General features: G+C 45.1%; 1 protein-coding gene across 1 annotated transcript; it reads right to left on the minus strand.

Annotated features, from left to right (window-relative positions):
* Positions 1-10,496: 10,496 nt before the first annotated feature.
* On the minus strand, positions 10,497-110,649 carry LOC141257819 (saccharopine dehydrogenase-like oxidoreductase). The gene is made up of 12 exons (XM_073672829.1): positions 110,312-110,649; positions 108,499-108,608; positions 70,063-70,143; positions 65,096-65,225; positions 53,769-53,818; positions 43,867-43,997; positions 37,283-37,400; positions 32,050-32,169; positions 15,599-15,655; positions 14,837-14,948; positions 14,639-14,720; positions 10,497-10,716 (listed from the first exon to the last, which is right to left on the minus strand). The coding sequence occupies exons 1-12, from the start codon at positions 110,508-110,510 to the stop codon at positions 10,614-10,616; spliced, it is 1,293 nt and encodes a 430-aa protein (XP_073528930.1). The 5' UTR covers positions 110,511-110,649; the 3' UTR covers positions 10,497-10,613.
* Positions 110,650-144,179: the final 33,530 nt, after the last annotated feature.

A 144,179-nucleotide genomic window follows, 5' to 3' on the forward strand; every position in this document is an offset into this window, starting at 1 on the left:
TAATGGCAGTCAGGCTACCTCTGGCGAGCACAATGAGGGCTGTGCGGCCCTCCAAAGAAATGTCACCCGACACCATTACTGACCCACTGCCAAACCGTTCATGCTGAAGGATGTTGCAGGCAGCAGATCGCTCTCCACGGCGTCTCCAGACTCTGTCACGTCTGTCACATGTGCTCAGTGTGAACCTACTTTCATCTGTGAAGAGCACAGGGCACCAGTGGCGACTTTGCCAATCCTGGTGTTCTGTGGCAAATGCCAAGCGTCCTGCACGGTGTTGGGCTGTGAGCACAACCCCCATCTGTGGCCGTCAGGCCCTCATACCACCCTCATGGAGTCGGTTTCTAACCGTTTGTGCAGACACATGCACATTTGTGGCCTGCTGGAGGTCATTTTGCAGGGCTCTGGCAGTGCTCCTCTTGTTCCTCTTTGCACAAACGCGGAGGTAGCGGTCCTGCTGCTGGGTTGTTGCCCGCCTATGGCCCCCTCCACGTCTCCTGGTGTACTGGCCTGTCTCCTGTTAGCGCCTCCAGCTTCTGGACACTACGCTGACAGACACCGCAAACCTTCTTGCCACAGCTCGCATTGATGTGCCATCCTGGATGAGCTGCACTACCTGAGCAACTTCTGTGGGTTGTAGAGTCCGTCTCATGCTACCACGAGTGTGAAAGCACAGCCAACATTCAAAAGTGACCAAAACATCAGCCAGAAAGCATCGGTACTGAGATGTGGTCTGTGGTCCCCACCTGCAGAACCACTCCTTTATGGAGTGTGTCTTGATAATTGGCAATAATTTCCATCTATTGTCTATTCCATTTGCACAACAGCATGTGAAATTGATTGTCAATCAGTGTGGCTTCCTAAGTGGACAGTTTGATTTCACAGAAGTTTGATTTACTTGGCGTTATATTCTGTTGTTTAAGTGTTCCCTTTATTTTTTTGAGCAGTGTGTATACACACATATACACACATACATTATAATTATATATATATAACACACACACACACACATTATATATATATATATATATATATATCTACACACTCATATATACACACACACATATATCTATATATTACATACATTTATTATTGCTGTGCTTTAATTCAAGGCTACGACAAATCTGGAATTAGTTCGTGGCAGGAACAGTCCGCCAAAAACTCCTTTTCTGCAAATTCTTCAAAAGAAGATATGAGACTGTCTGGGCATAGGACAAGTTATGATGCTGACTTTGCAAAAGCCCTTAAGGTTTTTTACCAAAGTATGAACACTATCAGGGGACATTTTTTAAGGCTGAAACACTATAAACCTCCGGTAAGAAAAACATTGGATGCACTTAATTATGATTAACAAACTAGTTAAACTAGAGTGCTTTGATCTAGATGCAAAAGCAATTGAAAAAATGATTTGATAATTATAGTTTAAATAAAAAAATGTTTGCTTGAAAACAGCAACTGCAAGAGTTAACTGTCTGCCCTAGAGAGATTTATCCGCGATTTATTCCCGACTCTTCCATTAACATGGTTGAATGGCTGCATTTTTCAATGGAGAGAAAATAAGTCATTGTCCGATAACCCTGGCAGTGGCCAATAAACAAAGCAATAATCATGTTGAAATCCAGTACTAACATTTGACATTATTCAATCCATTTGTCAGCTGCACTACTTCATCAACAGTGAAACAGTCAGTGCTCCTTGAAGCCTAGATGTGAACCCCAATGATCATTTACTTATATCACCTGCATTCTGCCCCCTTGCCACAGGCACAGTAAGGCAGTTAACAAAAATCTGGTGACAGATTACCTTTAACTATTCTGAGAGCAGCATAATGTAGAGGCAGAGACAGAGACCCTGATTCCAGCAATGTGTCATTTACTGGGCTGCTTGTTGAAGCTTTGATAAAATCATGGTTTTACCAGAAGAGATCATTACTAGAGGTCTAGTAAACCCATTGACATTCAGTCTTCCATATTCATGAGCTCTGTATAACCCTGCCCCCACCACTGATTGGCAGCTTTCTGCCTATGCACTGTACACAGAAATCTGCCAATCAATGATGTGGGTGGGGTTATACAAAGCTCAGGATTCAGAGAGCTGGTAGATCTGCAAGCAGATACTACAGCGATTTTATCAAAATGACCGGAAGAAGCCCTGTAAGTGATACATTGCTTGAATTGGAGTTGATGCCACTATATTATGCTTCTCTCAGATGGGGGCAGGAAAAACCTTGTGACAGATTCCCTTTAATAAGGAATCCAGCAAGTGATACATTTGACGCGCCCCCTGGGCCATATTCTTTAGTGGGAATATCCGGAGCCGGATCAGATGGGGGTTGTAGTCTTCCGAGTGGCTGTGACCCGGTCCGTGCCCAGGGTGTCAAACTCAGTTGTATGTGGCAGTCCTACAGATGTTATAAGTTCTTTATTGTCGACTACGCCACCCGTTGTGTTGCGGTCACTATGGCCGCCGCTGCAGCAGGGTCCGCTGAGGCTGATGGTGTAGGTGCAGCTTTTGGTGGTATAACCCCCAACGGGTGGGGTATAGCCTCAGGGGGTCAGGTGCAGAGGATGGGGGTTGTGGTGGTGCAGCATAGATGTAAATGAAGACAGAGTCGGGTTGTGCAGTTTAGGGTATTTACTCACTGCTGATGTTCCGGTCACTCCAGCTTCAAGTGACCACCCGAGCCGTGCTGCGTCCACCAGGTTCTGGATCCAGCCAACCCCCAAATAAGTCCGGAGCGTGACCCTGAGCTCTCCTTCTGTCCTTTCCTCTGGCCGTCCCCACCAGAGATCCACCCAGGTCCAGCTCCCTCGGGCCTTCTGTGGGGAGACCCTTGGCCTGGGGTTCCCTGACCCTCCTCGTGGTATGCCTTCGTGGTGGATGTGGTGGGTGACCGTGACAAACGCTGCCCACGGTCTCCGGTCTCTGGCTGGGGAGTGTTTTTGCCCCCACCAGCTTGGGTTCCGGTACCCTGTGCCGACTCTTCACCCGGGGATTTAAGTTGGGTTCTTGGAGTCCTTTTCTTCTGGTTCCCCCTCTGGGTCTCTCTCTCTCCTCTCTCACTCTGGGTCTCTCTTCTCCTCCGCTCGCTGACTTTCTCTCTGCAACTGACCCTGTTCTTAGTTGGTGCCCACCTTATATACACCCTCTATGTGTGAGCTCAGGTGACCAGCACCCAATGAGCTCCTATCTTTACCCAGGCTGCTCCCCCTATCTGCCCCTACACTACTTGGGATGTACCACCCCCCTCCCACTCCAGCCAGGAACAGACTCGGTCGTACCTGCACATTTCTAAGTGGGAGTACCGTCGGCCTGTTCCTCGGAAATGGGATGTGTGTAGTGCATGCAGCCTACCGAGCTCAGTTCCACACTCCATCCTTACCCGGGAGTGGAATATCACACCTCTGGGTTGAGGTGCAATACCCCTGTAGCAGCCGAATCCTCAGGGTGCTACACATTCACTTCCTGTCATAAAGGGTATATAAAAATCACAAGTTTAAAAAAATACAGATATCGATAGCTTCTATTTTACAATCCAGATCTGAGCTGACAGGCTACCTACCATAATCACATTTGTGCCATATCACCTCTATTCCCATGGGCAAGTGCTGTTAGGAAAATCAGGCAAATTTATCAATACCGTTTAACTTTTAGATAGGGATACATTTATCACAGTGGCTCATGCTGTTTGATCAATTTGGAGCATCTTTAAAAAAAAAACTGTCTAGTCTAACTTTCTAAGGCTATGTGCTCAGGATTTTTTCCTGCCAGGGACATGTGGATGTGAAGCGTTCTTCACTTGCATTTCCGCATGCGGTTTGTCAAGCGCTTTCCAAGCTATTTTAGCATCACTTGGAAAGTGCTTGTCAACTTGGTCACACTATATAAATCCATGCAACCAGCATGGATTTATATAGTGTGACCGTAAAGAATGGTAATAAATAAATATTATACTTACCCTCTGATGGCCCCCGGTGTCTTTATCCAATGCGTCCTGGCTTGCCGGCAGCTCGCGGTACACTAAAGGACCTGCCGACGTCAGCGGTCGCGTGACCCGTCACATGACTAAATGACGTCATGGCAGGTCCTTAAGACAATCGCGAGCTGCTGGCAAGCCAGGACGCATCGCTATGGAGACTGGGGGCCATCAGAAGGTAAGTATAATGGATATTTTTTTATTTAGTTTTTTTTACAGGTGCTATGGTACCCGGGTCCGGAGGAGAGTCTCCTCTTCTCCAAACCCGGGTACCATCCGCACATTGAAACTCATGGAATCTGCAGATGCAGTGATGCGGATGATATGCGTTCCAATGCAAGTCAATGGCGGCAAAAACGCAGCGCTTCCGCAAAATAATTGGTAGTGCTGCGGATTTTTCCGCAATGATAATCCGCAGCGGAAATTTCCGCAGCATGTGGCACATGCGGATTATCATTGGGGAACATGGCAGACCTTCTACCAAGCGTTTTTTAAGCGTTTCTGCAGCAAAATTGCCGCTGCGGAAACGCTTAAAAAATGCATAGTTGGTACACAGACTAAGGCTGCGTTCACACATTGCATATTTTTTACGCGCACGTATTTTCCTGCAGTTTTTACCTGCGTTTTTTTACGCAAGTAAAAACTGCACCTCCATTCACACTGCGTTTTTTCCTGCGTTTTTTTATGCAGGTGCAGGAGAAATGAAGTGTGAGGAGCATTGACACCTGTGTTTAATGTAATGTATGTGTCTGTATGTGTAATGTAATGTAATGTATGTGTCTGTATGTGTAATGTAATGTAATGTATGTGTCTGTGTGTGTAATGTAATGTATGTGTCTGTATGTGTAATGTAATGTAATGTATGTGTCTGTGTGTCCTGTGTGTACTGTCTGTGTCTATGTGTCGTGTGTGTGAGTGTCCCCCTAGCAGTGTATGTACAGACAGCTTCTGGCTGCAGTACATACACTGCTTTAAAAGAAAAAAAATATGGATACTCACCTATCCGATGGATGGGAGGGGCGTCCGCTCCGGTCCCGCGGCTTCCAGCATCTGCCGTGAAGCGATCAGCTGACTGTCACGTGACAGGCTTGTAAATCAGCTGACCGGAAGCCGGTAAGCTACAGTTACCTGATCGCTTCACTGGCAGATGCTGGAAGCGGCGGGACCGGACCGGACGGCTCTCCCATCCATCGGATAGGTGAGTATCCATAGTTTCTCCTGCGCCTCCATAGAAAAGCGCTGGAATTACGCAGTGTGTGAACACCGCTGCGTAATTCCATCGCTTATAATGGGCACAATAGGAGAAAGCGCAGGACGCAGCTGCGTAAAGAATTGACATGTCAATTCTTTACGCAGCTGCGCTTTCGCGCTGCGTAAAATAACACAGTGTCTGAACGGCAAAGTGAATTTCCCATTCACTTTGCTGGCAGACACAAGGCACATTGCGTATTTTGAAAAAGCGCGCGAAAATACGCAATGTGTGAACGCAGCCTAACACTTACTAGTTTATCTTTTAATCACAAATGTCTGCCATGCATTTTAAGCCATGCTCCCTTGGAAATTTACTTGATACCCATTCTACTGGTTCCAGTAAATAACTTGCACGCTCGTCTAGTTTTTTTTTTTCCGCATATCTTACTTGTTCACCTTTTTTTAATGTTTATCATTGTGGGCAGAGCTTGAAGTTATTAGCTGCTTCATCAATTGAGATTTTTTTAATAACCATACAAAAAAAATTGAAGGAGGCCAGTATAGCATATTTGCCGAACATGCAGAAAAGAGATTTTAACAAAGGTTGCAGATTAATAACAATTACTCTTTTGTAGACTTTTATAGACTGACTTTTTAGTTCTTCCAAGGTTTTTGACCACAGCTAAATAATATACACTAAAAAAATAAAAATTCTTTCAGTTGGTCTTACTTTGTAATGCATGTATATATTTTATTTTATTAGGAGGAAGAGAACATTCATCTCTTGCGGCTTTTTACAGAGAAGCAATCACAAATGTTTAAAGACTTTTGGCAACAACTGGAATCTTGTATCTACAAACTGAAAAATGATGTGGCTGCCATTGTAAAGAAAAAAAGACAAGATGTTAGTTCTAGCAGGAGTTAACCCTGTGGTATTCAAGCAAACTTTACCTTAGTTGGCATATTCCTTGGTAAATTTTGTGACTGACAGGCACATTTCAAAAATAATTTTGTCCATTGATCAGTATGTGCAAACTATGCCAACCCAACCCATCATGGAGACCTAATAGCAATGACATTTGCATAAATCAAGGTCTAGCACACATAAATACACAGAAATAATCTGTTACTTGGATTTATAGAAACCATGAGAAGTGGGCACAATACCCACTCCCTTAATAATGTGACATCCAGCTTTTAAAATTTTGTACAATTGCAAAGAATACCGACAAATTAAAGACATGTAATGAACTGTTCGTTAAAAGGTTATTCCCATCTTCTTAGATGCGTAAAATTACAAATTGATAGTAAGTGCCTCGCAAAGTTGTTGTCACAAACTGCTAGCGGACTGTCCAATGATTTAACCCCTTTTTGACGTGGGGCATAATAATACATACCTGCGCCCTGGGCCTTATTGACGAGGTATTATTACGCCCTGGTGATCATGCCCGCACAGAGGCTGTGTGGACGCGATCGCCGCCGGGTGTCAGCTGATTCTAACAGCTGACACCCGGTACTATGTGCCAGGAGAGGTCCCGCACCTCTCCCAGCACATTAAACCCTGAAATGCTGCTGAAAGCGCGGGGTCTTGATTGTTCCACGGTGACTCGATGTTGTCATGACGACATCCGGGTCACCAGGCATCAGGAAGTTAGATAGATCGTGCACAGTGCACGATCTATCTAACTTGTGTCTGCAGGGCTGATAGCCTGCATCGCACAAGGATGCTGCTGCATCTCTATGCTATACAGGCGATCAGCCTGCAAAAAATGAAAGTCTCATAGTGGGATAAAGTTTAAATGTTAAAGAAAGTATCAGAAAGTGAAAAAATATATATATTGCAAAAATGTAAAAAAAAATATATAAAAATATACTGTACCCATAAATAAATATTATGAAAAAAAAAAACAATAAAAGTACACATATTTGGTACAGCCACGTCCGGAACAACCTGACCTATAAAACGGTCCCACTAGTAAACCCCTTTAGTGAACCTGGTAAAAAAATAAATTAGAAAATGAAGCAAAAAAACGATTCTTTATCATCATACTGCCAAACAAAAAATGGAATAAAACGTGATAAAAAAGACGAATGTAAATAAAAATGGTACCGCTGAAAACGTCATCTTGTCCTACAAAAAACAAGCTGCCATACAGCTCCATCATCAGAAAAATAAAAAAGTTATAGCTCTCAGAATAAAGCGATGCAAAAAATAAATTTTTCTATAAAATAGTTTTGATTGTGTAAAAGCTCCAAAAAATTATATAAATGTAGTATCACTGTAAACGTACTGACCCGAAGAATAATGCTGCCTTATCAATTTTACCACAAGCGGAATGACATAAACCCCCCCCCCAAAAAAACAATTCCTGAACTGTTGGTTTTTGTTTATTCTGCCTCCCAAAAATCGGAATAGAAAGCGATAAAAAAATATCACGTGCCCGAAAATGGTACCAATAAAAATGTCAACTTGCCCCGCAAAAACAAGCCCTTACATGACCCTGTCGGCCAAAATATGGAAAAATTATTGCAAAAACTAGTCTTTGCAAAAAAAAAAAAAACGTCTTTTATTGAGTGACTGCTGCCAAACATAAAAACCCAATATGAATCTGCTATCGCTGCAATCGCACCGACCTGAAGAATAATCGTCTAATCACTTATACCACACGAGGAACGTCGGAAAAAGTAAACTCTAGGGTTAGGGTTGTGCTGGGGTTGGGATTTTTTCAAAAGTAAAGAAAAAAAAATGATAATATGGCAAGTAGTGTTGAGCGCAAGTGCTCGCTACTTGAGTTTACATCAGGGGTGCTCGGGTATGCACCGATTATCGCGGGTGCTCGAGTGACATGCTCAAGTCTCCACCCCATATGTTTTGCGGTTGTTATACATCCCAAAAAAACTTGCGGGGATTGCCTGCCATGTACAAGCAATCCCCGCATGTTTCTTTTGGGTGTCTATGCGGGACGGGGGCTCGAGCAGGTCCCTCAACCTGGCTCCTATTTTAAATACTGCATATGTAATTATGTGGTACAAATGAAGAAATTTACATGCAGCAAAAATTGCACCGCCGCCCGTGTTTGCGCAGTAGCATCTTTTGGCAAATGAGTGGGTGCATGTAAATTTCTTCATTTGACCCACAGAATTACATATGCAGTATTTAAAATAGGAGGTAGGTCACTGAAGGATCAGTGACCTGTCCAAAACACATAAAGTGAATATATAAGCAGAGCACTAGATAATGCCCCTCCTCAAAGGACTGCCCCGAAGCACGAGAATATCATTATCTCCTAAATGAAAATAAAAATTGAAAAAGGACCACAGGATGGATTTCATCAACCAAGGAATCATTTTAATTAGTGTAATAGCGCCCACCTGGCAGTGCATGTGGTTTACTGAGCACAATCCTGCTGACAGGTGCGCTTTAAAGCCCTAACCATCCCACCAAATGATCCACCACTGCGGAGTCTGACCCATAATGATTTGACAGTACCATTAGTTGTAGCTTGCTACTGATATGAGTCTTTATATTAAGGCCAAATATTGACTCAATTTTCATCGAGTTCTGGGGAGGTCACCAAGATTAACCACTCTCAACAGTTTTGATGAACCAGTAGATTAGGGCATTGCATTATTAGCAAATGCCTACAATGGCTTGTGAAAGTATTCACTCCTCTTGGCTTTTTACCTATTTTGTTACATTACAACCTGTGTTTAAATATTTTTGTAATCCGATTTGCGTGTAATGCATCAGCACGAAATAGTCTAAGTTAGTAAAGTGAGAAAAATACAGGCATAAATTAAATTTATGGGATCAAATAACAAAAAAATGGCATGTGCATATGTATTTACCCCTTTTGCTATGAAGCCCTTAAAAATTTCTGTAAGCAATTACCTTCATAAGTCACGTGCTTAGTGAAAAGACATGAGGGACACTCCTAAAATGTATAGAGGAAGGTGCTGTAGTCAGATGAGATATAAATGTGGTAAACGCCACATCTGGCGCCAAACCAACACACCTCATCACCCCAAGAACACCATCCCCACAGTGATACATGGTTGTGGCAGCATCATGCTGTGGGGATGTCTTTCGTCAGCAGGGACAAGGAAAATGGTCCGAGTCGAGGGGAAGGTGGATAGTGCGAAATACAGGGATATTCTTGAGCAAAACCTGTTTCAGTCTGTCAGTGATTTGAGACTGGGACAGAGCTTCTCCTTCTCAAGTTAAAGAGGTCCATTCACCAAATGTTTCATGTTGAACTGGGCACAGGATGTAATGGTTGTAGAATGAAACAATTTTTTTTTTAAAGGGAATCTGTCACTCCCTTGAACATACCCAAGCTATTAATATGGGCATACATGTTCTAGAATACATAAAATAGTCATACCTGTATGCCTCATACCTGCCATCTTGTTTTTCAGAAATCTTTTAATTCTGCGATCTTCCAGGCTCTGGGGCCTAAATGAGAACTCAGCATAAGATCTTCATTTGCGTGCCTTTCGCCTCCCATCAGCGTCACAGGGCCCTGTGACATCTAGTGATTGTCCCGTGCCTGCAATTGTGAGATTCCACGTTACTTTTACACTTTTCTCTGGGCATTGGCTTCTTGTTTCATGGCGCTAATGGGAGGTGTCAGGCACGCAAATGAAGAACTGAGGCAGAGTTTCCTTCCAGGCATCGAACGCCCCAGACCCTGGAAGAATGCAGGATTAAAAGATGATTTCTGAAGAACAAGACTGTAGATATGAGGCATACAAGTATGACTATTTTAAGTATTCTAGAACCGTTATGAGTATATTAATAGCTTAAGTACGTCCAAGGTGGTGACAGATTCCCTTCAAATCTGTAGCCACATTGTGTGTCCAGTTCAACATGAAAATAACTTGGTGAAAGGTCCTCTTAAAATTATAATAGGAGAATGCCATTTCTGAACTAGCCATAAACTACTTGGACTATAAAGTGTTTTTCGCAACTAGTGTGTTCAGCAGCACACTGCTGCGCAGCTTTTCACTTCCTTACTGTTGGGGTTGTGGGAGAAAGGGAGCACACCTCCTTGAGTTACAATTCTGGTTCAGCAGAGTTTCTGCTCACTATAGTGGCACATTAACAGTCTGAAGTGCTCAGTCATACTGAGCCAGCCTCTGGTGGTTGATGTTCTTGGCACCACCTGTACATTATACAAGATAAAAAAATCTAATAGCATGAGAATGAAAGCTGATAGAAAAAGAAAGTTAATTGCAACTTACTTTTATGTTCTCTAACTATACTAATTTCATACACTGAGAATAACCCTTTAGTATAGACTGCATTTACTAATGAAAAACATGGTAACAATTCTCATTTTACACAGAACTTTTTATTAATGCAATTAATTTTCATTTGAAAAATATTGAATGTGTTATTGTTAAGTGCTGAACCAGCTTGTCAAGCGGGTAGGTATAGTGGAATGTTTTACTCCATCTTGCTAAGAACAGTAAAATGAATGCCAGCCTTGTTCAGTCGGTCAATCAACTTGGTTTTGGAAAATGCTGCTCCTGGAGTGAACACTCCTCCCCTGGAAGATAAAAAGGTTAAAAGAGAAAAAAATATATAATATTATATATATAGTAAAATCCAGATTGGTCCGTAACTAATAAATAGTGTAGGAAATGCTTCAAAACTATTCAGAAGTAAAACCTGGTTTATAGACATTGATGAGGAACCTCACTAAGATTCCAGAGTGTGGTGCATGTGAAAAATGACAAATCTTATGCAAATAATAAAGTGGTTATCCAGATTTATGATATTGTAGACTTTATCCCCAAGTCATCGATACATACTCCTCAAAATTGAAATTCCAGCATCAAAATTGAAAAGTCATGGAATGAGGTGTTGAAAAATGGCTCCTGGGACACAGTGGATAAAAGGCCGAACTACTGGTTCCACCACCAAACCAACGTAATGCAGAGCTGTTTGTGTACCTAGAATTAAGGCAAGAGGGGTCCAGTACATTATGCCACCCCACACCATAATCCTGGAAGTAGTTTTCTCGTGAATGTCTCTTTATGCCGTTACCCACATCATCATCACACCAATCTTTGGCTATCATTGCGTCCTAGACAAAAAGGGAGCTCATCACTGAAGAGGATAGACCTCCATTCCAGCTCCATTACTCCATTCGAGCCTCAGGTACCTTGAGAGGTCTTCACGACGAAACATCACATTGGTCCTACTCCTGGGATTATGTTGTAGGGTGGGATAATTTATGGTAACCGGTCTGCTCTAGTGTTCATTCTAGGTACACTAACAGCTCGGTGTTTTGTTTATTTGGTTGTGGAACCAGTGGTACAGCCATTTCTCCAAAGTGTACCGAACCAGGAGCACTTATTCAACAGTACACTAAGCCACATATTATTTGTATTACTGTGAGCAGCCTGAACGGCTTAAACATACTACCATAGCCTGCAGTGTCTCTGGACTTGCCGTCCAATGCCATCCCAAATGTGATCCATGAGAAACAATTGCAATATCTTGAATATTTTGCATGCCCAAGTACATTCAGTGTGGCAGAACAGTCCTCAGACAACCATTAATAACCTCATTGATAGCAAGCAAAGGTGTGGAAATGTAAGTATTTTTGTGTGTTGTGCTCATACTTTATACTAAATAAATTGAGATGTTCTGAAAATCTTGTCTCCAGTTTTTCATCATTTGCATATTAACACATCTCGATCCCGGGATTTTCATAATTTCGCAACTTTTCTGTCTTAGTTTTGCAATTTCAATATTGAAGAAAGTAAAGCAATGGGCAAACAGATATGAAATTCAGAGAATTGCACCTCTGCTCCCATTGAAGTGAATGGGAACTCAGTTGCAGTTATGATATAGATAGAAAATTGATATCAAAAGCCAAGACAACCCCTTTAATGGATTAAACAATATAAATTAAAAACAGAGAATTCTACAAAGTGAAAACATGATTACAAACAGAAGAGATTTTCACATTAACCATTAAGAAACTGTGCACAAAAGCACACACCGAGATGAAAGATTGCTATCCAGCAATGTTGCCTGGCTTTCCTGCATTCATTCAATGTCTGGTGGCTGCAGTGTATATTTATCATGTATTGGCACAGACCTGGAGAACCTATAGCCCGGGGGCCACATCTGGCCCTTTGGATGTTCCTATCCAGCCTGGAACAGCAGAAGCGCTGGAAACAGTGGCCCGCAGACTGCCCTCCCACTAGATCGAGATAGGGCCACAATCAGCACAAAGACCAGAGCAGCGAAGGAACAGGGAGCTAGGTGATGAGTGTTTGTAGGGGGAAGGATATGGTGTGGTGAGGCTTTGGGTAATCATATTGTGAGGGGAGCCATCATACTTCGTGTGGGATCATATTGTGGAGGGAGGTGGGTGGGGAATCACCATACTGTATGAGGATGGCTGTGGGACCATCATACTGTATGTGTGGGGCCTGTGGTGGCCATCATATTGTGTTAAAGAGGAATATAATGGGTGGGTCTTAATCATCATTGCGTACATAGGGTGCTGTAGGAGATCATACTGCAAAGGGGGTCATCATTCTGTGTGTGGTATCATATGATGTGAGGGGTGAGTATGTGTGTACCGTATTTTTTGGACTATAATACACACTTTTTTCCTCCAAAATTTTGGAGGAAAGTAGGGGGTGCGTCTTATAGTCCGAATGTATGTGGACTATATGGTGGCGGTGGCTTTGGGTGGTGTGGGGGAGTGGCAGTGGTGGTGGCGCGGGCACAGGAGGCAGGAGCAGTCTGCTGCAGCCTAAGCTGTGCCCGCTACTAAAGAATATGAATATTCATTGCTCCCCATGCCCATGGGCGTGTGTAGCACTGAATGTTCATTTACCTTAATAGTGCTCACACTGTACCCGCAGCCCGGCTCCTGCTGCAGCCGGCGTTCAGTGTGCCCACTATTAAAGTCCATGAATATTCTCTACAACACACTCCCATGGGTTGTAGAGAATATTCATGGACTTTAATAGCGCGCACACTGTACCCGTCGGCGGCTGCAGGAGTCGCGCTGCGGTAAAGTGTGAGCGTTATTAGAGAGATTGAATTGTCACTGCCCCCACGCACACAGTCCCAGCATGGGGAGCAGTAACTCTGCCGGCACAGCATTTCAGTGTGAGGGCGCATGGCGTCATCGCCATGCGCGACTCACACTGAGATCAGTGCTGGCTGCAGAGGAGGACGCAGCGCTGGAACACAGGGAAGAAAGGTGAGTAGAACTAGTGTTTATTTTTTTGTGTGCAGCATGGGATGGGGATGCCAAGCATACCAGGAAGAAGGATGAGGGGGAACATACATACCAGGAAGAGGGATGAGGGGGACCATACATACCAGGGAGAGGGATGCGGGGGACCATACATGCCAGGAAGAAGGATGAGGGGGACCATACAGACCAGGAAAAGGGGGAACATACATACCAGGAAGAAAGATGAGGGGGAACATTCATACCAGGAAGAAGGATGAGGAAGACCATATATGCCAGGAAGAAGGATGAGGGGGACCATGCATACCAGGGAGAGGGATAAGGGGTGCCATACATATCAGGAAGAGGGATAAGGACTGCCACACATATCAGGAAGAGGGGTGAAAGATGAAGGGTGCCATGCATACCAGGATGAGTGGTGCCATGCAAACCAGGATGAGGGGTGCCAGGCATACCATGATGAGGGTTGTCATGCATACCACGATGAGGGGTGCCATGCATACCAGGATGGTGGATTGGGGTGCCATGCATACCTGGATGAGGGGTGCCATGCATACCAGGATGGTGGATTGGGGTGCCATGCATACCAGGATGGTGGATTGGGGTGCCATGCATACCAGGATGGTGGATTGGGGTGCCATGCATACCAGGATGGGGATGGGGGCCACGTACAACAGGAAAGAAGGGCCATATATACTAGAATGGAGGATATTAACAGAATTGGGGGACATTACCAGCAGCAGACCCCCTCCCCCATAACAGTGCATCATGACCAAATTTTTTGCTTAATTTTTTTTTCTATTTTCCTCCTCTAAAACCTAGGTGCGTCTTATGGTCCGGTGCGTCTTATAGTCCAAAATATACGGTATGCATCATACTGTTTTTAGTGAAGATATTTATCATGGTGCAAGGGCTGGATATCAGAAGCAGTATGACTAATCCCTCCACGACAGTCATGGTTTCATGTGGCCCCACAGGAAAATTAATTGCCCACCTCTGCTATACAATAAAAAAAAATATTATTGTAGATTAATATAGTAAGAAAAAAAGAGGCAGCGCTCCAATTAATTGCATAAAAGGTAGACTTATTAGTCCATGTGGCAACTGAAACGTCCACCTTTTGCTCAAATATTTGGGGTGCTGCCTCCTTTCTCTTACTATATTTAAGTGCACAATTTGAGTATGTGGATGGATGGATAGGTAGATAAAAATTGTTATTCAACTACTGCAGGTCTGCACATACCTTTTTGGAAGAGATTCTGGCTCCTTTAGAATAGTCATTCCGGCTTGAACCATGGCTATTGGAGTAGCAACATATGCAACTTCTGTAAAGAAATTTTTGGGGAAAATACTAATAAAATTCTATTTCAGAAGAGAACACCTTTGAGATAATTGACATTATTTTACTAGAACTTTAGTTTGACAAAAGAGAAAACGTCACCTGGTCCTGAAACCTGTGTGCAGATTTTCACATTGGGTTTCCCTTGTTGCGGGTCTATGCCTTGACTGTAACCCTCCCCGAAGAATGTTAATGAGAATGAAGATTCTTTCATCTGTCAGTACAACATTTAGTAGCAAATAAATTTATTACAGATGCAACATTCATATTTCCACATTGAATAATTCAAAGTTCATCAAAATGTCTCCTTGGCTGAAATAAGCAGCGTATTGCTAGCTTTGGGACTGAAAGAACATTGTTTTTTCTCAGTACCACGTGTCTAATATAATGAGCAGCAATACCACTCATAACCAATGAAGAGAGGCAGGCTGCAGTTTGGGTCTAATCCTACACTACCCTTTGTAGTTATGTGAGCATTAAAGGGATATTCTTATTGAAGTGAGTGGGAGTTATGGAATCAATTCAACATTGCCCGCTCAGCTGCTACCGGCCTCTACATATAGACAGCTATTCCCATCTTAGCCAAGAATGCCATGTAACCCTATTGTATTACATGGTCATGTTTGTATCCTAATGCTATTTATTTTTAATTGACTAATCTAATTTTTACCAGATGATTTCAGATAGTAGCTAGGCCATGCTAATAGAAAACCCTGTAATATAGACATTTGGAATAAAAAAAATTTGCAAACTCACTGTTCTGACCCACATAACCCTGCTCAAACGCTGAATTTACTGTCATGCATTTTCTTCCAGATGGAAAGGAAGAAAAAAAATAAAAAACAACACAAACAAGCACTATACCTGTCTCTCAGTTGGACCTTCTTTGGAGAAATAACCAAAGGAAAAGAATTTTGGGTACTGTATATGAAAACAAAAGAAAAACACATAAATCATGATAAAATTACCAAAAGGCAAAAAGTCCAGTAAAAATCTGAATATAAAGTCTTTCACACAAATCCGAATCCTGTATATGGTTTTCATGGAAACTGTAGTCCTTTACTTGAGTAATCACTGCCACTGCAAGCCTGGAAACATTAAGAGAGGAAGTGAAGATGAATCCAGCTCAACACACTGGGCAATTAATCAAAATTCAACTATCTTTATTGGCAAATACAATCAAGAAAATACCAATCACAGAGAAGACTAGACTGAATATATGAAAAGAAAAAGGTGAAAAAACAAAAAATGTACCCTGGAAAAACTGAATAATAAATATGTAATACAATACATATGAACAACTGTGTACGTATACATGTATACATTTGAGAAAGTCCTATAGAAAACTTGTACAAATAAGGGCAGAAAATATCCCAAAGGAAAAAGAGAGAAAAGGGGGGGAAAAAAACCTGCAGACAATAAATATGTGCATGAATAAATTTCCAATAAACATTAACTGCAGAAAACTCTATAAAAAAATATCCTTTTTCTCTTTCCTTTTGGACTCAGTATTATGCTTTTGATAGTGTAACATAATTTCTCATCTGATATTAAGCCATAATGGAGCATATGTGTTGAGAGAAAAAAAAATCCTTTTTCTCCTTTCTCTCTAACATGTTTCGGTATTTGTTCTATCGCATATACCCGCAGACCAGTTTTACTGCGATTATGACATTCCACAAAATGTTTTGAGATATTAGAGATGTTTCTATCTGTGGGCTCTTCAATGTCATAAAGGTGCTCCCTGATTCTAAATTTGAGCTTACGGATAGTTGGACCAACATATTTGAGGTTACAGATTGTGCATTCCACAACATAAACTACATGATCACTATTGAAGTTTAAGAAGCTTTTTATACTGAATTTTTCACTCTGATCGTAATTGTAAAAATGATTGGTTTTAAACGACACTGTGCAGGTTTTGCACGGAGTTTGTCCACACTTAAAATAACCCTTTAATGACAACCATGTTTGAGATGTGTTTTTTTTTGTGATGGTTAATATGCTAACTAGGTGATAATACATTTCCTAGCGTTTTTGCTTTCCTTGGTACTATTCTCACTCCGCCTTTTAAGATGTTTGAAATGACGGGATTATCTTGCAAAATGTGTAGATTGCGTTGCACTATCTGGGAAATGGACCTAAAATACGGACTATGGTCGTTTATGTTGTGGAATGCACAATCTGTAACCTCAAATATGTTGGTTCAACTATCCGTAAACTCAAATTTAGAATCAGGGAGCACCTTTATGACATTGAAGAGCCCACAGATAGAGATGTTCCTAATGTCTCAAAACATTTTGTGGAATGTCATAATCGCAGTAAAACTGGTCTGCGGGTATATGCGATAGAACAAATACCGAAACATGTTAGAGGCGGTCATCATGCTGATGGAGTTCACAACAAAGAAGCTTTCTGGATATTTCCTCTCAACACATGCTCCATCAGGGCTTAATCTCAGATGAGAAATTATGTTACACTATCAAAAGAATAATACTAAGTCCAAAAGGAAAGAGAAAGGAGAAAGGATCATTTTTAATTTTTTTTTTACAGAGCTTTCTGCAGTTAATATTTATTGGCACATACTTATTGTCTGCAGGTTTTTTTCCCTTTTCTCTCTTTTTCCGCCCTTATTTGTACAAGTTTTCACTAGGACTTTCTCATATGTATACGTACATAATTGTTAATATGTGTTGTATTACATATTTATTATTCAGTTTTTTCAGGGTACATTTTTTGTTTTTTCACCTTTTTCTTTTCATATATTCAGTCTAGTCTTCTCTGTGATTGGTATTTTCTTGATTGTTTTCATGTGTTTTTGGTATCCATGATTATTTGTTAGTATACTTCAGTCCAGTTCAGAATATTTTTTTCATAGCCAGGGTTCAAGAGTTTATCACTCAAAACACGTATGGCAAAATATTTTATACACACCACCCCATAATATATGTTTTGTCCATTTTTTGTCTTTTCTACAAGTTTTTAAAAGGATTTGCCAATAAAGATAGTTGAATTTTAATTAATTTCCCGGTGTGTTGAGCTGGATCCATCTTCACTTCCTCATTGATCAGTCAATTTCCGATGCCCAAACCACAGGCAGCATTAATCAGAACCTGGCTGCACGATTGCTGCCAGGTAGGTTTTACTCTAAAACGCTCCGGCATTTCAGACACCACGTACATTTGAAAAGCCAGTCAGGAACCATAGGGAGAGACTTGATGAGTCTGATGCGCTCCTCAGCTGGATTCTCCCAGCCACGCTCTGGGTGATTGGCAGGTCACTACCTATGTACACACATGGTAGAGGACCTGTCAGTCAAATGGAGCAAGGCAGGGAGATGCCGGGCAGGGAGATGCCAGCCAGGAGCCATGTCGGACTAGTCACGTCTTTATAGTCCACGGCCAGATCTTCAAAATAGGTTCCCTTTCAAATATGTTTTGTAAAACATACCACGCTGTAATCGTATCTCCAAGAAATCTCGGACTGAAAATATGGTTGTGTGAAGTTGGCCTTAGTTGGTATGGGAGGAGTGTTCAGCCAGCATTAGAGGCAATCACTGCCTCCAAATGTATACCACAAAAGAACAGATTTGACCTCCTAACAGGATGAAGCAAATGTGAGCAGATGCAAGCTGCTGAGGCTGGAATATATTTCTTCTGTAGTATACAATTGGAGGTGGTGGCTGCCTCCATAATGCCTGAGCACTCCTCATTAGTCTAATGCTGCATTCACACATCCATGTGTCACGGATCACGATTCATGTAAATGCAGCCTAAGGCTGGATCCTACCTTCCCTTTAAATTTGTAGTCCTTTGCCCAGGAGTGGCAAACCTGATAGTGTTAGGGTCCTATTAACCATTTCCTTGCCAAGGATATATAACATACGTCCTTGCAGTGTGTCAAGTCCGTAGCCAAGGATATATGAGATCTCATGGCTACTAATGGTCATATCTCAGCCTAGAACACAACTACAGCAGTGAAGATACTCAGATTTAGGCCAGGGTCACACGAGTGTAGATTCTCTCATGCAATTATGGTAATGACACTGATCATACTTTCATCTGAGTTTGATCAGAATGTAAGCTTAGTGTGATCCGACTCTCTCGGATGAGGGAATCATAGCACAGGTGAGAAGACGGAAAACAAAATTGTGCCACAACAAACACCCACATCTTCTCCCTTCCTGTCCCAATTAATAGGGGACGGCAGAACACCACTATTGAACACAGAGCAGTGTGAAAAGGTTACTGGTTGGATAGCAGATAATGCTTCCAGTCACTTAGCCACCACCACCACCCTGTCTTCTACACGGTCAAGTCTCTGTAGCCGTGAGTCTGGACCACATATTCCTCACCCTGAACCTCCTTCCTCTCACCATGCCGAATGCGCAGAGACAACTGATCCCACGCTTGGACACTCTGAAGAGCTGTTCACTTTTCCATTTATAGATTCGGGCCTCTCGCCCGGTTCACTTGAAGCAGGGCAAGAGGAGATCACATGTAGCGATGCCCAAATATTTGAGCAGCCACAGTCACATGAAGGCGAAGGTGGGAAAGTGTCACAAGAGGTGGACGATGATGAGACACAAGTGCCAGAAAGTCAGGAGGAGGACCAGGGTGCGGGAATGGAAGACGAGGTGGTGGATGATATAGTAACTGACCCAACCTGGCAGGAGGACATGCAGAGTGAGGACAGCCACACACAGGGAGAGGGAGGCAGAGCACCCCAACAGGCAGGAAGAAGCAGTGTGGTGGCCGCAGACAGAAGGCAGGCAATCGTTCCCCGTAACACCAACAGGAAGGAAGGTTGCCAGTACAACTGTTATGTCTTCCCGAGTCTGGCTGTTTTTTAAAGACTCTGCCAATAACCCCAAAAAGACCATTTGCACCACCTGCCAGGCCAGCATCAGCAGGGCTGGCAAAACTAACAGCCTGACCACCACCAGCATGATCAGGCACATGACAGCAAAGCACCTGACTTTGTGGGCCGAATCCCAGGGTCCAGGAACAGTGTCTGTGGGTGGCACCACTGCTTCTTCCGCTGTTGTGCATGCAAGCAAACCCCCTGTCCATGGTGCATGCGAAGATGCCTCCTGCCCTGCACCTGTCATTGCACACTCTCAAGTAGCAGCATCAGGAAGCACGTCCACGTCCTTGTCCCAGCGCAGTGTTCAGTTGTCCATACCCCAGTCCTTGGAAAGCAAGCGCAAATAAAAAAGCCAATGTCCCACTACTAAATTCCCACATTTCGCGACTGCTTGCGCTCGAATTGTTGCCTTTTAGGCTCGTGGAGAAGGACGCATTACGCAACCTGGTGGCGGCGGCCGTCCATTGGTACTCGGTCCCCAGCCGCCACTATTTCTCCCGGTGTGCTGTCCCCGCATTACACAAGCCCAAAATATTAGCCGTGCTCTCAACAACGCAGTTACAGGGAAAGTCCATGGACAAGTGTTGTGGGCAGGGACGGTACATCTCACTGACGGCACACTGGGTTAACATAGTGGAAGCCGGGACCCAGTCGGACCTTGGACAGAACACGTCCTCCCGACGCCAAGGATTGCGGGCCCTAGGTCAATCAGGGTTGCCTCCACAGTCTACAACCCTTGCACCTCCTCCTCCTCAGCCTCCATCTCCGAAATGACCACATCAGTCACAAGCTGATCAACTGCCTCGGCCAAGCGGCAACAGGCTGTGCTGAAGCTAATATGCTTAGGTGACAAACCGCACAATGCTGAAGAGTTGTGGACAGCTCTGAAAGAGCAGGCAGATCTGTGGCTCACACCGCTGAACCTACAGCCAGGCATGGTCATGTGTGACAATGGCGGGAACCTGGTGGCGGCTTTGAGCCGAGGCGAGCTCACGCACGTACCATGCCTGGCCCATGTGCTTAACCTCGTGGTTCAGAGGTTTCTCAAATCCTACCCGGAGCTTCCGGATCTGCTTGTTAAAGTAAGACTCGGGTGTGCCCATTTTAGAAAGTCACCTACAGCTTCCGCCCCCCCTGCCATGTTTCAGCAGCGTTTGCAGCTTCTGGATCACAGACACGATGTCCCCAAGCGCTGGAATTCTACACTGCAGATGTTGGGAAGGATTTGTGAGCAGAAGAGGGCAGTTGTTGAGTACCAGCATCAACAAGGCAGTTGGTATTCAGCTCAGACTCCACACAAGACCTTAGGAGTGGACATGGATGTCAGACATATGTACCATCCTCCAAAACTTTGAGGACTCCACCAAGATTGTGAGCAGTGATGACGCCATAATTAGCGTCACCTTCCCGCTTCTCTGTCTTCTGAAATGCTCTCTGCTCACAATCAAAGAGGTTGCATTGCAGGCGGAGCACGATGAGATGGAGCAAGGAACCATATAGGGTGATTACACACAGCCCAGCCTCATCTCATCCCAACGTAGATTGGGTGACAATGAGGAAGAGGAGGAGGAAGAACAGGAGCTAGTTTCATGCGCTATAGATGGTACTACCTGCACAACTGTCATACCATCTGTTCAGAGTGGATGGCCTGAGGACTGAGAGGAGGAGGGGGAGGAGGAGACATGGTCACTCGTTCTCTTGGTGAGGACACGGAAGTCTTGCCTGTTCCTGCTAGCAGTCTGGCACGCATGGTTGAGTTTATGTTACGCTGCCTTTCCCATGACCCTCGCATTCTCAAAATTTTGGGTGACAGTCATTACTGGTTGGTGACACTTCTAGACCCACGCTACAAGGAGAACTTTATATCTCTTATTCCTGAGGCGGACAGGTCTACAAAAATGGGGCAGTACCAGAAGGCCATTGTTGCGGAACTATTAAAAAAATTCCCATCTGAAAAAGCTGGCGGCAGGGGTCACAGTTCGTTGGACAACCAAAGACTACAGGCGAGAGAGAACTCTAATCCAGCAGAGGCAGGGGAACACTGTCAAAGTTCTGGGAGAATTTTCTCAGCCCCTCCCATCGCACAGGCTCTTAGGCGCAGGGTACTCTCACAAGGAGTGCAAAGTTTGGGAAGATGCTGAGGGAGTACCTTGCCGACCGTACCAATGTCCTCCGTGGTTCCTCTGTGCCTTATAATTATTGGGTATCCAAGGTGGATACGTGGAATGAACTAGCTCTCTACGCCTTGGAGTTCCTGGCCTGCCCTGCAGCTAGTGTTTTATCAGAGAGGGTTTTTAGTGCCGCTGGTGGAATTATAACTGATAAGCGCATCCGCCTGTCAACTGAAAATGCTGACAGGCTGACTCTTATAAAAATGAGCAAGGGCTGGATTGGGCCAGACTTCTCAACACCACCGAATGATAGCAGCGTAACAGACTCAAATCCAGTGTCTTTTTTTGGGAGGTGTATTTCCATGCACCTTTTCACACCTACACATGGGTATACGCTTTCTGATTTTGGCTATTTGCTCTTGTCCTCCTCCTTCTCCTCATCTTCATCCTCCACCACTATATCACCAGGGTGACCGTGGTCCGTGATGCAACACCCACATCATTTTTTAAAGGGTGTTTATGGTGCCCGTAAAAAAAAAATTTTATACAGTATGTTCATGTATACCCCCCAGGGGTAAATGTTTGTCAGCCCATACACTTAGTGCATGGGCATTACAAGTATAGGAGACCCGCTCTTTTCTAATGGGAACTTTTTTTTTATGAAAAAGGGGAATTGGAGTGCCTCCAAATTTTTGGCAGCTTTTGCATTCAGGGCGTAGGCAAACACTATGGGAGACCCACTTCCTAATAATGGGAACATTGTTTTTAGGAGACTCTCCAACCTCTACGTCTCTTGCAAGGGGCATTGGAGTTCCTCCAAATTTTTGGCAGCCGTTGCTTCACTGCATAGGCAAACAGTATGGGAGACCCTCTCCTTTCTAATGGGAATTTGTCGTTACTGTGGCCCTGCTCTATGTGTCTTTAAATTGTTAGTGGGGTATTTCCCAAATTTAGCCAGCCGTTGTAGTCACTGCATGCGGAATCACTGTATATGTAAAAAGACTTTTTGCTCAGTCTCTGTTGCAACATTCTGTAACCTTGAGTGCAGACTCGATATTATCTAATGTTCTTAAAAGATTGGAACTTGGAGGAAACTGGTACAGATGTTCTTGCCTGCTGGCCCCCCTCCTCTGCTAGCTGACTGGCTGAAGTTCTATCTACTGCAGAGATAACCAAGCCAACACTACTCAACTTTAAGTGATTGGCTTGTACACACTCATTAAGGATGACAGATGTTAGAATTTGATTTGTCCAATGGAGTTTCATACCTTAATCAACTGAAGTGAAAGGGAGAATATCTTCGATTTCTAACTTTTCTTATAGTCCTTGAATAGGTAACCGATTCATCCCATAATTCATCCTCATAGTAGAGTGAAGTATTGTAATGTGCTTGAGTGTCTGTGGTCAGGTCTCCTAAAGTCTGTCCTGCAGTATGTGCAACACACAGTGATAAGCAGAGGATTTCTACACTTCATTGTAGAATGTGAACAGCTAGGAATCCTCCTGGAGTCGAACATAGTCTGAAAATGAGGTCCATATATGTACTTTTCTTTGTACGACTTTTGTAAAATCTCCTTTAAACTACAAGTAAACCTTACATTTTCCATGTCAAGAGTGTTCAGAATAAGATCATCTGACACTGTTCTGTTACCAGAGAAGACTTGGTCCATGTCAGACCTAGAAATCTCTTTGTGGATTGTTCTTGTAGCACATTCAGGGTCTTTAATATTTCTAGTTACAGTAACATTACCATGCTTTGTCTTACTGTTATATTTACGATCCTTTAGATGCCGTAACATATTTGTTCCTTAACATTTTTTCCAGGAAAATCCATTTTGTTTTTATTTTTGTATGTTTTATTGTCAGTCCATAAAAGTGGCGTAATACTCTGACTCCCATGTCACTGCTGTGAACAATGTTGAGATTCTTCCAGGTGTCTTCCCCATGCTGTTCCCATGTCATTTCAGCACTGTTCCCTATAATGAGGCAGATGGAGGCACTGTGAACGCCGTCTGACCTGTGATCCCACGGTATCAGTCTTTTTAGGCGTGCATAAAAGTGCCGTTGGGCCACAGTTTTGTGCACCTCTGTTCAGCAGTGTCTTTTTTTTCAGAGGCTAGAGAGTCTAGAATAACTCTGCTGCCTCATTATAGTGAATGATCACGTCACTCAGAGATTTAGATGAAAACCTGATGTAAGTGCTCAGGATAAATGTGATCCAAAGTGTTATGTAAAATGTTCCTAATAAAAGCTTTGACTCAATCCTCAAAATAAAAAACAACTCCCCACTCAGGTCCATCATCTCTCAATGGAAATAAAGGGGGCTTCCACGTTACTGGTAGCACAAAAGCTCTGGAAAAGCGAAATGGCTCCTCGTCCCCCAAAAGAAATCCAGTGAATTCTGCGATCCAAAATCCAAATGTGTCCCTACCTTCTGAGCCCCAGTGTGCCTAAACTGCAGTTAGCGTCTACATGTTTGGCATTTCTGAAGCGATGAGAGCCTGCCTAATTTACAGGTGAATGTCTCCAAAAGCACAAGCTTCGTACTACAACGTACTGGTCACTACAACAGCAGTTTGCAATTTTCACTCAGCAACATCCACTGCAGCTTGTTTCAGGAAAACACCCAATGAGTCAAAGTCATTACTACACCTGTAGATAAATTCCCAAAGGGGTATAATTTCCAAAATAAGGTCACTTGAGGGGCGATTCGGCTCTTCTAGCACTGTATATGGAGTTTGCAAACTATTCTTAAAAAATCTGCGCTCCAGGAGGCAAATAGCACTCCGTCCCTCCAGAGTCTCGTGTGGCTAGGCAATATTGTACAGCCACATATTGGGGCATTTTTACATTCAGCAGAAATTTTGGGACACATTTTGGTGCCATTTTTTTACCCATTTCCGTAGTGTGAAAAGGTAAAATTTGGGGCTAAAACAAAATTTGGTGGTAAAAATTTTATTTTTTCTTCTTCACTGCCCAATGCTATAAAATTCTGTGACCCACCTGTGGTGTCAATATGATCACTGCACTCCTAGATGAATTCATTGAGAGGTGTAGTTTGTAAAATAGGATCTCTTATGGGCAAACCAGTCCAGCAAAATCTGAACTCCAATATGGCACTTCTTCCCTTCTTTTGCACCGTGACTCAAAAGTAGTGTTCAACCACATATGGGGTATTGGCGTACTCTGGAGAAATTGCACAACAAATTTTGGGGTCCATTTTGTCCTGTTACCCTTGTGAAAGTAAAAAAAATGGGTTTAAAGAAACATTTGTGAAAAAAAGTTAAATGTTTATTTCTTCCTTCCACATTTCATTAATTCCTGTGAAGCGCCTGAAGGGTTAATAAACTTCTTGAATGTGGTTTTGAGCATCTTGAGGTGTGCGGTTTTTAGAATGCTGTCACTTTTGGGTATTGTCAGCCATATAAGCCCCTCAAAGTCACTTCAATTGTGATCTGGTCCCTAAAAAATAATGGTTTTATAAATTTGGCTGGAAAAATGAGAAATCGCTGGTCAACTTGTAACCCTTATAACTTCCTAACATACATACACACATATATATATATATATATATATATATATATATATATATATATATATATATAAAAATCACACAAAAATCATCAATGGAAATCAATTTTATTAACCAATGGAGGCCTGGATTTGGAGTCACCCCCAAAATTAAAGTGGAAAAACACACTACAGGCTGATCCAACTTTGATGTAATGTCCTTAAAACAAGTCAAAATGAGGCTCAGTATTGTGTGTGGCCTCCACGTGCCTGTATGACCTCCCTACAACACCTGGGCATGCTCCTGATGAGGTTGCGGATGGTCTCCTCTGGGATCTCCTCCCAGACCTGGACTAAAGCATCCGCTAACTCCTGGACAGTCTGTGGTGCAACGTGGTGGATGGAGCGAGACATGATGTCCCAGATGTGCTCAATCTGATTCAGGTCTGGGGAATGGGTGGGCCAGTCCATAGCTTCAATGCCTTCATCTTGCAGGAACTGCTGACATACTCCAGTCACATGAGGTCTGGCATTGTCCTGCATTAGGAGGAACCTAGGGCGAACCGCACCAGCATATGGTCTCACAAGGGGTCTGAGGATCTCATCTCGGTACCTAATGGCAGTCAGGCTTCCTCTGGCGAGCACATAGAGGGCTGTGCGGCCCCCCAAAGAAATGCCACCCCACACCATTACTGACCCACTGCTAAACTGGTCATGCTGAAGGATGTTGCAGGCAGCAGATCGCTCTCCACAGCGTCTCCAGACTGTCACGTCTGTCACATGTGCTCAGTGTGAACCTGCTTTCATCTGTGAAGAGCACAGGGCACCAGTGGCGACTTTGCCAATCCTGGTGTTCTGTGGCAAATGCCAAGCGTCATGCACGGTGTTGGGCTGTGAGCACAACCCCCATCTGTGGTTGTCGGGCCCTCATACCACCCTCATGGAGTCGGTTTCTAATGGTTTGTGCAGACACATGCACATTTGTAGCCTGCTGGAAGTCATTTTGCAGGGCTCTGGCAGTGCTCCTCCTTGCACAAAGGCAGAGGTAGCGGTCCTGCTGCTGGGTTGTTGCCCTCCTACGACCCACGCCACGTCTCCTGGTGCACTGGCCTGTCTCCTGGTAGCGCCTCCAGCCTCAGGACACTACGCTGACAGACACAGCAAATCTTCTTGCCACAGCTCGCATTGATGTGCCATCCTGGATGAGCTGCACTACCTGAGCAACTTCTGTGGGTTGTAGAGTCCGGCTCTTGCTACCACGAGTGTGAAAGCACAACCAACATTTAAAAGTGACCAAAACATCAGCCAGAAAGCATTGGTACTGAGATGTGGTCTGTGGTCCCCACCTGCAGAACCACTCCTTTATTGAGGGTGTCTTGAGAATTGCCAATAACTTCCAACTATTGTCTATTCCATTTGCACAACAGCATGTGAAATTGATTTTCAATCAGTGTGGCTTCCTAAGTGGACAGTTTGATTTCACAAAAGTTTGATTTACTTGGAGTTATATTCTGTTGCTTAAGTGTTCCCTTTATTTTTTTAAGCAGTATATATATATATATATATATATATATATACATATACATACATATATATATACACACATATATATTTATATTTCCAAATTGTGCTGATATAGACATGTGGGAAATGTTATTTATTAACTATATTGTGTGACATAACGCGCTGATTTAAAGGCATAAAAATTTAAAAAGTTTGAAAATTGCTAAATTTTTGCCAAATTTCCATTTTTTCCACAAATAAACGCAAGTCATATTGAACAAATTTCAGCACCATTATGAAGTACAATGTTTTTTCGTGACAGTCTCAAAATCAGTGGGATCCATTGAAGCATTCCAGAGTTATTACCTCAAAGTGACAGTGGTCAGAATTGTAAAACTTGGCCTGGTCATGAAGATGCAAACAGGTTTGGGGGGGTCAAAAGGGGTGGGGGGGGGGGCAAAGGGGTTAAAATGAGACCAGAAATGCTCCTGTATTAGCATTAGCAATCCAGCTCGAGATATAAGCGGTGGACATGAGAGCTTCAGGCGTGTGGCATCTCACACTGCCAAATCTCAATTTAATCCATGATATATTGCATGTGGGGTCGTGACTGCAGCAGTGATTCTGCTCTCTTTTTTTAAGGGTGCGCTCAGACAGCCATACAAATCGGATGGAGATTGGAATGCAACGCTCAGACTAGCCGACAGCTCTCCCGACCGGAGTGTGACAGCTTCATGCATTTCTATGCATCTGTCATGTTTGGGTCTGAAAAGCCGCCAGCCAGTCCGAGCATTGCAATGCGATATTATGCCCTTAAGTTGAGAATCTCAGATGCTGTAACGGTTGCAAATGACCAAATCTCAGCCTTGATCTCCAAGACAGATCACATACAACCTTGGCTACAGAGTTAGCACCCTGCAAAGACATATGAAATATGTACTTTGTAGAGAAAGTGTTAGAATACCATTAACCCTATCAGTCTTACCTCCACTGTGCCAAGGGCTACGAATACAGCCTGTTCAAATGGCCCCTGCATCTGACTTCAGGTAGGGCACAGATGTCAAACTCTGGCCCGGTGGCCAAATCTGGCTCGCCGGGCGAGTATGTTTGGCCCGCGGCGTTGGGGAGGTCCCCTTAGTATATTTAGCTAGTGACAAAGGGGGGGTCTACCGCCGGTATCGCACTTTCAACTGCATCGGCATCCTAGATACCGATACAGTTGAAAGCAATGATGGAGGAGGGAGCGTCAGCTGACGCTCTCCCATCTCCCATTATTCCCCCTCTGCGTCTGATGTCTCAGTGTAGTAGGCGCAATGACGTCATTAAAATGCATCCGCTCTATCGAGATGTACAGAGGATCTGAAGACATCATGAAAAGACCAGAGCAGCAAGGGAACAGGCAGAGTGGAGTATTTATTTCTAATTTTTTTTTTATGTGGGGCCGTTATACTGTATGAAGCACTATGTGGGCCCATTACACTGTATAGAGCATTATGTGGGCCCATTACTGTAGAGAGCAATTTGTGGGCGTATTATACTGTATGGAGCACTATGTGGGGCATTATTCTATATGGAGCACTATGTGGGGCCAACATTCAGTATGGTTCACTATTCTGCTCGATTATACTGTATGGAGCACTATGTTGAGCCATTATAAGGTATGGAGCACTAAGTGGGGCCATTATAATGTATGAAGGACGTTTTTGTGGCCATTATACTGTATGGCGGGCTGTGTGGGGATTACAGTTGGGGAATTATACTATGATGGGGTTACCATTCTTTGTCGAGGGAATTAAGGGAGGGGGGTACAGTAGAGTCATCATACCGTGCATGTGGAGGAATTCACTGTGGGGGTATCATACAGTTTTTGTGAGCACTCTTGTTTACTTCATACTTTATTATGATAGCTCCACCACCTCCACCCCCAAAAGAAGCTCTTGCAAAACGTGCGTTGGGGTATTCTTGGAACTCACTCAGCAATATGGGTAAGAGACTAATTCCATGACATTAAATCATTTTTCTGTTACTCCTTGTTACTTACCGAGTCTGTGCCCTCTACTTAGGTCATATCCATTAGTAGCAGCACCATCTACATATATTTTGGTGAGATATACACTGTTGTATATAATATTATCTCCCTATACATGATTGCAGGCTGCACCTTATTCTCTGTTCCTATTTTGTTCCCTGTGATCCTGGGTCATATTTTACATCTCTTGTTAGATACTATATACAGTTGTGCTCAAAAGTTTACATACCCTGGCAGAATTTTTCCTTTCTTGGCCTTGTTTCAGAAAATATGAATGATAACAAAAAAAACTTTCTCCACTCATGGTTTTTGTTTGGGTGAATCCATTTATTGTCAAACTATGGCGCAGGCTTCGGGGAGTCACTGTCACTTTCCGGAGCCTGCGCAATAGAAACCTGCGGCGCAGAGCACAGGTAGACGGGGCCAGGATGAATCAAAGCGCGCTCTTTATGATGCCCGTAAGTCAGGGAGCACAGTGCACGTCACAGGGCCCTGTGACGTGCAGAGGAGGGGAGAGGATATGATAATTAAGCAGAAGCTGGGATTTGGGGGAATAATAAGCAGATAGGCGGGGATTGCTTGGCGTCCCCCGGATACCAAGCCTGTGGAAAAAAAGAATTGATTAAAGTGCTTTTCTCTGCAATCAGACCTCTGCTATAGGCCATACAGGTATGTATACATTTACTTTTCTATACCCTGCATGGCCATAGTAGAGGTCTGCTATTGCCCATGGGGGTGACAGATTCCCTTTAATACCGTGTATTGCCTACCCCTCTAACATCAATGACAGCTTGAAGTCTTTTGTGGTAGTTGTGGATGAGGTTCTTTAATTTCTTAGATGGTAAAGCTGGCCATTCTTCTTGGCAAAAAGCCTCCAGTTCCTGTAAATTCCTGGGCTGTCTAGCATGAACTGCATGCTTAAGATCTCCCCAGAGTAGCTCAATGATATTGAGGTCAGGAGACTGAGATGGCCACTCCAGAACATTCACTTTGTTATGCTGTAGCCAATGACAGATCCACTTGGCCTTGTGTTTTGGATCATTGTCATGTTGGACCGTCCAAGTACGTCCCATGCGCAGCTTCCGGGCTGATGAGTGCAAATTTGCCTCCAGTATTTGTTGATAACAAGCTGCATTCATCTTACCTTCAACTTTTCCCAAGTTTCCTGTGCCATTGTAGCTCACACATCCCCAAAACATCAGCGATCTACCTCCATGCTTTACAGTAGGAATGGTGTTCCTTTCATCATAGGCCTTGTTGACCTCTCTCCAAATGCAACGTTTATGGTTGTGGCCAAAAAGTTCAATTTTGGTCTCATCACTCCAAATTACCTTGTACCAGAAATTTTGAGGCTTGTCTCTGTGCTGTTTGGTGTATTGTAGGCGAGATACTTTGTGGCATTTGCGCAGTAATGGCTTTCTTCTGGCGACTCGACCATGCAGCCCATTTTTCTTCAAGTGCCTCCTTATTGTGCATCTTGAAACAGCCACACTGCTAGTTTTCAGAGAGTCCTGAATTTCTGCTGATGTTATTTGTGGGTTTTTCTTTGCATCACGAACAATTTTCCTGACAGTTGTGGCCGAAATTTTTGTTAGTCCACCTGACCGTGGTTTTGTTTTTACAGAGCCCCTGATTTTCCATTTGTTAATCACAGTTTGAAAGCGGATTACTGGCATTATCAATTCCTTGGATATTTTTTTTGTATCCCTTTCCTGTGTTATACAGTTCAACTACCTTTTCCCGTAGATCCATTGACAATTCTTTTGCTTTCCCCATGACTCTCAATCCAGAAATGTCAGTGGCTGGATGAAAGATGCAAGAGTCTGTCTGGATCCCAGAAACTCCCTCAGCTTTTATGCACACACACTGATTACAAGCAAAGAGGACACATGTGAGGATGTTACCTTTAGTAGCCATTCAAACCCATTTGTGTCAAATTCTGTGCATGTTATCAGGCCAAAATCACCAGGGTATGTCAACTTTTGATCAGGGTCATTTGGATGTTTTTGGTTGTCATTAAGATTTAAAAAGAGAAAACACATTAGTTTGACAATAAATGGCTTCACCCAACAAATAACCACAAGTGGAGAAAAAGTTTTTTTTGTTATCATTCATATTCTCTGAAACAAGGCCAAGAAAGGAAAAAGTCTGCTGGGGTATGTAAACTTTTGAGCACAACTGTACCTGACTTACATTCATAGATAGATGCATCCCCTATTGTGTCATTACTAACAACATACATGGATTGAATTAAATTACCCTTAATGGATTATATATGACCTTTGTGACAAACACATGTATACTGCATTTTCTGGGGATTACTTAATCCCTGTGTTGTCTGTCTGTTTTTTCCTGGGTGTTGTTCTTTCTGTTTGAGCTGTACCGAGAGCATCATTGATTATTGTACTTATATCTTTATGACTGATATGTGGCTATTATTATTCCTTTGCGTATATTTTGTGACTAATAAAATCTTTATATTTTTATTCAATTTTGGAGGTTGGTTGACTTATTCCCTGATAAGAGATATATTTTATTATTATCTGTATTCTTCAAGGTTTGTTATCCTTTGTTATTATATATTTAATTAGGCCATTGGGCCATATGTTTTTTACCACGCTTACATAATATATTATATTATTCCAATATTTTTTTCTAAGATCTATTCATTAAAATGCACTTTGTTAGTGGGACAACTCCTTTAAAGTTTTTTCCATATGAAAAATTTCATAATTATATTTGATAAGGGAAAACTTGTAGACATTTTTTTTAATAAATATCAGTCATTTTATTTTTCAGTACTGCTATTTTTGGTGAATCATGTGACATTGTGGCGTCACATGACAGCTGCAGCCAATAAACCACCGATTGGCTGTAGCCTACACGATTCTGTCAGATCAGATTGTCTGAATGGCTGCAAAGTGACTGATGATTGTTGTCACGTGATCACAGCAGCCAATGAGATTAGCAACACTGACATGGCACAATTTGTATATTTATATATGTGGATTTGATTTTATTTGAACATGTCAAAAAAGTGTGAAAATTATCATGGCTGCCAGAGATGCAAAATGTAAAAAAAGCAAAAAAAAACCCCAAAGAACACACACACCAAAAATGTTAACGAAAGGTGCACCTTCTTGTGGCTCGTGGGTCACATGTATTGGCAATTTGTGCATGAAGTACATTCTGTTAGGAGGTGCTGGTCAGATTTTGTAGTAATGATAACAAGATATTCAAGAGTTATAGTACTATATACAGAACATAAAAAGGAAAAAAATAAGCAAAATGCTTACCTTTATGAGAAGTTTCCGACCACAACTGCATCTAGTAAGGAGCAGAAAGAAGAATCCAGCAAACATCAATTTTATAACTGACGCGATACCACCCACTGCAAAATATGCAGCGTATTGCACCTAGTAAAAGAAAAAAATATATATATTTTTATATATTTTATATATATAACCTGTGACAATACAGCCTATAATCTTAATTAGCCAGACGATTAGATTTGTTAATCCAAAAGAAATACACTATTATATTTGTATTAACTTGTAAATATGTATGTATTTCTAAAGGACAGACCAGTATTTGTATAACCCTGATTGCTGTCTCCTCTTGGTTTGGTGAACAATGTTGTTTTTTACTATGTTAATTGCATATTATATTAAGTCATCTGAATGATTATTTACAATAGCTACTGTGATACCAACTATGTAAATTGATTAGCTAAAACAATGAAACCTGAGTCCTGTCAGTAATGCCCCTTCCCCCCAACCTGTGACTGATTACCTTACACATATGTAAATATAAACAGGGATGTCTGTAGTGCTGCAAGCAGAATCAAGGAGCATCAGAAAGACTTTTTAAGGAGAATGAGAGACATCCTTCAAGAGAGTAGATGGATTGCATGGCAGCTCCATCCAAAGAGACACAGATTTGGACTCTACATGATTCAAGCCTAAGGGTATATAGCCCTGACTGGAAAGATACGGATCTGCTCCACTGACCATCAGAGAGACATGGATACATTTTGGGGAGACCAGGTTGGGACAATGAAGTCACCTGGCCTCATGGATATGTTGTTTGGGGTTGCCAGGAGGGACCCACCGGTCGCCTGGAACTCATGGAGACATTCGGAGAAGCCAGATTGGGACCCACCGGTTATCTGGCCCCATTGAAACTCTCGGAGAGGCCAGGGTGGGCCTCTCGGGTCTCCTGGCCTTGTACCTTGATGGACTGCTAGAGTCCTAAGCTTGCCGCTACCTCCTCTCTGTGGGGGCCCATCAGAAGTGGGGGGCCACTGGTTGAGGTAGTTGGCCCTGGAAGTCCCAAAGTCACAGCTGTTCTACCCTAGGCATGCAGAGCGGAAGGGTGAGACTATGTAATGTTGTACCAACTTGGGTATTTGCTGGGACTGTTCTATTTGATCATTGTCCGCTTTCTGGTTCAATAAAGTATTGCCACACTGTTTTACCCTCACCCTGTGTTGTCTGACCACGGGTCTTCACATACACCAATGTACATCTCTCTTGAACAAGAGTGTGAGCGCGTGTTATACACACACAATGGACAGAAAGCCAGTTCATTCAATTTATGGTATATTCTGTCAGATGGGAATTCCATTAAACCTCTTCCTGCATCATAATGTACATGTATATTGTGGGAAGATTTCTTGCATACATGTGATGATGTCATAATTATGTGATGATTACAACTACAGTTGATAAACTCTAATCCTGGACATTTAACACTCTGTACAGCATGATCAATTCAGATCATCATGCAGTCCCTGTTCACATATCAGGTATGCCCCAACAGACACCTGTGCATTTTTCATGTACTGACAGTAATGTAATCGGACAAAGATATACAACCGCTAAAGAACAATTCCTGTAGTCTTTAGGGTATGTGCACATGATGCGGATTTGAAACAGAAATTTCCTGAGTGTTTTTGCCTTTCCTTGGCAGAAAAAAAATGCATGCAGATTTTACATGTGTTTTTGACATGTTTTTTGAAGCGATTTTTGTACATCAATGAATGCTTTTTGGAGCTAAATAAAGTTATTTGGTGGGACATTGCTTAAACCCTTAGATTACCATAGAACTGGGGTGAGTATATTGGTTCATTTAAATGATTTTTTAAAAGCTCTTTTTATTGAAAAATTCCACAGGATAATGGTTACAAACAGATATTGTCATAATATAAGGTCAGGGTAATCTAAACAGTTTAATACAATTTACATCACGTTCTCAATAATCAGAGTAAACAGAAGAAAGAAAAGAAAAAAACAATAAACACCAAATAGTTTGAAACATAAGCTTCATTGTGGAGCACTGCACTCTTTACTAAACCGGCCCATTTCTTATCAGAATTCAGTATATATATCAATTACAGTTGCAATAAAGGTACACTCTTACAGCCCATATGTATCATATATTGTTCATTTAAATGATTAAAGAATGTGTCTGATGTAATTCAAATAAAGTGTTTGCTCTGTCTGTGTGTTTATTTAATGCTTTACTTCACTTTAATTAAGTTTCGTCATGAAAAGGTCTGATTGACACTTTGTCATCACCAAACAAAAGAGCTGGGTTTCACCTAGTCCCATTCACCCAGTCTTCATTAGCATTTCTATTCATGTAATTTATGCGGCTGCTGTGAGCTGTTATTTTTAGCCTAGGAAGGTGCCATTAGGCAAACATGGCCCCTGGCCATTAAATAACACACAGCTGGTTCATTAGCCACTATGATCAGCACTGAGCAGCGCTTTGAATGCAGCATACCTTTGTTGCATCCAAAACGCTGTGTTCTAATACCGCACTTTTTTGTCGGTACATGTGAATCCACCTCATATAATGACACTTCAATCGGTCAAAATCTGCAGCGGAGGCTAGCGTGTCCGCTACAGAAATTGACATGCTGCGAGTGAGTTTGGGTACGTAGCCACGGTCAGGAGAATCTGCAGGTATGACGCTGCGTGTTTACACAGCGTCAAGCTCGCAGCGTCCAGATGTTACAGCATAGTGGATGGGATCTTTAGAAATCCCATGTCCACTATGTGTGCATCAGAGGCTGCGAATCACCCGTGGGCACTGATATGCGGCGCGTCTTTCAGGACCGCAGCATGTCAAATTCTATTGCAGAGTCGCTAGTCTCCGCAACAGAAATTTGACCACTAGAAAGTATTGAATACGGTAAATACGCATGGTTCAGTGAACACATGTGGATTTACCTGCATTCAATAGAATGCAACGTTTTGGACGTAGAAAAAAATTGCGTCCAAAGCGCTGCTACGTCTGAATAATGGGCACAGAGCCTAAAACTAAAAAAAAAAAAAAATGGCGTGGGCTCACGCGTCATTTTTATAACCAGCAGAGGGAAAGCCAACCGCTGGGGGCTGATATTAGTAGTTGGGGAAGGGGCCATTAGCCAACAATGTTCCCTGGCTATTAATATCAGCCAACAGCTGTTTGTTTAGCCTTTACTGGCTATATTACAGGGGGCCCCAGAAAAAAATTGAAGTGGGGTCCCCCTATAAAATCTAACCAGCAAAGGCTAAACTAGACAGCTGTTGGCTGATATTAATAGCCAGGGAAAGGGCCATGAATACTAGCCCCCTCTGCGGCTATTAATATCACCCCTCAGCAGTCCCAGAAATGGCGCTTCCACAAGATGCGTCAAATCTGGAGCTTAGCCTTGCTCTTCCCACTGCTATGTAGTGGTGGCAGTGGGGTAATGGGGTTGGGTTCACGTCAGCCTTGTATTGGCGGCTGACAGGAAGCCCAGGTTAGTAATGGAGGGCGTCTATAAGACGCCCCCATTACTAGCTGCGTGGTAAAGTGATAGGCACTTTTTCAATAAAAGACACGGCCAGAACAAAGTATTTTAATGAAATAAAACACACACGGTTCTACAATTTTTTTTATTACCCTCCGTCCACGAAGTCCTCGATCTCCTGAAAAAAAAAAAACAACCATATTCCTCACCTGTCCGCCGTCAACGACTTAGTCCACGATTACGCCGAGTGTCCCGCGGCGATCTGGGTCACTTCTAGAGTGGTGACATCAGCCATCAATGATGTCACTGCTGTAGAAAACAGCAATGTACACTGACAGGGGTGTAAAATCAGTCACGTCGCTGCCGGCACTGATCACCTGATAGTCACATGACCATCAGCTGATCAGTGACATCACCGCAGGTCCGGGCAGCTAGTGAGCCCGCGCCCTGCAGTGTACCGCTGGCCGCCGGGGAGACAGCATAGCCACCAGGGGCTGCCAGACAGGCGAGTATAAAGGTTTATCTTTTTATTTTTACTTTTTTTTTTTACTACCGCTGTCACGCGGACTGGGAAGAGCAAACTGCTGCTCCTCCCATCCACATCGCTCCCGCTGTTATGTAAATGTGTGTGCACTTTTTGTTCACAGTGCCACGATTATACATTGAACTCAAATAAAGGCTATTTTATCACAGCCCTGGACTTCTATCCTATTTTTCTTATTTATATCTCTATGACCAGTTTGTTCGGTTCCCCCCAGTTTTGGTATTAGATTGTTAGTAGATGTAGATTTCTTAAAGGTACTGGTCCTTAAGTGTCCCCTTTGATCTTTTGCAATAAGGATATCCAGAAAAGTTATGGAGTCCTGTTTAATTTTCAGATGTAAATCTAAGGCATATTTCATTCACATTTTGACAATCTACAAATTTCTTAAAACGGGAATCCCCTAACCAATCATTCTGTCATCTATGAAGAGTTACCAAAAAAGGAAATGGGGGCTCAGGAGCCGATTAGGATAGGTGGGGGCACATCGGCTCCCATAGCTGTGCCCCCAAACTGGTGGTAGAATTTACCATCAAACAAGAAATAATTTTGACTTAGGACAAACTTTAACAACTCAAGTAGGGAGGCATTAGGTGAGGTATATTGCATGTGTGGATAAAATACTTAAGGAATTTTTAGTGGCATTACCATCTTATATATGTGATCCTAGGGAACTAGCAAGTAGATTGAGAAATCAGACACTGGTGGTGGGTTAATACGAAAGTCTTTTTAATAAACTTTTTTTTGGCTGAATGAGTAAAAATTCCCAAACGCACACTCAAAAATACTGTGGAAAACCTTCCCAGAAGGAAAGCTCTCATGGCTGCAGAAGAGAGTCCGACATCATATTACCGCTCCTTGGTTTTGGAATGACCACATTCTTTTGAACAAATTTATTTTTAACTTACTTTCATTACTTAAGGCTATGTAGAATCAATGTTCCTCTATAAGAGAAAGAGCAACACATGATGCAGGCAGCCATGTTGGAATTATTGCAATAGTTGCATGCCCTTTTCTCCCTATAGGAAAAAGTTCAATCACTGTAATCCAATGTTTCACTTTGCCTGACAAGTTACCCATTATAACCCTAGTCTTAGGAGGTTGAGAACAATACTAGTGTCGCACTCGCCTTACTAACTGAAACATATTTCCAACATTAACCGCATAGACAATGTGAACACAGAAACAACTGACAGACGTCACTCACTGGGGTCTCCTGCAGATTTTCATAGAGATAACGTTGTGTCCTGTTGACGACCGAAGCATCTGATCCAACAAAAGGAATGGAATACTTCTGTACCTCATTACTGTAAAATACTGCACCCCTACAAAACAAAGTGCAAACTAGCATCTATATAGAATAGTAGAATTACCTGGTCTTGCACAGGTCTATTTGGCTTAAAGGGACTGTGTCAGCACAGAATGACTGTTCAAACCAAGTACTGGTGCTTGGTGCTTCATGGCAGGGCCAATCATTTAATCCCCTTGGTGACCTTGCGATTTTCCGTTTATGCGCTTTCGTTTTTTGATCCTCTTCTTCCCAGAAACTTCACTTTTTTATTTTTCCAGGCTTGTTTTTTTCAGCAACGAGTTATACTTTGAATGATACCATTGATTTTACCATATAGTGTAATGGAAACTGGGAAAAAGAAATTCCAAGTGTGGCAAAATTGCAAAAAAAAGTGCAATTTCACAATTATTTTTTGTACTTTTGATTTACCATGTTCACTAAATGCTAAAACTGACCTGGCAATATGGTTCCCCAGGTCAGTAAGAGTATGCAGATACAAAACATGTATAGGTTCTTTATTTAAGTGGTGAAAGAAAATCTAGAGATAAGAAAAAAAAAAACTCTGAGACCCATGGCATCTCCATTTTTCATGATCGGGGTGAGTGAGGGCTTATTTTGTTGCGCTCCGAGCGCAGTTTTTTATTGATACCATGTTTTGATTGCCTGTTATTTTATTACAATGCTGCAGCTGCCCAAAAAATGTAATCATGGCATTTTTAAAAAAAAATTCTCGTTACACAGTTTACCTATCGGATTAATTTGCTTTATAATTTGATAGATCGGATATTTCTGAATTCAGCGAATACTGAATGTGTGTATTTATTTTTTTAATATATATTTTTTTACACTGGTTTCAATAGTCCTCTTTAGCCCTGCTATGTGTAGCAAAAATCACGATCTCCTATGAATGTCGGCCACGGGTCGGCATTCATAAAAGATTTACAGTGACCGGCACATGTGGCCTCTGCAGACCCCCAGCTATCAAGACAACACATTGGCACCCCGCAATCATGTGATAGGGCGCTGATGGGCAGGTCTTGTGACGCGCTTCCGGCCATCACGTATTAAATGCCCCTGTCAGTGATCGACAGCAGCATTTAACTGGTTAACAGCCACAGGTGGATCCGACTGTTAGAGGCACATGACAGCTGATCAGATCAGCTGTCATGTGCAGGGAAAGATGCGGGCTCAGCGCAGGAGCCCGCATCAAAGGCAGGGACACGACCTTGGACTTACCCATTAGTCAAAAGTCGTGAAGAGGTTAAATGCACTGCTTGGTTTCAATCTATCTCTGCTCTTCACTGGCTCTATGAAGTCAGAGCTGCAGAGCTGTTAAAGAAGACTTAATTTTAACAGTCATTCTGTGCTGACAGAGTCCCTTTAATTGTTTGTTGATTGTATGGTTAAAAACTTATTTTGCTACTGATATTAGACCAACATATCTGAGCTGTTATGAACAGAAATTTGACATCTCCAGTGTTGTCACGATGATATTTAACTTAACATTTTCTTTTGTATTCCATTTTTTTGGTGAATATGTTGAGAAAGTTGAGAGCTGATACCCGATGTAAAATCTTCCAAAGTTCCAGATTTACCTATGTGGCACATTTGGGGAAAATTGGTCCAGTCGTTTGGTCCTAAATTATATTTTGCTCTTGTGTTGTGTTTTTGCGAATATCTCAAGAATGCTTATATATTCAGTTTTTTTGTGCAAAATGATAGCTCCCCCAGTGCAGAAACCTATTCCCCCAAAAGCAGAACACAAAAATTAATATGTAATACATGGCCAGACGGCTGGACCAATCTGATCCAAAATTGCAAAATGGATAAATCAGGTGCTTCGGAAAGTTTTATCAGGTTTCAGCTCTCTAGGACTTACCGTTATTGATCTGGTGTAAAATCTTTGTAGTGCCTGATTTATCCATGTTGCAAATTTAGGGAAGATTTGGTTGTAACTTTATATGTAATTGGTATTTGCTTTTGGTTGTTTATTTGGCAAATATTTCGACAATGGTAGTGTCCCGGGTGTGTCAGATGTGACAGACAGGTGCCCTGCAGTTGGTTGCAGAAGATCTCTTCGTTTGGCATAACAGACACCTTGTTAGCTGTTTCACTCTAGGACCCAGCGGCTACCTCCCTCATGCTCTAATTGACACCCTTGCCTGGGCGTTTAAATAGTCTTTACTTTACTGCACGGCGGCGCCAGTGATATTCACATGTTTCCCTGTGAAAGCTTGGAGCGAGTACAGTCTGCTTACTTCCTCTCTAAAGCAAAGAGGACGTGTGTGAGATCTCTCTAAAGTTGGTTCAAGCTAAGCTATTTTCCCCCCAGTGTCTGTCTTCCTTGTTGTCTTTAGTGTTTAGTGGGGACTGATTAGTGTTCACCCCCCTCCCCTTCCCTAGCCAGGACCAAGCGCTATGGAAATACAGGGATAGGTTCCTGTGGAGCAATTGGTGAAGAACCAATATAGGGACGGAAGAGGAGACATGGTGATATCAGATCAGCCTAGGAGGTCTCCACTTCCCCCTTTCCCTAGTGTAGGGGCTCCCTTCCCCTCATCCTTTTGTGTTTCACTTAGTCTTTCCCACACCTTGCGTGACAAGTAGGTTCTAGAGAATGAGAACTGAAACCCAGTGTAAAACCTTTCGAAGCAAAAGATTTACCCATTTGCAAAATTTAGTGCAGATTGGTCCAGTCATTTGGCCATGCATAAAGAACAGATAACAGACATATATTGTTAGTAATAAAGCACATCAATATAAAATTGTATCAGTGCGTTTAAAAGTGCACAGATATAGTGGTGTTTTAGCAACATAACGACAGAGAAGTGTTCTGAAAAGGTTCTCATGGTACACTGCTTTGTAAATGCCAAAGACCAACTGCTGAGTAATTCTATTTTTACAATAATTTGATGAGTAAATACTTTGTAAGCGATTTATCCTGTAGAGTTATACAAAACCATCTCTGGACTGACAAAATACCAATTGTGCAAAACTCCTATGATCAGTGACATTTGAGCGCAGGGGAAAGGGGGATATTTGAAATGTGATGAATAGGTCTTTTCCCAGGAGTAGATTACTGTGCTCTGTAAAGTGGATAGGACAGTAGTATATTTTGCAATTTATACTCAATCAAAAGGTCCAATACACTGGAGGCTAAATCCTATGTGGTGTATATTTGGTAGCATGTTCATCGTGAACGGAGGGACTTGCATTTGGTTTCTCTATGTGCTTGGCTTTGACCAGTTTTGTGACCATTTCTTAGAGGTCAATTATGTGTAGAGGTTATTAATTTCTTGGATAGCCGCCCAAGCCTTATACTTTCTCCTGGCCGTAGTACTGCCTTGTTATCTTTACTCACTCCATGTACCAGTCTTGTATGTTACTTTGCTGCTCCCTTGTCTATGCACAATTTAGTACATGATCTATGTAGGAAAATTCAGATTGTTTCATGCTATTTTTGACCTTCTGTATATGGCATATCATTTATGCATTTTCATAATACGTATTCTTTAACATTTTAATCACGTTCTAATAAAAATTAGCATTTTAATTAATTTTTCGATATTTGACTCCGTTGGTCATTTATATTGGTTTCATCAACTTTGCTTGGCATGAAGGCCTATACCTTTTTCATTGTTTTTTTTTCTCCCTATGGCTGTCTGACAAAGTTACACATGTCAAATTGTTTTGGTCAGGAAGGCCAAAACTGGCTGCATCGGGAAGAGGCTAAACCAGAATATAAAGATTTATTGGGCCAAGGGATCACAATACATACAGTGGGCACGGAAAGTATTCAGGCCCCTTTAAATTTTTCACTCTTTTTCAAATTTATCAAATGGCTGCAATGAAACAAAGTTCATTTTTTTTCTCATTAAAGTACACTCTGCACCCCATCTCGACTGAAAAAAAACAGAAATGTAGAAATTTTTGCAAATTTATTAAAAAAGAAAAACTTAAATATCACATGGTCATAAGTATTCAGACCCTTTGCTCAGTATTAAGTAGAAGCACCCTTTTGAGCTAGTACAGCCATAAGTCTTCTTGGGAATGATGCAACAAGTTTTCACACCTGGATTTGGGGATCCTCTGCCATTCTTCCTTGCAGATCCTCTCCAGTTCCGTCAGCTTGGATGGTGAACGTTGGTGGACAGCCATTTTCAGGTCTCTCCAGAGATGCTCAATTGGGTTTAGGTTAGGGCTCTGGCTGGGCCAGTCAAGAATGGTCACAGAGTTGTTCTGAAGCCACTCCTTTGTTATTTTAGCTGTGTGCTTTGGGTCATTGTCTTGTTGGAAGGTGAACCTTCGGCCAAGTCTGAGGTCCAGAGCACTCTGGAAGAGGTTTTCATCCATGGTATCTCTGTACTTGGCCGCATTCATGTTTCCTTCAATAGCAACCAGTCGTCCTGTCCCTGCAGCTGAAAAATACCCCCAAAGCATGATGCTACCACCGCCATGTTTCACTGTTGGGATTGTATTGGGCAGGTGAGGAGCAGTGCCTGGTTTTCTCCACACATACCGCTTAGAATTATCACCAAAAGTTCTATCTTCGTCTCATCAGACCAGAGAATCTTATTTCTCATAGTCTGGGATTCCTTCATGTGTTTTTGAGCAAACTATGCATGCTTTCATATGTCACTGAGGAGAGGCTTCCGTCGGGCCACTCAGCCATAAAAGCCCAACTGGTGGAGGGCTGCAGTGATAGTTGACTTTATGGAACTTTCTCCCATCTCCCTACTGCATCTCTGGAGCTCAGCCAGTGATCTTGGGGTTATTCTTTACCTCTCTCACCATGGCTCTTCTCCCACGATTGCTCAATTAGGCTGGACAGCCAGGTCTAGGAAGACTTCTGGTGGTTCCAAACTTTTTCCATTTAAGGATTATGGAGGTCACTGTGCTCTTAGAAACCTTGAGTAATGCAGAAATTCTTTTGTAACCTTGGCCAGATCTGTGCCTTGCCACAATTCTGTCTCTGAGCTCCTTGGGCAGTTTCTTTGAGCTCATGATTCTCATTTGGTCTGACATGCACTGTGAGGTGTGAGGTCTTATATAGACAGGTGTGTGCCTTTCAAAGTCAGGTCCTATCAGTTTAATTAAACGCAGCTAGACTCCAATGAAGGAGTAGAACCATCTCAAGGAGGATCACAAGGAAATGGACAAGATGTGACTTAAATATGAGTGTGTGAGCAAAGGGTCTGAACACTTATGACCATGTAATATTTCAGTTTTTCTTTTTTAATAAATTTGCAAAAATTTCTACATTCCTGTTTTTTTCAGTCAAGATGGGGTGCAGAGTGTACATTAATGAGAAAAAAAATGAACTTTTTAGAATTTACGAAATGGCTGCAATGAAACAAAGAGTGAAAAATTTAAAGGGGTCTGAATACTTTCCGTACCCACTGTAATACAGGGGTTGTTCAATAAACAAAGATTAGATCTCCCATCCACAGAACACAATGTATGAAAGCTGATACCCACATCAATCGCAAGAAAAGAGGAGTCACAGCTCCTTGAGCGAATGGAGTGATAGTGTGCATGTGCATTTAGCACTCATATAGGAAGTGAATGGTGCAGTGGTAGCACATGCTCATTACTGCTCCACCCACACAGGGGAGTTTAGGACCCCCAGCAATTATACATTTCTCACCTATTGGGTGAATAGGCCATACATGTTTGTAGAACAACCTGTGTAAAGAGAACAACCTCTGTATAGAGAACAACCTCTGTATAGAGAACTGTCAGCACTCATGGCATGGCTGTTTTAGTAACTACACTATGAAATAATTCTAGAAACCTTTTCTTATAGCAGCGCATTATGCAACTCCTCTGTTATGCTCCTGGAAATTATCAAATAAATTGACAAGGGAATGTTCCAACCAGGGCTGTGGAGTCGGAGTCGTTGAGTCGTAGACCATTTTGGTGGAGTCGGAGTCAGTATAAAATGGACCAACTCCGACTCCTAAAATATATAATAAATTGGGCACAGTAGTTCAATGCAATTTGTGGAGAATATTTTTTTATAAGAATATTTGAAAGTTATGAAATGTCCTATAAATGTCTGTCCTATCCCTGATCTAAGGGTCTAGACTTTTAGCTTAGATTAATCTGTGCTGCAGTAAATTTATCACTCAAACATGAGCCATGTATGAGGGAGTCGGAGTCGTGAAGTCGGTGTCATTGAAATGGAGGAGTCGGAGGTTTGGCTTACCGACTCCACAGCCCTGGTTCCAACCCAGTTGTCAAAGAGGTATCTTGTCTCTGCACAGTGTCAGACTGTGCAGGGGACACTCCCACAACTGGAGTTGGTAATTTATTCTGACATTTCTAGAAGGAGTAACACAGCGTTAGAAGAAAAGAAAGTTTGTATTGGTTATATGATATTCACTAAAATAGATGGGTCAGGAGTGGTGACAAGTGAAATTCAGTAAAAACACAGGAGCTTGTGCTACATAAGAAATATGTAAAGAAATAAAATAAAGTTGAAGATAAATTTATCTTACCTTCTTTTTAACTTTTTACCAATAATTGGAAGTGGCTTGAGTGCCGATTTCTTTCTGAAATTCTTCAGACTTGATTGATCTTTAGCTTCATGAATAGCAGATTGCCAGGTTCCTTCATGAAGACAAGTGCCCTATATAACAACATAAGTGTGGCGAGGTGAATAATTTACATTTTACTCCAGCGGCCAGGTTACCAACTACTTTACAAGTCCCTTTCATGTGAACTAACTGCTAACTTTACTTAATATCTTGCTTTCCCAAATCCTTCTGTAACCTGAGCTGTTCTCCAGGTCACATGATCTCTGGCTGAAAATTTACAGACTTCCTGTGATTTCACGTCAATTTCTCCCCGACTTCCTGTCTCTGGAATCTGATGCAACGTCACAGTCATGCGTCTTTCATGTGTGCATCGGCGAAACTCTATGCAGCAGAGCTCACTGTATGCAGCAGAGCTCACTCACTGCTTCTGTGCATACTGCTGCAGACACAGCTCTCCCTTGTATCTGTATGTATACGTCAGGGCATATATACATGTATACAAGCTGCTCTAAACCCTGTATAATGTATGTTTATATGAATAGGATCCAGCTCACGAACAGTGAACATCACTTTATTCACATAAGATTAAGAGTGTTTAAATCACTCGAAACAGGTTGATAAAGCTAGGATATCGCCATTATCATGAAAGCTCTGTTTTTTTCCCTGTGTAATGCACTTATGTGAATAAAGTGATGTTAGCTGGATCTTCTTCATATTGACTGCCTTCACGCTGTGACATAGCGTATTCCGTGCTCCAAACTACAAAGATAAGTTTAACGGTGATATGGGTACCTTCTTACTAATAATTCATATTTACCAATTGTATTATCTTTATAATATGTATATATTCATATCTCTCACACCTCATCTATCCATGAGGTGTAGAAGGGGATAATCTTTATTGCCAGGGCTGCTTTTCTTACTTCTAATCCTTGTAACAGTATCCTGTACAGGAGATCGTGCCGAGGCTGTATGTGATGCTAGGGGAGGGGTTTAAACAGTTATAAGGAGTGTGCTCACTGCTGGCTTGCAGCCCAGCACAAGGAGTGATGGGAAATGTAGTTAGAAGTGAAAAGAGGAATCTTATGGCTGTGACCTGAAGAGCAGCTCAGGTTACAGAAGGATTTGGAAAAGCAAAGTATTAAGATTCTTATCTATGACTGTTAATTCACATCAAAGGGACGAGTAAAGTAGTGGTTAACCCCATTAAGGCCAAAAGGCACTGACTTGAGTTATACACTTTAAATTTTTGTTACACTACCCCATGGTACACAGTGACTCACTAATAACAGTATGCTACTCATCAGGGGCATCACTAGCATCAAAGATCAGATACTCCTGCCCCGAACATCTTGGCCGGAGCCCCGGATCTCCTGAGAAAAAAATTAGCTGAATGTCTGCGGCCGCCGGACACCTTCCTCAGCTGCAGAAATTCATTCAGCACAGCGAAGGCCGGGGCGCAGACACGGAGGTGAGCGATGTCAGTCACTGACACCGCTCACCCCTTTCTCTGTCCTGCGCTCCGGTCTTCGCTCCCTCCCTGCACTCACCGCCCGGGACAGGAGCAGAGGAGTTGTAAACTCCCCTGCTCCACTGGAATCTCCTGCAAGACATCGGCCTGCACACGCAGGGGATGTTGGATGGAGTGATGTCATTGCGTCATCCAGCGTCCACTGCTGCACTTCACAGAAGAGGAGATGGTAGACGGGGGCCTGGATTATGTGAGTATGAGCTTTTTTTTAAAAAAAAATCTGGGCATTACTATGAGAAGAGGGTCTGTGCTGATGGGGGCAACAAACTGAGGGTCTGTGCTGATGGGGGGGACACAAGAGGGTCTGAGCTAATGGGGGGGGGTTAAACAGAGGGCCCGTGCTGATGGGCGGTAATAAAATGAGGGGCTGTGCTAATGGGCAGTAATAAAATTAGGGGCTGTGCTGATGGGCGGTGATAGAATGAGGGGCTGTGCAGAGGGAAGGGATAAACTGAGGGGCTGTGCAGGAGGTGCATGAAATGAGGGGCTGTGTGGGGGAACCAAGAAATGAGGGGCTCTGTGTTTGGGCCATGAAATGAGGGTCTGTGCAGGGGGGCAGTAAAGTATATGATGAGCTGTGGTGGACATCATACTATATATGGGGTCTGTGTTGGTGACAATACCATATATTGGCAGCTTGTTGTGAATATAATACCGTATGGTCGGCTATGGTGACCATCATACTGTGTAGGGGGACAGATTGAGGAGTGCTTACAGTTTGAAGAGGGCAGCGTGGTGGGTAATATGAGGGCATAGTGTGGAGAGGGTGCACAGAATGGATATGGAGACGAGACAGAGGGAAATGGAGGAACAATATGGAGAGGGGTTAGCATGACAGGGGGGACAGTGTGAAGATATAGAAAGTGTAATAGAAAATTAGAGAGGGGACAGCCATGATATAGGCCGTGGTTCATAAGAGCGGGTGGTTATAGCTGATAATGGTAGACCATGTGAAGGTCATATACCATAGGAGGCTTATTTAGGTCATAATATGAATAGATATTATTATGCAGAGGGCATTTTAATAACACTCCTATTTTTAAAGGTACCGTATGGGGATGTGCTGCAAAAGACTGGAGAAGAGGGAGGTCTCCAGAGACGAGCTGTGAATGTGAAAAGACACCATGTCATCTAGACAAGATGGAAATGAAAAGAAAGAGACTACTCCAGAGAAGACGTGATCGATAAGGTACCTGGATTTGAGGCTTAGTGCCCACGATGCAGAAATGAAGCAGAAATTTTTCTGAGCATTTCTGCATCTCCTTGGCAGAAAAACGCATGCAGTTTTACATGCGTTTTTCCAATGCATTGTATAGGCAAATCTGCATGCAGAAACGCACAAGAATTGGTCATGTCCGGATTTTTTCTGCGAGTAAAATCCGCGCAGAAAAAATCCTGACCATATGTACAGAACTTGCAGAATGTCATAGGAAGTCATGGGATAAGGTATGCAATGCGTTTCTGGAGCGTTTCCGCGCTGCAAATCCGCACCAAAAAACGCACCAAAAACGCATCGTGGGCACACAGCTTAAATGTTTATTTATTTGTGATGCTGCCGGATTCTCATTTGTGCTGTTGTTCTTGTATGGTCCGCATTCTGATGATGTCTGTTAATAACAATTCCCAGTATCACCTTACCATTGTTAAGGACATACCAGGAGTTGCAGGTTCATGCCATACAATTGTTTATGGGGCTAACTTGATATTACAATTGATCATTGTACTAAGCTTAGTTCTTGTATTTAAGTACTCTTGGTTCTGGTGATGTATTCATGTGCTTATGGTGGTTCTGGTGATGTATTAATTTACTGATGATGGTTCTGGTGATGTGGTCAAGTACTGATGGTGGGTCTGTTGATGTATTCATGTACTGATGGTAGATTTAGTGATGCATTCATGTACGGATTGTGGTTCTGGTGAAGTATTCATTCTACTGATTGTGGTTCTGGTTATGTATTCATGTACTGATGGAGGTTCTGGCGACATATTCACGTATTGTTGATAGGTTCTAGTGATAAATATATCACCAGATTCATCATCGCTACATGAGTACAGCATCAGAACAACCATCACTACATGAAAATGTCACCAGAACCACCATCAGTTTAAATGTGTGTTACGCACACGCCCGGACTGACTGGCGTGAGCATGATTAGTGATCCCACTGTACCATGAACCGAGGAGTGCCTGGAGGGGCGTAACTAAGTATCAACTCGGTCCGACCAAGGTCACACGGCGGCTCAGTCGACTCCGTGAACCAGGGAGGAACCGAGCAGAGGTACCAGGTGCTACTCCAGGCCAGACCCCGGTCGCAAAACCAGCAGATGCGGTAGACAAGCAGAGCAGAGCAAAACCGCAGATGCGGTAGACAAGCAGAGCAGAGCAAAACCCGCATGTGCGGTAGACAAGCAGAGCAGAGCAAAACCGCAGATGCGGTAGACAAGCAGAGCAGAGCAAAGCCCACATGTGCGGTAGACAAGCAAAGCAGAGCAAAACCCACAAGTGCGGTAGACAAGCAGAGCAGAGCAAAACCCACAGGTGCGGTTGACAAGCAGAGCAGAGCAAAACCCGCAGGTGCGGTAGACAAGCAGAGCAGAGCAAAACTCGCAGGTGCGGTAGACAAGCAGAGCAGAGCAAAACTCGCAGATGCGGTAGACAAGCAGAGCAGAGCAAAACCCGCAGGTGCGGTAGACAAGCAGAGCAGAGCAAAACCCGCAGATGCGGTAGACAAGCAGAGCAGAGCAAAACCCGCAGGTGCAGTAGACAAGCAGAACAGAGCAAAACCCACAGATGCGGTAGACAAGCAGAACAGAGCAAAACCCGCAGGTGCGGTAGACAAGCAGAGCAGAGCAAAACCCGCAGGTGCGGTAGACAAGCAGTGCAGAGCAAAACCCGCAGGTGCGGTAGACAAGCAGAGCAGAGCAAAACCCGCAGGTGCGGTAGACAAGCAGAGCAGAGCAAAACCCGCAGGTGCGGTAGACAAGCAGAGCAGAGCAAAACCCGCAGGTGCGGTAGACAAGCAGTGCAGAGCAAAACCCGCAGGTGCGGTAGACAAGCAGAGCAGAGCAAAACCCGCAGGTGCGGTAGACAAGCAGAGCAGAGCAAAACTCGCAGGTGCGGTAGACAAGCAGAGCAGAGCAAAACCCGCAGGTGCGGTAGACAAGCAGAGCAGAGCAAAACCCGCAGGTGCGGTAGACAAGCAGAGCAGAGCAAAACCCGCAGGTGCGGTAGACAAGCAGAGCAGAGCAAAACCCACAGGTGCGGTAGACAAGCAGAGCAGAGCAAAACCCACAGGTGCGGTAGACAAGCAGAGCAGAGCAAAACCCGCAGGTGTGGTTGACAAGCAGAGCAGAGCAAAACCCGCAGATGCGGTAGACAAGCAGAGCAGAGCAAAACCCCCAGAAGCGGTAGACAAGCAGAGCAGAGCAAAACCCACAGATACGGTAAAATAGGACAGGGCTCTGTTCACATGGAACAGACTGGAAAACACAAGAAGATAGCTGGAACACAGGAGTTAGATATGGAGGAAGGGAAATCGAAGGAGCAGAACCAGATACACACAAGGTACTTGCAATGAAGTTGCGAGTGGACACAAAACTCACAAAGAGAAGTACAGAGACAACGAGTTGGAGTTAGGTGCAGGTTCAGATACTGCAGGAAAAGGTACAGACATAGAGAAAAACAGGTAACGGGCTAGGAAACAGTTCAGACAGAAACTGAACCAAGAATTAGATACAGGAAACTCAGCCCCCAGGGTGGAGGAGACAGACTAGAAGTCACAGATACAGGTAGCAGGCCTGGGTATACAGTCCCCAGGGGCGGAAACAGACAAGATACAGGACAGGACCTGGCAACTCAGTTGCCCAGAACAAACTGAATGAAAGTGTTGCTCAGGCCCCTCTTACTGGGTGGAGGGGGTTTAAGTATCCAGTGACTCACAGCAATAGGCTGGGGACGCATTAGGACTGCGCACACTGCAGCTTTAAGAATCAGGAAGCAACAGCGCCGCCGCCCTAAGCCAGCAGACAAGAGACATACAAACAGCAGGTACTGGAGCAAAGTGTGCAGCCTGGCCTGATAGGTAAGATTGCGGTCTTGCATGGTTGGAGGTGGTAAGCTATGCAAGCACGCCGCCAGGGATGTTACAATGTGTATGTAATATGCAGCGAAATCAAATGTGCATTTTTTACATATTTCTCATTTCTTAATTTTTAATTGGGGGAAAAGGGGTATGATTTGAATTTTCATATTTTTTCATATTTTTTAAAACATTTTGTTTTTACTTTTTACTATGTTTGTTAGTCCCCTTAGGGGACTTGATTTTGCGATACTGTAAATAGCAGAAATCACAGTCTCCTGTGAATGCCAGCCACAGGCTGATTTTCACAGGAGTACCGTCATGACAGGTACAAGAGTTTCAGCAGACCTCTGTTCGTCATGGCACCCATCGGCATCCTGTGATCATGTCAAGGCGTGCTAATGGGTGCAAAAATCAGCGTGCGCCCCTGCAGACGAACTGTAAATGACAGCGGCATTTAACAGGTCAACAGCCAATGGCGAAACTCTTCTCCACCCGTGGCTTAGAGGCAGATGATGGATGCTTATTACAGCCATTTTCTACTGGCAAAGATACAGGCTCTGCAATTTTTTTCCCCGCTTTCCAGTATATCACACAATAAAATTAATGGAGTCATTCAAAATTACAATTCGTCCTGCATAAAACAAGCTCTCACACGTCTGTGTGAACAGAAAAATTAAAAATGTTATGTATCTTGAAATAAGGCATTGAAAAAAACAAAAGCAAAAAAATACCCAGTCCTTAAGGGATTAATAAATCTGTAAAGTTTCTTTGTTAGCGAATTCCATTTGTCTTTCCAGTTTTAGGAACAAACAAGTGAAATTAACCCATTAGTGCACAATGGTGTAACTGTATATCACAGTCAAGGTATGTATGGAGCAGGTTCAGCAGCTGAGCCCACTGATGCCCTGCAGATGCTGGCTGTGATCTGCTGTAACAGCAGTGATTAGAACTTGCCTCAATCCCTGCTGTTTAACAATTTAAATAGCATGATGGCTGGTGCATTAGCTCACCAATACTCATCAGCCAACACCCATGACATGCTCCTGGGTCTCTGATGTTTTGCCATGGCAGGCCCCCATTTCTGCCACTTTGGTCCTTCCATAAAGCCTAACCTGAGGTTCAGGCTTCTAGGAGAACATCTATTTCATTATTTACTGCAATACTGTGGTATTACAGTATATAGTATATATGTATATATATATAAAGTATATACTAAAATCAGTAATCCAATCAGTTTAAAAAAAAAAAAAAAAAAAAGGAAAAAAAAAATGGAATTCCCTAAAGCTATTCCAGCATCTAGGCAGCGAGCTCGTTTCTGCTTCCGCATCTAGGCAGCGAGCTCGTTTCTGCTTCCGCATCTAGGCAGCGAGCTCAGTTCTGCTCTCGCATCTAGGCAGCGAGCTCGTTTCTGCTTCCGCATCTAGGCAGCGAGCTCGTTTCTGCTTCCGCATCTAGGCAGCGAGCTCGTTTCTGCTTCCGCATCTAGGCAGCGAGCTCGGTTCTGCTCCCGCATCTAGGCAGCGAGCTCGGTTCTGCTCTCGCATCTAGGCAGCGAGCTCGGTTCTGCTCCCGCATCTAGGCAGCGAGCTCGGTTCTGTTCCCGCATCTAGGCAGCGAGCTCGGTTCTGCTCCCGCATCTAGGCAGCAAGCTCGGTTCTGCTCCCGCATCTAGGCAGCAAGCTCGGTTCTGCTCCCGCATCTAGGCAGCAAGCTCGGTTCTGCTCCCGCATCTAGGCAGCAAGCTTGGTTCTGCTCCCGCATCTAGGCAGCAAGGTCGGTTCTGCACCCGCATCTAGGCAGAAAGCTCGGTTCTGCTCCCGCATCTAGGCAGAAAGCTCGGTTCTGCTCCCGCATCTAGGCAGAAAGCTCGGTTCTGCTCCCGCATCTAGGCAGAAAGCTCGGTTCTGCTCCCTCATCTAGGCAGCAAGCTCGGTTTTGCTCCCGCATCTAGGCAGCAAGCTCGGTTCTGCTCCCGCATCTAGGCAGCAAGCTCGGTTCTGCTCCCGCATCTAGGCAGCAAGCTCGGTTCTGCTCCCGCATCTAGGCAGCAAGCTCGGTTCTGCTCCCGCATCTAGGCAGCAAGCTCGGTTCTGCTCCCGCATCTAGGCAGCAAGCTCGGTTCTGCTCCCGCATCTAGGCAGCAAGCTCGGTTCTGCTCCCGCATCTAGGCAGCAAGCTCGGTTCTGCTCCCTCATCTAGGCAGCAAGCTCGGTTCTGCTCCCGCATCTAGGCAGCAAGCTCGGTTCTGCTCCCATATCTATATACCAGTCAACATTATTTTTAAAACCTGTTATCTCTGCTGCGGATAAGCAGGTTAAAGATAGACCACCACAAGTCGTGGGCCAGGGCTTTCTAATTTCCCCCCAGGCTAAAATTTGCCAGCCAGCCCTTGACACTGACACAGTTCTATCCCGTGATAGAGCAGAGAGCTTGTGTCTCGCTGCTCTATAGCCCCCGTCTCACATAGCGAGATCGCTAGCGAGATCGCTGCTGAGTCAAGGTTTTGGTGACGCAACAGCGACCTCACCAGCAATGTCGCTATGTGTGACACTTTGCAGCGATCAGGCCCCTGCTGTGAGGTCGCTGATCGCTGCAGAATGTCCTGGACCTTTTTTTGGTCGTTGCCCTCCCGCTGGTCAGCACACATCGCTGTGTGTGACCAGCGGGAGCAGCGATCAGGCTGGTAACCATGATAAACAGCGGGTTACTAGGGGCACACGCGCACCTAGTAACCCGCTGTTTATCATGGTTACGAGCCTGCTAAAGTGAGTGGTAACCTCCCGCTCACCGTAGCAGAGTGGTAACCATGATAAACAGCGGGTTACTAGGTGCGCGTGTGCCCCTAGTAACCCGATGTTTACCATGGTTACCAGCCTGCTCCTGCTTCAGCAGGCTGGTAACCAGGAGCAGGACTTCGTGGAAAGATTCTTTCCACGATGTCGCTGCTCCCCTGATCGTTGGTGAGCCTGCCTGTTTGACAGCTCACCAGCGACCACATAGCGACGCAGCAACGATCCCTGACAGGTCGTATCGTTGTCGGGATCGCTGCAGCGTTGCTAAGTGTGACGGGGCCTTATCACTGTCGGTCTCCTAAACTGCAGACTGCTATAGGCCTGCAGCTTATGAGACTTCTGCGTACCCACGCAGGCGGTGCAATGATGTTATTGCATCGCGCCACTTCTGCAGGCGAGTTATAGAAGTCAGACGAGGAGATGGAGGCTGCAGTAGCAGAAATCAGAATTATGTGAGTATAATCTTTATTGTTTTTCATATTATCCGATAGAGGGAGCCACCATACTATATATAAGGATAATCTGGGGGCCATAATACAGTGTATAAATGGCTGTGAGGGCCATAATACAGTGTATAAATGGCTGTGAGGGCCATAATACAGCTAATAGAAAGCTGTGGAGGCTATCATACTATACTACTTTCTATGGGACACTTATTTTTAGAGGCATTCTGTCTTTGTAGCATTAATTGATGGAGGGGTAATCATAGTAATGACATAATTTTTGAAGTATTGGGGTCACTGTTCCATGCTTGAAGAGCAGGCAGGATGAGGCGTTTGTGCAGGCAGGGATTAGATGGACACAGTGCCTGAAATATGAGAAGTCAAATGTGTCTTTGTTGTAATCTCTGCAGATGAGTCCTGGCTGGAGAAGTCGTTATGACGGTCTGGGCCAGATGAAAAAGACAAGAAAAGTAAATGACTCCATCAGAAAGAATGTCATCTGTAAGTCCCTATAATGCATATATCCGTACTGTAATCTCTAATATAGTTGGCAGGACTGCTATATACCACTATATTGTCAACGTATGGTGGTAACATCAGTCTCTTTAAGCGTATATTTTTTTTTATTTAGTAACAGTTTAATGCATTTTAGTCATTATGTAGTGGCAGGTGTATGGTGGTATTATTTGTGTTTGTATAGTGTGTTTTGCTATGCAGAGGTAATGGTCATATTATAATACTATGTAGTCACTCTGTAGTGGTAATGTTAAAGGACAATGTGTAGCAGTATTATTTTGGTCTTGTATAGTAGTAATTTTGAAAATATTGGTCTTTGTATAGTGTGTTTTAGGGGTTAGCAACAGTGGTATACTGTAAGTATATATGTATAGATGCTCTTTTAAGTGGCGGGGAGGTTATATGGGGATACATGTAATTTGGGGCTTGGGCCCCGGATCTATTAGGACCCTAGCAAAGTCCCTGCTACTGATGTTTATTTCACCCAGGATTAAACTAACCTCTTGTCCAGACTTGAAAGACAAAAAACTTTCTACAGCTGTCAAGGTGCCTAAGAATTAGAAAGAAAATAAACAAATAAAAGTAATTTTCTTGTATCTTCTCATCCATATAAAACTAACAATGAACCATAAAATGTATGCAGCATTATTGCTATGAGAATCCTTAGGCTATGCTCAAATGCAGCATTTTTGCAGCTTTTTTATGCAATAAGAAGCTGTGTTTTACAATACCAGCAAAAGTTATGAGATTTCAGAAATCTCGTGTATGCACTTTTTTCCTGACTGAATTTGAGAACTGCAGCGTTTTTTTAAATCGTAGCAAAAAAAAAAAAAATGTAGAAAGTCTTAGTTGCTTACCGGTAATGGGATTATTTTATTCGGAACCCATCACAGAACCACGAGAGAGGGGATCCACCCACCAAGGACAGGAAACCTACCGTCTAAAAGGGCGCTACCTCTCTCCCACCTCAGTTGGTTTACAAAGCATGAGAGGACCGCCAAGGTTAATAAGACAACAACAATCAAAATTAACAATAACATGCATATTTACCCCCTTTATTTTCTTTACAGACACCTATAAAAGTGAGTTATGAATAACTTAAAGGGAGTGCTCCCACAAACCTGAAGGGTGGGAATATAAGGGTGCTGTCATGGGTTTGGAAAAAACCCATTACCGGTGTGTAACCAAGACCTTATTCGATCACTCATGACAGCACCACGAGAGAACTGCAGAGATTGAATATTCTAGGGCGGGACCACAGCCTGGAGCACCCTTCTCCCAAAGGTGAGATCGGTAGAGACACCCATATCTAGTCTATAGTGCCTGTAAAAAGTAGAGGGAGAGGACCAGGTAGCAGCCTTACATATCTCATCTATGGTGACGCCCGTATTCTCCGCCCAGGAGGTCTCCACAGCTCGAGTGGAATGCGCTCTTAGACCTTCCGGCACTTCTTCACCGCTTGATGAATAGGCGAGAGAGATGGCATCCCTTATCCACTTAGCAATAGTGGGTTTTGAGTCCCTACACCCTTTCCTAACCCCTTAGTGACACACGAAAAGGAATCTTTCCTGAAATCTTTAGTGATTGAAAGATACCAGATTATGCATCTCTTAACGTCTAATGAGTAACTTTTTCCCCCTTTTGGATTTTCAGATTGGAGCAAAAGGAGGGCAAAACTACCTCCTGAGTTCTATGAAAGCAGGAAGCTACCTTAGGGAGATATGCCGGGTCCGATTTAAAGATCATTCTGTCATCTAATATTTGAGTAAAAGGAGGGGCCAAAGACAAAGTTTAGATATCACTCGCATTTCTGGCCGAAGTTAACGCAACTAGAAGGGCTGTTTTAAAGGAAATGTTTTTAAGGGTATGTGCACACGATCAGTGTTCGCTGCGGATTGGACGTGCAATCCGCAGCAGTCAGATGTTACAGCATAGTGGATGGGATTTATACAAATCCCATGCCCACTATGCGTCTGCGGCACAACCGCGGAGACGGACATGCGGCATGTCTTCAAAGACCGCAGCATGTCTATTTCTCTTGCGGAGACGCTGGTTGCCGCAAGAGAAATTCTACCACCGCAATGCATAGGATGCAGTGGACGCAGGTGAATCTGCATGTGTTCAATGAACACATGCGGATTCACCTGCGTGCAGCGCTTTGGATGCAGCATCGGCATGCTGCGTTCAAAGCGCTGACAAAAAAGGATCGTGTGCACATACCCTAAGGGTTGCTGATTGTAAGGGTTCAAAAGGCAGGTTGGTCAATGCTGTCAAGACCAAGTTCAAGTCCCATGGCATAAGATTAGTCTTAGTAATCGGTCTACATCTAAAGAATGTCTTAATAAACCGCGAGATTCAGTAATTCCCTGCCAAATCACAGCTAAAGAAAGCCCCGAGTGCGGACACCTGAACTTTTAGGGTGCTGGTGGATAACCCGAATTCAAGGCTTTCTGTAGGAATTCTAAGATTTTACCTATAGGTACCCCATCCTCAACTTTGGCTACTGAAAAGGCCACAAACGTTCTCCAAGTTCTTACATATATATGTGTTGTGATTGCTTTTCTGCTACGTAAAACGGTGTCTATGAGGCTCGATGAGAAACCTCTTTTTAATACCGCCCGCTCAAGTTCAACGCCGTCAGGTGTATACCCGGTGCTTGAGGATCGATTATTGGCCCTTGTGAGAGGAGATCCGGAATTTCTGGTAGAATCCATTGGTCTGAAACTGACATCTCCTTCAGGCAAGAGAACCAAGGCCTCTTAGGCCAGAAGGGAGCTACCAGCACAACCCGCGCTCTGCCTGCCCTGATCTTTCTTATGACTACTGGAAGTAGAGACACAGCAGGAAAGGCATAAGCTAGACTGAATTTCCAGGGGATCAGGAGAGAGTCCATCACTAGGGTATTTTCCCTCGGGTTCAGGGAACAGAATTCTTTTACCCTCTGGTTTTGCCTGGTGGCAAATAGATTCACCACTGGAGGACCCCATTTCTGAAAAAAGATCTCTTGATCCATTCTCCTTCTTAATGTACTGCGGCTCAAGAAGTCTGTCTTGGTATTCTTTCCTACTATGTGTAATGCAGTAAAGGAGAGGAGATGACCTTCTGCAACAACCAATCTGAAACTTTCATCAGCATTTTTGATCTGGTTCCCCTTTGGTAGTTTATGTATGCAACGGATACATGGTTGTCCAAGAGAACCTTGACGTTTTGGCCCTGTAAGGATACAAGGAACCAGCTTACCGCTCGTTCCACTGCCAATAATTACTCAATGTTAAAGGAGAACATTTTTTCATCCTTTGTCCAAACTACTTGGATTACTTCTCCCCCTAGATGGGCCCCCCCACCCTGTGGGACTCGCATCTGTGTTTATTACACACACTGGATTTACCACCCAGGGGACCCCCCAGGACAGGTTCTGATCTTTCAGCCACCAAAGGAATTGTGTCGAGCGAAGGTATAATGTCATTCTACCCTCTAGATGCCCCTTGAGGACTGATTCACTATACAGTATATCCCACTGCAGGGCTCTAGTATGGAACTGTGCCCATAGAACTGCTGGGGAGCATGATAAATTATATATGTTAAAGTACCCAATAAGGACATAACCCTTCTGAGAGACAGAGGGGGCTCGTATAGCTTCCTTCACCTGGTGTTGAATATTTTTAATTTTTGAGCCCGGGTGGAGAGATTCTTGCATATCAAAATCAAGTAGGGCTCCAAGAAATTGTTGGGCTTTCATGGGCACTAGTCTACATTTCTGAAGGTTTAATAACCAACTTAGGTATTTCAGGGTGGACATTACTTCCTCCAAGTGTTCCATTGGAGGAAGGCGTTCCCGACTATCAGGAAATCAACCAGATAAGAGATGATGAGAACATCCCTTTCCCGGAGATGGGTCATAGCTTCATAGCTTCCACTACCTTAGTGAATAATCTAAGCGCTATAGCTAGTCCAAAAAGAGGGGATGTATATTGAAAGTGCCTAATCACACCCTCCAATTTTACCGCCACCCTGAGGTATTTTTGATAATCCGCATGAATGGGTACGTGGTAGTACACATCTTTAAGATCCAAGATCACCATGTAACAGTCAGGAAAGAGTAGCTTTATTGCTGTGTTTATAGATACCATCCTAAACGTATGCACTGTTATAAATCTGAAGTCCCTGAATAAGTATCTAATAGTTCTGAAGGAGCCATCCGGCTTCGGTGCAAAAAAAAGGACCTTTTCTGGCTCTGGGACTTCCAGTAGGACGGCTTTCTGGATCAAGTCCCAGACTTCCGACTGCAAGGCTAACTGCTGTGTCAAGGAGGAACGAGAGGGGGTCACCATAAACCTTTCCCGTGGGTGTGACCGAAACTCCAACCTCAGACTTGATTTAACCAGACCAAGGATCCAACTACTGGCAGAAATATGTTCCCAGCCGGGGAAAAAGGAGGAAAGCCTCCCCCATACCCGGGCAAACGTCATTGTCCCGACTTTCGGGACCCCTGAAAAAAGGATCCAAACAGCAGTCCTCTACTTTTTGCTCTGCGGTCTTCGTACTTGTTCTGATCCTTAGCCAGCCTTCTGAGGACAAACTTCCTTTTTTCGGAATGACCGCCCACATGTAGGCATGGACACTAAAGGAAACTCTTTCTTAGCGTCCCCCGCCTTCTCAAGTATTTCATCCATAGCCGAACCAAAGAAATATTCTCCTTCACAAGGGATGAAACACAGTCTTGCCCTGGATTGGAGGTCCCCTGTCCAACACTTCAGTCATAAGGCTCGACGAGCAGCATTGAGACAGGGCAGCCGACCTTGCCGAATCTGCTAATGCATCAGCTAGGAAGGCTGCAGCGCCCAGTATTAAAGGAATTGTGGACAGGATTTCCTTCCTTACCACCTTATCCTTTAGCTGGGAGTCTAGGTGTTGTAGCCAGCTCATCAAGGATCTGGAAGTGCATGTGTTGTTCATTTGAGGAAGGCATCCGCCTTCCTATCAAGCAGGTCTCTCAATGCCCCCATGTCAAAGGGCAGGGAAGACCTTCTGGAGGCTTTAGTTATGGCTGAGTCCAAGTTAGGGGATTTTTCCCAAGAAGAAGATCATTCTTTAAAGGAATACTTTCTTTTAAAACAAAGGTGGAAGGGAGCCCTTTCTCTCTGGCCTCTTCCACTTCTTCTGTACTAACCCCTGTATTTTATCATTCAAGGGAAAGCACCTTTTCTTTTTCTGGTCCAGACCCCAAAACATTAAATCCTGGACAGATCTCTCCACCCTAGCGTCCACAATGCCCATTGTGAAACGAACTGCTTTGACCAATGCATCCACTTCATCCAGAGGACAGCAGTGGCGACCAGAGTCACTATCCAAGGATGATGCCAGTGAGGAGAGATCCTCTGAGCTAACCTCATCATCAGATACCGGGAAGCTATTCGTTACAGGAGAGCCCTCCAAGTCCCGTCCTCCCCTTGGTTTCTTTTTCTTTGTGGGGGTTTACTAATTTCAGTTTAACTGCAGAGAAGATAGGGGTCTTTTCTGCTACTGTCTGGTCAATGTATGACTGACAGAGTCTTTTGAGGGGAAGAATCTGGCAACAGGGTTTTACACAAGGCACATTCCTTGTGTTTTGATTTAGAAACGCACTTCTTTCCCAGAAAAGATAGGAAGAAAGAAGGGAACTCTATTATCAAGTGAACATTCACGAAGATCACTTACCCTGTATTCAATTGGTCGGTACCGGCATAGACAAAGGACCTTTCTCAGCCGAGGGACCCTCCCTAGAGGCTGCCAATTCGTCCCTTCTACTGAAGCTGTATTGGCTGGACCTACTCCCAGATCCGCGCTTCGCCACGGTATGGCCACTTCCACCGCTATCGCGAGGGTGACGTCGCATTAACTCTCAAGGGGCTCCCCAGGCAGCAGCTGATGTTGTAGCTGCTCTCATTGCTGCTGATTCTCCATCAGATGGATGGGAAGCACTTGCTCAGTGAAACCAGTTTATAATATACTGGTCCCTGAGCCCGGCACCTAAAACTTCCTGGTCACATGACGCTCTAGCGGCATCTGGCATTGCCGGCAGCATCCCACTAGTCAGCAGGGGACGCCTCCCTTTTGCACAACAATGGTGTGACGCGCTGCTGGCGTGACCGCCCTCTGGGCGTGTCACTGACCGCATCACCGGGACCTCTGACCCAAAAGGCACGCCCCCGGATGCGTTAGACGAGACACTGGCCACTTCTGCATTGCGGGAGAGAACAGGATTCGGCTGATCAGATTGATGCTGCTTAAACTAAATAAAGTCAGATACATGTGTATACTTGAATCAACAACGTGACTTTATTGGAGACACCAAAACAGACAAAACATGATAAAATACATAAAATGACAAGACAAAAATCTAAAAAAAACAACAACAACACACATATATAAGGAGGCAGAGCAGCAACCCCAACAAGAATAAATGGATACAGATAAAGTGCAAGTGTATATGATCCTCAATTTATAGACAATAACAATAAGTTGTATAAAGTGCAAAGACTTTTTATATTAATATTGTTATCGTTGTATAAGGAACACAAAGAACATGGACATCTATGTTCTATTGCAGGAATAAATAAAGTGCAATGCAAAGTATAGACAATATCATAATAAAAGACACCTGCATGCAAGAAGCCTCATACTTGGTGTCCGGTAAGTAGTGCAGTGCACAAATATACAACAGACCACCATATTCTGATGTAAACTGATAACAGGTTGCACAAAGTATGAATATAGAGGCTCCCTTGAGCCCACCGTGGCGCCACCAAGAGCCCTGTGACGACCGAGGTGGAGAAGGCATCCACACCTATCCCGGTCAGCCAGGCCTGGCAAGAAATCTTCTGTCTTCATCACAGGTAAGTCAGCACTAGGTTCCCCTCATCAAAGATAGGAAACCAAACTCAGGGGGGAGAGAGGTGATACCCTTTTAGCCTGTAGGTTTCCTGTCCTTGGTGGGCAGATTCCCTCTATCGTGGTGCTGTCATGGGTGATCGAATAAAAATGAGTTTTGAACACAACACTTTTACTTCCAATATAGCAGGTTTTGGCTGCAGAAAACACTGCATGTGAACATAGCCTTATTGTCTATGCTGCATGGCTATCGCTCTCAGGTTGTCCTCCTAGGTTTTAATTCAAACATTAACTTTAATTTAGGATTTGCAGAACAAGAATAAAACAATATACAATAAGAAAGAGTAATGTCTTGGCCTGATATTGCTAGAATATAAGGAGGTTCCAGTAATAGAAAACCAATGTTTAAAGTCTATGTGCAGAAATTAGGTTGACAAAGCACACAAGGCCAAGTTATCTGTCGCCTATGTACAAAGTCCTCTTAAAGGAAACCTGTCACGTCCTAGTTGCTATGTACACTGCCCCCATTGCTTTGTTAATGATGCAATGTGAATCACTAACAAGTTTTTTTTTTATTAAAATCGGTGGTAGTATAATGATTTTATAACATTATATACACACTTTGTCCTACCTGCTGTATTCAGTCATAGGGGTGTGATCAGGGCCGGCTCCAGGTTTTTGTGGGCCCTGGGAGAAAGAGTCTCTGTGGCCCCTTTAACACATACATTGATTCATGATGCACAGATACCGCAGAGAAATATATATATAGTACAATGCCGAAGATTTCACTTCTTACATTACATGAGTGATATCTATTGTAAATTCTACAATAGCTCAGAAACCGGTGAATCGCACCATACAGAATACTGGCCCCCATAAAACGCTCCATACAGGGTCCTGGCCCCCATATAACGCTCCATACAGGATACTGGCCCCCATATAACGCTCCATACAGGATACTGGCCCCCGTATAACGCTCCATACAGGATTCTGGCCCCTCATATAACGCTTCATACAGGATACTGGCCCCCATATAAGGCTCCATACAGAATACTGGCCCCCATATAAAGCTCCATGCCTGGGCCCCCCACATAATGCCTCATGCAGGCTGTTCCCCCCCCAAATAATGCCCCATGCAGGATGTCACCCCCCCTTATAATGCCCCATGCAGGATGTCACCCCCCCCTTATAATGCCCCATGCAATATGTCACCCCCCCTTATAATGCTCCGTGCAGGATGTCACTCCCCCCCCATATAATGCCCCATGCAGGATGTCACCCCCCCTTTTAATGCCCCGTGCAGGATGTCACACACCCCCATATAATGCCCCATGCAGGATGTCACACCTCCCCCCAAATAATGCTCTGTCACAACCCCCCCCCATATAATGCCACATGCAGGATGTCACACTCCCCCCCCAATATAATGCCCCATGCAAGATGTCACCCCCCCATATAATGCCCCATGCAGGATGTCACACACCTCCCCTACCACCCCTACCACCCTCCCTTATAATGCCCCATGCCTCCATACATAAAAAAAAAAAAAATCAAACACTCACCTCACTTCTCCTCACCTGCTGCCGCTGCTCCGGACTCCAGCGTCGCCGGCGTCTTCGCTGTGACAGCTCAGGAGAGAGTGCGGTGGAAAGACGTTACCGCGCCCTCTGACCTGAGATGTCACAGTTAGAGGACGCGGAAGACACCAAAACTGCTGTGGAGGCACGGGGAGAGGTAAATATTGTGCCGGCTGCTGGGGCCCGGAAAGGTTGCGTGTAGATCGGAGGTGATTTTTTTGTGGTCCTCACTCCGATCTAGACGCTTCACAGCTGAGGAGACTAGATCGCAGTTGCTGGAGTGAGGGCCTCAAAAAATCAACTCCAATCTAGACGCAACCTTGCCGGGAACAGTATTCAGTATGAGAAGTGTTTGTACCCTCAACACCTAGTAAGATGTGCTAATTGATTCAAATAGTACAACCCAAGGCTAGGGTAAAACACGATATTTGGTTTGGAGAAAAAAAAAAAAAAGACCTCCACCTTTCCGGTAATCGGTATCCTTAAATCACAATGACCGCAAGGTCTCATATTGTCCCTGTACACTTACTTGCTACCACTGGGCACGAGCTCTTTTTCTCTAAAGGTGAAAGATAAGTGGGAGCTGCTCATTCCTACTATCAGCGAGGAAGACTGGGAGGAGATGTTGGAATCCCCTCTTTATGTTTCCCCCTCCGTGAACAATAAAATGACTCAATTATACATTATTCACCAAGCTAACTTAACTCCATTAACACTGCACCGTATGGGTAGACTGCCCTCTTCGGAATGTTTAAGATGTCATGCTTTATATGCGCATTTTTTGGCACATGAACTCCTTTTGGCAAAGCATAGTCACATTCCTGTCTTCTTTGATATCTATTCCGATTCCCCTAGATCCGATGATATGTTTATTTGGGTTACTCGAGGAGGAAGAGTGGAACCACCACATTAGAACTTTTCATAGGGAAACCTCATTTCTTGCCAGGACAATGATAGCTAGGGGATGGATGGGGAATTCTCCAACACAAAGGTCATGGATTGAGTCGGTAAACAATGATTACATGTGAGAAAACAGTATATCATAATAGAGGCGGCCCTCAGAATTTCGACAAGGTATGGGATATTTGGAACTCTTCAAAGGCTACAGTCTTTTGCAGTTGAGGTACACTATACGAATTATTAGCTACAGTTATGAACAGATAGGACATACAGGAGTACTTTATAGATGGGAGGAAAAAAGGGGTTTTCTCCTTCCCCCATGACGGCACCATGGAGAGAGGCGATCCGCCCTTCAAGGACAGGAAACCTACAAATAAAAAGGGCGGTACCTCTCTCCCGCATCACTTGGTTTCCTGACTTTGACAGGGAACCTACATTACGGCGTACCTGTGTAAGAAGAAAGGCATACCTATGTGCCAAGAAGATGAATCCTCGTTGGAGCTGGGCCCAACCAGTCTGACAGAGGGGGTTCCCTGCCTGAGCTGGTGCGGTGACCCGAGGCGTCATCGCTGGAGTCAGTGGGCCCCTAGAGTGTGCGGGGGGAGAGGTAGCGGAAGATGGAGCGCATGCTACCTCTTCCTGGATCTTCATAGCCGAGGTTGCGCTGAGAAGACGTGCACAGGAACCCGTAGATATCCAAAAAAAAAAAATTTAATAGCAATCCAGCAATTCCGTGCCCCCCAGCCTCCCACAAAGCCACAAGATGTTTAATATATACCTTGTGTCAGCCATTATACCACACAAATGAGGCTATCAGGCTCTCTATGGTCTGAGTCATTTTATTTAGAAATACTATAGCTACAGTCTATAATGGACGTTCACTGCATCCTTTAGTTTTAAACCATAGGTGGGACAACGTGTATTCTTTCACAGATTTGGAGACCACGACACCCAATTACATGATGGTTGATTCCCTCTGTAATGGTACCTGTGCCACAGATCTAGAAGGAACAGTTATATCTACAGATAAACTGGACTTGGAGTGCGGACAAGGAATCAAAGAGATGTAGCCATTTCCTAAAGTGTTTGAGCGACAATTCAGGGTCTGCAAGGTGAAACAGTGTATCATCTCCATATAAACCGACTTCCCAGCTCACTGAAGATCAAAACAGTACTGCAGGGTCCTGCTGTAAAAGTATTGCCAGGGGTACTATTGCAAATGTGAATAAAAGTTGTGATAAAGGAGAGCCCTGCCTGGTGCCACATTGTAGCTGAAAGGATTCTGAGGTCCATCTATTCACCATTACCCAGGAGTTTGGTTCAGTACCCATGAAATAAAGCTGAAGCCAAATCTGAAAAAGTGTATGGAACAAGAAACGCCACTCCATCAAATCAAATGCTGAGGAGACATCAAGGAACATACAGCAGTGAGTTGCCTAAAGGTTTGTAAAAAGTCTACACATAGTAAAGGTCGTAGAGCAACCAGGCATAAAGCATGTTTGATCAGGGTGTATTAATGAGCAAACCACTGAATTTAACCGCCTAGCTAATATTCTGGACAAAATTACAATATCCAATTACAGTAGGGAAATTGGCCTATAAGAATAAAACAGTTTGGATTACTTATCAGGATTGGGAAGAACCAATATTATCGCTTCCTTCATTGAGGTTGGCAAGGCCAAAATATCATAGGCATGGTTAGAAATCCGAAGGAGGATTGTGGCCAAAAACTCTGAATATGACTTCTAATCCTTCATAGGAAGGCCATCGCTTCCCAGCAGTTTCATGTTCTGGAAGGCCAAACTGCCTCTTGAACTTCCTGAATCAAAATGGGACTGTCCAAATATTCCCTATCCGCTACTGTTATGGAGGGCATAGACAATACAGATAAAGATAGGTGCCACTTACCAGGAAATCTGAGCAAGAGGAGTACAAATCGGCATAAAATAAAAAAAATATCACCCATTTTCATTAATTTCGACATGATCTAAGCTATTAAGATAACCGACCTTATAATAATGATAAAAAGGGAGACCCCCCAGCCCAATTAGTGAAGGCTGAATGATAGGCCCATCCAATCCACAGCCTGTTTAGTAGCCTATCAAGTGCATCTCCTGAAGGCATATCACACTGATGGTTTCTAATGTATTGATAAACCAAAGTCCTTTTTATCTAGCAATTAAGACCCCCTACATTCTAAGAGAGGAAGCACAACCTATCACCTGCCACGGTTAAATGAAGGAAAAAGGAGTCGGATTCATCTCTGCCCTGGTGTGCTGCCCTGCATGTGTGTGCCAGTTATACACAGAATGGAGAGTTTATCAAACCAACTTAAAATTCCCTAATCCATCTTGAACATGGACCTCAAGTATCTTAATCATATCAATTACCTTTATTACAGGTAATTAATTATCTAAATACAGACAGTTATAAATCGGTAAAAAGTTAATTTATGAAAAAGAAAAAAACACCACTATTACCTTGTATGCTGTTCCTGGTAAATAGGACCCCCAGATCAGCAGGAATGGAGTCAAAGCCACTGCTGCCCACAACATATACCCCGCTGTCTGCAGCCTCACTGTCATACTTCATGTGCATTGATTCAAGGAACTGGGGAGAAAACCGTACAGTGTAATTATTAAATAGGAATATCACAATAGGACCAAAGGCCAAAAAGACAAGCAAATATTTATACTCATATATTTTAACAATAATTTAAAAGTTTGCTTTGAATGTTGATAGATGGTATTACCTAAAGGGAACCTGGCAGGTGTCCCCCCATGCTCTCTAATCCACCAGCATTAGACTATTATTGTTTAATACGCTGGCTAAGCAATCTAGCCCTCTATAGTGTTTAACACCTAAACCCATGTTTAAAAGAAGGCGTTATAAACTGTCTTCCTCACTTCCGGACAGGCGCAGTGGCCTCTAAAGCTGGGATGCGTACACCTGGCTTCAGAGGAGCAATGAGGTGGGCGAAGAAAGCCACGTGCATGCGCGAGTTTTGTGGAGAGCTGGCGAGGATACTGCCTCTAGCAAATCACAATATCATGACAAGTAGTCTGGGGAAAATAGCTCCCCATCGACTAGTCAAAGGCATAATTAGCATATGAAACGCACGGTTTGTAAAGCATTTTTTAAACACAGGTCTAGGTGTTAAACACTACAGAGAGCTGTTTAGGCAGGGTGTTTAGCAGCAAATGCTGGTGGGTTGGAGGGCATGGGGGACCTGTCAAGTTCCCTTTGAAGAGAACCTGTCAGTCGATACATGCTGGCCAATCTGCGTGCTGCATGAATCAGAGCCTGGCTGCACAGTTGCATTCTGGTATGCTTTACTCTGAAACACTAAGCATAGAATGAGACATGGGGAGTCTGCTGTAGTCCTCGGCCAGTGACTGACATGTCTCTCCCATGTTTGGACATAGTGAGAGATTCAATCACCTGGAGCAGCAGCATGGAGAGAATCGCAAAGTGGACTCATCTGGTCTCCAGCCGGCTCCTCAAACTGTTTTCTCTGAAACCGTGGTGCATTTCAGAGTAAAACACACCTGGCTGCGATCGTGCACCCAGGTTCTTATACATGCTGCCTGTAGTTCGGCCAACACGAATCCACTGTCAGGTTCAGGTTAAGGCCCATTTAGACACGTTGATAAATCAGGAACAAATAGTTAGCTTATGTACGAGTAAATATGCCGGTAATCGCCTAGTAAATGAGCAAAACATTAATATTGTTAATGGTAGCACTATTTCCTATGTAGCTAAGGGATATATTGCCGATAACAATATTAAAATATTAACAATTGTTCTGTATGCAAAGAATTTAGGTCGGACAGCCTAAAATTACTGATACAAAGTCAATTTTTATTTTTTTTTTAATCGGATATCACTCGGACATCTTATTCCATGGGGCAGTGCTGATGTACGTTTTTTTCTATGACAAAATCTGTCAGTTAAAAAAAAAAAAACACAGCATGCTGCAATTTCTCTTTGAAATTGGATGCCACTCACCCATTCAAGTCTGTGTGTGCGTGGCAAACATCGGACTGCACTCGGATGACATCTGAATACAATCCAATTTACACGGACTCACAGAATGAAGAAGATGGAGAAATTTTGTTCTTCATCTTTTCCTCAGTGTGCTCCTATTCTCTTATCCGAGAGAATCGGGTCACACTAAACTGACACTCTGATCACAGTTTGATAGGAGCGACATTTGCATAATCTACCCAATTCTCTGGGATGAGAGAATCTACGGCCGTCTGACAGTGGCCCAACACTCATACTTTCATACAGGCTGGCCATCACCTTACAAGTGTGCCAAACAAATTACTAACACCTCATTGTCCACCAACTGCACAAGGCCAGACTTGTGTAGTACATTGCTGGTAGTCCACCTGATCTAATAGTATGGTTGTGATAAACAGGCTGCTCGCCCACATGGTGCACAAGGCTGTGTGCCCACTATGCGTTTTTCAAGTGTTTTTGATGGGAATTTCTGCAGCAGAAATGCTTTAAAAATGCTTGATAATCCGTGCCCCATGATCACCAATGAAAATCTGCATGTTCTGTGCCCATGCTGCGGATTTTCCCTTGTGGAAAAATCCGCAGCATGTCCATTATTTGTGCGTTTCTGCATGCGGATTTGAGGTCCCAATGCAGTTGAAAAACGCAAGTCAAATCCGCATGTAAAAACGCTGCAAAAACAAGTCAAAAACGCATGTAAAATCTGCAAGCGTTTTTGACTGCCAAGAACATGCAGAAACGCGGCAGAAATTTTCTGCTTCATTTCTGCATCGTGGCCACAAACCCTAAGGCTATGTGCCCACGATGCAGAAATGCTGCATATTTTTTCCTCATCTCCCTGGCAGGAAAAACGCATGCGGATTTTACATGCGTTTTCCTGCCAAGTAGAAGCGTTTGTCAAGCGTTTTTGCATGCATTTCTGCATGCAGGTTATTAAACTTGGAAAAGTGCTTGACAACTTGGTCACACTATATAAATACATGCAACCGGCATGGATTTATATAGTGTGATCAAGTAATAGTTAAAAAAAAGAATAAGAATGGTGAAAAATAAAAAATAAAGATTATACTCACCTTCCGATGGCCCCCGGTCTCCTTCTCCAAAGCGTCCGGTCTCCCCGGTGTCTAGCGGCGGTGTGAAGGCGACGTCAGCAGTCGCGTGACCTGTAACATGACTCAATGAGGTCATGTCAGGTCCTCACACCACCGCGAGCCGCCCAACACACCGCACGCATCGCTGGGGAGGCCGGGGGACATCGGAAGGCAAGTATAATCTTTACTTTTTATTTTAAATTCTTTTTTTTTAACAGTTTCTATGGTACCCGGGTCTGGATGAGAGTCTACTCTTCTCCAGGCCTGGGTACCATCCGCACATTGAATCGCTTCATATCTGCGTGTGCACATGTAGTGATGCGGATATCAAGCATTTCAATGCAAGTCAATGGCGGCAATTATGCTGCGTGTCCGCAAAATTAATGGACAAGCTGCGTATTTTTCTGCAATGATAATCCTCAGCGGAAATTTCCGCAGCATGTGCACAGCACATGCGGATTATCATTGGGGACCATGGGGCACGTATTACCAAGCGTTTAAGCGTTTTCGCTGCAGAAATTCCGCGGCAAAAACACTTGAAAAACGCATAGTGGGCACGCAGCCTTAGCAATCGTGTGAGAACTTGCACTTAGGAGTTCCTATAGCCCATCTGTTGCTGCCCTTTTATTTAAAAGGGATTTACCCCTTCTAGAAAAGTGGACCCAAAATGCTTCCTGTAAAGTAAAATAAAAGACAGCCCTTCGCGGCTCTAGTGCAGACCTCCTAACGTTGCTTTGGTCTCTCATTTGGCGGCAGCACTGATTGCGCACATCCCCGCTGCAGCCAATCAATAGCTCAGCAGCTCTGCTGTTGCAGAAAGCATAAGATGCTGAATTCATGAAAAGAGATGAAGATGCTCAGCTGATTCTCCAGGTCAGTACGATTAAGGCAATACCAAACGTGCATAGATTCCCTTTTTGGGGATGATTTTTTTTCATAACATTTTTAATTCTCTCTTGAAGGAGATGTGCAAGACTGCTTGTTTTTTTGCATGCCAATCTGACCGATTTTAAATTAACATGGAGTTTTGATTTTTTTTCTCTTTTTTGGCAATTACAGTACGGATTCATTTCAATCTTTGTTAGACCAGACTTTTGGAGGCGACAATACAAAACATGTTTATTTTTTATTGGGAAAAAAAAGGGGGGCTATTAATTTTTTCTTTTTAGTCCCCATAGGAGACTTGAACCTATGATCTTTCAATTGCTTGTACTATACACTGCAATAGTTCAGTATTGCAGTATATAAGGTAAACCATGAGTTCCTATGAAGTCCATCACTCTCTGAAGAAGCCACACAAAACACACGGAGTGTGGGGCAGAGGGACAGTGTGATTCCCATTTCACATTTGTGTTAGTTCTTTCCATTCTTTGATTTATTTAATTTATACCGCCTTTCCATAACCATTAGCATAATTATTGTAATCTCACTTTATATGCATTTTTATTCTATAACTGCTTGGGTAGTATTTCCTACTTGGGACTGGTTAAATCATATACGATAAATTAACTTGTTTTCTCCTCTCTGCATCTTACATGCTATTTTTCTCATCTTTAATCCTTGTGCAATTTGTGTTTATTTGTCAATTTGACAACAATAAAATATTTTCTATTTTCACAAATATTTAATTTTTTATCACGTATTGGAATTAAGCAAGGATCGTGGACTTTTTCATATTAGCTTATGGGAGTGTTGCTGGGCTTCACAGCAGTACCAAGACGACAGCCATGAAGGGGGGGGGTCTTTAGCAGGTCCCCGACTGGCATGGTAACTATTGGTCCTACTCGGAGGAGGCAACAGCTTCATTTAAATCCTGCTGCCAGAGATTGACAGGGGCATCTACATAGTTAAACAACAGCGACTGGAGCGAGATCCGGTTGCTGCTGGTAAGAGACATATGCCGACTGTGTAGCACAGCTGGCATCTGCTGCATTTGGAGCAGTACCAGCTCCTGAGATCCATTAACACTTAAACAGTCGGAAGATGAGATCTCAATCTGCGCATGCGCAGCCTTCGTCGGCCATTTTCCTGAAGTCCACTGCAGTGAAAACAATGGGAAGTGCAAGGACTCCACAGACATTTTCTGAAAGACCGGAGCCTGCCACGGCCTCACACCTCTGAATTCCCCCTGCTCAGCATCTCCCAACTTCTGCCGCTGCCAGCCTCCTGCAGCAGCGACCCTGCCTCCTGAGACATCGCTCCACCGCAGCCGCCCGCCCCCCATATTTGAGGAAAAAAAAGTGCATCTTATAATCCGAAAAATATACGGTAATAACTATAAAGCACATAAATCATTACATGTGTATTAAGTGAATTAAAACTTTAAAACTTACTTGGGATTCTCCACTGATGTCAACAAAGTGAGCTCCATTTTCAATGCAGGCCTTCACCACAGGTTCCCCATAAAATCTGTACTAAAACATACAATGCATATTCAGAAGACAATTTTGTGAATGTGAAGAATGTTTAACTAGTAAGTCTTAGCAGCAATTACTATTCAGAAATGGTAATATACATCATAAAATGAACCCTTTCTAACATAAAAGGTTGTGCAACTGGCAGAAGCAATGCAGACCAATGTAACTAGATCAGGGGGCTTTGCGCCACGTCTGATAGACGTGAAGGCAGTGATGTGATGGGTCATTCAGTGCAGAGCTGCAATCATCTACACTAACTTTGCTGTCCAGATACAAGTTTTGGATGTGTCTCAAGAAAAAGCGTTTCACAATCAGAAAAGGCTTCATCATTATAGACTAACCTCTGCACAATGGACTTCCAATAAGTGGGAGAACTTTGCTCTGCAGCGTTATCTATAATCAACTGATTAGAAAGAATTACTAAACTCCACAAACATCAGAAAGGTTTATCATTTCTGTAGTGGGCAAGAGGTGAAGTGTGACTTTACACATATTACACAATCCATGATGTCACTTCCAGCTCTGCCGCTGACTGCCCGGACAGTGAGTGATACTGTAGTAGATGCCAGGAGCCAAGCACACACTAACATGCTAGGCTCCAGTAAGCGAAAGGACATATTACACAATGCTGCACAACTAATTGGTACTTACTGCAAGGGAGTCTGTCCTTAGATTTCTTCCAATAAGGGCTCATTCAGAGGAGCGTGTAATAGGGGTGTGTGCTGTCTGGTCAGCACACTGACCAATGTAACTCAATTGGGCTGTTCAAATTACAGATTTTTTTTTCACATGGACCAAGCGTCCACAGGGAGGGCAAAAAAACTTTTTTTTTTTTTTTGTAATACAGTATATATAGCCATATATTTGGATTCCACACAAAACATCTGTGTAGCATCTGATCTTCATGGGTTAAATTATCATCCTAAGAAGCAGTATTGCTCATGCATATAATCACACACAATATGGATGAAAATCAACCACATTTTCTGGATGAAACTCGGAAGTTTATTCATAGCCACTTACACTCGAGAAGACATACCTTTCTAGTTGCTGATCATGATACCATTGCTGGGAAAGCAGATATTACACATTCACTCTAATTAGGTTGCAAATGCCCAGGGAGCAGAGCTCTGGCAACTGTCACTACAACTGTCCCCAACAGCTTCCCCCCTACTCCTGATACATAAAATCTGGTGGACCTGTAAAAAGTGGTGGGGAATGAGAGATTGGTCCAAGTATACTCCTATTCGGTATAACCCTGGCTTGAGGGAATTACAGCATTTGGCGAGGTTCGAGGAAAGGAAAAGGCAGTGTTTGAAATATCTGTATCATTTATATCTTGATGGTCATTTTTGCCCTTTTGAATATCTGAAACAGGAGTTCAAGTTGCGTAATTCCGATTTCTTCAAATACTTACAACTAAGGCACGCAATAAGATCCCAGGAAGCCATCTCTGACCTCACCATCTCATCCAACGGACTAATAGACTTTTTATGCAAACTAAAACAACCAACTAAATGCATTATTTCTTTATTGTACAACTCAATGGTATTGAAAATTTTGGGTGACCCTATGGCACTATTTAAGGCTAACTGGGAAAGAGATGTGGGCTATATCTCTTTAGAGGAATGGGATGATATTTTGGAATCAACAGGAAAGTTTAGGTCAACATGGCCCAGAGAAGATCTCAATGGTTTCTTATCCACAGACTTTATACAACTCCAAAAGGTATTGTGCAAAATGGGTCTTAGAGCTGATGACTGCTGTCCACGCTGCAAAGTAGAGGGGGTAGACATAACACACATGTTTCGATCATGCTCGCTGTTAATGGAGTTCTGGGAAAGGGTTGGTAGACTAATAATGGTTTATCACATTCAAATCTCACCAAGTCCTAAATCCTGTATCTTGGGCCCGGTGAGGGATGCTGGAGATTCCTCCCCAATTCATTAGGAAATTATTGCCAAACATTGATTGACAAGTGATCCTCCATTGATAGATGAAATAATAGATTGTCTGAAAAATACAATCTACAGTATATTGAGAAAAAGGTGTATATCGAAAGGGGAGCTACAGTCAAGTTTGTGAACCAATGGGGGAACTGGATCAGATGTCCTGCAGTAGTATCAAGGCCATAGGCAAATGATGTGATTTTCAATGTACTAAAACTTTAATGAACATATTCTAGATGGTAATGTACCGTATGTTGTATACTGGAAGGGGAAGGGTGAAAATATTAAATGTTGAATCTACAGTACAGACCAAAAGTTTGGACACACCTTCTCATTTAAAGATTTTTCTGTGTTTTCAGGACTATGAAAATTGTACATTCACACTGAAGGCATCAAAACTATGAATTAACACATGTGGAATTATATACTTAACAAAAAAGTGTGAAACAACTGAAAATATGTCTTATATTCTAGGATCTTCAAAGTAGCCACCTTTTGCTTTGATGACTGCTTTGCACACTCTTGGCATTCTCTTGATGAGCTTCAAGAGGTAGGCACCGGAAATGGTTTTCACTTCACAGGTGTGCCCTGTCAGGTTTAATAAGTGGGATTTTTTGCCTTATAAATGGGATTGGGACCATCAGTTGTGTTGTGCAGAAGTCTGGTGGATACACAGCTGATAGTCCTACTGAATAGACTGTTAGAATTTGCATTATGGCAATAAAAAAGCAGCTAAGTAAAGAAAAACGAGTGGCCATCATTACTTTACGAAATGAAGGTCAGTCAATGCGAAAAATTGGGAAAACTTTGAAAGTGCCCCCAAGTGCAGTTGCAAAAACCATCAAGAGCTACAAAGAAACTGGCTCACATGAGGACCGCCCCAGGAAAGGAAGACCAAGAGTCACCTCTGCTTCTGGGAACGGGCTTAGTTTTGAAGTATGTACAGTACACACCAAACGTTTGGACACACCTTATCATTTAAAGATTTTTCTGTATTTTCATGACTATGAAAATTGTACATTCACACTGAAGGCATCAAAACTATGAATTAACACATGTGGAATTATATACTTAACAAAAAAGTGTGAAACAACTGAAAATATGTCTTATATTCTAGGATCTTCAAAGTAGCCACCTTTTGCTTTGATGACTGCTTTGCACACTCTTGGCATTCTCTTGATGAGCTTCAAGAGGTAGGCACCGGAAATGGTTTTCACTTCACAGGTGTGCCCTGTCAGGTTTAATAAGTGGGATTTTTTGCCTTATAAATGGGATTGGGACCATCAGTTGTGTTGTGCAGAAGTCTGGTGGATACACAGCTGATAGTCCTACTGAATAGACTGTTAGAATTTGTATTATGGCAATAAAAAAGCAGCTAAGTAAAGAAAAACGAGTGGCCATCATTACTTTACGAAATGAAGGTCAGTCAATGCGAAAAATTGGGAAAACTTTGAAAGTGCCCCCAAGTGCAGTTGCAAAAACCATCAAGAGCTACAAAGAAACTGGCTCACATGAGGACCGCCCCAGGAAAGGAAGACCAAGAGTCACCTCTGCTTCTGAGGATAAGTTTATCCGAGTCACCAGCCTCAGAAATCGCAGGTTAACAGCAGCTCAGATTAGAGACTAGGTCAATGCCACACAGAGTTCTAGCAGCAGACACATCTCTTCAACAATTGTTAAGAGGAGGAAACCACTGCTAAGGACAGGCAACAAGCAGAAGAGACTTGTTTGGGCTAAAGAACACAAGGAATGGACATTAGACCAGTGGAAATTTTTGCTTTGGTCTGATGAGTCCAAATTTGAGATCTTTGGTTCCAACCACTGTGTCTTTGTGCGACGCAGAAAAGGTGAACGGATGGACTCTACATGCCTGGTTCCCACCGTGAAGCATGGAGGAGGAGGTGTGATGGTGTGGGGGTGCTTTGCTGGTGACACTGTTAGGGATTTATTCAAAATTGAAGGCATACTGAACCAGCATGGCTACCACAGTATCTTGCAGCGGCATGCTATTCCATTCGGTTTGCGTTTAGTTGGACCATCATTTATTTTTCAACAGGACAATGACCCCAAACACACCTCCAGGCTGTGTAAGGGCTATTTGACCAAGAAAGAGAGTGATGGGGTGCTACGCCAGATGACCTGGCCTTCACAGTCACCAGACCTGAACCCAATCGAGATGGTTTGGGGTGAGCTGGACCGCAGAGTGAAGGCAAAAGGGCCAACAAGTGCTAAGCATCTCTGGGAACTCCTTCAAGATTGTTGGAAGACCATTTCTGGTGACTACCTCTTGAAGCTCATCAAGAGAATGCCAAGAGTGTGCAAAGCAGTCATCAAAGCAAAAGGTGGCTACTCTGAAGAACCTAGAATATAAGACATATTTTCAGTTGTTTCACGCTTTTTTGCTAAGTATATAATTCCACATGTGTTAATTCATAGTTTTGATGCCTTCAGTGTGAATGTACAATTTTTATAGTCATGAAAATACAGAAAAATCTTTAAATGAGAAGGTGTGTCCAAACTTTTGGTCTGTACTGTATATGTGAACAATTGTGGTGTATGTGTACAATCCTTATGTATACATTGTGTACAATGCACTTGTGATCACAAATTGTTCTGAAATGTATCTTGCCAGTTTTAATAAAAGCTGTTATATAAAAAAAAAAAAAGAGAATGGTATGTTCTCTTATGCTTGTCGTAAGTTTGGATAGAGTCAAATCTGCTAACCGATTTCCCAATTATATCTACTACATTATAGGGTTGGGCAGACCACTATCGACTTTTGCAGTCAGTTTGATTTTATTAGCAAGGAAATTTTATAGACATCAATAGAAATCCTCCCAGAAACCCCAAGAGGTGTTGATCCGTTACAAGAAATGCATAAATCAGTTTTTTTTCCCTCTACCATTTTCCCTTCACCCGCAGGTGATCTATATCAGCAGGTCCCATGTGCTCTGTTACTTGTCGTGTAGGACCTGTAACCAAAAATCTATGAAACCTCATAGTCCCAGGGGAGAGTACCGTATTTTTCAGACCATAAGACGCACCTAGGTTTTAGAGGAGGAAAATAAAAAAAAAAATTTAAACAAAAAATGTGGTCATGATGCACTGTTAATTTTTTTTTTCCCCATATTGGTTGCTGGACTTTTTTTCTCCACCATTAGCTTCATTTCTTGTGGCCGATACAAGCTTTCAGCCCATGCATCACTTTGGGATAACTACTTAATCTTGAGTGAGCTGGATACAATTGTATTTTTTTCATGTTTGAACTTTTTATCGGCATAAATCTGTGCTTACAAGTATATATTACATATTTTGAATATGGAGGAGGATTTTTTTAACACTGATTATGCAGCGAAATTGCAGAAAGCTGCGGATATTTTTTCAACAAATAATGGGAGTGAGGTTTTGGATCGCAGTGGATTTAAGGACTCCTTTAAAAACTTGGAAAAATTAATGACCAATAGACTGCGAATATGGTGGGACTCTACAACATTACAGGCATACATAGATAAAAAAACGTCCCACAACTGAATTCAATGATGGGTTCATTAGGGAATGGGATGATATTCTTACCGAGTGCTCTTTAAAATTAATGAAATTAATTGTAAAAAATGAAAAAAGTAAAATTGAAAGTATTGAGGAAAACATAAAAACAATTGAGCAATCTTTAGATGAACATGTCAACTCAGATATGTATATTTCTTCAAAGAATAAAATCAATGAAAATTTACATAAACTGGAGGACACTATCACTGCAGTGAAACAAAATAAATTTAAGCGTGATCTTTTGGACTATGAAAATGGACATACCTATAATTGGCATCAGTATTTGGATAAACACAAATCAATATTGAAAAATCATTTCAAAAAACAACAAACCAGCAAGTCTAAATATAATCAACGTAGAGTGAGTTTTTCATCATCAGATTTTGAAACTTCAGAAGGCAATATTGATTTCTCAGATAGTGAAACCAGTTCTAGGAATTCAAGTCAAACAGACAACAATGTGTCAAAAAATGTAACAGGTTTTACCACGGACAAATCATCACGATATCCCCCAAAAAAAGGAAAAGAGCAGGCAGGAAACATCGCAGGACAAAGTCACAGGTATCCAACGCGGCAGAAAAAATAAATTGTGAAGGACTTGATGTCATTAATTTATCAGCAACTATTTTGACTCAAAATAAATACTCTATCTAAAGGATTGAAATTTGTACCATCTAGACAATTTGATCTTTTTTCTACCATTACTGATGTGAACAGGTATATGAGACGATTGACTGTAAAAAAAACACTTTTTTCAATCACAAAATTCTTCTTCCATAAATTCCTTAAATCAAATGGTAAATTAAATGATAAACTTACCTTGGCAGAACAAATGTCATTGATCAATTTGCAATCCCTGTCTGAACAGGGCTTTAAGTGCTCAGACTTACGAGATGACAATTTCTCACACAGAGTTCCTAACCCGGATTTCTATCCCATACAAACTCGCTCTTCCGCCATGGATGATTTTCAATTGATTGTGGCAGAGGATTTAAAACGCTTATTCCGCACAACCAAACAATATAAAGGCAAATCCAATCTAAATCAACAGGAACGTGCGGCTTTGAAATAATTGAAAAATAACACCAATACAGTATTAGAGAACTCAGACAAGAATGGATCTGTTGTTGACTTAGACCAAGGTCTCTATGAGACCGAAATTTTAAAAATGCTGCAAGAGGACAACACCTATCGCAGCTTAAACTGTGATCCAATACGAATCATCAAAGAAAAACTGTCTAGACTATTACAACAAGGGATGGATTCAGGTTTAATTGATCAAAAACAGGCTCAATATTTCAATCCTGATTTTCCACTCACACCCCTGTTTCATGCTCTTCCTAAAACACACAGAGGCAGATTTCCACCTTCCTTCAGGCCAATCATTTCAGGTGTGGGATCGCTCCTGGAATGACTGGGGAGTTGGCTGGATGAAAAACTGCAACCTATTGTGACTATAGCACCGAGATAGTGTACATTAAAGACAGTAAACATATTTTAAATATTATGGATGAGATGAAATGAAGAAGAGATTATATTTGGTTGACCTGTGATGTCAATTCTCCATACACCTGCATACCACATTATTTAACAAATGCAGCGGTATTTGACCAACTTAAAAAATATTCTGACAATCTGATTGAATACACTGTGTGCAGAATTATTAGGTAAATGAGTATTTTGATCACATGATACTTTTTATACATGTTGTCCTACTCCAAGCTGCATAGGCTTGAGAGCCAACTACAAATTAAGTAAATCTGGTGATGTGCATCTCTGTAATGAGGAGGGGTGTTGACTAATGACTAGAGATGAGCGGTGTTCGACTAGAACTGTTCGCCAATCTCAAATTCGAGCTGTTTTGGGCGGTGTTCGAGTTGTTCGACGAACCCGAACGATTTGCAAAAAATTCGGCTGTTCGAGGTTATGTTCGATAACTGTTCGTGCACCAAAAGCGTGTCCTGCATGTCTGGCGCTATTTAGAGCACCAATCATGCAGGGATTGTCTGCCACTCACTGTAATGCCACAGCCATGGTGGTTGTGGCATTACAGTGATTGCCCAAATCGATGGGAACAGTGCCAACAGTGAAACATGAAAAGCCGGCAATTCAGCAGCGGCATACACCGGTACCCGACAATTTAGAACCGAAAGAATAGAGCTTCACACATAGATTAGATAGATATAAACATGTCAGCCACATATATACGAAGTACAGTGAAAGTGCTGCTTACTGTACTTGTCATTTAGCGTAAAGGATTTATCAAAAAAAATAATAGTGTTTTCATGCACCGTCTCTTTAAAAAAGCCGGCCGGCAATTCAGCAGCGGTACCCGACAATTTAGAATAGAAAGAATAGAGAATCACACATAGATTAGATAGATAGAAACATGTCAGTCACATATATATGAAGTACAGTGACAGTGCTGCTTACTGTACTTGTCATTTAGCGTAAAGGATTTATCAAAAAAAATAATAGTGTTTTCATGCACCGTCTCTTTAAAAAAGCCGGCCGGCAATTCAGCAGCGGTACCCGACAATTTATAACAGACAGAATAGAGCTTCACACATAGATTAGATAGATAGAAACATGTCAGTCACATATATATGAAGTACAGTGATAGTGTTGGTTACTGTACTTGTCATTTAGTATTAAAATAAAGGATTTATTATTAAAAAAATTGGCGTGGGGTTCCCCTTAATTTTAGGCTCTAGCGGAGGTTAAGCAGACGGCTGGGGCAGATGTTTGAAGCCCGGGAAGGGGGTAATACCCACGGAGCTTCCCAGGCTACTAATATCAGCCCCCAGCTGAATACATAGCCTTTACTAGCTATTAAAATGGGGGACACCCCAAAAAAAATGACGTGGGGTCCCCCCTAATTTAATAGCTAGCAAAGGCTAGGCAGACAGCTGGGGGCTGATATTAATAGCCCAGGAAGGGAGCCATGAATATTGGCCCCCTCCCAGGCTAGAAACACCAGCCGTCAGCCGCCCCAGAAATGGCGCATTCATAGGATGCGCCAATTCTGGCACTTAGCCTCGCTCTTCCACGCTGCCCTGGTGCGGTGGCAGGGGGTAATAGGGTTGGGGTTGATGTCAGCTTATAATGCCAGCTGACATCAAGCCCAGGTTAGTAATGGAGAGGCGTCTATAAGACACCCCCATTACTAACCCCATAGTCAAAGTTAAAAAAAACACAAACACCCAGAATAAAGTCCTTTAATTGAAATAAAGACACAATCCCTTATTGTTCTAAATTAAACCATACTTACCGTCACGCCCATTCCAGCTGAAGCCAACGATCTCCTGCAATAAAAGAAAAATAATAAAGCAACCTCATCCTTACCTTTCCATGGTTCCCACGACAGCTTCAGCTCTGCTACATCGAGATGACAGGCTGGACCGCAGCAGAACGCTGCCATCCAGCCTCTCAACCCGCAGACACTGAGAAGCGCAGGCTTGCTTGCGCTGCTCAGCGTCTCTCTGTGACGACATCCAGATGAGCCGAGTTCATGTCCAATGAACTCAGCTCACCTCCTGCACGTCACTGACAGCGTGGGAGAATTCTCCTGCACTCAGCGCTTCAGCGTGAGAATTCTCCCACGCTGAAGCGCTGAGTGCAGGAGAATTTTCCCACGCTGTCAGTGACGTGCATAAGGTGAGCTCATGTCCAATGAACTCAGCTCACCTCCTGCACGTCACTGACAGCGTGGGAGAATTCTCCTGCACTCAGCGCTTCAGTGTGAGAATTCTCCCACGCTGAAGCGCTGGGTGCAGGAGAATTTTCCCACGCTGTCAGTGACGTGCATGAGGTGAGCCGAGTTCATTGGACATTAACTCGGCTCATCTGGATGCCCTCACAGAGAGACACTGTGGAGCGCAAGCAAGCCTGCGCTTCTCAGTGTCTGCGGGATGACAGGCTGGATGGCAGCGTTCTGCTGCGGTCCAGCCTGTCATCTCGATGTAGCAGAGCTGAAGCTGTCATGGGAACCATGGAAAGGTAAGGATGATGTTGCTTTATTATTTTTCTTTTATTTCAGGAGATCGTTGGCTTCAGCTGGAATGGGCGTGATGGTAAGTATGGTTTAATTTAGAACAATAAAGAATTGTGTGTTTATTTCAATTAAAGGACTTTTTTCTGGGTGTTGTGTTTTTTTTAAATACTTTACTAGAAATTCATGGTGGTCATGTCTAATATTGGCGTGACCCCATGAATTTCGGGCTTAGGGCCAGCTGATAATGCCAAGCTGGCCCTAACCCCTTTATTACCCAGTGAGCCACCGCATCAGGGCCCTGGATGAGTTGGGTACAGCACCAGAAGATGGCGCTTCTATGAACGCGCCATTTTCCGGGGTGGCTGCGGACTGCAATTTGCAGCGGGGGTGGCCCAGAAAGCTTGGGCCTCCCTGCGCTGCGGATTCCAGCCCCCAGCTGCCTAGTTGTACCTGGCTGGACACAAAAACAGGGCGAAGCCCCACGTCAATTTTCTTTAAATTATTTCATGAAATAATTAAGAAAAAAAGGGCTTCCCTATATTGTTGTGTCCGGCCAGGTACAAATAGGCAGCTGGTGGTTGGGGGCAGCCCGTTCCTGCCTGCTGTACCTGGCTGGACACAAATATAGTGCGAAGCCCCACGTCAATTTTTTTTAAATTATTTCATGAATTTCCTGAAATAATTTAAAAAAATTGAAGTGGGGCTTCGCACTATATTTGTGTCCAGCCAGGTACAGCAGGCAGGAACGGGCTGCCCCCATCCACCAGCTGCCTATTTGTACCTGGCCGGACACAACAATATAGGGAAGCCCTTTTTTTCTTAATTATTTCATGAATTTCATGAAATAATTAAAAAAAATTGAAGTGGGGCTTCGCACTATATTTGTGTCCAGCCAGGTACAGCAGGCAGGAACGGGCTGCCCCCAACCACCAGCTGCCTATTTGTACCTGGCCGGACACAACAATATAGGGAAGGCCTTTTTTTCTTAATTATTTCATGAATTTCATGAAATAATTAAAAAAAAAGTACGTGGGGCTTCGCCCTATTTTTGTGTCCAGCCAGGTACAACTAGGCAGCTGGGGGCTGGAATCTGCAGCGCAGGGAGGCCCAAGCTTTCTGGGCCCCCCCCGCTACAAATTGCAGTCCGCAGCCACCCCGGAAAATGGCGCGTTCATAGAAGCGCCATCTTCTGGCGCTGTACCCAACTCATCCAGGGCCCTGGTGCGGTGGCTCACTGGGTAATAAAGGGGTTAGGGCCAGCTTGGTATTATCAGCTGGCCCCAAGCCCAAAATTCATGGGGTCACGCCAGTATTAGACATGACCGCCATGAATTTCTAGTAAAGTATTTAAAAAAAACACAACACCCAGAATAAAGTCCTTTAATTGAAATAAAGACACAATTCTTTATTGTTCTAAATTAAACCATACTTACCATCACACCCATTCCAGCTGAAGCCAACGATCTCCTGCAATAAAAGAAAAATAATAAACCAACCTCATCCTTACCTTTCCATGGTTCCCACGACAGCTTCAGCTCTGCTACATCGAGATGACTGGCTGGACCGCAGCAGAACGCTGCCATCCAGTCTGTCATCCCGCAGACACTGAGAAGCGCAGGCATGCTTGCGCTCCTCACTGTCTCGCTGTGACGGCATCCAGATGAGCCGAGGTCATGTCCAATGAACTCGGCTCACCTCATGCACGTCACTGACAGCGTGGGAAAATTCTCACGCTGAAGTGCTGAGTGCAGGAGAATTCTCCCACGCTGTCAGTGATGTGCATGAGGTGAGCTCATGTCCAATGAACTCAGCTCACCTCCTGCACGTCACTGACAGCGTGGGAAAATTCTCCTGCAATCAGCGCTTCAGCGTGAGAATTTTCCCACGCTGTCAGTGACGTGCATGAGGTGAGCCGAGTTCATTGGACATGAACTCGGCTCATCTGGATGTCGTCACAGAGAGACGCTGAGCAGCGCAAGCAAGCCTGCGCTTCTCAGTGTCTGCGGGATGACAGGCTGGATGGCAGCGTTCTGCTGCGGTCCAGCCTGTCATCTCGATGTAGCAGAGCTGAAGCTGTCGTGGGAACCATGGAAAGGTAAGGATGAGGTTGCTTTATTATTTTTCTTTTATTGCAGGAGATCGTTGGCTTCAGCTGGAATGGGCATGATGGTAAGTATGGTTTAATTTAGAACAATAAAGGATTGTGTCTTTATTTCAATTAAAGGACTTTATTCTGGGCGTTTGTGTTTTTTTTAACTTTGACTATGGGGTTAGTAATGGGGGTGTCTTATAGACGCCTCTCCATTACTAACCTGGGCTTGATGTCAGCTGGCATTATAAGCTGACATCAACCCCAACCCTATTACCCCCTGCCACCGCACCAGGGCAGCGTGGAAGAGCGAGGCTAAGTGCCAGAATTGGCGCATCCTATGAATGCGCCATTTCTGGGGCGGCTGACGGCTGGTGTTTCTAGCCTGGGAGGGGGCCAATATTCATGGCTCCCTTCCTGGGCTATTAATATCAGCCCCCAGCTGTCTGCCTAGCCTTTGCTAGCTATTAAATTAGGGGGGACCCCACGTCATTTTTTTTGGGGGGTCCCCCATTTTAATAGCTAGTAAAGGCTATGTATTCAGCTGGGGGCTGATATTAGTAGCCTGGGAAGCTCCGTGGGTATTACCCCCTTCCCAGGCTTCAAACATCTGCCCCAGCCGTCTGCTTAACCTCCGCTAGAGCCTAAAATTAAGGGGAACCCCACGCCAATTTTTTTAATAATAAATCCTTTATTTTAATACTAAATGACAAGTACAGTAACCAACACTATCACTGTACTTCATATATATGTGACTGACATGTTTCTATCTATCTAATCTATGTGTGATGCTCTATCTTTCTGTTCTAAATTGTCGGGTACCGCTGCTGAATTGCCGGCCGGCTTTTTTAAAGAGACAGTGCATGAAAACACTATTATTTTTTTAAATAAATCCTTTACACTAAATGACAAGTACAGTAAGCAACACTATCACTGTACTTATTATATATGTGACTGACATGTTTCTATCTATCTAATCTATGTGTGAAGCTCTATTCTTTCTGTTCTAAATTGTCGGGTACAGATGCTGAATTGCCGGCCGGCTTTTTTAAAGAGACGGTGCATGAAAACACTAATATTTTTTTTAATAAATCCTTTACACTAAATGACAAGTGCAGTAACCAACACTGTCACTGTGCTTCTTATATGTGTGACTGACATGTTTCTATCTATCTAATCTATGTGTGATGCTCTATTCCTTCTTGTCTAAATTGTCGGGTACCGGTGTATGCCGCTGCTGAATTTGCCGGCCGGCTTTTTTAAAGAGAGTGTCTTCTGAGCAGTTTGTCAGCTTTTGGACAACTTTGCAGGTGTTTTCTATGTGTTTCTATGTGTTTTTGTTTGCCTGCCATTGGTTTTAACGGTGTTCGACGGTGTTCTAAGGTGTTCGACGAACAGTTCGACGAACAGTTCCTCGAACATCCCGGTGTTCGACGAACCGAACCGAACCCGAACACTACGGGGGTGGCTCAACACTACTAATGACATCAACACCCTATATAAGGTGTGCTTAATTATTAGGCAACTTCCTTTCCTTTGGAAAAATGGGTCAGAAGAGAGATTTGACGGGCTCTGAAAAGTCTAAAATTGTGAGATGTCTTGCAGAGGGATGCAGCAGTCTTGAAATTTCCAAACATTTGAAGCGTGATCACCGAACAATCAAGCGTTTCATGGCAAATAGCCAACAGGGTCGCAAGAAGCGTGTTGGCCAAAAAAGGTGCAAAATAACAGTCCATGAATTGAGGAAAATCAAGCGTGAAGCTGCCAAGATGCCATTCGCCACCAGTTTTGCCATATTTCAGAGCTGCAACGTTACTGGAGTATCAAAAAGGACAAGGTGTGCGATACTCAGGGACATGGCCAAGGTAAGGAAGGCTGAAAAACGACCACCTTTGAACAAGAAACATAAGATAAAATGTCAAAAATGGGCCAAGAAATATCTTAAGACTGATTTTTCAAAGGTTTTATGGACTGATGAAATGAGAGTGACTCTTGATGGGCCAGATGGATGGGCCAGAGGCTGGATCAGTAAAGGGCAGAGAGCTCCACTCCGACTCAGACACCAGCAAGGTGGAGGTGGGGTACTGGTATGGGCTGGTATCATCAAAGATGAACTTGTGGGACCTTTTCGGGTTGGAGTGAAGCTCAACTTCCAGACCTACTGCCAGTTTCTGGAAGACAACTTCTTCAAGCAGAGGTACAGGAAGAAGTCGGCATCGTTCAAGAAAAACATGATTTTCATGCAGGACAATGCTCCATCACATGCATCCAACTACTCCACAGCGTGGCTGGCCAGTAACGTCTAAAAGAAGAAAAAATAATGACATAGCCCCCTTGTTCACCTGATCTGAACCCCATAGAGAACCTGTGGTCCATCATAAAATGTGAGATCTACAGGGAGGGAAAACAGTACACCTCTCGGTACAGTGTCTGGGAGGCTGTGGTGGCTGCTGCACGCAATGTTGATCAAAAACAGATCAAGCAACTAACAGAATCTATGGATGGAAGGCAGCTGAGTGTCATCATAAAAAAGGTGGCTATATTGATCACAAATTTTTTTGTTTTTTGTTTTTGCATGTCAGAAATGTTTATTTCTAAATTTTGCGCACTGATATTGGTTTACCTGGTGAAAATAAACAAGTGAGATGGGATTATATTTGGTTTTTATTTTTATTGCCTAATAATTCTGCACAGTAATAGTTACCTGCACAAACAGATATCCTCCTAAGATAGCCAAATCTAAAAAAAACCCACTCCAACTTCCAAAAATATTAAGCTTGGATATTTATGAGTCTTTTGGGTTGATTGAGAACATAGTTGTTGATCAATAATAAAAATAATCCTCTAAAATACAACTTGCCTAATAATTCTGCACACAGTGTATATCTTGCAAGTTATGCATTTTTTATTATCCCATAATTATTTTTCATTTATTGGTAAGCATTATATACAATGCTGGGGATGTGCAATGGGTGCCAAATTTTCACCTTCTTTGGCCAATATTTATATGAATTGGTGGGAAGAGAAATTCATATATAATAGTTCAAATCCATTTATATCTAAGATTTATTGGTATGCAAGATATATCGATGATGTCATCATAGTGTGGTGTGGTGATAAAATAGAAATATGTAATTTCATAACTTACATTAATGATAATAATTGTAATCTCTCTTTTTCCCACAATATGGATCGTGACAAAATTTCTTTCCTTGACATTAATTTACGAGGAAATTATAAAAAGGAGATGGTGGTCTGCAGCCTGTATAGAAAGCCCACTGCTGGTAATATGCTGTTCTATGCTACCAGCAATCACCCAGGACACATTATTAATAATTTACCAGTGGGTGAGTACATTAACGCGAAAAGAAGTTGCACTTTAGATCATGATTATGGGGCTGAGTGCAATAAAATTGATACACGCTTTCTTAAAAGAGGCTATTCCCCACAAATATTAGATAAGGCCAAACAGAAGGCTAATTCCAAAACCAGAAAAGAACATTTGTCACAAAAGCGAAAACCAGATAATGATTGTGAACAGAATGGTATAGTTTTTTCTACTAACTTTATATCTAATTATTACCAAGTTATTAATATCATTAAAAAGAATCTTCCTATTTTACATACTGATAAAGTATTGAAATACATTTTGGAGACAGGTTGCCGTTTCGTGGCTAAACGTTGTACCACGATTTCTAACATTGTATCTCCCAGTGATCATACCAGTGCTGCAACACGTAAGACTAGCTGCTGGCTCTCCGTTAAAGGCTCATATAAATGCGGACAGAGAGAATGCGGTTTGTGTCCCTACATGGATAATACAAAAAAATGTTTTTCAGCTAAGGATAATAATGAATTTTGTATTTATGACTTTATAAATTGTAATAGCACGTTTGTTGTATATGTTATCACGTGTAGAAAATGTCTTGAACAATATGTGGGGTGCACCACACGTGCTCTGAAGAAACGCATAGCTGAGCACATATATGATGCGCAAAACAATACTACCCGCAGCTTGTCAGGAGCGTCTAAACATTTTTTATATATGCATAAAGGCGATGTCAGCAGCTTGTCAGTAACTACTATAGAGAGGGTTCTTCCCCCGAAAAGAGGTGGGGATAGAACACGCTTGTTAAAATTTAAGGAAGCAGAATGGATCTTAAAACTCAATAGCAAAATCCCAAATGGAATGAACATTCGCTCTGATTTAATATATATACACTGAGTTTGTATTATTTTTATACATTATCATGCAAAGGTTTATAATTAACCCTATTTCCGTGTTCTTTGCCCCTCCCATTTTTCTCCTCCACTATTTCCTTTCTCTATTTAAGCAACCATGAGGTACCATGTGCTCATGCTTAGACTATGATAAAAAACTAGTTTCAGTTCGAAACGCGTCATCGCACGCATGCGTTTTTAACCTCTCATGTTTTTTTAAAAAGATTTTTCATTAAAGGTTGTTTTTACAGAAATTTTTTTTTTTTTTCCCATATTGGATGCTGGACTTTTTTTCTCCACCATTTGTTAAGGGGGAGGGGTCTGCGGCTGACACTGTTATAGGGGTAATGTCCCCCAATTCTGTTAATATCCCCCATCCTGGTATATATATATGCCCCCCCTTCCTATTATACGTGGCTCCAATCCCCATCCTTTATGCATGGCACCCCTCATCCCCATCCTGGTATGCAGAGCACCCCTCATACCCATCCTGGCATGCATGGCATCCCAATCCCCCTCCTAGTACGCACGGCATCCCAATCCCCCACCCTGGTATGCATGGCATCCCAATCCCCCACCCTGGTATGCACGGCACCCCTCCATCCTGGTACGCATGGCACCCCTCCATCCTTATCCGGGTATTCACGGCCACTCTCATCCTTATCTGGGTATGCACGGCCCCCCTCATCCCTATCCTGGTATGCATGACACATCTCATCCTCAACCTGGTAGGCATGGCACGTCTCATCCTTATCCTGGTATGCATGGAAGCTTCATCCTTATCCTGGTATGCATGGCACCCGTCATACCCATCACGCTGTACATAAAAAAATGTAAACACTTCTACTCACCTTTCTTCCCTGTGCTCCAGCGCTGCATCCTGCTCTGCTGCCAGCACTAATCTCATCATATGATCCACGCATGGCGTCACCGCCATGCGCCCTCACAAGGTGAGATCAGCTGCAGGAATAGTCACTGCTCCTCACGCCGGGACTGTGTGCGTGAGGAGCAGTGACTTCAAACACCTTAACAGCCGGCACACAGTGCTGCTGCCGGGCAATCACATGTACCCGCTATTAAAGAGCATGAATATTCACCCCTCTCCACTCCCATGGGCAATGGCAATTTCCACTCAGGATTACCATTGCGGAAAAAAACGCAGCATGACCATTAAGCCCAGCGTTTCCCGCCCACTGACTTTAATTGAAAAGCAGCAAATCCGTAAGTATAATATTTACAGTGAAGGAAATAATTATTTGATCCCTTTCTGTTTTTGTAAGTTTGCCCACTGACAAAGACATGAACCATCTATAATTTAAGGGTAGGTTAATTTTAACATTGAGAGATACAATATGTTTTTTTGTAGGTGTTGATGAGGGTTGCGCACATGTCAGGAGGAATTTTGGTCCACTCATCTCTAAATCATTCAGATTTTGAGGCTGTCGCTTGGCAACTCGGAGCTTCAACTCCCTCCATAAGTTTTCAATGGGATTAAGGTCTGGAGACTGGTTAGGCCACTCCATGACCTTACTGTGCTTCTTTTTGAGCCACCCCTTTGTTGCCTTGGCTGTATGTTTTGGGTCATTGTCTTGCTGGAAGACCCAGCCACGACCCATGGCAGAGGGAAGGAGGTTGTCACTCAGGATTTTACAGTACATGGCTCCATCCATTCACCCATTGATGCTGTGAAGTAGTCCTGTGCCCTTCGCAGAGAAACACCCCCAAAACATAATGTTTCCACCTTTCCACCTTCATGCTTGACAGTGGGGACGGTGTCCTTTGGGTCATAGGCAGCAGTTCTCTTCCTCCAAACACGGCGAGTTGAGTTAATGCCAAAGAGCCCAATTTTTGACTCATCTGACCACAGCACCTTGTCCCAATAACTCACAGAATCATCCAGGTGTTCATTGGCAAACTTCAGACGGGCCTGCACATGTGCCTTCTTGAGCAGGGGGACCTTGCGGGCACTGCAGGATTTTAAACTTTTAAGGCGTAATGTGTTACCAATGGTTTTCTTGGTGACTGTGGTCCCTGCTGCCTTGAGATCATTAACAGGTTCCCCCGTGTAGTTTTAGGCTGATCTCTCACCTTCCTCATGATCAAGGATACCCCACAAGGTGAGATTTTGCATGGTGCCCCAGATCGATGTCGATTGACAGTCATTTTGTATTTCTTCCATTTTCTTACTATTGCACCAACAGTAGTCTCCTTCTCACCCAGCGTCTTACTTATGGTTTTGTAGCCCCATTCCAGCTTTGTGCAGGTCTATGATCTTGTCCCCGACATCCTTAGAAAGCTCTTGGGTCTTGCGCATGTTGTAGATGTTAGAGTCTGACTGATTAATTGAGTCTGTGGACAGGAGTCTTTTATACAGGTGACTATGTAAGACAGCAGGTAACGAGTTGATTAAGAGGGTCCAGGAGCCCACGCCATTTTTTTAAATAAATTTTAGGCTATGTGCCCACGATCCAGACGTAGCAGCGCTTTGGATGCATATTCTTTGCGGAGTCCAAAACGGTGCATTCTATTGAACGCAGGTAAATCCACATGTGTTCACTGAACCATGCGGATTTACCGCATTCTATACATTCTAGTGGTCAAATTTCTGTTGCAAAGACTAGCGATTCCGCAAGAGAATTTGACATGCTGCGGTCGGGAAAGACATGCCGCTTGTCAGTGTCCACGGGTGATCCGCAGCCTCTGATGCACGCATAGTGGACATGGGATTTCTAGAGATCCCATCAACTATGCTGTAACATCTGGACGCTGCGTATAAACATGCAGCAGCTCCAGATCGTGGCCGCTGTTAAAGGGCATGAATATTCAACCTCTCTCCACGCCCATGGGCGTGGGGAGGGGTGAATATTCATGCCCTTTAATAGCGGACACATGCGATCGCCCGGCAGCAGCAGGAGCTGCACTGCGGCAATGCTGTGTGCCGGCTATTAAGGAGCATGAAGTCACTGCTCCCCGCGCACACAGTCCCGGCGTGGGGAGCAGTGACTTCCGGTTGATCTCTCCTTGTGAGCTGCGCATGGTAGTGACACCATGCGTGGCTCACATGGAGAGATCAGTGCGGGCAGGCAGGATGCAGCGCTGGAGGAGAGAAGAAAGGTGAGTAGGAGTGTTTATTTTTTTATGTGCAGCATGATGGGATTAGAGGGACCATGCATACCAAAATAAGGATAAGGGGGCATACATAACAGGATAAGGATGTGGGGTGCCATGCATACCAGGACAGGGATGAGGGGTGCCATGAATACCAGGATGGATGGGTTCCATGCATACCAGGACAGGGATGAGGGGTGCCATGCATACCAGGACAGGGATGAGGGGTGCCATGCATACCAGGATAGGGATGAGGGATGCCATGCATACCAGGATAAGGATGAGGGGTGCCATGCATACCAGGATGCAGGGGTTCCAGGCATACCAGGATGGAGGGATGCCAGGCATACCAGGATGGGGATAGGGCCACGTATAAAAGGAAGGGGGGGCATATATACCAGGATGGGGGATATTGTCAGAATTGGGGGACATTACCCCTATACCAGTGTCAGCAGAAGACCCCCTCCCCCTTAAAAGTGCATCGTGAACACATTTTTTGCTTAAATTTGTTTTCTATTTTCCTCCTCTAAAACCTAGGTGCATCTTATGGTCCGGTGCGTCTTATAGTCCGAAAAATACGGTATTTATGGTAATTTATAAGCCCTCCCTGTCTCCAAGACTATCAGAGCGGTAGCACATCCTTCTGGCCCGACCTTGTATCCTATTACTGGTACCTCCTTCTCTGCCTCTCTGATCTCGCTCCTGAGGACTGAAGTGACGAGGTGAGGGGGCGCCTCACCGGGAAAGTGTAAAGGAAGCAAGCTGCAGGCGCCTGGGACGCCCGGGGTATGGAAAAAAGAGAAAGAGCGGTGCTGTGCCCAGAAAAACACGCCTCTTTCACTCGTTTGGCCTGCCCTTGTATTACCTCCTTCTCTGCCTCTCAGATCTCGCTACTGAGGACTGCAGTGAAGCAGCATAGGCACGCATGTGTGAGATCTAAGAGGTAGAGAAGGAGGTAATACAAGGGAGGGTCAGACGAGTGAAAGAGTCGTATTTTTCTGGGCACAGCACCGCTCTCTCTTTTTTTTCCATACCCCGGGCGCCTGCAGCTTGCTTCACTTACACTTTCCAGGTGAGGCGCCCCCTCACCTCGTCACTGCCATCCTCAGGAGCGAGATCAGAGAAGGAGGTACCAGTAATAGGTTACAAGGGCGGGCCAGAAGGATGTGCTACCGCTCTGATAGTCTTGGATACAGGGAGAGCTGGGCAGGCAGGGAGAGCTGACCAATCCAAGCAGGATTTGTATACAACAACCAGCCAATCGCCGGTAAGGTTCATCACTTTAAAATTACCATATTGAAATCAAATCTGATTTTTTTTTTTTTTTTACCGTATGTGCGTTAGAAGAGGGGTAGTCTTATATGGCGAGTATATTCCAAACTCTATATTTTAACTGGAAAAGTTGGGGGTCGTCTTATACTCCGGAAAATACGGTAAAAGAAAAAGAATCTATACAATGTAATCTCCCTTTCCCTTCCACCTCAATCCATACAGAAATTCTCAAACTGCGACAGGACTTAAAAACAGTAATTTTTCATCCTATGATAATGTAATCAATGCTTCCAAATATAAAATGTAGGCATCCCTAAATAAACCAACAAAATATATGACAAATAGAATAAAACATCATAGACTTCATAATAGAATCGATAAGATAATCTCTCAGGAAGGAACTCCCCAAACACACCCCAAGGATATTGCTTATTCATTTGCCAAATTTTACCATAACCTTTATAACATTAGTTTACAATCTCCTTCTCCTAAACCAGACAAAAATTCCATAGATTCATTTTTATAATCTTTAAATCTACCCAAACTTAGCCCCTCAGACTTAGAATCACTAACTATCCCATTTACAAGTAACGAAATAGAAGATGTCACCCATCACCTAAAATCCTTTAAATCTCCAGGCCCGGATGGATTCACTAACGATTATTATAAAACCTTTAATGAAATATTATCCCCATACCTATCCCAAATTTATAATTTAGCATCAACCAAAGGTACCTTCCCTAAAGAAATGTTAGAAGCCACAATTATCCTCATTCCAAAACCAAAAGGAGATTTAAATAAAGTAAACAACTATAGGTCCATTTCCCTATCAACACCGATATTAAGATATACTCAAAAATCCTGGCCAACAGCCTAAATTATATCCTTCCCAAAATAATTAATAACGATCAAATTGGTTTTATAAAAGGTAGACAACCCACTGTACCGGGAGAATTATCAAAATCATTAAAACAATTAATTCATTAAATACCCAATCTACTATAATTACCCTAGATGCTGAAAAAGCTTTTGATAGGTTAAATTGGGACTTTTTAAAATCTACTTTACTGAAATTTGGCTTTAATGAAATATTTTTATTTTTTATCATGGCATACTCCAACCCAGCGCTAAAATTTATACTAATAATTACCTTTCCAGCCCCTTCTTAATCTCCAACGGTACTAGACAGGGTTGTCCTTTCTTATTCATATTAGCAATGGAACCCCAGGCCCAAAAAATTAGAGACAATCAAAACATTTTAGGTATACAAACCCCTTCCCATCATTTTAAAATCAGCCTTTTTTCAAACGATCTATTATTGTCCCTTACAGACCCCCTAAATTCCATAAAAGAACTCCTAAAACTATTAAAATCCTTCTCATTTGTATCATATTTTAAAATAAATGAAGAAAAATCTAAAATCCTCCACTTCAATTTAAATAATGAACTAATTAACAAAATCAAAGGCATCTCATCCATAGGCTGGGCAAATAAAGAATTTACATATCTTGGCATATCCATAACTAGAAACATCAATTCTTTACTCTCCTCAAATCTAAACTCCTTGACTAAAACGATTATCAAAGATTGCCACACTTTTAAAGATAAAGATCTCTCCTGGTTAGGTAAATCTCTTACTCTTAAAATTATCATTCTCCCCAAGATTTTATATACCTTCAGAACCCTTCCCTTAAAAATATCTACTTTTTACTTAACTAATCTCCAATCTTTAATCAACTCCTTTATTTGTAATTATAAAAAGGCCAGAGTAGTTACTAAAACCCTCTATAAAAGCAAATCACACGGTGGTTTTAGACTCCCTAATATCACTATCTATTACCTTACCAACTTAATTATACAAAGTATGCACTGGCTAAACCATGATAATTGCCCAGCATGGTTAAACTTAGAATCCAATTTAAATAACAATAAACACCCCAGCGACCTCCTAATCGCCTATTCAAAAAAATTACAAAAACTCCTAACCATCCCATTTTTCATGCCACAATATACGCATGGAAAAAATTAGCCAAACTAAAAAAAGGCACAGCTAAAATCAGCATCCTCGAAAACCTCCCACTCCCCTTCATATCATCACTACACAACAACCAAATTCCTTCCTAATGGTCAGTGTGTGGCATAAAAAAATTAAAAGACATTTTTGATGGAAAAAACTTCTACCCATTCTCTATGCTAAAAAATAAATATAATCTCCCAACAAAGAACTTTTTATACTATATTATTCTAAAAGACCACATTCAAAACTTTTTATTTAAAAAAATCCATATCTCTGAAGCATCTCCTAATCTCTTATGTAATACTAAACATAACATATTCTGAAGTTGCAAATACATTTACAGTGGTGGCCAAAAGTATTGGCACCCCTGCAATTCTGTCAGATAATACTCCGTTTCTTCCTGAAAATGATTGCAATCACAAATTCTTTGATATTATTATCTTCATTTAATTTGCTTGCAAGGAAAAAACACAAAAGAGAATGAAGCAAAAATCAAATCATTGATCATTTCACACAAAACTCCAAAAATGGGCCAGACAAAAGTATTGGCACCCTCAGCCTAATACTTGGTTGCACAACCTTTAGCTAAAATAACTGCGAACAACCGCTTCCGGTAACCATCAATGAGTTTCTTACAATGCTCTGCTGGAATTGTAGACCATTCTTCTTTGGCAAACTGCTCCAGGTCCCTGATATTTGAAGGGTGCCTCCTCCAAACTGCCATTTTGAGATCTCTCCACAGGTGTTCTATGGGATTCAGGTCTGGACTCATTGCTGGCCACCTTAGAAGTCTCCAGTGCTTTCTCTCAAACCATTTTATAGTGTTTTTGGAAGTGTGTTTTGGGTCATTGTCCTGCTGGAAGACCCATGACCTCTGAGGGAGACCCAGCTTTCTCACACTGGGCCCTACATTATGTTGCAAAATTTGTTGGTAGTCTTCAGACTTCATAATGCCATGCACACGGTCAAGCAGTCTAGTGCCAGAGGCAGCAAAGCAACCCCAAAACATCAGGGAACCTCCGCCATGTTTGACTGTAGGGACCGTGTTCTTTTCTTTGAATGCCTCTTTTTTTTTTCCTGTACACTCTATGTTGATGCTTTTTCCAAAAAAAGCTCTACTTTTGTCTCATCTGACCAGAGAACATTCTTCCAAAACGTTTTAGGCTTTCTCAGGTAAGTTTTGGCAAACTCCAGCCTGGCTTTTTTATGTCTCGGGGTAAGAAGTGGGGTCTTCCTGGGTATCCTACCATACAGTCCCTTTTCATTCAGACGCCGACGGATAGTACGAGTTGACACTGTTGTACCCTCGGACTGCAGGGCAGCTTGAATTTGTTTGGATGTTAGTCGAGGTTCTTTATCCACCATCCGCACAATCTTGCGTTGAAATCTCTCGTCAATTTTTCTTTTCCGTCCACATCTAGGGAGGTTAGCCACAGTGCCATGGGCTTTAAACTTCTTGATGACACTGCGCACGGAAGACACAGGAACATTCAGGTCTTTGGAGATGGACTTGTAGCCTTGAGATTGCTCATGCTTCCTCACAATTTGGTTTCTCAAGTCCTCAGACAGTTCTTTGGTCTTCTTTGCTTTCTCCATGCTCAATGTGGTACACACAAGGACACAGGAGAGAGGTTGAGTCAACTTTAATCCATGTTAACTGGCTGCAAGTGTGATTTAGTTATTGCCAACCCCATGTTAGGTGCCACAGGTAAGTTACAGGTGCTGTTAATTACACGAATTAGAGAAGCATCACATGAGTTTTCAAACAGTCCAATACTTTTGTCCACCCCCTTTTTTAGGTTTGGTCTGGAATTATATCCAATTTGGCTTTAGGACAATTCTTTTTGTGTTTTTTCATTGAAGACAAATTAAATGAAGATAATAATACCAAAGAATTTGTGATTGCAATCATTTTCAGGAAGAAACTGAGTATTATCTGACAGACTTGCAGGGGTGCCAATACTTTTGGCCACCACTGTACAACTGGTTTAATGATGATACCATATTAATTAAAAACTCCAGTATCTCTAGATGGGAATCAGACTTAAGAATAAATTTTCACCCAGAAACTTGGGAAAATGCGCTAGCGTATACTTATAATTCCAACATCTCCATTAATCTCCACAAGTCACACTTCAAATTAACTTCTAGATGGTACTTCACCCCATCTAGACTCTCCCATATCAACCCAAACCACTCCCCATTATGTTGGAGGAACTGTGGACTCCACGGTAATCTCATACACATCTTTTGGAGTTGCCCCAAAATGCAGTTCTTATGGGCCCAAACTTCTGAGTTTATGAAAAAAATAACGAATAATAAGATTTCACTCACCCCTCAATTAGCCCTATTGTCCATAGGCTTAGAGGATACCCCACCCCCATGAAGAATCATCATTCTTCACACTACTTTAATGGTTAAAAATTCCATAGCATCCTATTGGAAAAAAACGGATGTACCTAATTTCTCAAACATTAAAGAAAAACTCGTTCAAGACAAATCATTTGAATACAAATTTGCATCCTCTAACAACAACCTCAATAAAAATGGGCACTTTGGCCCGAAGAAAATTCTTGACTAATACTCAACTATATTTAACCTTACAGCTACAGTACAGACCAAAAGTTTGGACACACCTTCTCATTTAAAGATTTTTCTGTATTTTCATGACTATGAAAATTGTACATTCACACTGAAGGCATCAAAACTATGAATTAACACATGTGGAATTATATACTTAACAAAAAAGTGTGAAACAACTGAAAATATGTCTTATATTCTAGGTTCTTCAAAGTAGCCACCTTTCGCTTTGATGACTGCTTTGCACACTCTTGGCATTCTCTTGATGAGCTTCAAGAGGTAGTCACCGTAAATGGTTTTCCAACAATCTTGAAGGAGTTCCCAGAGATACTTAGCACTTGTTGGCCCTTTTGCCTTCACTCTGCGGTCCAGCTCACCCCAAACCATCTCGATTGGATTCAGGTCTGGTGACTGTGGAGGCCAGGTCATCGGGCGTAGCACCCCATCACTCTCCTTCTTGGTCAAATAGCCCTTATACAGCCTGGAGGTGTGTTTGGGGTCATTGTCCTGATGAAAAATAAATGATGGTCCAACTAAACGCAAACTGGATGGAATAGCATGCCGCTGCAAGATGCTGTGGTAGCCATGCTGGTTCAGTATGCCTTCAATTTTGAATAAATCCCCAACAGTGTCACCAGCAAAGCACCCCCACACCATCACACCTCCTCCTCCATGCTTCACGGTGGGAACCAGGCATGTAGAGTCCATCCGTTTCTGCGTCGCACAAAGACACAGTGGTTGGAACCAAAGATCTTAAATTTGGACTCATCAGACCAAAGCACAGATTTCCACTGGTCTAATGTCTATTCCTTGTGTTCTTTAGCCCAAACAAGTCTCTTTTGCTTGTTGCCTGTCCTTAGCAGTGGTTTCCTAGCAGCTATTTTACCATGAAGGCCTGCTGCACAAAGTCTCCTCTTAACAGTTGTTGTAGAGATGTGTCTGCTGCTAGAACTCTGTGTGGCATTGACCTGGTCTCTAATCTGAGCTGCTGTTAACCTGTGATTTCTGAGGCTTGTGACTCGGATAAACTTATCCTCAGAAGCAGAGGTGACTCTTGGTCTTCCTTTCCTGGGGCGGTCCTCATGTGAGCCAGTTTCTTTGTAGTGCTTGATGGTTTTTGCAACTGCACTTGGGGACACTTTCAAAGTTTTCCCAAGTTTTTGCACTGACTGACCTTCATTTCTTAAAGTAATGATGGCCACTCGTTTTTCTTTACTTAGCTGCTTTTTTCTTGCCATAATACAAATTCTAACAGTCTATTCAGTAGGACTATCAGCTGTGTATCCACCTGACTTCTGCACAACACAACTGATGGTCCCAACCCCATTTATAAGGCAAAAAATCCCACTTATTAAACCTGACAGGGCACACCTGTGAAGTGAAAACCATTTCAGGTGACTACCTCTTGAAGCTCATCAAGAGAATGCCAAGAGTGTACAAAGCAAAAGGTGGCTACTTTGAAGAACCTAGAATATAAGACATTTTTAGTTGTTTCACACTTTTTTGTTAAGTATATAATTCCACATGTGTTAATTCATAGTTTTGATGCCTTCAGTGTGAATGTACAATTTTCATAGTCATGAAAATACAGAAAAATCTTTAAATGAGGTGTGTCCAAACTTTTGGTCTGTACTGTATATCGGTGGGTTCTTGTTGAGATCGATTAGGTTTGTATATTACCACAAATTTGTTTATCTTCTTAATTTAATTGCTGTAATATTAAATTTTTAATGTTTATGAATCTCTTTTCAAATCTGAGTTTTCCCTCTCTATACTTCTTCCCTTCTCCCTATTTACTCCTACTCCTTTTCCCAAAATTTCCTCTATCCCTCTCTCCTACTTCTCCCCTTAATTTGCTATAATAAGCAAATAAACTCTTCCTCCCCCTTTTCCTAAGCTTGCCCTTATGTCTTACCCTTTCCCTCTCCTCTTAATTTGTTATAAAATTGTTAATAAAAATTATTGAAAAACAAATCCTGATCATGCGCACATAGCTTTATAGTCCGAAAAATACGGTAATTACCTCCGGAAACAAAGCAACTGCCCATTGCTGAGACAATATTAAAACAGATCCCCAAAATCAGGTGCACTGTAGTAAGTGTTCAAGTTTGTAAAAAAAGATGAGGACATTCTGCCTATGGACCAAAGTACACAGTGCACAAAGCCTTCTGGCTCCTAGTCTAAAGCTGTACAGCAATATTTTAATACTTGTAGTGGAGAAGAATATATATGAAGAGTCTGATAGAGCAGGTCAGCTTGGAAGTATACAGGGGTGGATTAGAGGCTAAATGTACCTCTATGGCAGCCCCATCAAGGCTCAGCAAAGAACAGAGCTGCATTATTATGTCACTGCAATAAATATAATCAGTGAACGTCTAGAATACGAGTGGGCAATTTATTTTCCCTAGGGGAACACGTGAGAGACCGAAGATACAGATACCGTTGAAATTTAGACACTGGGGGGCTTTTTTATTTATCAGGGCCAAGCGTGGGGTATGACAAGGAGTTGTCCAAGTAGTGGACAACTACTTTAATGGACGGCCAAACGCATGCACAATCGGCTTCTGCCATCAACGTTTTGCTTTTAACCATGGTACCCACAACAATCAAAGTGTTGTCTCCAGTAGATAGGCGATGATTTGCTTGTTCTGAAATACCTCTTTAACTCCTTAACGAGGAAGCCATATTTTTTTAATTGTGACCAGTGTCATTTTATCTGTTAACACTGGAACGCTTCAACATATCCCAGTGATTCTGAGACTGTTTTTTTTGTGGTACATTATATTTTATGATAATGATAAATTTAGGTCGATATTTTTATAAATAAAACACAAAATATAAATGACAGAAATTTCAAAAAAATTGAAAATTTCAAACTTTGAATGATTATCCCTTTAATTCAGATGCTCATGTAGCACCCTGAGGATTCGGCTGCTACAGGGGTATTGCACCTCAACCCAGAGGTGTGATATTCCACTCCCGGGTAAGGATGGAGTGTGGAACTGAGCTCAGTTAGCTGCATGCACTACACACATCCCATTTCCGAGGAACAGACCGACGGTACTCCCACTAGAGAAATGTGCAGGTACGACAGTGTCTGTTCCTGGCTGGAGTGGGAGGGGGGTGGAACATCCCAGTAGTGTAGGGGCAGATAGGGGGAGCAGTCTGGGTAGTGCTAGGAGCTCATTGGGTGCTGGTCACCTGAGCTCACACATAGAGGGAGTATATAAGGTGGGCACCATCTTAGGACAGGGTCTTTTGCAGAGTGAGGTCAGTCTGTGAGACGTCAGTCTTTTGCAGAGTGAGGTCAGTCTGTCAGAGCAGAGGAGAAGAGCAGCTCCAAGGCCAAGAGAGAGAGAGAGGAGAAAGAAAGACCCAGAGGGGAAGAAAGAAGGAACTCCAAGAGCCCAAATTAGACCAGAGGGTGAAGAGTTGGCAACAGGGTACCGGATCCCAAGCTGGCAGAGGCTACAGCACACCTTAGCCAGGAACCGGAGGTCGTGGGCAGGACCGATCTGCCACGATCACCCACTAAATCCACCCGGAAGGCAGACCAGGAATAGGGTCAGGGAACCCAGAGACAAGGGTTTACCACCAAGAGGCCCGAGGGAGCCGGACATAGGTGGATCCCTGGTGGGGAAGGCCAGAGAAGAGGACAGGACAGAAAGGGAGCTCAGGACCACGCTCCAGAATCACCTGGGGGTTGGCTGAGTCCAGGACCTGGTGGACGCAGCACGGCTCGGGTGGTCACTTAAGGCCGGAGTGACCAGAACAACTGCAGTAAGTAAACAAACCCTGAACTGCACAGCCCGACTCTGAGTCTCATTTCCATCCTCGCTGCACCACCACAACCCCCATCCTCTGCAACTGACCCCCTGAGGCTATACCCCTCCCGTTGGGGGTTATACTACCTGAGCTGCACACACATCACCAGCCTCAGCGGACCCTGCTGCAGCGGCGGCCGTATTGACCGCAATTCAACGGGTGGCGTAGTCGACACAAAAGAACATCTAGTAACATCATAAGGACTGCCACACACTGAGCTTGACACCCTGGGCACGGACCGGGTCACAGCCACTCGGAGACTACAACCCCCATCTGATCCGGCTCCGGGTATCCCCAACAACACTGGCCCAGGGGGCGCGTCAACTTTGGCGTAGTCGGCAGGATAACGTGCCCGCAACAACCGGGTACTGCGTGCCTGAAGAGAAGTTCACCGTTACCTTAAAAAGAAGTCTCCCGCCGGTTCCGGAGGGTCCCCGCCATCGGACCCCATCACAGGTCGTTTCCCGCCGGTTGTCCGCCATTTGCAGCTTTTTCCCGCCATCCATGGAGTTTCCCGCCACTGGGAGACGATTCCCGCCATTTCCAAAGATTTCCCGCCTTGGAAGAGCGGATGCCATTATGGGCGTGCCAGAGGGTGGCAAAAGGCCACCTCCCATCGTGGGCCAGGTCGAAGAATGGCGCCAAAAGCGGAAACCGCGCCCACCAACAGAGACTGTGATGCTGGAAGTGTCCATCAGCGTGAGAGAACTGCCCCTGGAACTGAAGTTGCCCCGGGACCACCCTCAATGTGGGCGGAGACAGAACAAGAGAACGAAGATGGGTGTCGCCTGGAGCAGTCTGGAGAGAGCGCACCCGGAGACAAGACGTCTGGAAGAGAGTCCAGAGAGAGCGTACCCGGAGATGGAGGGAGAGTCAGGCAGCACCGACCCAGTGGTCAGGAGCCTGTTGCAGGTCGCCACTCCAGAAGGCCTGCTGGAGATCCTAGCACAGCTCCCCCGAGACCGGGAGTGTGCACAGACCACGCTGGAGGGCCTCGCACGGAGGATGGCCCGGGTGCAGCGAGAAACGTTGGCGGAGTGGAGCCGAGAGATGGCCCAGCAGACCGAAACCCGTCAGCGGAGCACGCCGCCCGAGACGAGGAGACAGACCGCCTCTGAGGATGGCGCAGGAGGAATGAAGGCAGGAGACGGCGCCGAGAAGGGAGCTGAACGGACGGAGGCAGGTAAAGGGGACGTCTCTACCCCGAGCCGGGAAACCGCGTGCCTGCCCCAGCTCCCCGTCGCAGAGCCCGAAATTCCCCCTGCCGTGCCCGTCGCTGCATCGTCACCGCCGCCGACTAGGCCTCAACCGGAAACCGCGGCCGCGACCCCTGTGACGTCACACGCCTCGACCTCGAGCGTGGCCAAGCAGGAAATACCACCGGCCTGGTCGCAAGGCCTAGTACCCCCGGGCGCCGCAATACCAACAGCGCCCCCTACCTCCGCGGAGCCACCGGCCTGGTCGCAGGGCCGAATAACCCAGGGCGCCGCCGTTCTTACGGTGCCCTTTGCCTTTAAGGTGCCCCAGGCCTGGTCGCAAGGCCTGGTTAACCCGGGCGCCGCTACCATCAACGCGCCCTCAACATCTAGAGTGCCGCACCTGGGTGAAAATCTATTTGCCCAGCATACGTGCCCGGATGGGCAGCCCTTCATATGGCCCCAGGAGTACATTCAGCTGGAACTCCAGAGAGCAAGGCCCATGTGCGAGCCCCTGATTCCGGCTCCGAAGCCCGTAAAGAGGACCTCGCCCCCGCTGGAGGAGGCACAGTTTGAGTGGGACCCCACTGGAGAAGACCTCATGGGGTTCACTCAGGAGACTCGGGCGGCCGCAGCAGAGCGTGCAGAGTGCTGCCGGCAGCAGCTCGAGGTCTTCGAGAGGGAGCGGAGAGAGAGGCGGGTCCGGGAACAGCAAGCGCAGATAAGGAGCGCGGAGCAGAAGAGCCGGACCAGGAGGAATCCCCGTGCAGCACATGGTCCCCCTTCCACCGGGACTGTGATAAAATTCAACATGCAGCACGGATGGGGCTTCATTAGAGACCATCATACCCCCGGCGACGTCTTTGTGACTCGCAGAGACGTAGAAAGCCATCTGCCGGAGGGACACAGAGGTCGTGACCTGTATGTAGGGGACGAGGTCACCTTCACCCGGCACAAGGGTGCCAAAGGACCCTACACCCTCCATGTGCATCGCCTGACGGAGGAGGAGCTGCGGTGTGAGGAGGAGCAAGAGGACCCGGACGGGTCTGAAGAATCTAAAGAAGGAGCAGGAGGACGCCGTCGTTGAAGTACGGTAGAGAGAGACTGTATAAAGTTGCCCGTCGGGGTACCAAGAACTGTTGTTGCTTAAAATATGTCCCCGTTGGGACAAGAGTGAACTGTTAAACTCGTGTGTCCCTATTCCCACTGACCGAGGACTGAGAGCGGTCATTCCTTTCCTAATACCTGGCCGAGGACTGAGAGCGGCCATATTCCCCTTGTATACAGTTGCGCTTCCTAAAGCGCCCCCTACCGGTTTTATAGGGAACTGTTTTATTCCAAGAGAGACTGTCGCACTTTACCCGGTCACAAGTTGCACCGTGACCGGAGGAACCAGAAACAAGAATGTTTATATGAAAAGTTTATTGCTGCTGATGATGTTTTATATGTTTTATATGTTTAGGTTTATGAAAAAAAAAATGTATGTTTGTGGATGTTTATATCTTACAGCCCGAGGACGTGCTGTGATTTACCAGGGGGGAATGTAGCACCCTGAGGATTCGGCTGCTACAGGGGTATTGCACCTCAACCCAGAGGTGTGATATTCCACTCCCGGGTAAGGATGGAGTGTGGAACTGAGCTCAGTTAGCTGCATGCACTACACACATCCCATTTCCGAGGAACAGACCGACGGTACTCCCACTAGAGAAATGTGCAGGTACGACAGTGTCTGTTCCTGGCTGGAGTGGGAGGGGGTGGAACATCCCAGTAGTGTAGGGGCAGATAGGGGGAGCAGTCTGGGTAGTGCCAGGAGCTCATTGGGTGCTGGTCACCTGAGTTCGCACATAGAGGGAGTATATAAGGTGGGCACCATCTTAGGACAGGGTCTTTTGCAGAGTGAGGTCAGTCTGTGAGACGTCAGTCTTTTGCAGAGTGAGGTCAGTCTGTCAGAGCAGAGGAGAAGAGCAGCTCCAAGGCCAAGAGAGAGAGAGAGGAGAAAGAAAGACCCAGAGGGGAAGAAAGAAGGAACTCCAAGAGCCCAAATTAGACCAGAGGGTGAAGAGTTGGCAACAGGGTACCGGATCCCAAGCTGGCAGAGGCTACAGCACACCTTAGCCAGGAACCGGAGGTCGTGGGCAGGACCGATCTGCCACGATCACCCACTAAATCCACCCGGAAGGCAGACCAGGAATAGGGTCAGGGAACCCAGAGACAAGGGTTTACCACCAAGAGGCCCGAGGGAGCCGGACATAGGTGGATCCCTGGTGGGGAAGGCCAGAGAAGAGGACAGGACAGAAAGGGAGCTCAGGACCACGCTCCAGAATCACCTGGGGGTTGGCTGAGTCCAGGACCTGGTGGACGCAGCACGGCTCGGGTGGTCACTTAAGGCCGGAGTGACCAGAACAACTGCAGTAAGTAAACAAACCCTGAACTGCACAGCCCGACTCTGAGTCTCATTTCCATCCTCGCTGCACCACCACAACCCCCATCCTCTGCAACTGACCCCCTGAGGCTATACCCCTCCCATTGGGGGTTATACTACCTGAGCTGCACACACATCACCAGCCTCAGCGGACCCTGCTGCAGCGGCGGCCGTATTGACCGCAATTCAACGGGTGGCGTAGTCGACACAAAAGAACATCTAGTAACATCATAAGGACTGCCACACACTGAGCTTGACACCCTGGGCACGGACCGGGTCACAGCCACTCGGAGACTACAACCCCCATCTGATCCGGCTCCGGGTATCCCCAACAACACTGGCCCAGGGGGCGCGTCACTCATACCACACAAAAACATTAGTAAATAACATTTCCCTCATGTCTGCTAGAACCACCGTACTCGTCCTTGCCTTACTTTCTGCCAAAGAAGCTACTACTACTACCACCATCATTGGCACCATTTGTAAAATGTTCTTTTATTTTGTTTAGCATTTTTGAAGGTTTAAAAATGTAGCAGTCATTTTTCTTTTCTTTCCCAAGGAAATTTACAAAATGTGGCATGACCGGAAAGAAAAAATATTTACTTTTACCAGCTAAATGTTGCTAACTTTAGAACAGATCACTATAACCTGCAGACTCTAAGGCCATTGTTAGGCAGTGAATTGCCATGGCACCCATCAGGACCACACAATCATAATCATAATATCAGGGTGTCAATAGGGTTGAAGAGGGAGCCCCCACACTCTGCTAACCATTTAGATGCTGTATTCACTATTGCCAACACTGATGTGGCTGATGCAGCACATTGTCAGCTATAGTGTAGAGCTGACAGCTGCTGGATTGTCACCTGTCTGAGGATACTAGTCTCTTATATTGCAGGTCATTAAGCATTAGTCTCTGAATATGCTAGAACAATGAAAATAGCATATGGTGAGAACCCTCCTAAAAGTGGCCCAGACAGAAGTGTGAACCTAGCCTAAAAGTTTTGCGCAGTTTGTGCAATCTGCATATAACCTACACTGGATACAACCGTATCTTCTGCTCAGCTGTGATCAGGACTATGTTCTGGTTTTCTGTCTGTTCTTAGTCACAGACTGCAAACTGAGAACTTAAAATAATTAGGAGTTAAAACAAAGTATTATAGTAAATTGTAGAGGTTTCATTTGCTTAAAATCAAGAACCGGTCAGAAACACTACTCCTGCGCAAGCAGAGGCAGAGCAGGATAGGGCAATGAAAAACATTTTAAAAGATTGTTATTTCGGCGCCTTCTGCTGTGCTGTAATACAGCTCTCGTTGATATGCATTTGCAAGTGCAAGGTTGGGGTATCAGTGCACTTGCAGCATATGGCCTTCTTCACTTCTGCACAGACCTTGACCAGGGCAGGCAGAAGATATGAAACTGGGGCATATCGCATTTGAGTTTGGGGAGCCCACACTTTTCACTACACCCCCTCCCAGACGTCTTGATTTCAATGGTTTCTGTATCCTCAGGTATCAGTTCACCAGTGCACTGGTGATCCTAATTAGCATATCAACAGAAACAGAATTTCAGTGCAAAGGCAAAGCAGATTGTGCTAGAACAGGTATCTTTTATAAAGTTTAAGGCTATGTGCGCACGTTCAGGATTTGATTGCAGAAATTTAAAATTCTCTTGGCACGAAAAACGCTGCAGAAAAAAACGTGGGTTTTGCCGCGATTTTGATGTGTTTTTTATGCGTTTTTGTGCATCAATTAATGCTTTTTGGAGCAAAATAAAGTTATTTGAAAAAAGAAACGTGGGACATTGCTTTAACCCTTGGATTACCGTCAGAACTCGGATGAGTATATTGGTTAATTTACATTATTAAAGAATGTGTCTGTTGTATTTCAAATAAAGTGTTTGCTCTGTGTCTGTGTATTTATTTAATACTTTACTTTAATTAGGTTTGGTCATGAAAGGGTCTGATTGACACCTTGTCATCACCAAACAAAAGGGCTAGGTGTCAGCTAATCCCATATACCCAATCTTCATTAGCATTTCCATTCATGTAATTTCTGTGGCAACAGAGAGCTGCTAATATTAGCCTAGGAAGGTGCCATTAGGCAAACGTGGTCCCTGTCTATTAATAACAGCTCACAGCTTTTATCAGCAACAAGCAGCGCTTTGGACGCAGCGTATTTTTGCTGCGTCCAAAAACGCTGTGCTCTAATGCCGCACTTTTGTTGTCAATACACGTGGATCCCCTGCATATAATGACACTTCAATTGGTCAAAATCTGCAGCGGAGACTAGCGTGTCTGCTACAGAAATTGGCATGCTGCGGGTGAGTTTGGGCACGTGCCCACGATCAGGAGCCGCTGCAGGTTTGAATCTGCGTGTTTATACAGCGTTGAACCCGCAGTGTCCAGATGTTACAAGCATAGTGGATGGGATTTCTAGAAATCTCATGTCCTCTATGCGTGCATCTGAGGCTGCAGATCACCCGCGGACACTGACATGCGGCACGTCTTTCAGGGCCGCAGCATGTCAAATTCTCTTGCGGAGTCGCTAGGATCCGCAACAGAAATTTAACCACTAGAATGTATTGAATGCGGTAAATCCGCATGGTTCAGTGAACATATGTGGATTTACCTGAGTTCAATAGAACGCAGCGTTTTGGACGTAGCAAAAATATGCGTCCAACGCGCTGCTAAGTCTGCATTGTGGGCACATAGCCTAAAATTTGCACAAAAAATGGCGTGGGTTCCCACGTCATTTTCATAACCAGCAGAGGGAAAGCCAACCACTGGGAGCTGATATTAGTAGCCAGGGAAAGGACCATTAGCCAAAAATGTTCCGTGGCTATTAATAACAGCAAACAGCTTCTGCTTTGCCTTTACCAGCTAGATTACAGTGGGACGCCATAAAAAAATTGACATAAAATTTAACCAGAAAAGGCTAAACAGAAAGCTGTGAGCTAATATTAATAGCCAGGGAAGGGGCCATGGATACTAGCTCCCTCCGCAGATAATAATATCACCCCTCAGCAGTCCTAGAAATGGAGCATCCATAAGATGCGCCAAATCTGGCGCTTAGCCTCCGCTCTTCCCACTGCCGTGTAGCAGTGGCGAGTGGGGTAATAAGGCTGGGGTTCATGTCAGCCTTGTATTTTTTCTATTATACTGCCAATCCCTGAAGCCCTCGATCTTCTGTAAAAAAATAAATAAATAAATAAAAAGCAACCATATCACTCACCTGTCTGTCATCACAACGTAATCCAGATTGTCCCTCGGCAATCCAGGTCACTTCTACAGCACCCACATCAATCACTGATGTGACTTCTGTAGAAGACCGCACCGTACACTGACAGGAGTGTAAAATCACTCATGTCAGTGTGCATGGCTGTGTTGCTGGATGAGGTCAGGTGAGTTAATCAGCTGATCAGCTCTGATGAACTCATACTGCATCAGTGGTACCTGGGAACATTCTCACGAACGTTCCCACGCAGCACTGGTGCTTGTAAACTGAGGTCCCGGAGCTCGTCAGCTGATCTACAGCTGTGAACTCACGTGACCTCATCCAGCAGCAGCGATGTACACTGCCGGGAGCGAGCGCACTCCGTCAGTGTACCGCCGATGTAATCAGGACGCCGGGGGACATCGCGAGGACACCGGGAGGATGGCAGGGGACACCGGACAGGTGAGCATAGGTGTTCTTTTATTTGTTTAACACCGTGCATAGCCCTGGCTCGGATGAGGAGACTACTACTTCCCTCAGTCGCGCCGCTCTCGCTGTTATAAGATGATGTGAGAAGTAGTCTTCCCCAGCCGGCCCGGGTACCATTCTATGTGCGTTTTTGCAGCGTATTTGACCCACTGACTAGTCAAATACACAGCACACAACTGCAGCAAATCCGCAAATATATTTATACCTGCGGGTTTGTTGAGTTTCAATTATAGTCAATGGGCGGGAAACGCTGAATAGAAAGGACATGCTGCGTATTTAAACGCCGTTATTCATTGTATTTAAACGCAATGACAATCCTGAGCGGAAATTTCCGCATCGAGTACTCAGCATATCAGAATTGTCATTGCATTAGCTGGCAGACGGATTACATAGCGGTGTGATCCAGTATTAAAAACATTTCTCCTCTGACATGATATACATGTCAAGAGGAGAAAGAAATGTTCCCCCCCAGTAGTCTGCCATCCTCTGCCCTCCGCCCCCTCTTCATGAAGAAAACCGGCTGTGCAGTGCGCCCTCCGAGATCTGCTGGCAAGCACCCGGCACCAGCAGGGATTTTTCTTACTGGTTCCTGATGTTTGATCACTGTGATAGAGCCTATCATAGTGATCAAAAGCCCAATAATTAGTAAATCATCCCCTTAGTCAGATTAATTATATTTTAATTTACATTATTTCTTTTTTTCATTCTTTGCGGTTAGGCTTAGGGTTAGGATTGGGCTTAGGTTTTTTTCAAAAGTTAAAAAAAAAAAGAAGACGATATGACGACCTAATGTTATCAAATACTGTATAGTACCTTTGGCTTCAAAATCCTCACTATAACCCTGGATAAAATCATTGAGGAGTGTAGTTTCCAAAATGGGGTCAGTTGTGGGGGGTTTCTGCTGCTTAGGCACCTTTAGGCCCCTGCAAATGGGACATAGTGCCCGCCATCTCTTTCAGCCAAATTTGTGTTCCAAAATTCCAATATTGCTCCTTCTATTCCGAGCCCTGCCATTTGTCCAAACAGAACTTTTTGACTACATTTAGGGTATCACTGCGCTAAAAAAAAAAGTGGGTAACAAACGGTGAGGTCCGCTTTTTGGTGTTAGCTCTTGCAAAAGTGGAAATATTGGGGCTAAAGCAACATTTTATAGGTAAAATTTATTTTTTTTCATTTCACTTTCCATTAAAGGGGTTTTCCCATGAACAAAAGTTCATTTTAAAAATAGTTTGTGTCTGACCGTGTACAGAACATACCGCAGCTCCTGGGCAGGGGACAATACAGACATTACAGCAGGGGATCGCACAGGATTCATTTTCTGAGGTAAAACATTTCACTGCCTGTTATTAGACAATATTCTACCTCACAAAAAGAATCCTCTGCGGTAAAATATTGTTTAAAAACAGGCAGTGAAATGTTTTACCTCAGAAAATGAATCCTCTGTGATCTCCTGCTGTAATGTCTGTATAGTCTTTTGCATCCTCCCCTGCCCAGGAGCTGTGGTATGTTCCTGCACGGTCAGACACAGCTAATTTTTAAAATAAACTTCTGTTCATGGGAAAACTCCTTTAATTCCTGTGTAGCATGTGAAGGGTTAAAAAAAATTCTGACAAGTTTTGAAGTTTCCAATATATTAGACCCCTCAAGGTCCATTGAAATCTGAATAGGTCCCTAAAGAAACAGGTTTTGTAAGTTTTTTGAAAAAATGAGAAATTGCTACTAAACTTTTAACTCCTCTAACATCCTAACAAAATAAAATGTTTGAAAAATGATTCAGATGTAAAGTAGTCATATGGGAAATGTTACTTATTAATTGAAAGATTAAAAGTTTGAAAATTACGATTTGTTTTTTCAAAATTTTAGCCAAAATTGCGATATTTTTACAAATAAACACAAGTTATATCGAACAAATTTTACCACTATCATGAAGTACAATATGTCACTAAAAAACACTCAGAATCACTGGAATATGTTGAAGCGTTCCCGAGTTATAAGCTCGAAGTGACCCTGGTCAGATTTCTAAAATTTGGCCTGGTCATTAAGATCAAAATTAGCTTGGTCACTAAGGGGTTAAACCTATATCTGCAGGTAAATATTATTTCTGCACATGACAGGTTCCTCCCTGGCATCACACCCTCCTTTCCAAACAGGGCATGTGCTGTTGCTAACAATGGCATTGTGCACTGAACAACTATTCCCGATCGTTCTGTGCCCATCAGCATCGCTGTCGGCCTGTCTAAACAAGCTAACAACCAACAAACATGTAGCTGATCGGCGGCCACTTAATGTCTCCTATCGGGTTGTATAAACGATCCTTTAGTTTCCATTTTTACTTTCACTGTAGATTAAAAATACAAAGCACAATTTACATAACAGATAGCAGGTTAGACAATAAACAATGTGCCCACTGGCGGCCATATGATACTTACTGGTCCCACACAGTCCAGAACAACAGAGGCCTTCTTACACATATCAGCGAGGGAGGCGGCATCACTAACGTCGCAGATTATAATGTCAATGGACTTCAGCTGTGGTTTTCCTACAAATGAATAATGGATAGAAGCAGTGACTGGTACAAAGTTACGGTTAGTTCTACAATGGTTAAAAAAGATGGCACTGCCCTATAATACAGAGTGGCAGGGCAGAAGACAAGCAATTAGTCTTACTGATAAAACCTCATCACACAGCCATAATATAAGCCTCAAAGTCCAGTGCATGGGACCTTTACCACACAAAAGCAAAGGCGGTGGCGGCAGCAGCGTGCTCCATCAGATGGCGGATGTAAGAGCACAGGCATTATACCAACGCCTCTGCACGTTCTCAGATCCACTAGATATTTTACACCCTATGTATGTCCATATTGTCATTTCTGGCAACACATCTCCAAGGAAAGGATTGGGCATGGCGAAATTCATCAGATGCCAGTCAGGGTGCCCCATACACATGGTCCACAGTATCTAATGTGTGTGGTCAGCATAAAAGCGTTGTCTGACTGCTCCCCTCCACAACGAGAGGGCCGCGCGAGAGGCAAGTATCGTGCCCATGTCATACTCTGGCATGGCGGGTGCACAATACCTGCCACTCATGCATGCATACTATTGTTATCTGTGGACACAACGTCATCTATGCCGCTCCACTTCCGATGGGCAAGTGGGCTGGGTCAGACAACCCCATCAAATCCTATAGAGTTTCTCCTGCTCCCTGAGCTGTGAAAAGCTGCAGATTTTCTCAGCAGATCCACAGCACAATCTGAATTGTGATCTGTGGCGGAAATGTTCTACCAGTGGTCTAAACCCAAGGTCAGGTACACAGGGGGCAGACAACATTGAGGGGGTGAACTCCCTGGTGAAAACTTGCAGCAGCAATAGACAGGTAGAGTTTAACACTGGAGATCAATGTTTGTGCGGCCCCCCTCCTCACATTTAGGGTATGTGCACACGGTCAGGAGCAGCTGCGAGTTTGACGCTGTGTGTTTATGCAGTGTCAAACTCACAGCAGCCAGATGTTACAGCATAGTGGATGGGATTTGTAGAAATCCTATGCCCACTCTGCATCTCCGAGCACCGGCGGATCACCCGCGGACACGGGGCGCGTCTTTCCAGACCGCAGCATATCAGTCTCCAGAGGAGAAATTGGATCACTACAATGTACTGAATGCGGTGAATCGCATGGTATAATGAACTGATATGGATTCACCTGCGCTCATACTACGCAGCGCTGCCTGTCCGGATCGTGTGCACATGCTCTTAGTCCTGTGCTCCGCTGCGGCCTGCAGTGTTCAGCTTCCCTTGTACCTGGAGTGCCCCTTTAATGCCATCCTTAGGGGATACACAGATAACAGGGGCATGGCGGACGACACGGCTGCTCTGCAGATATAGAGGGCATCTGTGCAGATAAGGGCAGAGCCTCTGGTGCAGCATGCCCAGCTGGACGCCGGGCACCGACCACACGGAGCCCATTACAGGTCAGGGGGTCAATATGGCGCCGCTCCGTGTATCTCCCTGCAGTTTAGGTGACCTGGGAGCACAGTATATACTAGAACCTTACAGCTGGCTGCAACCTGTAGTTCTCCAGCATGACACACAAGCTACAGAGGACCAGGGCATGCTGAGCCTTGTAGTCCCACACCAGCTGATACTCAGCCACTTGAAGGACGTTGTGTCCATTGCTGCAGTCAGAAGGCAGCACGAGTCAGTGCAGAGGGGTCTGCGCTCCCCCAATAGTCGCCATCATGTCACTCACCCATCCTGCCCGCGGCCCAGCTCAGCACTTCCTCCAGCTTCTCCTTGCTCCGGCCGGCCACAGCCCAGCGCAGCTCTTGGCCCCTGTAGTCCTCTCCATCAGCCGCCCGGGCCACTTCCTCCACAACGAACTGCCCGGTGAAGCCGGAGGCCCCGAACACGACTATCTGGTAGGGCCGGCTGGAGGCTCTGGTCGCCATAGTGACTGCGCTGACAGTGTGTGACTGACTGGTGCCGGGAGCAGCACGGACACTGGCACGGACACGGGCACTGACACTGACACTGACACTGACACGGGCACTGACACTGACACTGACAGGCAGGGCGCAGTCGGATGGGCGTGGCTACAGCAGGGCAGCGCGTGTCTTTTTCTTGTTAACTAAACTTTAAGTGAAGTGTCAATGGCAGAAAACACGTACAAGCTCAGGACTGGTCACATCTGGACGTTCTGCGAACCGGAAAACGGCATTTTTGTGCAAAAGCGATCCGTGTCAACTGTTGAAGAACAGAAAGATGGACACATCATGCAAATTTTGTCCACGCCCTTGGCCATACCCCAACCCATGCCCATTTACCATTATCTTTCCACCGTGGCAGGAGGAGTTGTCAGAGGGGCGCATTCAGCAGATGCCCGAGACTGCAAGGTGCAGTCCCAAATCCAGGACTGTCCGCTGTATCCGGGACAGTTGGGAGTAGAGCTGAGCGGATGGGTTCCCGGGTCTCTGGTCCAGTGTCCAGGCCAGTGCTACCTGGCGGCTGCACAGGAGGCCGTGAATCTCTTAGATTCCGGGGCAGCGCGGCATCATCTGTGCGTCCTGCTCATCTCTAGTTGTGGATTATTTTTTGTTCCTCATTCACAGTCGGAGCCGCGAGAACTTTCTCATCATTATGTAGCTTCATTACACGACATCTGGCTTTTCTGTGTCTGTAAGGCCGTGCTCACACGTTGCCGAAATACTGTGTTTTTTGTTTTCTGCAGGATCCGCACCAAACTCCACAATAAGAATCAAAGCTTTACTGTACTGTTAATAAGCGTTAACAACTCTGCTTCATATCTTCCCCAAAATTGCATCAAAATAGCGGGAAAACGCATAAAAGAAACAAACACCAATAATCAGAGAAGATTGTTACTGTATCGTGTGGTGCAGACACAATAAGTAGAAATTCACCGCACACTTCTGTTTGTTGATTTTGAATGAATAAAGTTTATTTTCACAAGTAGTGATTGCACATGGGCACAAATATAGAAAAAGGTGCAGGAAATACGACTGACACAATTTAAAGCTTCGACGTACCAGGGTCTTATTCATATAAAGTCGCTTCAGCAGGTGGGGTAGATGGGCGCTCCCGCGCCTTCATTATGTGCATCGGCGCTCATCTACCCCACCTGCTCAAGCGACTTTATATGAATAAGACCTTGGTACGTCGAAACTTTAATTTGTTTCAGTCGCATTTCCTGCACCCTTTTCTATATTTGTGCCCATGTGCAATCACTACTTGTGAAAATAAACTTTATTCATTCAAAATCAACAAACAGAAATATACGGTGAATTTCTACTTATTAATCGTGGGGTTGTACCCCACCTCACCAGCATCTCACCCACTCTGCAGAGTGCACACCAATCTTCTCTACAACCTGCAGAAAAAAAAGCAGCATTTACACTACATGTGAACAAGGCCTCAGCATTACCATTTTATTAAATTTTTATGGGTTTAATAGAGAAAAATATAAATGACGCCTTTTTTTTTTTTTACGTCATTTACCGATCCCCGTGAATAATCTGATCACTGTTTTGTGTGGGTCGTTACGATTACAGGGACACCAATTATGTCCGTGTTATTTTCTGATTTGTGATGTTTATTATTTAAAAATAAACGCATAAAAATATATATTTTTTCATTATGAAGTGTTTTTCATTATTATTTTTTTAGTTATTTTATAAGATGAAAAAATCTTTTAAGGGTGTGTGCACACGATCCGGAGCTGCTGCAGGTTTGACGCTGCATGTCTATGCAGCGTCAAACCCGCCGCGCCAGATGTTACAGCATAGTGGATGGATTTCTAGAAATCCAATGTCCACTGTGCGTATCTGGGCACCTGCGGATCACCCACAGAAACGTGAGGGTCCGCATGCTGGCTTTCGCCACAGACCTGAGGAAAGTCCGCAAGTGAAAAAAATAAATAAATGGCGCCGCTTGTTTGCATATTGAGCGGAAGCCACCGGCGGCTATTCCGCAGCGTTGGGGCCCCAGGCTGATACATACCCTGATTCTGCATGTAGAATAAAAGTACATATATTGTACACAGAAGTGTATTTCTATCAGTACTATCAGCCTATAGTCAAAGTCTGCAGTACAGATCAAGTACATGGAATTCTGATAATTACATAACTAGAGCTTGTGGCTCAGCACATCAAAGTTCCCATCTATCTGTAATGTGAAGGTTGTGGGTTCAGGACCTGAGTAGACTATAAATATATATTGTGACAGTCACTGGTATGATTTATGAGAGGAGGTACTGTATGTGTTGCACAGGTTGCTAGCCTGTGTGAACTGAAACCAATAGACTTTCTGCCAGCATGTTATATGCTGGAGGGTTAACTCACTTAAAGGGTATGGTTTTAGGGGAATGACATAGAGATAGGAGGGACATCATTCCCCATACCTCCACCTCCGGGTGTGGCTGAGCAACTTTTAAATGTTCAGTCCTGGTTTTTTTTTTCTGTGTGTTGTGTTTGGAGAGGCAAGGTCTCCAGACTGGACAGCCATCGCTCAGGAGGGAGCTGAAGGCTGGACACAGAACCGGCGCACCCGGGCAAATGCCGGGGCCCTGAGCAGGCGGGGGGGCCCCTCACCGTCAGGCACCCTGTGTGCTATGGGACCCGTGAGCGGAGGAGAGCGGTGTCAGCGCCCGCTCCCCCCGCTTGCTCAGGGCCCCGGCACAATACTTACCCCTCCCCGTGCCTCTGCAGCAGCTCCTGCAACCTCCGCGGCTGCTGCACTGTGACGTTTCAGGTCAGAGGATGCGGTGACGTCTTTACACCGCGCTCTCTCCTGAGCAATCACAGCGCAGAGTGGGATGAGGCCGGCGACGCTGGAATCCGGAGCAGCGGCAGCAGGTGAGATGTGAGGTGAGTATTTGATTTATTTTTTTTTATTATTGTGTGGAGGCATGTGGCAGTATAAGGGAGGGGGGTGAGGTGGGGGTGTGTGACATCCTGCTTGGGGCATTATATGGGGTGGTTGTGTGACATCCTGCATGGGGCAGTATAAGGGAGGGGGGGTGACATCCTGTATGGGGCATTATAAGGGGGGGGGTGACGTCCTGTATGGGGCATTATAAGGGGGGGGGTGACATCCTGCATGGGGCATTATATGGGGTGGTTGTGTGACATCCTGCATGGGGCAGTATAAGGGAGGGGGGGTGACATCCTGTATGGGGCATTATAAGGGGGGGGGGTGTGTGTCATCCTGCATGGGGCATTATAAGGTGGGGAGGGGGGTGACGTCCTGCATGGGGCATTATAAGGGAGGGGGTGTGTGTGACATCCTGCATGGGGCATTATAAGGAAGGGGGGGTGTCATCCTGCATGGGGCATTATAAAGGGGGGTGACATCCTGCATGGGGCATTATAAGGAAGGGGGGGTGTCATCCTGCATGGGGCATTATAAAGGGGGGTGACATCCTACATGGGGCATTATATGGGGGGGGACTGCCTGCATGGGTCATTATGTGGGGGGGAACTCCCTGCGTGGGGCATTATGTGGGGGGTACAGCCTGCATGAGGCATTATGTGTGGGGAACAGCCTGCATGGAGCGATATATAGGGGGCCAGTATTCTGTATGGAGCGTTATTTAGGGGGCCAGTATCCTGTATGGAGCGTTATATAGGGGGCCAGTATCCTGTATGGAGCGTTATATAGGGGGCCAGTATCCTGTATGGAGCGTTATACAGGGGGGCAGTATCCTGTATGGAGCATTATATGGGGGCCAGTATCCTGTATGGAGCGTTATATGGGGGCCAGTATCCTGCATGGAGCGTTATATGGGGGCTAGTATCCTGCATGGAGCATTATATGGGGGCCAGTATTCTGTGTGGAGCGATTCGCCCGTTTCTGAGCTTTTGTAGAATTTACAATAGATATCGCTCATGTAATGTAAGAAGTGAAATCTTTGCATTGTACTATATATATATTTCTCTGCGGTAGCTGTGCATCATGAATCGTGGTATGTGTTAAAGGGGCCACTGAGACTCTTTCGCCCGGGGCCCACAAAAACCTGGAGCCGGCCCCTGGCTGGACATAACCTGTGTAGGCGACCCGCACACACATATATGGACTGTGCTATTGTTTATCTTTTGTTTTGTTGTTATGCCAAGTAAGGCTGTGTTTATCTTGCTGCAGCTCCAGGGCTTTATGTTGTTAATAAAGCCTGCAAAGAAACCCGGGTTCCTGAGTCTACTTCTGGAAGTGGCTGAGTGGGTCGTCCTACCACAGTTGGTATGAGAGTGGTGGCAAGATTCCAGGAACACGTGTACCTGCCACAGAGACCGGTGGATGTCCTGGGTGCAGGCCGTCAGTCAACCAGAGAAGTCCGGCAGCATGGAGGTGCTCATTAACCACTTCGTGCCAGAGCCTGTTTTTGCCTTCGTGACCAGGCCAATTTTTTCAATTCTGACCACTGTCACTTTATGAAGTAATTACTCTGGAACGCTTCAACGGATCCCCCTGATTCTGAGATTGTTTTTTCGTGACATATTGTACTTCATGGTAGTGGTAAAATTTCTGCGATATCACTTGCGTTTATTTGTGAAAAAATCGGAAATTTGGTGAAAATTTTGCAATTTTCAAACTTTGAATTTTCATGCCCTTAAATCAGAGAGATATGTTACACAAAATAGTTAATAAATAACATTTCCCACATGTGTACTTTACATCAGCACAATTTTGGGACCAACATTTTTTTTTTGTTAGGAAGCTATAAGGGTTAAAAGTTGACCAGCGATTTCTCATTTTTCCAACAAAATTTACAAAAACATTTTTTTAGGGACCACATCTTATTTGAAGTGACTTTGAGGGGCCTTTATGATAGAAAATACCCAAAAGTGACACCATTCTAAAAACTGCACCCCTCAAGGTACTCAAAACCACATTCAAGAAGTTTATTAACCCTTCAGGTGCTTCACAGGAATTTTTGTAATGTGGAAGAAAAAAAATGAACAGTTAACTTTTTTTCACAAAAATGTTACTTTAGACCCAATTATTTTATTTTCACAAGGGTAACAGGAAAAAATGGAATACACAATTTGCGAAAACCACTGTTTGGGCGCACTGCAGGGTTCGGAAGGGAAGGAGCGCCATTAGATTTTTTGAATGTAAAATTTGTTTGAATAATTAGCGGACGCCATGTCGCATTTGGGGAGCCCCTGATGTGCCTAAACAGTGGAAACCCCCCACAAGTGACACCATTTTGGAAACTAGACCCCTTAGGGAACGTATCTAGATGTGTGGTGAGCACCTTGCACCCCCAGGTGATTCACAGAAGTTTATAATATTGAGCCGCAAAAATAAAATTTTCACATTTTTCCCACAAAAAATGTTTTTCATTCCCTAATTTTGCATTATCATAAGGATAACAGGAGAAATTGCACACCAAATTTCATGGTGCAATTTCTCCTGAGTAAGCCGATACCCCATATGTGGGGGAAAACCACTGCTTTGGTGTAAGGCAGGGTTCGGAAGAGAAAGGAGCGCTATGTTGGCTGGGATAGGTTGCAGGCACCATGTCACATTTGAAGAGTCCCTGACATGCCGAAACAGCAGAAACCCCCACAAGTGACCCCATTTTGTAAACTACACCTCTCAAGGAATTCATCTAGGGAAGTAGTGAGTATTTTTTAATTTTTACATTTATACCATTGGGCAGTGAAGAAAACATAATTATATTTTTACCACAAAAAAATGTTTTACCCTCAGACTTTACATTTTCACACAGGGCAATGGGTAAAAATGGTGCCGAAATGTGTCACACAATTTCTTCTAATAGTGGCAATACCCCATATGTGGCTGTATCGTACCGCTTAGCCATACGGCGAGATCTGGGAGGGACGGAGCGCTATTTGACAATAGGAGAACAAATTATTGTAGAATAGGCATTTGGATTTGGGAGCACAAAATTTTCTGAATTTCTTTTGGGGGGGCAAGGGCCATTTTGCTTTTCCAGAGCCTTTCTGCTCCCAGTAACTTGGAATATTTTTAACAGATGACGGACCTGAGTAGGGACTATCTTTTTTTGAGGACTGAGTTGAAGTTCTTATTGGGAACATTTTACGTAACATTTATCCGGCGCTCTAGGCTGAGCACTTACATCGGGGTTTCCATCTAAATTTCCAAGTGATGTAATTCAGATGAAACCCCTGCGGGATCCATTCACTGTAATGAGGCAGCAGAGTTACTCTGGACTCCGTCTGGCCTCTGTTTAGCGGTGTCCTTTTTTACAGAAGTGCACAAAACTGTGGCCAACCGCACTTTTATGCACGCCTAAAAAAACTGACACTGTGGGATCACAGGCCAGATGGCATCCACACTGGCCTATATCTGCCTCATTACAGGGAATCTTCCGTCATGGGTTCCGTCTGAATCACGTATTTCAGAGATTTACACGGAAACTCTGGTGTAAGTGCTCAGCGCAGAGCGCAGGATAAATGTGGGCAGAGCCTTACTGCGATCTTTGGGAGACATAATAAACAAATCAGTAGCAGGTGAAGAATTGTTTTTATTTCTTTTTTACGTCGTTCCTCGTACGGTATAAATGATGAGATTACTTTATTCTTCGGGTCGGTGCGATTACAGAGATACCAGATTTATAACGGGTTTTTATGATTGACAGCTGTCACACATTAAGATGCTTTTTTTTGCAAAATCTAGTTTTTGCATCGCCATATTTTGAGAGCTATAATTTTTCCATATTTCGGCCGACAGAGTCATGTGACGGCTTGTTTTTTGCGGGACGAGTTGACATTTTTATTGGTACCATTTTTGGGTACGTGACATTTTTTGATCGCTTTCTATTCCGTTTTTTAAGAGGTAAAATTAACAAAAACCAACAATTCAGAAATTGTTTTTTGAGGGTTTTTTTTTATGCCGTTCTGCGTGTGGTAAAAGTGATAAGGCAGCATTATTCTTCGGGTCAGTACGTTTACAGCGATACTACACTTACTATATATTTTTTAAGTGTTAGCGCTTTTACACAATAAAACAATTTTATAGAAAAAAATTTTTTTTGCATCGCTTTATTCTGAGCGCTATAACTTTTTTATTTTTTGGCTGATGGAGCTGTGTCGCAGCTTTTTTTTTGCGGAACAAGATGACGTTTTCAGCTGTACCATTTTTATTTCCATTTTGCTTTTTGATCGCATTTTTTTCCACTTTTTGTTTGGCGATATGAGGAAAAGCATAGTTTTTTGCTCCGTTTTTTATTTATTTTTATTACGGTGTGCACAGAAGGAGTTAATTAGTGTGACAGTTTTATAGATCGGGTTGTTTGACGCAGCGATACCAAATATGTGTACTTTTTTTGTATTTGCTTAAATATACGGATTTATTGGTTTAATATTTTATTTATTTTTATTTATTTTGTGTTTTTGTTTTTTTTTAACAGTTTGAAAACATTTTTTTGACTTTTTTTTTTACATTTTCACTTAGTCCCTGTATGGGACATTAATCTTTATTTTTCTAATCACTGATTTCATGCAATGTAATAGACATGTATTACATTACATGACATCTTTGCTGACTGTTTCACATTCAGTGTCTCCTGCCAGGCTTCAGCTGCAGGCTGAGCCTAGCAGGACACCATATATGGCAGATCTGGAGGCGGTCATGTGACCTCCAGCTGCCATAGCTTCCAGGACCTTCCGTTGTTATCAGGGGGCCGTCGGAGAGGTAAGTTGATGACCCCCTCTCCTCTCACTATCTTCTATATGCCGCGATCACTATAGATCGCGGCATATAGAAGATAGCAAAGGGTTAACATCATTGGGACCTGATCCAATCAGGTCCCGATGATGTCCCCTGTCAGAGCTATCGCTCTGCACCGGACTCGCAGCGCTTGCAGGACCCTGGGGTCCTGAGCGCTGCGGGACCACCCACCATTTTTAAACGTCGGTGCTGCACAGAGCCCAGGCAGCGCTGACATTTATGTACAGTGGGCGGTCCTGAACCGGTTAACAACCTGGTGCAGAGCCAACAACAGATGCACCAGCAGCTCTTGCAGAGCATGCAGCAGAGACAGCAGCCGTATCGGGAGATAACCAAACTGTTGATGCAACAGATCCAGTTGCAGCAAAAGTCGCAGGAACAGCAACAGCAGATACAGCTTCTTTCGGATGCCATCCAGGGCAGAGCAACCGCCCCACCCCCAGGGCCGACTGATGACTCCCACGTCAGAAAGGCGGTAATACGGGCCATGCAGAAAATGACCCCCGGGGAAATTTAGAAGCATTTGACTGTTTTTGAGAGGGTGGCTGATCCCTGATGACAAACCCCCTCGCTCGCAGATGTTTGACCCACTGCATCTCGTTCAGAAGTGGTTGCAGCCAGAGTCCTCCACTCCAGCCCAGATGGTCGAGCGGGTGGTGATTGATAGACTTGTGCACTCCCTTCCCAAGGCGGTACAGACTTGGGTTGCCCAGGTCGATCCCCAGAACGCAGATGACTTCATCGGCCTGGTAGAGAGGAATCAGGTGTTTGAGAAATCCCTCGGGAAACCGGATATAGTCACTTCTCCGCACTGAGATACCCAAAAGGGTGCGGGTTCACCACGGAAGGGGTCTAGAGCCACCACTGGTGGGCGTCCCACTCCCACTGAAGGTGCCACAAGAACTGTTGTTAAAGATATAGTCTGTTGCCGGTGTCACAACCCTGGACACGTAGCCGTCCAGTGTGATATGTCCCCTAAGCCCATGGACTGCAGCCTAGGAAGACGGGGTTCCTATTATGCTTATCTAGCCTGCAGTGCGGACTGTCGACTCGGCGAGGGGCCGCAGGCGTGTGCCGTATCCATTAATGGAGTAGAGGTGCTTGGACTGTTGGACTCTGGGAGTCTGGTGACCTTAATCAGAGCTACCCTTCTCCACCAGTTGATCCCTTCCAAAACTGTGGGCGTTCGGTGAATCTATGGTGACGCCAAGGACTATCCCGTGGCCGCAGTGACAGTGGGAACAGACTGTGATGCCCAGTCCCACGAGATTGGGGTGGTTAAGGACCTGATACATCCCGTCAAACTGGGCCGTGATTTTTCTTTATTTTGGGATTTGTGGGGGAATGGAACCGGACTAAGTAGCTCAAGAAAAAGCCAGGTCCCTGGAGAAGAACCCCTGACTAAGTCTCAAATGGATGAGTTCCCACTGTGCGTCCTTGCCCACGATGAGGGTGAGACGGTGACCGAGGAGACTAACCTCCCGGAGTTAGATGTGTCTGGAGAAAACTTTGGGACTGCACAAGTTCAGGACCTGACCTTAAATGGGGCGTTTGACCAGGTTACTGTATGTAATGGGGTTGCCCAAGAGCTGGGGGCCGATACCAGGTTCCCCCACTTTGCAGTTCAGGGGGAGTTGCTATATCGGGTGGCTAAACTAAGGAGCTGTGAGACAGTGGAACAGCTGTCAGTGCCGGGACCATACCCACGGAGAGTACTGGATATGGCACACTCATATTCTGGGGGGACACCTAGGGGTGGAAAAAACTCAGGAGAGAATAGTGAGGAGGTTTTATTGGCCAGGATGTTACCGGGAGATCTTAAACTATTGTAGGTCCTGCCCCACCTGCCAGATAACTTCGCCCACCTCCCACTTCCGTAGCCCCTTAGTTCCCCTACCTGTGATAGAAGATCCCTTTGAGAGGATTACCATGGACCTCGTGGGCCCCTTAGTTAAATCGGCCCGGGGCCACCAATATATCTTGGTCATCATTGTCTATGCAACCCAGTACCCTTAAAGAACTCGTCCAGTAGGAGCATAGCTCAGGAACTTGTCCACATTTTTGCCAGGACTGGCCTGCCAAAAGAAATCCTGACGGACTAAGGAACCCCATTTATGAGCAAGGTAATGAAGGAGCTGTGTAAAGTGCTTTGAATTACCCAGCTGCGAACCTCCCGTTTACCATCCGCAGACTGATGGCCTGGTGGAGCGCTTTAATAAGACTCTGAAAGCAATGCTCAAAAAGGTCGTCAAGAAAGATGGTCGAGACTGGGACTATCTGCTTCCATTTCTACTGTTTTCCGTCAGGGAAGTTCCCCAAGCCTCCACTGGCTTCTCTCCGTTTGAGCTACTGTATGGCCGGCATCCAAGGGGTCTCCTAGATATCGCCAAGGAAACCTGGGAGGCCGAGGTCACGCCCCACCGGAGCATCATCGAACATGTCGCCCAGTTACAGGAGAGAATGGCGAAAGTGCTGCCCATCGTGAAGAAACATCTCCTCCGGGCGCAGGAAGCCCAGGCGAGGGTGTATAACCGATCGGCAAGGCTGAGACAGTTCCAGCCTGGGGATCGAGTTCTGGTTCTCAATCCCACTGTCGAAAGTAAATTCTTGGCTAAGTGGCAAGGTCCGTATGAGGTGGTGGAGAAACTCAGTGAAGTGAACTACCAAGTCCACCAGCCTGGCCGAAGAAAGCTGCACCAAGTATACCATGTGAACTTGCTCAAGCCGTGGCGGGACCAGGAGCTGGTGGAAACTCCTTGCCTGGGAGCCGCTCCTGAAGGCAAAGTGGAAGACGTCACTATAGCAGAGACTCTATCGCCGACCGAGAAGCAACAGTGTCGAGAACTACTACAGCGAAATCGGGAGTTGTTCTCAGAGTTGCCGGGGCATACTCAGGTGGTAGAGCATGACATACTTACAGAGCCACATGTAAGAGTGAATCTGAAGCCCTACCGGATTCCGGAAGCACTCCGGAAGGTGATCTCTGACGAGGTAAAGATGATGTTAGACCTCGGGGTAATAGAGGAGTCAAAGAGTGGGTGGTCGAGCCCAATCGTCCTCGTGCCAAAACCCAATGGAGAATGGAGGTTTTGTAATGACTACCGCCGGCTGAATGAGGTATCCAAGTGTGACGCGTACCCGATGCCCCGCGTCAACAAACTCATCGAGAGGCTTGGACCGGCGAGGTACATCACCACTCTTGACCTGACGAAGGGCTACTGTCAGATCCCCATGTCCCAGAGAGCCAAGAAAAAGACGGCTTTCTCAACACCTGGTGGGTGCTTTCAATATACTCTGATGCTGTTCGGACTACAGGGGGTCCCAGCCACCTTGCAGAGGGCTATGGATCGGATCCTAGCCCCACAAAAGAAGTATGCCGCAGCCTATCTTGACGACATTGTAGTCTTTAGCCCAGACTGGGCTAGTCATCTACCTAAGCTACAGGCTGTTCTGGATGCTCTAAGGAAGGCAGGATTTACTATAAATCCGAAAAAATGTGCCATTGGAAAAGAGGAGGCCAAGTACTTGGGCTATGTTGTCGGGAGAGGTGAAATAAAGCCGCAAGTTAATAAAGTGGAGGCAATCCAGACCTGGCCGAAACTTCTCTCCAAGAAGCAAGTGAGAGCGTTCCTGGGAATGGTGGGATATTACCGGCGGTTTATCCCAAATTTTTCCATGGTGGCCGCTCCACTGACTGATCTCCTAAAAGGCACCAGTTCAACCATGGTGAAGTTGACGGAGGAAACAGAGACTGCGTTTCAACTGTTGAAGTCAGCACTGTGTAAACAGCCGGTCCTGGTCGCACCAGACTTCAAGAAAGAGTTTGTGGTCCAGACAGATGCTTCAGAGGTTGGTCTAGGAGCCGTACTCTAAAGAGATAAATGGGGAAGAGCATCCCATTCTCTATCTGAGCCGGAAGCTTTCGTCCTGTGAGAAAAACTATGCGATAGTAGAAAGAGTGTTTAGCCATAAAGTGGGCCATAGATACACTAAGATACTACCTGCTAGGCCAGAAGTTTAAGTTGGTGTCAGACCATCCCCCATTGAGATGGTTGAGGGAAAAGAGGGGTAAAAATGCCAGGGTAACTAGATGGTTCCTAGCTCTTCAGGACTTCACCTGTCACGTAGAGCATAGGCCCGATAGGTTACACGAGAACGCTGATGCCCTTTCTAGAATTCCCTGTCTGGTATCGGAAGGTGCCCAAACCCTCGGCTTTGGGCAGAGGCGGGGAATATGTGACAGAGTCACTGGTATGATTTATGAGGGGAGGTATGTGTCACACAGGTTGCTAGCCTGTGTGAACTGAAACCAATGGACTTTCTGCCAGCATGTTATATGCTGGAGGGTTAACTCACTCAAAGGGCGTGGTTTTAGGGGAATGACATAGAGATGGGAGGGACGTCATTCCCCGGAGCTTTATGCTGTTAATAAAGCCTGCAAAGAAACCCGGGTTCCTGAGTCTACTTCTGGAAGTGGTCGAGCGAGTCGTCCTACCACAATATATAATTTTAATTGCTTATTAATTTTTAATACTTTTAGGCTTCATTACCATGATCAAGAACATCAATGCTTTGGACGCAGCGTATTCTTGCTGCATCCAAAACGCTGTGTTATAATCACGCAGGTAAATCCGCATGTGTTCACTGAATCAAGTGGAGTTACCGCATCTAATGACATTGTATTGTGGAAATTTCACAGTGGAGACCAGCGTCACTGCAACAGAAATTGACATGCTATGGCTTGTAAATCCGCGCCGCTGGGGAGTTTATGCAGCGTCAAATAGAAGCACAGTGGGCGTGGGATTTCTATAAATCCATCCACTATGCTTGTACTGTAGAATTCAGCACAGGTGAGCTGCCTCTAAAATGCTGCTCCTCCTGATCCTACGACTCAGCCTTATAGGAACAAGATAAATCTTTTTCTTCTCCTCAGTATACAGGCACCACAGAAATACATTGTTATATACTATGTATTTCTATGGAGATGTATATGTAGCACCCTGAGGATTCGGCTGCTACAGGGGTATTGCACCTCAACCCAGAGGTGTGGTATTCCACTCCCGGGCAAGGATGGAGAGTGGAACTGAGCTCGGTAGGCTGCATGCACTACACACATCCCATTTCCGAGGAGCAGACCGACGGTACTCCCACTTAGAAATGTGCAGGTACGACCGAGTCTGTTCCTGGCTGGAGTGGGAGGGGGGTGGTACATCCCAAGTAGTGTAGGGGCAGATAGGGGGAGCAGCCTGGGTAGTGATAGGAGCTCATTGGGTGCTGGTCACCTGAGCTCACACATAGAGGGATATATAAGGTGGGCACCAACTAGAATCAGGGTCAGTCTGTCAGAATCAGGAAGAGGAGCAGAGCAGAGCCCTAGAGAGAGAGAGAGTGGAGCAGAGAAAGAGAGACCCAGAGGGGGAAGCAGAAGAGAGGACTCCAAGATCCCAAATTAAAACAACGGGTGAAGAGCCGGCATCAGGGTACCGGAATCCAAGCTGGTGGGGGCAGAAACACACCCCAGCCAGAGACCGGAGGCCGTGGGCAGCGTCTGCCACGGCCACCCACCACATCCACCCCGAAGGCATACCACGCGGAGGGTCAGGGAACCCAAGGCCAAGGGTCACCCAACAGAAGGCCCGAGGGAGCTGGACCTGGGTGGATCACTAGTGGGGACGGCCAGAGAAAGGACAGAAGGAGAGCTCAGGGTCACGCTCCGGACTCGCTTGGGGGTTGGCTGGATCCAGGACCTGGTGGACGCAGCACGGCTCGGGTGGTCACTAGCAGCTGGAGTGACCGGAACATCAGCAGTGAGTAAATACCCTAAACTGCACAACCCGACTCTGTCTTCCTTTAACATCTATGCTGCACCACCACAACCCCCATCCTCTGCACCTGACCCCCTGAGGCTATACCCCACCCGTTGGGGGTTATACCATCAAAAGCTGCACCTACACCATCAGCCTCAGCGGACCCTGCTGCAGCGGCGGCCATAGTGACCGCAATACAACGGGTGGCGTAGTCGACACAAAAGAACTTTAGTAACATCTGTAGAACTGCCACATCACACTGAGCTTGACGCCCTGGGCACGGGACCGGGTCACAGCCGCTCGGAGACTACAACCCCCCATCTGATCCGGTGCCGGGTATTCCCCTCAAAAAGGAATATGTCCCAGGGGGCGCGTCAACTTTGGCGTAGTCGGCAGGATTACGTGCCCGCAACACCCGGGTACTGCGTGCCTGAAGAAAAGTGCGAGTTTACCTCAAAAAGAAGTCTCCTGCCGGTTCCGGAGGGTCCACGCCATCGGACTCCATCACCAGTCGTTTCCCGCCGATTGTCCGCCATTTCCAACTTGTTCCCGCCATCTGCAGAGTTTCCCGCCACTGGGCGACGCTTCCCGCCAAAACCGCAGATTTCCCGCCTTGGAAGAGCAGCGGACGCCATTATGGGCGTGCCAAAGGAGGGCAAGAGGCTGCCTCCCATCGTGGGCCGGGACAGAAAATGGCGCCAAAAGTGGAAACCGCCCCCACCAACAGAGACTGTGATGTTGGAGGTGTCTGTCAGCGTCAAAGAACTACCCCTGGAGCTGACAGTCACCGAGTTGCCCCGGGACCGCCCTCGAGGTGGGAGGAGACGAAAGAGAAGAGAAAAGATGGGTGCCGCTTGGAGCAGTCTGGAGCGAGCGGACCCGGAGGCAAGAGGTCTAACGAGGGGTAGCGGAGGAGCTCACCCGGAGATGGAGAGAAAGCAGAACAGCACCGGCCCGCTGGCCAGGAGTCTGCTAGAGACCGAGGAAGGAGGGCAGAGCAGCACCGGCCCGCTGGCCAGGAGCCTGCCGGAAGAAGAGCAGAGCAGCACCGACCCGATGGTCAGGAGCCTGCTAGAGTCCACAACCCCGCTAGGTCTAGCGGAGATCTTAGCGCAGCTCCCCCGAGACCGGGAGTGTGCACAGACTGCCCTGGAGGGCCTCGCACGGAGGATGGCCCGGGTACAGCGCGAGATATTGGCGGAATGGAGCCGGGAGATGGCCCAGCAGACCGAGACCTGTCAGCGGAGCACGCCACCCGAGACGAGGAGACAGACCGCCTCTGAGGATGGCGCGGGAGGATTGAAGGCTGGAGACGGCGCCGAGAAGGGAGCCGAACGAGTGGAGGCAGGTAAAGGGGACGTCTATACCCCAAACCGGGAAACCGCGTACCTGCCCCAGCTCCCCGTCGCAGAGCCCGAAGTCTATCCTGCCGTGCCCGTCGCTGCAACGTCACCGCCGCCGACTAGGCCTCAAACGGGAGCCGCGACCCCTGTGACGTCACACGCCTCGACCCCGAGCGTGACCAAGCAGGAAGTACCACCAGCCTGGTCGCAAGGCCTAGTACCCCCGGGCGCCGCAATACCAACAGCGCCCCCTACCTCCGCGGAGCCTCCGGCCTGGCCGCAAGGCCAGGTAGCCCAGGGCGCCGCCGTCCTAACGGTGCCCTTCACCTTCCAGGTGCCCCAGGCCTGGCCGCAAGGCCTGGGCAACCCGGGCGCCACCACCACCGCGCCCGCACCCGTAAAACCAAGGGTGCCGAGTTTGCGAAAGGACCTCTTCAGCCAGCTCACATGGCCGGACGGGCGGCCCTTTATCTGGCCCGAGGAGTTTTGTGAGCTGGAGCGGCAACAAAGACTAGGGCCCTTGTGTGAGCCCCTGATCCCGGCTCCGAAGCCCGTGACTCGGGTCTCGCCTCCTTTAGAAGAAGCCCAATTCGTGTGGGACCCCACGGGAGAAGATTTGATGGGGTTCACCGGAGAAACTCGGGCAGTCGCCGCTGAGCGTACTGAGTGTTGTCGTCAGCAGCTAGCAGAGTTTGCGAGAGAACGGGAGGAGAGGCGGGTCAGAGAACAACAGGCCCAAATCCGGAGCGCGGAGCAGAAGAGCCGGACTAGGAGGAACCCCCGTGCAGCGCACTGTCCCCGCACCATCGGGACGGTGATAAAGTTCAACCCGCAGCATGGGTGGGGCTTTATTCGGGACCGTAACAACCGCGGTGACGTTTTTGTGACCCGCAGAGACGTCGAGTCCCACCTGCCGGAAGGTCACAAAGGCCGTGACCTCTACGTAGGAGACGAGGTCACTTTCACCCGGCACAAGTGTGCCAAAGGACCTTACGCCCTCCACGTACACCGCTTGACGGAGGAGGAGTTGCGGTGCGAGGAGGAGGAGCAAGAGGACCCGGACGGGTCTGAAGCAACACCATATCACCAAGAAAAAGCAGGAGGGAGCCGTCGTTAAGGACGGGGGTAGAGACTGTATATAGTTGCCCGTCGGGGCACAGTGAACCGTTGCTGCTAAAATAGTCCCCGTTGGGACCAGTGAACTGTTTACCCGTTAACCCCTTCATCCTACAGGCTGAGGACTGTGAGCAGCCATTCCCTTCCCTCTACCTGGCCGAGGACTGAGAGCGGCCAACTTCCCCTGTAAATAGTTGCGCGTCCTAAAGCGCCCCCTTCCGGTTTTATAGAAAACCAGTTTTTCAAAGAGACTGTCGCACTTTTCCCGGACACACGTTGCACAGTGTCCGGAGGAGGAACCAGAAACAAGAGACGACGAGAATGTTATATGAAAAGTTTTATATATATATAATGTTTTATATGTTTTCTATGTTTATAAAAAAAATTTGTATGTTTTGGTGTTTATGTCTTACAGCCCGAGGACGTGCTGTGATTTACCAGGGGGGAATGTAGCACCCTGAGGATTCGGCTGCTACAGGGGTATTGCACCTCAACCCAGAGGTGTGGTATTCCACTCCCGGGCAAGGATGGAGAGTGGAACTGAGCTCGGTAGGCTGCATGCACTACACACATCCCATTTCCGAGGAGCAGACCGACGGTACTCCCACTTAGAAATGTGCAGGTACGACCGAGTCTGTTCCTGGCTGGAGTGGGAGGGGGGTGGTACATCCCAAGTAGTGTAGGGGCAGATAGGGGGAGCAGCCTGGGTAGTGATAGGAGCTCATTGGGTGCTGGTCACCTGAGCTCACACATAGAGGGATATATAAGGTGGGCACCAACTAGAATCAGGGTCAGTCTGTCAGAATCAGGAAGAGGAGCAGAGCAGAGCCCTAGAGAGAGAGAGAGTGGAGCAGAGAAAGAGAGACCCAGAGGGGGAAGCAGAAGAGAGGACTCCAAGATCCCAAATTAAAACAACGGGTGAAGAGCCGGCATCAGGGTACCGGAATCCAAGCTGGTGGGGGCAGAAACACACCCCAGCCAGAGACCGGAGGCCGTGGGCAGCGTCTGCCACGGCCACCCACCACATCCACCCCGAAGGCATACCACGCGGAGGGTCAGGGAACCCAAGGCCAAGGGTCACCCAACAGAAGGCCCGAGGGAGCTGGACCTGGGTGGATCACTAGTGGGGACGGCCAGAGAAAGGACAGAAGGAGAGCTCAGGGTCACGCTCCGGACTCGCTTGGGGGTTGGCTGGATCCAGGACCTGGTGGACGCAGCACGGCTCGGGTGGTCACTAGCAGCTGGAGTGACCGGAACATCAGCAGTGAGTAAATACCCTAAACTGCACAACCCGACTCTGTCTTCCTTTAACATCTATGCTGCACCACCACAACCCCCATCCTCTGCACCTGACCCCCTGAGGCTATACCCCACCCGTTGGGGGTTATACCATCAAAAGCTGCACCTACACCATCAGCCTCAGCGGACCCTGCTGCAGCGGCGGCCATAGTGACCGCAATACAATGGGTGGCGTAGTCGACACAAAAGAACTTTAGTAACATCTGTAGAACTGCCACATCACACTGAGCTTGACGCCCTGGGCACGGGACCGGGTCACAGCCGCTCGGAGACTACAACCCCCCATCTGATCCGGTGCCGGGTATTCCCCTCAAAAAGGAATATGTCCCAGGGGGCGCGTCATATACTCTGCTTCTGGATTCATTGCAATGTAGAGTCAAGAAAACCAAATTCACTTGTCTTTATCATAATCGGCTGTAGCTCAGTGGTTAGTGCAAACAGCCAGTGAGCTATTGGGATGCATGTTGATACTGTGAAAGAGTTTGAGTCCAGGGTGAGACCTGATAATAGGAGTAAGAGGAGGTGAATATATAATTTAATTTGTGCACTGAGAAGAGATGATCGGCCCAGAGGAGGAGGAGCCAAAGAGCCATGAAAACGTCAGGAGAGAGGTAAGTAAAGAGGCCAGGAGAACTGCTGAGCTGTGACAGGACGGGGCACAGTCCAGCCAAAAACAGGATGGTTGGGAGCTATGCAAAAGTGATCCGTGTCACTGACAAATGCAAGCAGTTGGGCCTGTTGAATTTTATGGGGTCCGTCTGGGTTAATTTAGTCCCTGTTCACACTGCATTGCTTTTGGGGGATTCCGCCTGATTTTCCCTAAAATCAGGACTCGACCGAACTCCAAGGCCACAGAAAGTAATGACACGGACAGTGAGAATTAACCCTGTTTGTGGTTTATCTCTGAACGTGTCTGTTTGTTCAGAGACTTAAGCCCCAGTCTCACATAGCGAGATCGCTAGCGAGATCACTGCTGTGTCACGGTTTTGGTGACGCAACAGCGACCTCACCAGCGATGTCGCTATGTGTGACACTTTGCAACGATCAGGCCCCTGCTGTGAGGTCGCTGATCGCTGCAAAGTGTCCTGGACCATTTTTTGGTCGTTGCTCTCCCGCTGGTCAGCACACATCGCTGTGTGTGACCAGCGGAAGCAGCGATCAGGCTGGTAACTATGGTAAACATCGGGTTACTAGGGGCACACGCACACTTAGTAACCCGCTGTTTATCATGGTTACCAGCCTGCTAAAGTGAGCGGTAACCTCCCGCTCACTGTAGCAGAGTGGTAACCATGATAAACAACGGGTTCCTAGGAGCGCGTGTGCCCCTAGTAACCCGATGTTTACCATAGTTACGAGCCTGCTCCTGCTTCAGCAGGCTGGTAACCAGGAGCAGGACATCGTGGAAAGATGTCACACTGTACAAATACCCGTCTTATTAACCTTTTGGTGTCCCCCCCCCCCCCCCCAAAAAAAAAAAAAAAAAAAGTGTGTCTCTGATTTTTCACACAAATATATCTGTTGAAAATAGTCTGGTGTAGGCTAGAGAAATAGAAGTGTGGTTTTGCAGTTCCACGGTTCAAACCTCTGTATGATCCAGTTTTGGGCCATTTGTATCTAAAAAAAACAGTTTGAGTGTGTCGCTCACTGTTCAGCCGCAAATATATCTATTTAAAATTTTCTGGTATACCCCAGTAAACAATAACTGTGGTTTTGCCATTCCACGGTAAAAAATCTCTATTATTCAGCTTTTGGTATTTTTTCCGTAAAGAAAAACAGTAATAGTTTCTCCCTGATTGTTCAGATTGTTTAAAGAGTCGGGTGTAGGCCAGAGAAATAGAACTGTGGTTTTCCTCTTCCACGGTTCTAATTTACTTTTTATTACCCTTTTTCCATTGATAGTGCGAGTGAAAGCAATTTTACTTCCTTTACAATGGGCAAGGTGCGTGGCAAGGGACGTGGAAGTGGACGTTCTGGTGATGGTGCGTGCAGAGGACGGGGCCGTGGCCAAGGTGAAAATGTGCCACAACCAACAGCCACATCTTCTCACTCCCACTTCTTGACCGAATTACTAGGGAAGCACAGAACAACCCCAGTATTGCAAACTGATCAGTGTGAACAGGTTATTAATTGAATAGCAGATAATGCTTCCAGTTACCTGGGCACCACTACCTCCGGTCTGTCTTCCACACGGTCAACTCTTAGTAGCCGTGAGTCTCGACCGCATACTTCTCCTCACCCTGATGCTCCTTCCTCCCACCATGCCGAGTGTCGTCAGACAGCAACTGATCCCACACTTGGACACTCTGAAGAGCTGTTCACTGGTCCATTTCCAGATTTGTGCCCCTTGCCTGCTCCGCTTGAAGTGATGGAAGAGAATATCCCATTTAGCGATGCCCAAATATTTGAACAGCCACGGCCACAGGAAGTCGACGCTGGAAATTTGTCACAAGAGGTGGACAATGACGAGACACAATTGCCAGGAAGTGAGGAGGAGGATCGTGGTGCGCAAGTGGAAGAGGAGGAGGTGGTGGATGATCTAGTAACTGACCCAATGTGGCAGGATGACATGCAGAGCGAGGCCAGCAGCACACAGGGTGAGGGAGGCAGAGTACCCCATCAGGCAGGAAGAAGCAGTGTGGTGGCCACACACAGAAGGCGGGCAACAGTTCCCCGTAACACCAACACGAGGGACGTTGCCAGTACAACCTGTAGGTCTTCCAGAGTCTGGAATTTTTTTAAAGACTCTCCTGATAACCCCAAAAAGGCCATTTGTACCACCTGCCATGCAAGCATCAGCAGGGGTGACAAAACTACCAGCCTGACCACCACCAGCATGATCAGGCACATGGCAGCAAAGCACCCGACTTTGTGGGGCGAACCCCAGGGTCCACGACCAGTGTCAGCGGGTGTCACCACTGCTTCTTCCGCTGTTGTACGTCCAATAGAACCCCCTGTTGTGTGTGCAAGGCAATCCCCTGTCCATACTGCATGTAAAGATGCCCCCTCCTCTGAGTCTTCACTTGTTATGGCAGTTTCTCAAGAAACAGCATCAACATCCACGTCCACGTCCCACCGCAGCGTTCAGTTGTCCATATCCAAGACCTTTGAACGAAAGCGGAAATTCGCAGCTAACGCCCAACAGGCCACAGTCCTATATTCGCATATTTCACGATGCTTGCGTTGGAAATGCTGCCTTTTAGGCTGGTGGAGACGGAATCTTCCTGAACCTTAAGGCGGTGGCCGTCCCTCGGTACTCGGTCCCCAGCCGACACTATTTTGCCCGGTGTGCCATCCCTGCACTACACAAGCACGTGTCCCAAAACATCTGACGTGCCCTCAACACCGCAGTTACTGGGAGAGTCCACCTGACAACGGACACGTGGACAAGTGCTTGTGGCCAGGGACGGTACATCTCCCTGACGGCACACTGGGTAAACATAGTGGAAGCCGGGACCCAGTCGGACCTTGGGACGGAACACATCCTCCCCACACCGAGGATTGCGGGCCCTATGTCATTCAGAGTTGCCCCCACAGTGTACAGCTCCTGCGCATCATCATCCTCCTCCTCCTCATGTTCAGCCTCCATCTCAGATATCACCACATCAGTTACAAGCTGGAAGCACTGCAGTACTGCCTCCGCCAAGCGGCAACAGGCTGTGCTGAAACTCATAAGCTTAGGTGAGAAACCTCACACTGCTTGTGAGTTGTGAACAGCTGTGAAAGAGCAGGCAGATCTGTGGCTGAGACCGCTGAACCTACATCCAGGCATGGTCGTGTGTGACAATGGCCGTAACCTGGTGGCGGTTCTGAGGCGAGGCGAGATCACACACGTACCATGCCTGGCTCATGTGCTTAACCTCGTGGTTCAGCGGTTTCTTAAATCGTACCCCGAGTTGCCAGATCTGCTCGTCAAAGTACGCCGCCTGTCAGCTCATTTTCGCAAGTCGGCTACAGCTTCCGCCGCCCTTGCTGTGTTGCAGCAGCGTTTGTAGCTTCCGTCACACCGACTGGTGTGTGATGTCCCCACACGTTGGAACTCTACCCTCCACATGTTGCAAAGGATTTGTGAGCAGAAGAGAGCAGTTGTGGAGTACCAGCTGCAACAAGGCCGTCGATATTCAGGTCAGACTCCACACATAAGACCTCAGGAGTGGACCTGGATGTCTGACATATGTACCATCTTGACAAACTTTGAGGAGTCCACCAAGATGGTGAGTGGCGATGATGCCATCATTAACGTCAGCATTCCACTTGTCTGTCTTTTGCAACGCTCTCTGCAGAGAATTAAAGAGGAGGCATTGCAGCCAGAGTATGATGAGATGGATCAAGAAGCCGTAGCGGTCGATTACACACAGCCCAGCCTCATCTCATCCCAACGTGCATTGGGGGACAATGAGGGAGAGGAGGAGGAGGAGGAAGAACAGGAGCTTGTATCATGCGCTGTAGACGGTAGTACCTGTACAACTGTCATACCGTCGGTTCAGCGTGGGTGGCCTGAGGACAGGGGGGAGGAGGAGGAGGAGGAGGAGAGCATGGTCAGTCGTCATCTTGGTGGGGACACGGAAGTCTTGCCCGTTACCAGTCTGGCACGCATGGCTGACTTTATGTTACGCTGCCTTAACCGTGACCCTCCCCTTGTCAAAATGTTGGGTGACAGTCATTACTGGTTGGTGACACTTTTAGACCCCTGCTACAAGGAGAAATTTCTTATTCCTGAGGTGGAGAGGTCTACAAAAATGGGTACCAGAAGGCCCTTGCTGCAGAACTGTTAAAAAAATTCCCATCTGAACACGCTAGTGGCAGAGGTCACAGTTCGTTGTCCAACCAAGGCGTACGAGCGAGAGAGAGGCAACTCCAATCCAGCAGAGGCAGGGGAACACTGTCAACGTTCTGGGACAGTTTTCTGAGACCCGCCCAGCTACAGGCCTTGAGGCGTGGGGTATTCTCACAAGGAGTGGAAAGTCTCAAAAGATGGTGAGGGAGTACCTTACCGACCGTACCAGCGTCCCCCGTGATTCCTCTGTGCCTTTTAATTATTGGGTATCCAAGCTGGACACTTGGAATGAACTAGCGTGTTATCGGAGAGTAACATAAAGTCAAATCCACTGTGTTATTTCGGGAGGTGTATTCACATGCACCGCTTCACACCCACACATGGGTATACGCTTCCTCATTTCGGCTGTTTTATGTTCTTCTCCTTATCCTCAGCCTCCACCACCACTATACCACCAGGGTGACCGTGGTCCGTGTTGCCATTATTGAAAGTTCCTCCGTCCTTATTTTTGTCAGCTTTTGCTTGGAAGGCATAAGCAAAGACTATGGGAGACAGACTCCCAAATAATGGGAATAATGTTTGTAATATGCTGTACTGCATGGCTCTTGTAAGGGGCATTGCAACTTCCTCCGTCCTAATTTTTGGCAGCTTTTGCTTGGAAGGCATAAGCAAATACTATGGGAGACTCACTCCCCAATAATGGTAATGTTTCTAATATGCTGTACTGTATGGCTCTTGGAAGGGGCATTAAAAGACTCTTGTTAAGCTACTGCGACCTCCACCACTTTTCCGAGGGGCATTAAAACCGTCTTGTTAAGCTACTGTGACCTCCACGTCTCTTCCAAGGGGCATTCAAACCATCTTGTTAAGCTACTGTGACCTCCACGTCTCTTCAAAGGGGCATTAAAAGCGTCTTCTTAAGCCACTCTGAACTCCACAGCTCTTCCAAGGGGCATTGAAATGTTGTTTTTAATTACCTCTAACCTCCACGACTCTTCCAACGGGCATTGATTTCCTCCTAATTTTAGTCAGCTTTTGCTTTTCAATGCAAAGGCGAAAACTAAGGTAGACCCACTCCCCAATAATGGGTAGAAGGTTTTTAGTACGCTGTAATCCACGTCTGTTTCAAGGGGCATTGCAGTTCCTCATAATTTTTGGAAAGCCTTCCATTCACTGCTTAGGCCAACAGTGTACAGGAGACCCAGTTGCTATAAATGGAAAAAACGGTTTAGTTAAGGCCCTCTGACCTCCATGTCATTTCCAAGGGGCATTGGAGTGCATTGGTAGGCATTGCACTCACTGTATGCCCTATAACTGTGTAGCCGAACCGCTCCTTTTTACAGAAACATATCCTACAAGACATATGTGGTTGACTGGCCAGATATTGATGTGAATGGTCCCTGTTCCTCCTGCTGTTTCTCCTTTGCCACTACCTCATCCATCATTTATCACCTGAAGCTTTGTTTTAACGGGAGTCATAGAACTGGGATAGTAGCAGGAAAACATCCAGCAATCCTCGGAGGAGGTAGGATATGCGCCAAAACGCTGACAACCTCAGGCCAAGCTGCTACTACATACATGCGCTTGCATTCCAAGAAAACAAAGCAGATGCGAACTTGTATCATCATTATCATGGTCCTCACCTTGGCACTCTCAACTCCCCTGATGGAGAAGCCAGGGCCCACCGGAGGAGTCTGGTTCTCTGGTGGACTCGTCCAATGCTGCCCTAAAGCAGGCCGGGCTAAGAAAAATGTGTGGGGGATGTTCCAAGGAGAAATAGGGGCGGCTGGGGACCGTTTATGGACACCCAGCTGCCCCCAGGCGACTGGGGACCGTGTGTGGACTCCCGGCCGCCGGGCGGCTTGGGACTGAGTATGGATACCAGGCCGCCAACGCAGCCATGACGCGGTGGCCAGATTCCGCCTCTACATGCCTAAAAGGCCCAATTTCAAGTGCAAGCAAGCAGTATGGTATTGCAGCCTGGTGTGGGTGGGTGGTTGGCTGAATTTTTGCGCTTGCATTGCAAGGAGTGGGGGAGGTACAATTGAACAGTGCCCTGGGACAAGAACTTGCACGGGGATAGTTGCAAGTCTGCATCTTCTGATGCGGCAAGGATGACTTCTGATGGGCACACTTTTAGGCAGTGACCTGGGTGTCAGAGATGCTTCCAGGGGTCTTCCCCATGCTGTTCCCATGTCTTTTCAACACTGTATGCATGTGTCACACAGCACATGGCCAGATAAGGTTGTAAAATGTTAAAATGACATTTTCCCAGTGAATGCATTTGTCACGGTTGAAAGCAATACAAAAGTGCAAAAGCGCATAAAAAATGCTACTTGTGAACATAGCCCAAGGTGTGGAGGAGTATTTTTTTTTTGTTACTTATTTTACCTTATACACAAGACTTTACCCTGGAAAGGAACTTCCTTAACATATTTCACAGGAAAGCAGTTTCAGTTTCGTTTTTGAACGTTTTATTGTGAGCCCTTAAAAGTGGCTTAATACCTCTGACCACGTTGTTGACAGCAGTGACCTGGGGGTCAGAAATGCTTCCTGGGGCGATCCCCATGTCATTTGAGCACTGTCACTATCGTTTTAGGCACTTGTTAGGCTTTTAAAAGACTGCCGGGGGTGCAAAAATGCTCGGGTCTCCCATAGACTAACATTGGGCTCGTTGCTCGGGTCGAGCACCTGAGTATCACGGCGAGCTCGGCCCGAGCTTCGAGCACCCGAGCATTTTAGTGCTCGCTCAACACTAATAATTGTGTGTGTGTGTATGTATGTATGTATGTATGTGTGTGTATATATATATATATATATATATATATATATATATATATCTATCTATCTATCTATCTCCATATCAAGCCCACTACGGCCCAGGGAAGTTCTAATCCCTGTGGAGATCATAAAAGTAAAAAGGAAGGGAGGGGATGGTAGATTTTTAGATCCACTCAAGGAGATTAAAGTTGATATATGTAGATTTAATATATAGATGGTCTTCCCCCAATGGGGAATCTCCAACTTGGAGGTATAGAGAAGACATCCTCTCAGCAATAAATCCTCATATGACAGGACATGGGGGGAGGTAGACCAAACAAGTACCAGGCCAGGCAATGCATAGAGAGAAACGCGTGGTGGGGCTTCTACAGGAAGCATGTATAGGAAAGCTGCTCATTTAGCCCCTTAGGGGCCACAGATTTTAATCTGAAAATCCATTGAGTTTCTTTTCTGAGGATTATCTTATTAAGATCCCCCCCCCCCCCTTGTTTTTGGTCTTATACATTCAATCATATTAAATGATATTTCTTTAAGTCATCCACCATGTATCTCATTCATATGATGTGCAATGGGGGTGTCACGCTTATTCCTAATGTCTCCTAAATGCTCGCCTACCCGCACTCGTATCTCCCTAGTGGTTTTACCCACATAGTCCTTTGGGCAAGTACATGTCGCTTTATACACAACCCCAGACGACCTGCAATTGCCAAAATCTCTCAAAGAAAATTGCCTGCCAGTAGTTGAGCTGGTGAAGGTTTTGCAGACATTCATCCATTCGCACCTACTACAGTTGCCATATCTGTAATACCCACAAGGCTTTCTGTCTAGCCAAGTGCCAGGTTTGGTTGGTTTCTGATACACGCTATGTACCAGGCAGTCACCAGTGGATTTACCCCTTCTTTATGTAATACTCGGGACAGGGGGGATTAAGTCCTTGACATTTGGGTCTGATAACAAGACCCCCCAATGTTTCTTAAGAATTTTAGACACCCTCTCTGATTGATTATCAAAGGTGCCTATTATTCTTAGAATGTCCTTCCCCTGGGGTTTATCTTTTTTTTAAAATTAGCAAGAAGTGACCCTCTGCTCCTACCCAAGGCCTCTGAATAGGATCTATCCAGGACTTGGGACGGATATCCCCTTTCATGAAACCTATTGTATAGATCTGTGGCCTGTTCTCTAAAAGTTCCGATATTACTACAATTTCTCCTCACACGTAAAAATTGGCTTTTTGGAATGCCACGCTTTAAGGCCTCGGGATGGTGGCTTTCCCACTTCAGAAGGCTATTTGTTGCAGTCGGTTTACAATATGTACATGTACTGATCGATCCATCCTTCTCCTTCCTTATTCTCAAATCAAGGAAGGCTATATTACCAATCTGGCATTCATATGTGAAGCTAAGTCCCAGTCCGTTGATATTAATAGTACCAATGAACCGTTTGAACTCAACCTCTGTACCAGACCAGAATACCAAAATATCATCAATATATCTGGCCCATAGGCCAATGTGTGGATGCCACCATTTGTCCTCCTCTCCAAAAATTGTTTCCTCCCACCAGCCCAGGAACAGATTGGCATACGTGGGGGCACAAGGACTCCCCATTGCCGTGCCCCTGAGCTGGTGGAAGTACTTATCAATAAAGTGAAAGTAGTTGTGAGTGAAGGTAAAGCGCAGCAAGTCCTCTACCAGTCTATTATGGTCATTGCGTTCAACTGCCCTCGTTTTTAGGAAGTGTCCCACCGCCTGTATTCCTGCTTCATGAGGGATGCTGCTGTAGAGGGTCTCCACATCAATGGAGGCTAAATAGGTGGTCTCCTCCACAGCAACACCCTCTAGTTGGGTCAAGAGATGTGATGTATCCCGAACATAGGATGGCAGAGGTTCAACAAATGGGCGCAAAACTTTATCAATATAAATGCCAATATTTTGAGACAAAAGACAATAACAGCAACTATCTGGCGGCCTTTTAGCAGGTTAACTCCTTTATTGATCTTAGGAAGAGCGTAAATAGTGGGTATTGTTGGTATATCGGGCTTAAGGTATAGAAATTCATTATTTGAAATTAGACCTTTTTCTTTTGCCTCATCCAAAATAGCAATCAATTTTGAGGTATAAGTACTGGTCAGATTCTTTGGGAGGACTTCATATGTGTCTTTGTCTTTCAATATCGTCTAACACAATGTAAGATATTTGGTATGATCCAACAGTACAAGGTTACCTCCCTTATCTGATGCTTTTATTATCAGATGTTTGTTATTTTCCAGTTTTCTCAAAGCTTGTGATTCCTCAGTGGACAGATTAGAACATTGTCCACTGTCTCTTGGAATTTTACACAAATCTTGTTCGACCAGATACGTAAAAATATCAATGCTGGTAATCTCATTATTCAGAGGCATCCTTGTACTGGTCCGTAAAAGGCCATTTCCCCCTTACCCTTGCTTCTTCCCTAGTCCCTTCCTGTAGGAGTCCTGTTAATGCTCGATAGGCCTCGATGTCATCATCTACCAGCCCCAGTTGGTGGCATTGCTCCCGGTCATGGTTTTGAAAAAATAATTTCCATTTTAAATTACGTCCAAAGATGATAATATGCTTGACCCAATCAAAACAGTTGAATGGGTTGGTTGGCACATAGTTTAGCCCTTTCTGAAGGACCGAATATTCTTCCCTTGAGAGTTTATGCGAGGTCAGATTAATAATTTGGCCCTTATCCATCAAGGTCTTTTTCTCAGATCGTAGTTTAGAGGTGCCCTCCTTCCTAAAAAAGACAGTTGTGAGGTAGAAGTAGATGAGGATGGTGAGCATGTATCTATGTCCGTGTTTTGGGGAACATCTCTCCATGCGGCCCCCTGTCTTGGTCTGTGCCTTCCTTGCCATCTGGTCTTAAAAGGTCTGCCTCCACCACGTGAGAGTCTTCCCCTAATTTTATCTCCTCTTTCAGTATCTGATGTTTCAATATCTGATGATGAAGCATCAGTTGTGGGTCTCGGATCAAAATCGTAGGCCTGGTTCTCTTTAAATTCAGCCAGATCACGCGTAAATTGGTTATGTTTTCTCTCTTTGAGAATAGATTGAAACTTCTCAACAGAGGATTGTAAAGAGTTTTCTTTTCTATTAAAATCTAGATCTGCTTTATATTTTTGGGCTTTCTCTATTAATTCGTTCAATTTTTTAGTCGAGTCCTCTAGTAATATTTTTTTCTCCTTGAGGAGGATTTCCATAAATCTAAATGAGGACTCGACTGATTCTTTTGCCCAGACTGCCAATAATTGAGTGCTGGCAGTACGAGGTGATGGTTGAATCATAATTCTCAGTCCTTTTGGTACAATACGATTCTTTATATAATTTTCTAGGCCTTTTATTTCCCACCAGGCTTTTATATTAGATTTACTGTATATGATGAGTACAAATCTTTAAAGAGGGTTTTTGAGGAAGGACTCTCACTGCTCTCATATGGGGCTCCAGTCATTGAAAACACCTGATTGGCCTCCTCCACCCACGTCTCTGTATTTATTGGACCCGAGAGGAAGCTTGCCATCCTCTAGAATAAGTTTAAACGTACCAAAACTCTATTGGGATAGAGGTAACTAGAATATGTGTAAACATGAAACAACCTCTAAAATCATAATTTTTATTCTGATTCTTTTTTAAAAAACACCAAAAACCCTTGTGATGTGCGAATAAGAAAATACATGAATATATCAAGATCCGTCCAATATCCCTTAGGGATTATTTAACATTGAGTCAAAGAATATAAATAGATAACCACACATAGGCCAGTAAAGTCTTAAACATGATAAGCATTCATATACAATATAGACTTAAAACTGCCCTATCTTAAAAAGCCTAGTATACAAGTCTGGCGCCCCCATTCAACGGTGGCTGTTCTTCACTTTCCCTACTAGACCCTGATAATGTGAGTTATAAACAGGTAATGAGTGACTGCCTACTCTAATACATTTTTTCATACTGTGCTAATAGATAAATGACAGACTTATCTCATATTCTGTAAATCACCCCAACGCGTTTCCCTTTCCTGTAGGTTCATCAGGAGGCCAAATGTACAGGACTCCAGAAAGTCATGAGTAGAGATGTAGCTCAATGGAGGATGTGGCAGACTCTACGGTGGCCACCTTTTCCTGGGTGGGCCTGACTCCTTCACCAGACACAGTATGACTGAGATATTCGATCTGTTTGCGAAACAGGTGGCACTTCTGGGGCTTCACCTTTAGGCCATGACTCTGTAGGCGACTCAGTACTTGCTCCAGGCGCTGGAGGAGCTCCTCGAAGGTGGCGGCATAGACAATTATGTCGTCAAGGTAAATCCGTGTCGCCTCGAAGTTTAAATCGCCCAGGCACCTCTCCATCAGACGCTGGAACGTCCGGGGGGCGTTATTCAGGCCGAAGGGCATCCGATTGAACTCGAACAGTCCCATGGGTAATATGAACGCCGTCTTCGCATGGTCATGTTCGGCCACGGGCACCTGCCACTGGCCAGATCCAAGGAGGAGAAGTATGTTGCCTTCCCTAAGGCCGACAGGGATTCTTCGATTCGGGGTAGTGGATAAGAATCCCGTACTGTACAGGCATTCAGTCGTCTATAGTCCACACAGAACCACAGGGTCCCATCTTTATTCCGGACCAGGACAATCGGGGCTGCCCACGGACTCGGACTCTCCCGTTTCACACCATTCTGTAACATATGGGCTAGCATCTCCTTACCTTCCCAGATGTATAAAGAGGTTATCTGCCAGTATCTCTCCCGCACTGGGGCAGCGCTCCCCGTCGGAATCTCGTGGGTAATGGCTTCGGTGCAACCAAAATCATCCTCATGGCGAGCAAAGACTTCCTGGTACCGCTCCAGCAACCTGCTGCACCTGTCGAGGTGTAAGTCCCGTCAATTCAGCCCGCATTCGTTCTAGGATTCTTCGTCCCCCCTTCGCACTAGCCCAGTGGGATTCTGGCGGCACGGTGACCGCCAGAGTCCAGGGGTCTCCTCGTACAGCGGACAGCTGTACCACATCAGGTCACACCAACTTCTCTGGCATTCCCAGAATCTTGGCTATTTCCGCCCTGGGAGGGAGTGTGAGATCATCTTCGCCCAGATTAACAGACCGCACTATAACATTGCCACCCCGAATGGTGGCCAGTGTCTGAGCCACCAAGAGTCTGGGGGGTACTTTGTCCATCGATGTTGGTTCTATCTGAACTTCGACCCCCTCAAGAGGTGTGCGGATAACGTGAGTACAGTTTGTCCGGGCGGTAAGGTGTTCACCGTAGCTGCTGGCACTATTATTTTCCCCAGGATCTTCCCTTCACTCGACATCTCCTGAGCATGGGCAGCTCGGATTAGTTGTTGAAAGACCCTCCTTTGGGGGGTTCGCGGGTCCCACTGGTCTAGAGGAATCTCATTCGGCTCACTAATCAGGATTTGCCCGATCTCTTTCAGCACATTCATTTCGAGGGTCACCAGGGGTCCATTTCCGATTCCCCCTGCGACCAGGACGACTCCTTTTTTCCCCACATCTTTTCCACACACTCGGATCTTCATCCACACCATCCCTGTGACCGGGATGGGTAATTGATTAGCTGCCGTGAGTCTAATTACTGGTCCCCATTCAGGCCGTGCTATCTCTGGAAATCGCTGTTGGAAGTAGGCTTCTGTCATCGTAGTCATCTGGGATCCCGTGTCAATCAGGCAGTGAACAGCCTGACAGCTTATTTCGGCCCAGACAGTCGGGCTGGTGGAAACCAGGTCCTTGGGACTTCCTCTTTTTCTTTCCCCTTACTCAGACTGCGGGCTGTGTCCACCCAAACACGGAGCCCGCTAGTTTAACGGCTGCCGCGACAGGGGCCGCCCTCAGCTAGCACAGTCCGTGGCGTAATGTCCTGCACCTCCACACTTCCAGCAGGTCGTGTCTCTGTCTGTGTAGGGCTGCTTTACTCCCCTACGGAACTCTCCTGCAGAGTGGGTCCTGAATTAAATTCTTTCCATAACAGGAGCAATTGATCTGGGTATCTCTGGTGTCGTGGCAGGGGTCTTCTTGAGACTGGACCATTCATCCCGCATCTCCTGTATCTCCTTTCGCATCTCTCGAGCCCATTCCGGTTCAGCTGCAGGTGGGGTGGTTACCTCGTTACTCCGGACCATCCCTGCCAGGGCCGTCACCCCCATCTCCTGCTCTCTCACACGTGCCTCCACCCCCACTTCTAGAAAAGTCATACGTGGGTTGGCGCGCAGGTGCTCCCGCAAGGCATGCTTCAGCTGCACATCCCTGAGGCCTGCCACAAACTGGACCCTTAAGATCACATCAGGGGGGCCCATTCCCAAATTCCCCATGTCGTCTTTTCTAGTGATATAGGCATGCACCCTCTGTAAGGCATTAACATATTGCGTCACAGTCTCCCCCTCCTGCTGCACTTGGTGAAACTGCCGTATCCTCAGCTCTCCTACATTGGTGGGATCCCCATGCATCTCCTCCAGTATCCGTACCACTTTTTCTACAGTATCCCAGTCATGGGGAGGGCGGTACATCAGGGATTGTCGGGCCTCGCCGTCCAGGGCCAGTAAGGCTATTTTGGCTTGCATACCTGGGGTCATCGGATGCATACGTAACATACTCCTAACTCTCTCAATCCAGTCCCACAGCATCATATTGTCCCCGGTGAACTTTGGGAGATTGCTGAGCATGGCCCCCAGCGGCAAGCTAGATTTAGGGGATACCAGGATGGACTGCTCTGCAGTGTCTGTGTCTAACGACTACGCCAAATGTAACACAGGTACTTTAAATGCAGCGACACAAACACAGAGCAGCCAATACAGGGTTAATAAACAGGGGAAGTTTATAATAACAGGGTAAATCTCCACGCAGGGAGTATCAGGGGAAAATATGGGGGAAAACAAGGGAAGTAGCAAGTAAAAGTCTTTCACTGACGGTTCACAGTTTAACTAGATATAGCAGAGCCGAACCGGTTGTAAACGACAGTTTTTACACTTAGCTGACTCTTTTCCTCCACAAGGCAGTTGCCAGCTGATGCCAGTGCTGATTTCTTCAGGCGTCCCCGCCCAAACAATGCTCCATCTTCTGGCGGCAGCGGGCGGTCTCCGGTTTCACCCACTGAGCCCCTAGTCCATAACACGGCACCTCACGTGCTCGGCTCCACAGACCCTGCGTCTCTTCTCCCTCTAGTCGGCTTGACTCCTCCGGTCCACTGCACTCAGCGCTTATCCCAGTCCTGGAGCCAGGAGCCTGGACCCTCTCACACTGCTCTCCTGAGCGGGACCCAGCTCCGCTTTCCTCGTCTCTTCCTCTCTCTACCCACGTCACCAGTCTCTCGGTCACCTGACCTCCCAGCTCTCACTCTGGACACGCCCCCAGCTTCCCAGTCACCTGACTCCTGTGCGCGCAGTCTGTCTTCCCCCTGCAACCAGAGGCACGGCCCCGGCAGTTCTGGATCCCTTGCTCTGAAAGTACTTACATCCCGGTCTTCCCCCTTACGCAGACATGCACGCACACAGTACGCAGACATGCACACACACAGTACGCAGACACGCACGCACATGGTAAGTATACATACACACATGCACATGGTACACAGATATGCACACATCCATTACGCAGACACACACATGCACAAACAGATACACAGATACGTACACATACAGACATCCGTACATATTTGAACACATTCTTAAAAACACATAAAACAGACATAAATATATATATATATATATATATATATATATATATATATATAATATATATATATACACATTAGAAAATATTAAATATGGGGATTGGGGAATCTAGCGACAAGCCTCACTTACCTGCCCCTTGTCCTGTGTCTGGTCCAGCTGTGCAGGGTCGCCGGCTTGTCTGATGGCCATCACGGGCCATCAGAGGGACTCACTCGCCGTCGGGGGCCCAGACCGCCCCCCCCAGCATCTCCGCAGGGAGGATCTCCGGCCGTGTTTGCTGTCACTTCATCGGGGCCCCACTCCGACATCCCCCGCTCCGCCAGCGTTGCTTAATTGCCGATGCTTCATCAGGGCCCCCCTCAGGCATGGCTGCGCGCAGTGCGCTGTGCGGCTGGTCTGCTAGTAATGATGCAATGATAGCAGGGGCGACACAAGCACAATTAAAGGTGCAGTGTCGCCCCTGCCGTGTCATTACTACAATACACAGCCAGCTCACGGGCCCCATAGCAGTCGCGTGGCCTGCCACCATTGGTCAGGCAAGTTTGCTGGCCAATCAAGCACAATGATACTGTTGTTTTTAAACCAAGTATTGGTACTTTTGGCAGTGTGGACAGGTGTCAAGTCCTGCTGGAGAATGAAATTTACATCTCCAAAAATCTTGTCGGCAGAGGGAAGCATGAAGTGCTCTAAAATTTCCTGGTAGATGGCTGCGCTGACTTTGGTCTTGATAAAACACAGTGGACCTACACCAGTATATGACATGGTTCCCCAAACCATCACTGATTGTGGAAACTTCACACTAGACCTCAAGGAGCTTGGATTGTGGCCTCTCCACTCTTCCTCCAGACTCTGGGGCATTGATTTCCAAATGAAATGCAAAATTTACTGCCATCTGAAAACAACACCTTGGACCACTAAGCAACAGTCTAGGTCTTTTTCTCCTTGGCCCAAGTAAGACACTCCCGGCTTTGCTCAGTATATAACTTTAGTAACTCCCCTCTCCTGCTATCTGACCACCACCTTCTTTCTTTCTCTGTCAAGAATTGCTGCCCCACTCAGGACACCCCTATT

Source organism: Phyllobates terribilis, unplaced genomic scaffold, assembly GCF_046119375.1.
Source record: "Phyllobates terribilis strain yellow unplaced genomic scaffold, ASM4611937v1 Scaffold_3__8_contigs__length_932513732, whole genome shotgun sequence".
Lineage (NCBI taxonomy): Eukaryota > Metazoa > Chordata > Amphibia > Anura > Dendrobatidae > Phyllobates > Phyllobates terribilis.

Bases quoted from the DNA above. Each gene is read 5' to 3' on its own strand.
- LOC141257819 (XM_073672829.1), bottom strand. From the start codon at position 110,510: ATGGCGACCAGAGCCTCCAGCCGGCCCTACCAGATAGTCGTGTTCGGG. The intron at 43,998-53,768 runs GTTAGTTTAATC...GTTGTTATATAG, and splicing joins CTTTCAAGTCTGGACAAGAG to GGCACTTGTCTTCATGAAGG. The intron at 37,401-43,866 runs GTAAGATAAATT...TTTGTTTTGTAG, and splicing joins GGTAAAAAGTTAAAAAGAAG to GGGTGCAGTATTTTACAGTA.